Below are 144,179 nucleotides of genomic sequence, written 5' to 3' on the forward strand. Positions count from 1 at the left end.
TTTTCCACTGACTGCTAACTGTGATTGCGCTAGTAGCACCCAGCCAGCAAGCGCACACAGTAGCAAACATTTACGGGGTTTTAAAAAAAAAAAAGGTTTTAATTTAATTTTATAACATCTCTTCACTTTATACAGTGATGGTCTATCGGGGCATGTGTTGTGTAGTGTGTTTATTCACATTTCCATGGCCTCTCTCGTGGCTGTTTACTTTCAGCCATTCTAGTCTTCAGTGTGCGGCTTGCAGGGCTTAGCCTACAGACACACCCCCTACTCTCTTACATGGACCGTGTAAGAGTTACTAGTGTGATTCAGCATGCCTCATGCACCTCATGCATATGCATGACATGCTGACATCACACAGTTTCACTACAGCCTGCGTGAAAGAGTTATAACTCTTACGGAGGCTTCCTGAATCTGGCCCATAGACAAGATATTGCCATTAAATAATTATCCTTGATAGTTGCAGATCATTTGTACATTACAGATGTTCCAGCTTTCATTTTAAACTTGTGACCTAAAATGGTGTTTATACGCTATTATTAGTTTAAATCTTTTAGATAAAGATGGAACATTTTATCTGGGAATGTCTTCTACAGCTCAATGTATCCTGCAATTCACATTAGTTTTAGCAGCTAGCTGCGTTCTTTATCAAAGCACGAGCCGAGTGATCCACTGCTCAGAGTTGTACAGTACCTCTGAATGGTTTCATACCCTCTTGAACTCTCTCTTCAAAGTTCTTTTCAACTTTCACTTACGGTACTTGTCCACAATTGGTCTCGTGCCAGTGTTTAGCCTTAGATGGGTTTACCGCCAGCTTTGGGCTGCATTCACAAACAACCCGACTCTGGGAAGACTTGATCCCAACATGCGGGGAGTGCCACCAGCCTCACACTGTCTGCGGGCTCTTGGGACCCAGGGTGGCACCGGGGAGACAGACTTCTATATGCCACATTTCCTTGCACCCATTGCCTTGGGCGGGGATTCGGCACTGGGCTCTTCCCTCTTCACTCACTGGTACTGAGGGAATTCTTCTTTGAGGGTAATAGTAACTTTGGGGTATTCTGTGACTGCACCTAGTTTGCAATCATCTGCAAATAATCCTGTAGAATAAGTGGTTGGGTTACTGCAGAAGGAAGTTAAAGGCAGACAATTAGTTGAGAAATAGAGCATGAAAGCAGAAAAAGAGCAACAAGAACTCCATCATTCAGCAATGACATGGTAGAAGCAGTGGTGGTCTGGTGAGGGGGATGTGGCCACCCCCACCTGTGGCAACCTGTTGCCTGCGGATATCTGCAGCACGCTGGCGGACATTTCTTATCAAATCACTGCAGTGATGTCTCACCTGCTCATATGTCCTATCATGCATGCCAACATCATTTATCCTACTAACAAGGTTTTGCCACAGTGCAGACCTCTCCTGCTGATTCTGGGTGGTGCGTGAGAACAGGATGGCATAGTCACGCACCAGGCTCTGGTGGATCACGTCATCCTCTGCAGCAGAGTAGGCAGGATTCCTTTTGGTGCCATGTCTATCTGGAAAGGTACACAAACAGGTTATCAGCATGGTATCTCAACAATACATGGTACACATTCTATACAGGAGTGTTAACTTCTACTTATTACTGATTGGTTAAAACCTGATTACAGTGTAGCTATCATTCTATGTCATTTGTACTAAGTACTTGGCCTTCAGACCAGTTGTTTTACATTAGGGAGGTTGGTGGCAAGCACTGTGGTGGCAGGACACATATCTTTCATCCATTGAAGTTGGGAACTGCTGATTGTGGGCCCAGTGTACAAGTGTATTACTTCTGGTATGGGCAGTTGGCCTTCAGGCCAGTTATTTAACATTAACGAGGTTTGTGGTCTGCACTCATGTGTGACAATAGGCTGTACTCTGCCATTCATAGCTGGGGACATCTGGTTTCAGGTTTATAGTGCCTGCATATCTGAGCTGTATCTTACTGACATTGCTACACCTTGTTTGTTGTAGCAAACACTACATCCAGGCCTCCTGGATCTACCTTTGTTTATATGCTTGTTATCTGTTAGCTTGTTATTTCACTGGTATGCTACTTCCACATAGTACACATCTTCTCAACACATCTGTGACTCACTACTGTTATCTGCATTGCTTACTGTACGTACTTCCATGTTACACATGACAGCAAGTGACTGCTTGTCATTGTTGAATTTACTTCATTGTGATACATTGCACTTAGGTTACCTGGCATTTGCTCACTGACACTTTTATATCAGTCAGCAGTTGTAGGTAATGTCAGTACACCCTCACTCCCCACTGGACCTTGTTTTCAATCATTAGTGATTACAGAGTTCACAATAGTATTCTAGCATGTCCAGAGGTCAGTTGTCAGTTCCCTCCCAGTCCAGCTGGTGAGTGTGGTACTCAGAGACAATGTTAGAACAGATGCATGTACACAGACAACCCCTCCTCCTAACAACAAATTCAAACTCATGTGAGTGATGCAACCATATACCAGACTGGAGGCTAGGCTCTGTCTACTCAATACCGCCATAACCAGTCACGTGGCAAAGAGGATCACTCACTACACTTCCAGTCTCACGTAGACCTACCACAACAGCGGACCTAACACATGATCACACATGATCATACTTGTAGGCTCAGACCACAGCTCTGCCTATGCAGCAGAGACCTCCTAAGCAGACATCCAGGCAACCACTACCACATAAACGAACATGTGCAACACATATCACACAAAGCCAATGTGCTAAACACTCACAGCCATTAACAGTTAACAACACACCTCATACACCTGTACTAGGTGCCTCTATCATCAGGCACACTCACATCACGTTCACCAGGCTTAACGAGGTGAGGGTCACGGTGTGCAGCCTGTCAGGCACTATGACCTGCCACATAACACAAACACTCAGGTAACCCCAAGGCAGGTACAGGTATGACTCAGTCAATGTCCATGCTGCTGTGAATGGCCTGACACATTCCTCCCTGGACTACATGACACGAGACATTACAGAGCTCTCTGAGCACGTAGCCCGAGACAGTTTGACCCTGACCTTGAGTAGCATCCTACCCTCACCTAGAACGATGCCACAATATCAAGGCACGATGATCCCTTCCAACAATTGACTGACATACTGGTGTCATTCACAGGTGTGCCAATGCCTGCCATCTTGGGGTGGTATGCTTTGCTAGGGACAGCTTGTACCTGTCACCACAGTCCTATTGACATTTGGCGGAGCCTCCTGCTACACCCATAGTGCCTGTATTAGGCAAGGCTCATAAGGCAAACCCACATCCATTTGTATCACAAAGGATGAGGAAGTAAGAGTGATGCTACTCAACACTGGACGTCTAGACCCAAGGATGCACGCACCCAAAACCCTACCTAGCATTCTGGACATCGATATCTGTGCAGTAACATGAACCTGTTTCAGGTTTCACAGGAGCACACCAGTACTACCACGTTATAGCTGTTACCATTCTTGTCGGCCCCAACACCTGAACAAGGGAGGGGGAGTATCAGTATTCAATGCAGATTCCCATGCCTCCACATTGGTGGCACAGTACAACATAGGTGTTAGGCCATTGAGTACAGAAGACGTAGTTGGGGACCTGGGGAAGAAACATGGTAGCGGTCTCTCATTTGTCTACCACATGGCCAACGTGGATTGACAGACATGTTATATAGCCCAGCTAATCCACATGTATGGCAGGGGAGGTCATTGTGCCTCTGTACTCATCCATCATCAGGCCTATAATTGCGTACAATGCACCTTTGGGATGTACCTAACCAGACACCTACAGCAACTGGTACAGGACAACAGTACATCATCAAGGGGATGCAATGGCTCACACAGATGTCATATGCTGCCCAGGTAAAGTGAATCCAGCTGGACTCAGTGGCATACTGCCTGTTCAGAGGCAATCTGTGCGTGCCATATACAGCCATGTCCTACCTAGCAGTAATGAACGTGATGCACCTCAGGCAATCAGAGTCCCATACAGCCACATGCTCAGGAGAGCTGGACCTCAGCACTGACATACATGGACATGCTGGAGGGGCATATTCCTAACCGAGAGGCTCCCTTCACTCTGTAATGAGCTCACATTACTGGTTAGGCAGAGTCCCTCATTGACTCTCTTCCATAGGAATCTGGATGAGTGGATGGAGATCATAGTTGTACCCCAGGTATCACTTCTATGTCACTGTTAGACAGAGGCACAGTATACTAAAGGTGGACAAGGGCATAGCAGCATAACTTGTAATTGGGTGGCAAAAGACAAACACATTCTACTAGGCTTACCAATGCCCTAGGGCAAATAGCCTAGTATGAACCTATGAACTGTTCATTCTCAACTGTTCGAGCTCATTACAGAGTGAAGGGAGCCTCTCGGTTAGGAATTTGCCCCTCCAGCATGTCCATGTATGTTCTATTCAGTCGCACGCTTGCTCAGAGGTGACCTTTGCCTAACATACAAGGCCATGTCAAACCCAGATTTGATGAATATGCTTCACCTCAAAAAATCTAGATCCATCAGAGCCACAAGGGCGGGAGACTTAAACCTCGACACGGCTATTAATAGGACATGCTGGAGGGATAGATTCATCACCCAAAGACTCCCTATGCTGTGGAACAAAATCACGGTATATGTGAGGCAGAGCACCTCGCTGGCCCTGTTCAAGAGAAATCTTAACCAATGGATGGGAGATCGCAGATATATCCCAGGGATTACCTCAGTGTCACTGCTCGACAGAGGCACAGCAAAATAATGGGTATGGTTCCCCATACTAAAGGGGTGGTGTAAGCCACAAAACGATGGGCTAGGCTTGTAAATGCCCTCGGGCAGATAGCCTAGTATGAACCTATGAACATGTGTGTACTGCTATAGTACTTCTGCCATATGTTGCATGTGTGTGTGTTGTGGGGGATGCACAGGTAATGGCCAGATACGTCTGCACAGGTGACACGTCTGACACATTCTGGGTGTTCATCCATACATACTGGATGTGTGCTGCCATCCAACCCTGTGATGTGGACACACATTACTCAGCCTGGATATACATATCCGAACAACACCACAAGCACAGTACACTACCTTGCTATGTATGCATGTTATTACACAGTATTCAGTAGTTATGACAGTGATGCTATCCATGCAGCCCACTGGGCCAGTGGAAGCCACAACACACACCGCCAGCACCTTTGCATATGCTTACCACAGACATCCCACATACTGCATGTACTGTGCACACAGTTATCTAACCCAGAACAACTGCACACCACTTATTAATCCTGTCCAGTGGACTACAGATACAGGCATATTGTATAACAATAGTAGGAGGCTACTGCAGCACAGGGCAGATTCACATGACGGAAGGCATCTGTTGTCTGCAGTGTTAAGATGCTTCACATTCACCAAATGCACAGATATTGGCAACATTGTTGCAGACAGTTTAGGTGCAGGTACCCCCACATTGTCCTACACACGTGTTATTAGTTATCCCAGATGACTGTAACCTCCCTATCCTCTCACATGTCCAGGTGAGAGCCACCCTCATCATTGCAGAACACATATCATCACTGTTACGAAATGGTATCCCTGGATGTGTGCTACATTCACCCCTGGAGGACATAGCACCACATGACAGATTGATATTAATCCCTGGCCATACTACAGGATATGTACCTGAACAGTGCCATACATACACAGTGGTCCCACACCAATGAGGAGGAACCTCTACTGACCCTGGGAACTACTGCATCATATGCACAACTGGCCTTGTGTTCTAAGCTATGGAAGTGTTAGTTATGGCCCACATGTACAACAATATTACATATGTTTATATTTCATGACTATGTACACATAACCTATCTCATGGACATACCTATAGATAGTGAACTATGATACATTTGGAGGTGTCACAGTATACACAGGATTAACCTGCTACTTTGCATTACCTGTGTTTGTGGCAGCTGTTGCTGTGCCAGTGGTGCTGCTTGCTGCTTGCTCCTTGCTGCTTGCTGCTGATTTTGCTGCTGGCAGTCCTAATATTTGTTTGGTTGTTTGGTTGTTTGGTTGTTTTCTCTGTCTCTCTCTCTCTCTCTCTTTATCCGTAGTGTTTCTGCAATGAATGTATTGCGTGAGTGTAGTGTGGGAACTCAATGCTTTTGTAGGTATCTGCATAGGTCCATGTGATGGCCTCTGCACCAATTGTAAGGCAGCATTTGCTAATTGCATGCAGCTGGGTGTGTACTGATTGCATGTCTCACTGTGATTTCATGACACTGCTATAAAAGGGTATGTGAGATAGGCGTTGCCCTTTCAGATTGTAGGGCGTGGACCATGCTGGTATGCTGTTGACAGTGTTTTGTGAGTGTGAAGGTTAGTACATCTACCATGCTTCATGCTGTGTTGTAGATTCAGGTTGCTGCATTTATCTTGCCTGTTCCCTGTAGTGAGTGTGTATGCATACTGACACCTACAACTATATGTCATATGTATTGCTATATAAATATATATATATATCTGTGTACATATACATACTTTCATATATGTACATTAGCTGACATTATTGGGTACAAGCTAACAATTAGCAGGACTGTTTCTGTTAACACTACACTAGTATGGGAATCCAGTAATTGGGACTATAAAAGTCTGCATGACATGCTTTGGGTAGTAGACATACTATATTGCCTTTATCTTCATTCCTACTATTACATGTTCCACTTATTTAGCACTATATTCCTGTATGAGAGTCATGGCTTAGTGGTAGGTCATACAGACTAGTGTTACAATGGTCTTGTGGTAGGGCCTACTAGTATGCTCATATTCTGCTTTTGAGTTGAGTATAGGGCCTATCAATCAAAGTGCTGGAGGCACCTTTAAGCAGTTAAAGGGCTTAGTAGGTCTCATAGGAGCCAGGCTGTGTTGCAGATTCTGGTTGCTGCATATATCTTCACTGTTTCCTGTAGTGAGTGTGTATGGCTACTGAGACCTACAACTATATTTCATATGTATTAATATATATTTATATATATGTATGTGTAGATATACATACCTTCACATATGTACATTACCTTACGTTACTATGTACAAGCTAACAGGTAGCAGGGCTGTTTCTGTTCACACTGAACTAGTATGGGAATCCAGTAATTTGGCCATTAAAACTCTACCTGACATGCTTTGGATAGTACATCTCCTATATTGCCTTTATACTGATTCCTACTATTACATGTTATATTTATTTTAGCACTGTGTTCTTGTGAAGCAGGCATGGCTTAGTGGTAGGTCATACAGACTAATGTTACCAAGGTCCTGGGTTCGAGACTGACAGTGGGAATTTTTTTTACTTTGCAAACTTTCAAACTGAGTACAGGACCTGTCAATCAAAGTGCTGAGGCCATCTTTAAGCAGTTAGAAGGGTAAATAGGTCACACAGGGGTCAGGCTGTGTTGCAGATTCAGGTTGCTGCAATTATGTTCACTGTTTCCTGTAGTGAGTGTGTATGGCTACTGAGACCTACGACTATATTTCATATGTATTAATATATATTTATATATATGTATGTGTAGATATACATACCTTCACATATGTACATTACCTTACATTATTATGTACAAGCTAACAGGTAGCAGGGCTGTTTCTGTTCACACTGAACTAGTATGGGAATCCAGTAATTTGGCCATTAAAACTCTACCTGACATGCTTTGGATAGTACATCTCCTATATTGCCTTTATACTGATTCCTACTATTACATGTTATATTTATTTTAGCAGTGTGCTCTTGTAAAGCAGGCATGGCTTAGTGGTAGGTCATACAGACTAATGTTACCAAGGTCCTGGGTTCGAGACTGACAGTGGGAATTTATTTTTCTTAGCAAACTTTCAAACTGAGTACAGGACCTGTCAATCAAAGTGCCATAAAGGCACTTTTAAGCACTTTAAACCAGGTCTGCGCTGTTTGCTGAGCTCACGCTTGCTTACTGACGGTGAGCTCCGCTAACACAAGCACACCTGCGCTAATTTCTTTGAAAGAAAAGAAAAGGGGTGACAGGAAAGTGGTGAAAAGGGGTCACAAAGAGGGTAAGACAGTAGGGAAACAAGCGTGGGATTTGCAGGAGGGATATAGGTAAGGCCCATAGATGCCCATGTCTTTGGCAGCAACAGCTGTGCATTTCCATGTATTTTGGTGAGACATTGGAAACCTTTCACCCCTGAGAGAGGTGTCAGGACAACATTAATATTTGTTGTAGAGCCAATTGTAATTAACTGTTTCAATATCAAGCAGACATGTGTGCGACATGGACAGCTATGTATGGGGCGTAATTTTTGTGGGTACAGAGTGCCCTTTTTTTTTTCAGGTGAGAGTGGTATGTCAGGTGAAGGAAGTCGGTATAGCTGGGGAGGTAGGTTGGGTAGGTTAACAGACAAGACAGACAAGACGCATACAGGGGCGGTGTATGACACACGTGGGGGGTTACACAATTGACGGGGACGGAGGTTGGGATTTCCAAGATGCATGAGCCCACAGATGGCAACAGTGGAACTGATATCCCCACCCATAGGCAGTTGCCACTGTTCCTTCACAGCCCAGGACGGGGCTGTGCTGGGGGCTGTGTAGGCGGGGCAATGGCCGGGGCCGTTAGCTGTGCCACACGAGCCTCAAGCTGGCGTAGGGGCCCAAGTACAGTGTCTTGGATCTCCCTTCGCACCACAGACCGGACACCGCGGAGGGTGAGTGGACGAACCCCTCCGGCCACACTTGCAGAGGGGGGACCGGCCCCATCCCCTGCAGCGCTTCCACCCGAAGGTGGCACAGGGCCGCCGGAGGGGGGTCCGGCCTGGGCACTAGTGCCAGGTGCAGGCGCCAGCTGAGGTGGGAGAGGTGGGTCCGCTGGGACCCGCCTTCCCAAGCATTCTAGGTTTGTGAGTTGTTATGTTAGTTTGGGTTAGTGGCATTTTATTCCATTCAGATTAGTTGTAACAGCATGCATTGGTATTCCCATCAAACAAACACCCAGATATTAACACCATTGAACAAGGGGCATATCAATATCACATGCATTATTTGAACAGAAATACACAGTCAAACAACATGCAGGGTTGATTAATGGCAACAGGCCATCAGATTTGCAGGTATGAACAGGGCACATGCACGAACAGACATGCATATATTTTTGAAACGGACAAATGTCCATGATTAATGAAATGTTCACATACCATTATTTAGTGGGTGTTGTTATATGGAATTATAGGGTTGGGCGGAGATAGAAAGTGATGACACATTCATATGTTACACATTGATTTACATTCGTATAAGGTACACAATTAAGTTGAGGCTGATGTTTCAAAATAAATTTTATTTGACTGTCAAGCTACACCTGTTACAAATACATCACTATCCTACTTATTTTGAATTTGATCAGATACATCATCCTGCTACACTTTGATGACAGGACAGGGGACAACTATGGCTGTTTAGTCTGTCAGATAATCATTCATTCTATCTGCAAATTGTTTACTGTGATCACCATATACAGCATTTGGCCTAGACATTCCAGATTCTGACACACTGAAATCAGTTTGGGATATTAAGTTGTACTTCCCACATGCATTTAGTTCTGTAGAAACACACTGGGGCTACTATATTCAGGGGTTATTACTACTTTATTTATTCATACATGACCCTTTCTGTCACTCTCACACATCCTGCAACTTCACAGTTCAGGTTGGTACTTCTAGGCTTTGTTCACATGTTAGACTGGTGGTGATTCAAACACTTTCCAACAGCCTCACTTCTGTCATGATTCAGCATTTCAACAGGGGATATATCTCACATATGACTACCTCAGATTCTAAAGCTGTACTCTTGGGACTACTGCAGGTTACACTATATTTAATTCATGGTGGGACATCTGTATTACAGCACTGTTTAATTCTATCAATTATATTTACAGTTACACTTGCATACTGATGAACTTGTTGCAGCCATACCTGCAGACTTACAATTCCTGCTTGCACATTATATTACTTTTAATCAATACACTGCAGTGTTCTGATACATGCTACAGTACAATATTTATTTACAAGTAATGGGTGGGGTTACTAACCTGCATGGTGGCAGCCGCACCAGCCTACGGCCATACATCTCGCGATTCACAGAGCGGACACCTGCAGCTGTAATACGAAAGAAGTAATATTGGACTACACATCTCCATGGTATCGGCCAGTTGAAATCCTTACATACATAAGCAAAATGTAACTTACTCAGTAGTGGGGCGTTGGGCATATCCCGGGCCTCCTGGATCCATTCGGACAACTGGTCTTCCTTGCATCGCTTCAGGTCCGCATGGTGGTGACGGACTGCTCACCAGTGCGTGGAATGCCAGTAGCACTGGTCAGATCACGAGCCAACTGGTCCCATGCCTCTGCCCTATATGCTCCCCATGAGACCTGGCCCTGCATGAGTTGGGCCTCGTGATGATGGACAAGGAGCCAGACCATGTATCTGGACTCCTCAACGCCCCAACGCTGTGCTCGAAAGCAACGTCCCTCACCTACTCCACTCATTCTGACTGCACTTTGCCGCTTTTCCCACACATTTCTCTGATTGGCTGTTTTGGAATTTTATCTACTTCACTGAAAATGCTTTCTCATGCTCCAGTCTGGATTTTATCCCATATATATGCTATTTCTGCATTTCATGGTATTGCTGTCATGGCTTAGTGGTGAAGTACCTTGACTCTAGTGCATGGTATCCTGGGTTTGACTCTGGCAACTGACTTTTGATTTTCCTGACAGAAATGAGTTGAGGACCTGTCAATCAAACTTGCCAAAAGCACTTTTAAGCATTTAAAACCAGGTCTGCGCCGTTTGCGGAGGTAACGCATGCGCACTGGCAGTTAGCTTGTGGGAGCGTCGCGCAAATGGTGTGCGCTGGGATAAACCTTAATTGGCTAGTGACACACATGTTCAGCTAAGCACAGCTAGTTGCAAACGGTTTCAGCCTATTAAACCGGTGCTTAGCAACGAGCATACAGTTTGCAGCTTTTTAAACACTACTCAGCTACGGGCATTCCGTCACAGCAGCTTAGCTATCAGTACATTTCTGACTATTTTTATTATTGTGTTACTTCGGAATATATGCTCCATTTCATTCCATTTTACAAAAGGGAATACATTTATATTTGTACAATACTGTCAGGGGGCTTTTTTGTGCTTATTTACAAAAAAAAAAAAAAAGTTGTTGTGGGGGCTCGAACCCTGCCTGCTTACTCTTAGGCCAGCAACTCTACCACTAAGCTATTACTTCTTGGCTTACTTTGCATATTTAGTTCTTATATCCTTTTCCACTGACTGCTAACTGTGATTGCGCTAGTAGCACACCCGCGCACACGGGCGCACACAGTAGCAAACATTTACGGGGTTTAAAAAAAAAAAAAGGTTTTAATTTAATTTTATAACATCTCTTCACTTTATACAGTGATGGTCTATCGGGGCATGTGTTGTGTAGTGTGTTTATTCACATTTCCATGGCCTCTCTCGTGGCTGTTTACTTTCAGCCATTCTAGTCTTCCGGGGGCGTGTACGCTTGCAGGGCTAAGCCTACAGACACACCCCCTACTCTCTTACATGGACCGTGTAAGAGTTACTAGTGTGATTCAGCATGCCTCATGCACCTCATGCATATGCATGACATGCTGACATCACACAGTTTCACTGCAGCCTCCGTGTAAGAGTTATAACTCTTACACGGAGGCTTCCTGAATCTGGCCCATAGACAAGATATTGCCATTAAATAATTATCCTTGATAGTTGCAGATCATTTGTACATTACAGATGTTCCAGCTTTCATTTTTAAACTTGTGACCTAAAATGGTGTTTATACGCTATTATTAGTTTAAATCTTTTAGATAAAGATGGAACATTTTATCTGGGAATGTCTTCTACAGCTCAATGTATCCTGCAATTCACATTAGTTTTAGCAGCTAGCTGCGTTCTTTATCAAAGCACGAGCCGAGTGATCCACTGCTCAGAGTTGTACAGTACCTCTGAATGGTTTCATACCCTCTTGAACTCTCTCTTCAAAGTTCTTTTCAACTTTCACTTACAGTACTTGTCCACAATTGGTCTCGTGCCAGTGTTTAGCCTTAGATGGAGTTTACCGCCAGCTTTGGGCTGCATTCACAAACAACCCGACTCTGGGAAGACTTGATCCCAACATGCGGGGAGTGCCACCAGCCTCACACTGTCTGCGGGCTCTTGGGACCCAGGGTGGCACCGGGGAGACAGACTTCTATATGCCACATTTCCTTGCACCCATTGCCTTGGGCGGGGATTCGGCACTGGGCTCTTCCCTCTTCACTCACTGGTACTGAGGGAATTCTTCTTTGAGGGTAATAGTAACTTTGGGGTATTCTGTGACTGCACCTAGTTTGCAATCATCTGCAAATAATCCTGTAGAATAAGTGGTTGGGTTACTGCAGAAGGAAGTTAAAGGCAGATAATTAGTTGAGAAATAGAGCATGAAAGTAGAAAAAGAGCAACAAGAACTCCATCATTCAGCAATGACATGGTAGAAGCAGTGGTGGTCCTTTCACTATCCATAGAGGCCAGGTTTCACTTAAATTCTGCAGAGTTGTAATTTTATGTAAGATTAGTAACTGGTTAGCTAATAATGAATGAATGACCTCACTCATGTATAGAGGGGCCAAAATCTACTGCTAAGGAAAAATTAATAGGCTAGTTGCAAATAATCTGGTGTGTGGTAACCACTAACACTTTCATAGGTTCACAGGTTCATAGGTAGGTACTAGGCTATCTGCCTGAAGGCATTTATAAGTGTACCCAGAATGTGTTGGCTTTCACTGCCCCCTTAGATTAATTCCCTGTGCCTCTGTCCAGCAGAGCCACTGAAGTGATCCCTGGGGTAAACTTTCTGTTTCCCATCCACTCATCAAGGTTTCTCTCGAAGAGGGTTAGCGAACAGCTCTGCCTAATGTAGATTGGAATCTTGCTCCAGAGCATGGGAAGTCTCTGGGACAGGAATCTATCCCTCCAGCACGTCCTATTTATTGTTGTGGTGAGGTTTAGATCCCTGGAGCGTGTGGCTCGAGGGGATATGGTTTTCTTTAGGTGGAGCATGTCCATCAATTCTGGGTTGGACATGGCCTTGTATGTCAGGCAGAAATCACCTCTGAGTAGGTGGTATGCAACCGAGTACAGCTGGAGTTTCTTCAGTCGAGCTGCATAGGGCATCTGCTTGAGGCTAGTGATCCTCTTGGTGAGGAACTTCTGTGGTCTTTCCAGTTGTTGCAGGTATCTTATAAGGTACATCCCAAAAGGGACATTGTACTCTATGATGGGTCTGATGAGTGATGCATAGAGGGGCCCAATGACCTCTTTCGATCTGGATGCAAACCCTTTTGTGATTAGGTGGGCCACATAGATGGATTTTCTAACCACTTTGGCAATGTGATTATCAAAGGAGAGGTTACTATCTACTTGGGTCCTCAGATCCCTTATTACATCTTCCATATTTAGGGGGCTACCACCTATGTGGTAGTTTGTGGGTACTTTGTTTTTTCCAAAGGGGATGACTATGCACTTTTTGGCATTTAGCTTGAGACCATGGTTTTGACAACAGGTATCTGTCTCAGTGAGACCCTTTTGGAGGATGTCTGTGTCAGCCGGAAAGTCAATTATAGCCCCTAGTTTGCAGTCATCTGTAAACTTGGTCAGCCATAGTCCTCCTCTGCTAGCATGTACCTCTGAGAAGTATATGCCGAACAGGAGGGGTCCTAGGACTGAGACCTGGGGAACGACACTTGTAACTTTTTCGATTTAGAGTCAGACCTAGCTCCTGCAACTCTTACCATGTGGGTTCTGTCTGTGAGCCAGTTGGCAACCCATCTCATGATGTAGGGGTTTATGTTCAGGCTGGTGAGCTTGTCTATAATACCTAACTGGGGAATGGTGTTGAAGGCCTTTGCGAGGTCTAGGTAGGCTGTGTGGACCACCTTTCCCTCATCTATAGCCTTGGTAACTGTCTCAAAGAAGTCCACCAGGTTTAGGAGGCATGATCTGCCCTTAAAGCTGAACTGGGTAGGGTCCAGTATTTGGAGGTTTCCAATGTCTCTGTTAATGAGATCCATGATGATGTGCTCCATAGCTTTGCAGAGCAAGCTATTCAGGCTTATAGGGAGATAGTTCCCAGGGTCCGTTGTGGCTCCACCTTTGTGGAACGGAATAACCGTTGCTGTGCGCCACTCTGTGGGCACATAGCCTGTGGAGAGGCTGAGTTTAAACAGTGTGTTTAGGTGAGGGGTTAGTTCATCTTTGAGCTCATGTAGGACGCAGCCTGGGACACTGTCCAGTCCCATTGATGCTGTGTTTTTGGCTTTGGAGAGGGCTGTTTTAACCTGAGTGTCTGTGATTTCAGGGGCACTACATTCTTCTGGTATAGTATTGGGCCCTTTTGGGGGTGTGAGGGGGGGGTGAAGTTTGCACTGAACCTGTCTGCCAGGATGTTGGCTATATCGGTCGGTTCAGTGTATTTTGTGCCATTCTGCACTAACTCGGAGCAGATCTGAGAATTGACACTTAGATTCTTGACATAGCTAAAGAATGCCTTGTGGTTATCTTTGGAGTCCATGACGATTTTTCTTTCAAAGCTAGCCTTGGATGATTATATGAGGGAACGTAGTTTCTTGCTGATACTGATCAGGGATGTCTTCCCCTCTTGGGATTTTACTCTTTTTCTGTACTAGTTTCCTCCTTCTATTGTATAGCTTGTTTATGGCAGGGGTCCACCAGACTGGTTTCCTTTTCTTGGAGGAGTGAGTCTTGGTTTTGTTTGGGATAGCATGATCCATGTATTCTTGTAGGTGCCCATAGAGTGCATTAGTAAAGGATTTTGTAGCTTGGACAGCATTATCCTTTAGCATGGGGGCTTTGAAACTTCCCACCTCGGTCTTAAGTAATGTGAAGTTTGCTTTTGAAAAGTTTTTCATGGTGGTTTCTTTGACCGGGGGTGGTGGCGGAATGTGGATATCCAGAGTGATTAGTTTATGGTCAGATCTAACCAGCGAGGGGTTGTCCTCCGGTGTGGAACACCAGTCGCCCATGTTGGTGATGACCAGGTCCAATATGTTGTCACCTCTGGTGGGGGTGTTGACCAGTTGATCCAGGGTGTTTGAATTTATAAATTCTAGGAAATGCTGGGCAAGCGAGTTTGTACTTGAGTAGTTCTCCCAGTTAATGTTTGGGTAATTGAAATCACCAATATAAGGGTGTTTGGTAGGACCTTTATGTTTCCCAGTGTTTCCAGGAATGTGGAATGGGGGTCCTGGGACATGGTGGGTGATCTGTAGCAAGCTATAATTTGAGCAGTTTTGCCCATTGTTAGCTGCACGTGGATGATCTCTGAAGCATCGTGCTGTGCCACAAACCTGGAGGTGTGGGTATCCTTGATGAATATGGATACTCCCCCACCTTTTGTATTTTGGTCCGGGTTTTGTGGCCAAAATGTATGGTATGAGTTGTAGCCTGGTAGTGCTGGGGTGCTCTCTGGAGCCTTAAACCAGGTTTTTGTTACTGCACATATATTTATTTTCTCCATACTGAGGAGTGCCTCGAGTGTGTGCATTTTGAGGTTTAGACTTGTGCATTGAGCAGCATTACCCTCAGTTTTTTATTACTTGTGCTATTTACGGCGGTGGGTTTGTCTTTTGAGCCTTGCCTAAAAAGGCACTATGGGGGTGGCAAGAGCCTTGGCCAGTATTCGAAAGCCTAAGGGTGACAGGTACAAACCGTCTCTAGCAAAGCAGCATGGCTTGTCGAGCATGTCATCCCAAGCTGACAGACACTGGATCCCCTTTGAATGACACCAGAAGCTTAGCCAATTGTTGAAATTGATAATTTTTCTCTATACCGTGGTATCTTTCTTGGTGAGAGCAGGATGCTACTCAGGGTCAGGGTCATACCGGCCTGGGCTATGTGATCTGAGAGCTCCTCCATGTCTCTTTTCATGTAGTTCAGGGAGGTACGGCTCAGGTCATTCACACCAACATGGACAATGACAGAGTCATATTTGTACTTGTTCTGGAGTGACCTGAGTGCTTGTGTTATGTGGCGGATCCTGGCACCCAACCGGCAACTAACAGTAACCTTCTCCTTGTTCAGCCTAATGAGTGGGATGTCAGTGTGCCTGACTATAGAGTCAACTATTACTAGTGTGTTAGGTATGTTATTTTGCCTTAAGGGCTGTGATAATGTGGCACACTGGTTTTGTGAAGTATGTGTTTCATGGTTTGTGTTGGGGGGTGGAGGTTGCTTGGATGTCTGCTTTGGAGGTCTCTGTTGTTTTAGCAGATTTTTATTTAGAGCCTCCGAGTATGTTTTTGTATATTTATGTGTGTCTTTGGCCAGTGCTGGTTTCATAGGTCTATGTGAGACTGGTGGTGTGATGCAAGTAATTCCCTTCTTCTCTTGACTGCCTGGTCCAGTCTTGGGTTGAGAGAGCTTAGCCTCCAGTTTGGCTGTATAATTGCATCTGTCACATGTATTAGTGTTTGGTGGAAGGAGGAGAAGGTTGTCTGTGTACATGAGGCAATTGTAACATTGCCTCAAAATGTCCAGATTCACCAGTTGGACTGGAGAGTACACCTGAAACTGCCCTTTGGACATGCCTGGATAGGTACAGTGAACTGTTTGCTGATTGGCTGGTAAGGTCGAATAGAGAGCCTTGTCCTTCTCTACAATATGGGGGGGTGTCTAGTGCTAAGGTTTATAAGTGCTTGCTATGAGTTTTGGGCAAGTGCAGGATGAGAAGTGAATGATTTGAGTGCTTAAGTTGAAAGTTTGTCTAGCTCCAAGGGAAAATTTGAAGGGTAGACTTTGGAAAGCCGGGAATAATAATACCCTAGCTAACCGGTGCTGCCCGGCATGCAAAACCGTGCAAATGCGGGTTTTATAGCAGGGAAATGAAAGAGATAGAAATTAGTCCAAAATGGCCAATAAACTACTAATTTCTGGGCTGAAACCACTCCTTCAGGGACAGATAGGCTGCTCAAAGCTCCCTCTCTCACAGGAACAGAGAAACTTCCTTCTATCCAAGTAAGGTATGGGCAAAAACAGAAACTTATAACACAGCCCTGAATTCAGCACTAACCTGAAAACTGGACTAAACTAGCTTAGAAAGGTGGGAAAACAAGTTTTTTTTCAGAAAATAAAGCAGATACAATCAAAAAACACTTTAAATGCACTGAAATGGCTATCACACTTGAGTGTGTAGCCTACAACAGTTAAACAGTAATTTAAACACAAAAACAACTTTGTTAAAGTGCAGGCAGTAAAGTAAGTACATTATGTAGCTGAAACAAGTTTTTTAAATCATAGAAACTCTAGAAAATCAGTGTTTTCGGTGGAATTAGCTAAAGGCAGCAAGAAAATGCAGAAAAATGATACTTAATCACTCCAAAGTCTCTCTTTTGTCTCTCTGCTGCTGTAGAACTCTGCAGCGCACCAAGCAGGAGCTTGATGAGCTGTATACTAGCACAAAAACCTTGCAAATGCGGGTTTTATAGCAGGGAAATTAAAGAGATAGAAATTAGCCCAAAATGGTCAATAAACTACTAATTTCTGGGCTGAAACTGCTCCTCCAGGGACAGATAGGCTGCTCAAAGCTCCCGCTCTCACAGTGAATAGAGAAACTTCCTTCTATCCAAGTAAGGTATGGGCAAAGACAAAAACTTGTAACACAGCCCTGGATTCAGCAATAGCCTAAAAACTGGACTATACTAGCTTAGAAAGGTGGGAAAACAAGTATATTTGTTGGTTTCTGGTTTTTTTATTTTCAGAAAATAAAGCAGATACAATTAAAAAAACACTTTAAATGCACAGAAATGGCTATCACACCTGAGTGTGTAGCCTACAACAGTTAAACAGGTAATTTATGCACAAAAACAACTTTGTTAAAGTGCAGGCAGTAAAATAAGCACAATATGTAGCTGAAACAAGCTTTTTAAATCACAGAAACTCTAGAGAATAGGCGTTTTAGGTAGAATTAGTTAAAGGCAGCAAGAAAATGCAGAAAAATGATACTTAATCACTCCAAAGTCTCTCTTTTGTCTCTCTGCTGCTGTAGAACTCTGCAGGGCACCAGGCCGGAGCTTGCTGAGCTGTATACTAGCACAAAAACCTTGCAAATGTGGGTTTTATAGCAAGGAAATGAAAGAGATAGAAATTAGCCCAAAATGGCCAATAAACTACTAATTTCTGGGCTGAAACCACTCCTCCAGGGACAGATAGGCTGCTCAAAGCTCCCTCTCTCACAGTGAACAGAGAAACTTCCTTCTATCCAAGTAAGGTATGGGCAAACACAGAGACTTGCAACACAGCCCTAAATTTAGCACTAACCCAAAAACTGGACTAAACTAGCTTAGAAAGGCGGGAGAACAAGTATTTTTTATTGTTTTTTGGGTTTTTTTCAGAAAATAAAGCAGATACAATCAAAAAAACACTTTAAATGCACAGAAATGGCTATCACACTTGAGTGTGTAGCCTACAACAGTTAAACAGGTAATTTAAACACAAAAACGACTTTGTTAAAGTGCAGGCAGTAAAAATAAGTACAATATGTCACTGAAACAAGCTTTTTAAATCACAGAAACTCTAGAGAATCAGCGTTTTAGGTGGAATTAGCTACAGGCAGAAAGAAAATGCAGAAAAATGATACTTAATCACTCCAAAGTCTTTCTTTTGTCTCTCTGCTGCTGTAGAACTTTGCAGGGCACCAGGCAGGAGCTTGCTGAGCTGTATACTAGCACAAAAAACTTGCAAATGCGGGTTTTATAGCAGGGAAATGAAAGAGATAGAAATTAGCCCAAAATGGCCAATAAACTACTATTTCTGGGCTGAAACCACTCCTCCAGGGATAGATAGGCTGCTCAAAGCTCCCTCTCTCACAGTGAACAGAGAAACTTCCTTCTATCCAAGTAAGGTATGGGCAAACACAGAGACTTATAACACAGCCCTGAATTCAGCACTAGCCTGAAAACTGGACTAAAGTAGCTTAGAAAGGTGGGAAAACAAGTATATTTTTGTTTTTTTTTTTTTCAGAAAATAAAGCAGATACAATCAAAAAACACTTTTAATACACTGAAATGGCTATCACACTTGAGTGTGTAGCCTACAACAGTTAAACAGGTAATTTAAACACAAAAACGACTTTGTTAAAGTGCAGGCAGTAAAATAAGTACAATATGTAGCTGAAACAAGCTTTTTAAATCACAGAAACTCTAGAAAAATCAGCGTTTTAGGTGGAATTAGCTAAAGGCAGCAAGAAAATACAGAAAATGATACTTAATCACTATAAAGTCTCTCTTTTGTCTCTCTCATTATTTTACTTCCAGTGGGTCTGTTTGTAAAATAAATTAAATGCTTCACTAATTCAACTTTCCAAATGCCTTATACTAATGTTTGTATTCAGAGAAATATGTAATACAGACCTCTTCAGATGTAAAGACTTTTTTTTTCTGGTCAACCGATTTACAGGATTATTTATATGGATTAGATGCTTTTACCACTGAATGTGCAAATAATCTTTATTTGACATAGGATGATAAACATATGATAATGTTCCATTACAAAATGTTCTGGCTGTGCCAGTTTTCAACTTAGGAGAGATGGTGCAACTTGATTTATCCCACTGAAACTTTCTTGCAAATGCTATTTATTTTTCCTTGGCTCGTAGAGCTGGTATTGACCGATGTGTACATGAAGCAACAAGAAAACAATTTATCTCATTAATGTGTTGATGGCTAAAGGTTATAAGTGTTTTGATTTAATTTACTTTATATCCACCTCTTTTTTTTTACTTTAGCATTCAAGTGAGAAAAAAAATTGGCAGGTATAATTAAATAAAGAGGTCTTTAAAACATTAGGCAGATTGTGGAGTGCTACACCTGACTGCATACATTTCTGGTGTTTGAATTATATTACTGCAAGTGTCATTATATAATTAAATATTTGAAGAAGTTGGTAAAACTATGGATGATTTTGTCCAGCAGTGATAAAAACAAAGAAGGAAGCAAGATACCTTGTGTAATTTCAGTTTATCAAAGAACTTCTGTAGTAAGGTACTTTAGATTTCTGCATTTCTTGCATTTTAGATTTCTGTATTATATGCATCACCATATATAGATAAATAGATAGATAAATAGATACATAGATAGATAGACAGATAGATAGATATTTATTTGTGCACACATCCTCATAGTAAAAGTAAAGTCAATGATGGCAAAATGGCATTACTAGAGAACATTGGACATTGCATGTTGTTTTAAGTTGGAGACAGAATGCAATGGCAGTAGTGCTCTGAGAGTAGTGTTGGCTGCTAGGCAGCAATAAATGGACAGTTAACTTTAGATGATTGACAGTCACGGTATACAGTACAATCTAGATAGTATATATTTTTCCAGTATGGAGAGGAGTCACAGAAAATTATATGGAAAGAACAAGTTGTTTTAAATTTGATTTTGTCAGTTTTAATAGCACTGTCATGGGCTGGTGTTAGGAACAGATGAAGTATCATGTTATTATATCCCTATTGTCTTAAATGAACTTTCATGTTATAAAAAAAGAGTTAAGTAAATTCTAATTTCTCCAGCCTTGAATACACACAATAAAAAAGAAACAAGCTAAATCACTTTAAAATAATATGTACTTATAGTGCCAATCAACACTTCATGCTATCTAAAGGAGGTACTTGAGTCAGTCATAGTCCATACAAGTAGCCAGCCTAATTCTCAGTAACTGGCAAATTAATTGTTGCACCTGTCAAATGTAAGATACTCCTTACAGTAAAATGCATTTCACTAAGGAAAAAATTTTACCACAGAAAATATTCTACTTCATGTGACAACATTTCACTTCCAGAAGCCCTGGGTCTCCCCTGAAAACAAGACTATCATGGTAAGAAAACACACACACACACACACACACACACACACACATATATGTGTGTGTGTGTGTGTGTGTGTGTGTGCATATGCAAGGTATGTGTGTGTGTGTGTATATATATATATATATATATATATATATATATATATATATATACATATAAGGCAATGTTTCATTTGTAATAAAAACATGATTTTTACTACATTATGTAATAATTATACTAATATTCTTTTGAAATTTCTAAATTAACAGTTGTTTCACATTATTTTTATAATATAGCACTAAAAATAGGCCTTCCCAAACAACACTGAGCACTAGCAGCTCAAGTAACTATAGAAGGTGGAAAAACGTGTTCCTGAGCATCTCTCACACCAACATTTAATCCCTACTCCACTCTTACTTTTACCGGCTCCAATAATGACTCAAAAACCATAAACTACTTCTCATCCCCTCTAAGACTAAAACTATGCTTTTTGGAGCTCCACGGAAAATTCACCAAGTGCCTGACTCTTTAACTATCCTTGAATTACATAACCATTTCAAAGAAATAATCTCCAACTTCAAATACCTAAGATTATGGCTTAATCAATTTCTAAACTTCCATTTCCACATAGATAGATTGAGAACAAAAACAAACCCTCTCCTCTTCTGGAGCCAAAAGATATCCCCTTTAATATCCCAACTGCCAGAGCAGCCACTGGGAAATGGACTCCCCCTTTTTTGTTTCTAACTCCAAGAAAAACACTGCCACACCCAAGACAATCTCTAACAGCATCTGCCAGCTCATCATAAACTCACCATACTGTGAGAATTGCTGTGTACCCTAGACAACGCCAAATGACTACCCATAAAACAAAGATTTAACCTGTTGTTAGGATCCTAATGCTACAAACTACTCAAACTCCAAAAAGTTACTCGCCTTGCAACTAAATTTCATGAAAAAAAAACTCATCATACAACCTGACACTAATCACAAACCACACCAACTCTCTTTACTCCTAGAACCAAACTCCACAACATTGCACATGCATTCTAATCTTGGGCACCTAATCTTTGGCAAGCTGTCCCCATCAATCAAAAGGAAATCAATACTTACTCCAAATTCAGAATGTGACACACATGGAACTTCTTCATCCAACTCAAATGCTAGCATCAACTAGCACACTATCCATATGAGCACCTCCTTTCCATGTCTCTTCTCCTTTCTCAGAATTACTGAATGTTGACCTACTTATGAAACTAATGTACATATTTTACATTACACCCTGACTGTTTACTACCTGGTTTAAAGCAGCAGAAAGCACCCCTGCACTACTAGGCTATAACTCATTACACACCTTTCGGTCCTAGAACATGGACCAAAGCTCCAAAGGCTGTGATGTCTTCATCTTCATAAAGGATATACACACCTCCAAACTAGCAGCACAGCATAACGCATCTGAGATACTTCAGGTACAACTAACATTGGGTAAGACGGTGATTCAGGTTGTAGCCTGCTATAAGTCCCCAACCATGTCCCAAGACTCTCACTCCACATTCCTAAGCACTCTGGAAACTATTAGAGTCCAACTCAACACTCTCATGCTAGGTGACTTCAACTACCCCTCCATCAACTGGGAAAACTACTTATGCAACAATACACTGGCCCAACACCTCCTGGAATTCATCAATTCCAATGCCCTGGACCGGCTCATTCTTACCCCGACTAGAGGAAGCAACATCCTTGACCTGGTTATTACTAACATGGGCAACCATTACTCTACACCAATAGTCATATCTCCCCTGGTTAGACCCGACCACAAACTAATCACCATGGAAATCCACATCTCACCCACACCCCCCGCAAAGGTAACCACCAAGAAAAACTTCTCCAAAGCTGACTTTGGGCTTCCCATGTTAATGGAAAATAGATGCATGACTGCTGAATCATACACCAATGCACTGTACGAGCATGTACATAAATGCTTGGAACTAGCGATACAGCGATACCCAACAGAACCAAGACACTCTCCTCCAAAAAAGGAAGCCAGTCTGGTGGTCCCCTGCCATTAATAAACTCTACAACAGAAGGAAGGAACTGTTGCAGAAAAAGGTGAAGTCCCAAGACTGTAAAGACTCCCTTATTAGCCTCAACAAAAAGGTGAGATCCCTCATCAAAACCTCTAAAGCCAGCTATGAAGGCAGAATTGCAGCAGACCATACCACAAAGCCTTCTACAGTTATATCAAAAATCTCCATGGCAATATCCAGGTTTGCTCTGAGTTACTGCACAATGGTACATCCTATATTGAGACAGCAGATATTGCCAGCATACTGGCTGACAGATTCAGTGCCAACTTTACCCCCCCAAATGACCAATCACAATACCGGAGGAATGCCAGGCACCCAGCATTACTGCAGCACATGTTAAAGATGCATTGTCCAAAGCCAAGAATACAGCTTCCATGGGACCCGACAATATCCCTAGATGTGTTCTACATGAACTACAAAGTGAACTGGCACCACATCTTGTGCCCTGTTCAATCACAGCCTCACCTCAGGTTTTGCCCTACTGAATGTTGCCCTGCTACAGTCATCCCTCTCCATAATGGGGGAGCGACTACAGACCCTGGGAATTATCACCTCATTAGCCTGATGAGTCTGATATGTAAGGTTATGGAGTGCATCATCATGGAACTAATTAACAAGGATATAGGGATTCTCCAAACTCTAGTCCCATGCAATTTGGTTTTGTGAAAGGTAGATCATGCCTGCTCAATCTGGTTGACTTCTTTGAGTCAGTCACCAGAGCTATGGATGAGGGAAGGCAGTTTATACAACCTACCTTGATCTAGCCAAGGCCTTTGATACCATTCCCCACTCAGAAATTATTGATAAACTCACCAAACAAGGCATCAACACCTATATCACTAGGTGGGTTGCAAATTGGCTCACAGATAGAACCCACAGTCTGAAAGTAGTGGACTCCAAGTCAGACTGCTGACCAGTCATGAGTGGAGTCCCACAGGGATCAGTCCTGGGTCCTATCCTATTTGGCATCTACTTCTCAGAAGTCCAGGCCAACGCAGAGGGACTCTGTCTGACCAAGTTTGCATATGACTGCAAGCTTGGAGTCATTATTAACTCATAACAGGAAAAAAGCACAAAGGTTCCAAACCGGTAGTAGCACTCAACAGACTTTAATAAATACACGGTTTAAACCAACTGCAAATGAACACATGGTTGCAACTATTTTTCATGGGTATTGTATATAGAGAAGTTCCTTACAAGCCCCACCTTCTGCGAATATCTAGTAATAATTGCAAAACTGATTAATTGCTGACTGTATAAAGGTGGTGGCTTGGAGAGGAAATTTTATCTGAAGAAGTTGTGGGACGAAAACGTAAATTTGAGCTTGTCAGTGTTTATCTTGGATGTTTGTTCGTGTATTTATTAAAGTCTGTTGAGTGCTACTACCGGTTTGGAACCTTTGTGCTTTTTTCCTGTTATTGGTTTACTGCAAGCACTTTCTGCTTTTTGACTTTAGTCATTATTAACTCCCCAAGTGATGTAGACATCCTACAGAATGGGCTCACTGAGACCAATGACTGGTGTCGAAACCATGGCCTTAAGCTTAATGCCAAAAAATGCGTCATCATCCCCTTTGGGAAAAACTCAGTTCCCACTAATTACCACATTGATAGGAGCCCACTGAACACTGAAGGCATTATAAGAGGTCTGGGGACACAGGTTGGCAGCAACTTCTCCTTCGACCACTACATTGCCACTGTGGTCAGAAAGTCCTTCTATGTGGCACATCTCATTACCAAGGGTTTTGCATCCAGGAAGAAAGAGGTTATCATCTTTCTCTACTCTTCCCTCATTAGGCCAATCATCGAGTATAATACCCCATTTGGTATGTACCTCACTAGACACATGCAAAAACTGGAAAGGCCAAAAAAGTACTTCACAAAGCGGATCCTAGGCCTTAAACACATGTTGTACATGGACAGACTAAAAAAACTGCAACTATTCTCTGCCTCATATTGTCTACTAAGAGGCGATCTCTGCTTGACTTACAAAGCCATGTCTGACCTAGCTCTGTTGGAAATGCTATATCTAAAGAAATCCCAGTGCCTCCACACCACATGCTCCAGAGACCTCAACCTCATTACCACAATCAACAGAACATGCTGGAGGGACAGGTTCATAACCCAGAGACTGCCCATGCTCTGAAATAGACTTCCCATATATGTCAAGCAGAGCACCTCACTGGCCCTCTTCAAGAGAAATCTTGATGAGTGGATGGGAAATAGAAAGTTCACCCCAGGGATCACTCCAGTGGCTTTACTTGATAGAGGCACTGGGAACTAACGTTGGGTGGCACAATGCCAGGGCACTTCTATGGACTAGGCTTGTAAAGGCTCCAGGGCCATTAGCCTTGTACACACCTATGAACCTATGAACTAGAATGTCCGTATAATACTCACTGCTTGGTTACTAGAATGTACATATACAGTTTTTCTTTGTAACTAGTATGGACTACTCTGTTATTGCTTACATTTCTGCCTTTGTTTTTGCAATATTTTGCATTTCACCCGGGCTGTACCTGAAACTGGCCAACACTGATCAATGTACTACCCCAGTAAATAAATATAAATAAAATTAATAAAATAAACAGTAAGCACTGTCAGCTCACATAACTATGCTAAAAGAACACTTAACCTGTATTCTTAGGACATGCATAAGGCCCAATGTTCTCCATTAATGTTGGCAAAAATGTGTTTGTCTTGTCAAACAACCTTCAGCAGCCTTTTTTTCAAAGGGCCTCACTGAGACAGATGCCTGGTGTCAAAGCCATGGCCTCAAGCTCAATGCCAAAAAGTGCACTGTCATCCCCTTTGGTAAAAACTCTGTACCCATGAGCTACCACATAGGTGGTAGTCTACGTAACACCGAAAGTGAGATAAGAGACCTTGGGACACAGGTGGACAGTAGTCTCTCCTTTGATAATCACATTGCCACAATAGTCAGGAAATCCTTCCTACGTGGCACACCTCATCACAAAAGGTTTCTCATCCAGGAAAAAAGAGGTCATTGTTCCCCTCTACTCGTTACTCATTAAACCCATTATAGAGTACAACGCCCCTTTTGGTATGTACCTCACAAGACATCTACAACAACTGGAAAGGCCGCAGAAATTCCTCACAAAGAGGATTACTGGCCTCAAACAGATGCCCTATGCAGACCGTCTAAAAAAACTCCAGCTTTTCTCTGTCGCATATCGCCTACTCAGAGGCGATCTCTGCCTAACATACAAAGCTATGTCAAACCCAGAGCTGTTGGACATGCTCCACTTAAAGAAATCCCAATCCCTCTGAGATACACTTTCTAGGGACCTAAACCTAGTCACCACAATAAACAGAACATGCTGGAGAGATAGATTCTTGTCCCAGAGACATCCCACACTCTGGTACAAACTATCTATCTATATAGAACAAAACTCCTCATTAGCAGTTTTCAAGAAAAATCTTGATGATTGGATGGGAAATAGGAAATTCACCTCGGGGATCACCTCTGCAGCTCTGTTCGACAGGGGCACAGGAAAATCATTTTCTTGGTTGGCGAAAGCCAGGGTTCCTTTTTGGCCCTAGGCTTATATAGGCCCTAGGGCCAATAGCCTAGTACCTGCCTATGAACCTATGAACATACATTGATAATTTTAGTCAATTTAGCAGTTATTTACTTTTTAGTTCTTTGTTATGCCAACCCTTTGTGTGGCTTGGTGAATAAAATGGCATCTGTAAATGGTGTCTGAGAAATATATCTCACTAAGAAGTGCAAGAGCTGATAACACGAGTCCTTACACTACACATTAAACTGCAATTCAATTACAATAAAATCATAAGTAAAAAACTTGCTGTTATACTTTTTAAGCATTTTTGCAGTGGGGACAATATTCCTGGTAGATATGCATGCCAAGATCACAGTCAATAACTCAGAGTAGGGGGATTATTCCAAGATACAGCAACCTGAGAATTAGTATCGATTTCCACTATTTGTATAGTACTTAAGTTTGCTCTTCTAAGGACTTGAATTATGATGCCTGAACTTTCTAAAGGTACTCCTAAGGAAACAGGCTGCTGGTATTTACCAAAAAGACTAAGATCAGGATTAAGAAAAGATCCAGCCACAAGTGGTAAGGCTGTGTCAAAAAGGGTGTCTTAGAGAGTTCAGAGAAACCAATGATTCAAAGACATATTAGCTGCAATGAGGCTATACCTCATTATCAGCTAATCTGCATGTTTTTGGATTACTCTGTGATTATAGCAAGTATTAACAAAGCACCTTACTGTGGTAATCACAGCTTGCAACTCATGATCAAAATGGCACAGGCACCCTCATTCACCCCCCCATCCCCCCACACAGACACACTTATGGACGTACCACCATTCTTCTTACCTGTGACTATGATGTTGTTACCATCCCTCATAAGTCATGAATGATTACAGTCAGTCAGTAATGCCAGACATTAGAGCTTTTTTCCTTTTATTGTTCAGAAAATGTTTTAGAATGCAACACTTATTGCTCTATTAACTTTTTTTAAAGTGGATTAGAGGAATATTTAGAAATCAAGAGTTGTTGTTCTATTAACTATATATATTCTATTAACTATAGTTTATCCTGGTATTCAGCAAAAGCAGAGCTAGCTTTTGTCTAGGAAGTATTTCAGGATGGTTTTGAAAGATGGAGGGAGGGTACTGACCTGATGGAGAGACATAAGGAGTTACAGCCCTTAGCAACATGGTACGAGTACAGACAATGCCTAGTGGATTTGATAGTTTTGTGGAAGGCAGTCCTTTTTGGTAATTGGATTGTAATACCTGACTAGGAATATAGTTGTGCAGGATGTTATTTAATGCTGGACAAATAGATAGATTCTGGATAAGTTTCTAGCTATGTATATGTTATGGGGTAATTCTAACCAATTTAGGCTTTTTTGTGCTGTACAGTGGTGGGTCCTGAAAAGGGTATTTGCTGTTAATCTAGCAACTTTGTTATAGTATTGTTCAAGTTTGGATTTTTGTGATGTTTGAAGATTAGTAAGGATGAGAGCACCATAGAGAAATGTGGGGAGGAGATAAGTAATGGAAGTGTAGCTTTAGTTGCGTCGGTGAGAAAAAAAAAAATATATATATATATATATATATATATATATATATATATATATATATTTAACTTTAGGTACTTCTGTGGGCCTATATAAGTTTAATAAACTGGCATTTTTGTTTATTGTATGCTGAACAACTGTCCAATTACTTGTCTTTAATTTCTGATTACATGTTAATCAGCCCCTCCTTCTGATGATGCCATATAGGGGAGAAACAGTTTGTTTTGGGTTGGCATGATTTCTGTAGTCTGCCACAAATTTTATTACAAAGTAACCAGAAAGCAGCACAATCAGTTACTCAGTCAGACAATAAATCAATAAATAAACACAGCTATAGTCAAGTGACAAGTAAAAAAGTAAGCTGGAACATGATAAGATTCTTAGTAAGGTATAGCATTTGGCATACAGTGTAATAAAATAGATGTAAAACTAATAACTCGTCTACCACTGAACTGATTGAAAAATTTTAGGAAGAAAACTACTTGCCTCCACACTTCTCAACCCGTTAGAGCAAGGCATCTGAACAAAGCCAGAGTGGGAAAACGCCCCAAAATAGGGGCATTTTTTAAATATTGTTCTTACAAACTTAGAAGTAATAGAATAACTGGTTTTGCATTAGCATGGATTTTCTGAAGGGCATGAAGTCTGAAACTCAATTGTTTGTCATTATGTTCTAGCTTCAATATTTAATGATTTGCCAATATTTTGCCAGAAAACCACAATTTTATGAAAAGCAGACCAAAAATATGAGGCAAAAATCTGAACTTTCTGTGAAAATCTGTACAGTTGAGAGGTATGTGTGTCTCCCCTCCACTGCAGCATCAGACAGCGGGGCTGGGTGACATGGTATTAGCAAGTATTTGAAAAATAAAAAGAAGTACCATTTTATTAAACTTAAAAAATATAGGTTCACTAAGGTAACAAAGAAAAAACTTTAGAATAAGAAAGCCTACTTTACAAGATTATGGCATAATTATAACAAAAAGAAATGGTAAAAAAAAAACATTGCACTTGATCTTTAAGGACTTTCTTACTCTGAATCTACTGGGAAAGTTATTCCATAGTTTTGGAAGTTGCTGTGAATTACAGTTGTAACTGTTTTATATTACATTTTATATTCCTGATATTAATTTTTAGTATTAGGTTCCTTAATGTGGCATTAGATCTTCCAGTTGAATGTCAACTGTAGATTTTCAAATAGTACTGGATCATGCATTACATTATAGGCCAAGCACAGGTCACCTTTACCTTTAAATAACAAGCAAAAAATAAAATGCGTTTTTTGCAAACTTTCTGAATTGTTCAAATTTTACAATCCTGTGATTTTCTACGAATGAGTCATTGCTTTACAAGTTGTTTTCATTGACATATTTGAAGGCTGCAAAAAGCAGCATTGTACTAAATATCTAGCTGGATCAGTGAGGATACAATGGTACAACGTTCTCTCCAGAGTAACTAACCATACCTTTAGAATTAGGTGAATGTGCTTTTCTGATGTTGTCAGATGCTTAATAATCAAGGTTTTAAATGTCAACATCTGCAATTAGAGGGAACAAGCTGCTTCTAGTTTTTTTCTTCATGCCGGTAGCTTCTGTCTGAAGCACTCTTTCAATTTTCTTCCTTACAGTGAATATTTAAGAGCACAAGAGTTGAGTTCAAATGTCAATGAATTTTGAATTTTGACATGGAGATTCCCGAGAGAGAGAGAGAGAGAGAGAGAGAGAGAGAGAGAAACTCCCAATCAAAGATGATATTCTTTGCAATTACCTTATATATGTTTCCAAAAGATGGATTATTTGAACACAAGAGAAGATAGTCTCATGAGATGGCCGCATATTTCCCCTTTGCATACCACTGATATTTACATCGTTACTGGGTTTGCTCTTAAGGTATGGAATGTTGTTAAATCATTAAGAAATATTGGAATATACCATTGACAAATGATATTCTCAGAATTACCTTGGGACTGAAAGTTTGATGTAAGAATTCCCCCCAGCCTGTATCAAAGACTTGTCTAGACCATTTCTGCTTCCATAGATCTAGATTTACCAGTGGGTCCTAATGAACATCAGAGGGGCTTATCTGGATGTAATATCTGCATACAGGGAGCTAAAGTTATGTTAATGATTAACGGAGAAGATGTGCATAATGTGACACAGCACGCTTGTCGAACTTCTCAAGCTGTTTATTGTTTAAAATGCTCATGTCCCAGAATTATTTTAAAGAGACTTTATTCTATTTTATTTATTTTATTAGAATTATTTTGTAGACAATTATAGTACCTATCCTGGAAAAATTAAAGGGTATACTAAATAAGGCATATACTTCTCTATTGGTAATATATTTTAGTCTAGAGCAATGAGGACAGGATAAAAAAATTGATTTTCACTTGTTTGTAAGGAATGAAAGTGATTTAGGAGGATATGTCTCATAAATCTTCGTACAGAGAGAAGCAAGGTTTATTTTTAGACTGGGGCTCTCCAACACTGAATTATGAATTAAGAATACAGCATTTATTGAATTCATATGCCATTTGTTTACTTTCTTAAAGGTTCATTGGTTCTTCCTAAGCTTATGGCCAAAAGACACCATCAAGGAGTACAACCACATCACCCAGTAATGATGGGAAACAAGCTGTGCCTCCAGTTAGATAGACTTTCCCCACATATTCCTGGTGTGATCATTCATCCAGTCATCTTTTAATGCATGCTGGTGAAGTGTTCTACTTATAGGTAAGGGCAGCCTATTCCAGAAATGGGGTATACATTGGGTTAGGTATTTGTCATGCCATCTTTTCTTGATGTGATGGTGTTTGCTTTATTGCTAGTTCTGTTTAGGTGAATGAGTTCAAAATGGATCATTCATAATAAGGAAAGCTAAGCAGAGATCACCTCTCAAGAGTCTTAATGGCACTGAGATGATTTACAGAGCTTTTAGCGTATCATAGTAAATAAGGGTACTGCTCCTGAGATCTTTTTGGTGAAGAAATGTTTAGGTACTTGGACAGTTACAAGGCTGCGCTGTATTCAATGATGGACCTAATAAGGAATGAATAAAGTGAGACTATAATTTCTATGGACCCTGGAGAGATGTCACAAATGATAAGCTGTCTAAGGTAGAAGGATTTTCTAACCACCAGACTGACATGGTGGTCAAAACAAAGTCTGTTACTAACATATATACCTAAGTCCATGATTATTGCTTGAGATTTAAATGACATGTTATCTATATGGTAAGCAATAGTTAATTGAGATTTAACACAAATATCTATGCTGCATTTCCTGTTGTTAAGAGTAAGCTCATTATTAATACACCAAGCAGTTGCTTGTTACAGCCCTTCCTGGAGAGTTTGAGTATCAGAATGGGATTTGATAACTGTCCCCAGTATGCAATCATTGGCAAACTTAGTAAGCCATAGTTCATTGATATCAGCTGCTATGGCACAGAAATATATTCCAAACAGGAGGAGGACCAGAGCAGAGCTCTGTGGGGTACCACTAGCAAACACCCCCTACCTTAACAGTATGGGTTTTGCCAGATAGACAATAATCCAGCAAGCTATATGTAGGTTAATAATGAGTTGGGAAAGTCCGTCAATAATCTTATTATGGGGGATAATGTCAAAGGCCCTGACAAGATCTAGATAAGTAGTGTGGACTGTATGTCCCTTATATATGGTGTCAGTAACCCTTTCAAAGAACGCAACCAGGTTAAGGGGGCATAATCTGCATTTTACAAACCCAAACTGTCATTTATACATGGATATAAGGTCACCTATATCATTATTTATTTGTTCAGCTATAATACATTCCAAAACCTTGCAAATTATACTATGGAGACTAATAGGTCTTATGTCTTAAGTGACTGATTTATGTAAGCAAGTGTGTGTGTGATGTGTGCATGTGTATGTATGTGTGCGTGTGTGCATGTGTATGTATGTGTGCGTGTGTGTGTGCTTGTGTGTGTGTGTGTCAGTTGCTTGAGTTTTCAGAAACTCGAAATTCATATGGACAAGACCATATCATCAAGTTTGTGAAAACTCAAAGCTTTTTAATGGAGATCCCGGTACAGTGAGGATTGAAAAATTTACCCTTTTCCTGACTGTAGTGTGATCTCAGAGTTGGTATATATAATTTGGAGGGGGCGTGGGGGGCACAGACCCTCATATTGGGGGTGCATGGGGGCTTGCCCCCCTGCAAAAATTTTTTTTATGTCAAAGTTTTTGGAAACTTAATCATATGGTCATGACTATATGAATTTCGAGTTTCTGAAAACTCGATCATCTGACATAGACATATATATATATATATATATATATATATATATATATATATATCTATGGGTCCACTTTGTAAATTTGAAATACAGAAATCTTGAATTTCAGTATTTCGAACTTACAAAGCGGCATACTCACATTTCCGAAACCAGTAGAAGTGCGAAATTCAAAATCCCGAAGCACGGATATTTTGAATTTCTGCTTCCAGTGGTATGGTATGTGGATGTTTGAGTTTAATTTTGGTAAGTTTGTGTGTGTAGGTATGTTGGTTAGGGGTTTAGTGTCTGTGTAAGTGTGTGCTGTGACTGTTATGCGTGTGTTTCAGGGACTGTAAGATGTGTGTGTAAGTTTCGTTTGTGTTTCTGTTTGTGCGATCTCAGAGTTAAAATATATAAGTAGGGGATGGGGGGGCAGGGGGGGCTTGCCCCCTTGCTTATATGTAGTTTAGATTAATCTGTTTGATTGTGGGGGCGGTTTGTGTATGTTTATGTGTGTAGTGTATGTGTAGCATAATTACCGGATTTTGAATTTTGCGGTTGTGTGTTTTCAAATTTGTGACTTGTGGATGGGTTTTCGGCTTTGTGGTTTTGAAATACTGAAATTCAAGATTTCAGTATTTCGAAATTACAAAGTGGACCCATATATATATATATATATATATATATATATATATATATATATATATATATATATATATATCCTATTTATACATTTATACAACTCATGCATTAGTTAATGTATTTTCATTTAGATGCATATTTAGGTATTATTCTTGATTTGCACATATTTGTACTTTACTGCTGTACTTCTAGCAGTATATAGAACACATTTATTACTTTTTCTATACAAATTCGTTTGTGAATAGGCTTATATAAAGTCAAAGTTATTTTCTTCTTTTTTATATATTTTTTAACATAAAAAAAATCAAGTTTAAATTGTTGTCTACTACTGTCCCTAGTTTTAATAATGCTGCCACATCTTAGGGTTTGACCACTGAGTAATCGTAATGTATGTTATTTTGGCAGCCTTCATGATGCTACATTTATTGACAGTAAAGCTGAGGTTGTTACAACTCAGGTTTGCATTTCTATAGACCAGCTAGGAGAACATTGGCAGCATTTATTGAGGTAATCATTTTACTCAGTTTGCATTCATCAGCATACTTGTTATCCAAAGCCCATTTCCCGCTTTTACACCTAAGAAACATAGTCCAAAAATAAGAGGACCCAATACAGAGGTCTGCAAGACAACACATGAATCTTCCACTGGGATAGTCAGGTAACATGCTTGCCATATAATTACTGTTGTCTTATTTTATATTACTGCTTAACCAATATTTCTACCTGTTGAACTATGTGTAGATTGACATTTAATGTTGTTAATTTGACAGTTATTCACTTATGTGGAATAATCCTTCATCAAAGCCAAGAGAAGGTCTATGCAATGTCAGTCCTTCATCAACTACAGATATTATATCTTCAAAAGGATAAGACAAGACTCAAAAAATAATATCTCCACTTAACAAAGCCATGTTGCTCCACATTCAATAGAATTAGGCCATCTGCATCATTTTGAATAAACTGCATTATAAATTTTCATGATTTTATACTGGTAAAATTGACTTGACTAAAATTTTCTGAGTCTAATGTGTACCCCTCCACCTTTCTTGAACTGGTACTACTACAGCATGTCACATTCCTTTGTCCTTCTTTATTTCTTTCTCTCTCTTTCTTTCTTGCTTTCTTTCTTTTTGTTGATAGGGAAAATCTGACTGGGCAGTGGAGGACAGGAGAGAAAAGCTCTACAAAATTACATGAATACATAATTTTGTAATATCAAGGATGCATCTATATAACAACATTGTGTTTAACATGAATGTTAGGGTCTTTTTAAGTTTTCCACAGGAACCATTGGGAATGTTATCTAATCCAACAGAAATTAAGTCTTCAGATGAATCTTTTACAACAACTATATCAATATATAACAAATGATTCCTATTGTCATTATAGCACTTGTGACTTTGCTTGTCTTGAATTTTGCACAAAATTTATCTGGAAAGTACATCTGCCATCTCCAGTTTCTGGGTGATCATTTCTTTGCTTATTGTTAACAATACATTCATACTTTTTCCTTATGAAGTAAATAAATAATACCTTGTTGTTGCTTTCAACCTGAGATAAAATTCAGTATATAATTAGATATGGGATATTAAATAGGAAAACCAGTTTCCATACATTATTAAATCTAAATTTACTTTTATGATTCATGCAGATAACAATCATTGTCACTTTTAAAACAAAAAATCTAGTTTCTTTCACAACATACCTGGACCTCGCAAAAGCCTTCGATACAATACCCCACTCGGGCATTATAGATAAGCTCACCAGCTTAAATATAAACCCCTATGTCACTAGATGGGTTGCAAACTGGCTCAAGGACAGAACACACATGGTTAGAATTGCTGGAGCCATGTCAGACTCCAAACCAGTTACAAGTGGCGTCCCACAAGGCTCAGTCCTGGGACCTCTCTTGTTCGGTACAGGCCAACACGGAAGGACTGTGGCTGACCAAGTTCACAGATGACTGCAAACTGGGCGCCATAATCGACTCTCCAGCCGACACAAGCATCCTCCAAAAGGGCCTCATAGAAACAGACAACTGGTGCCAGAGCCATGGCCTCAAGCTAAACACCAAAAAGTGTATAGTCATCCCCTTTGGCAAAAACAAAGTGCCCACAAATTAACACATAGATGGTAATCCATTAAGTACAGAAGAAGTAATTAAGGACCTGGGGACCCAAGTTGATAGCAATCTCTCATTTGACAACCACGTGGCCAAAGTGGTTAGAAAAACATTTTATATAGCCCACCTAATCATGAAGGGATTCACATCTAGATCAGGGGAGGTCATTGTGCCTCTTTACTCATCCCTCATCAGGCCCATAATTGAGTACAATGCCCCTTTTGGGATGTACCTTACCAGACACCTGCAGCAACTGGAAAGACCCCAAAAGTACCTCACCAAGAGGATCAAAGGGCTCAAACAGATGCCATATGCTGCCCGGATAAAGAAACTCCAGCTCTACTCAGTGGCATACCGCCTGCTCAGAGGCGATCTGTGCCTGACGTATAAAGCCATGTCCAACCCGGAATTAATGGACATGCTGCACCTCAGAAAATCCAAATCCCACCGAGCTATGCGCTCGAGAGACTTGAACCTCAGCACTGAAATAAATAGGACATGCTGGAGGGACAGATTCATAACCCAGAGGCTCCCTTCACTCTGGAATAAAATCCCAGTCCAGGTTAGGCAGAGTCCCTCATTGACTCTCTTCAAGAGGAATCTTGATGAGTGGATGGGAGATCGCAGGTTTACCCCGGATATCACTTCTGTGTCACTGTTAGACAGAGGCACAGTATACTAACCTCGAAAAAGGGCATAGCAAAATTAATTTAAAATGGGTGGCGAAAGCCAAACACACTCTGGCTAGGCTTATAAATGCCCTAGGGCAGATAGCCTAGTATGAACCTATGAATCTATGAACATATTACACAATAATGTCATAATAATCTAAGAATATACTGCCAACTTGGGCTGTCCTACCCAATGACAACAAACTAATAAAGATAGCTGATGGTTCAAGATGTGTACTTTTTAGCAATTTGATTTAGAAGCTAATACTGAATAAGCATTTTACTATTGTGCCTTTTTATGAACAAGAAAATCAACATTTAAAAATAGAGGCCTAATCAAATTATATTCAAATAATAGGTTTCTTTCATTTTCTTGAAGCCTGCACATGTGCCTTATGTCCACATGAGTTTTTACTAGGTGCTCTGGTTTCCTTCCATATCCTAAAGACAGGTTACAGATGAACAGGTGATCATCAAGACTGCCAGTAGGAATATGTGCCATGTGTGAATGAGTGCACATGTGCATTCTATGATGAGCTGATGCCCTTTCTGGAATTAGATGTTATGAACCCAGAGAGTGCCACAATGGACTACAATTTCCTTGTGACCCTGAATTTGATTAAATAAGTAATCTGAGAATGAATGGATTGCTGTACATATGAATGTTTTATGCTTGTTTCTATAGTTTGATTTACAATTAAAATAAGCACTGGGTTTTCATGCCAGCAAGGTGTGTTTACATCTGGTCCATACCATTAGCCAGTATCTCAGATGTTACAAAACAGTGGTATTCTAGCCTGTGTATTAAGTTATTTATCTTTAAATGCCAGCAATAAAATTCATGTTTGATTATCTATAATTGAAAGTCTTGATCGGTATTTTGTCCTTGAAGCAAGATGGATTTTATCTGCAGAGTTTTAGTTCTCTCTTCATGAAAGTACATAATTTTGCTGAAACCTAAAGGTTCAACCCAAATTGAAAAGACATCTGAAGGCAGTTCGGTATCATATGACATATGCTAGAGCTACTCCTATCTATGATGTAACTACTGGACTGAGACATCTGAGGATCAGATGAGTGCAGGTGGGGCATCTGAGGGCAAACTCCTCTTCCTCAGGTAGAAAGTGTGGATTATGGCGCTGCAAGCAACCACTGGCAGATTAAATGCAATCTTGCTTAACCTTAACCTAGATACATGGACAGAAAATGTGAGCTATCATGCAAGATCTTCATTTTACCAGCTAGCTTGAGAGCAGATAACAATGACTCAGTTAGCCTCCCCCTATCTATCAGCAAAAAGTCACTGTAGGGATTTTATTACTGTGGAATGGAGATGGCACCTAATCTCCCAACAAACATGGCAACCAAACAGCATCAGTTTGAGATGCATGCTAGCTAACATCAAGCATATTTACATAGCAGACATAGTGCCTAGCCTTAGTCACTTAGTCACAGGTAAAGCATGCATGAGGCTTGTATTGCTGCTATTTGAAGGTCCTTATCATTGCCGCTGGGACTTCCTTTCTAGTAAATGAGATGAGGCGCAGCAGTCAGTTTAGTACTTTTAGTGTGAAAAGATCTATTTTGCTGACCACATTTTATTTAAGCCTGCTGTACTATGAGACTAACACCTGGGGATGATTTCTGCTAGGGATCACCCCCCCCACACCAAAATATCCGGGCTACTACACTATTCCTTGTTCTTGTCAGTGATGAGTCTTTTGAATTTCTTCCCTTCATAGTTTTTACCTTCAGCAAATTCATGATCAGCCAATGTATACTAGTGTTTTCCTGACTAATGGAGTACCTTTATTTTTCCCAGCATATGCCAAATTTATAGTACTGTAGCCTCGGGGATTCCCAGGTCACATAAATGATCCTTTCATGGTCCCAGAATAGTAGAAAATGGTATTTGGAGAGGGGCTTTTATTAGAGCCAGAGGGGTCAAGTTACTCTTTAATTAAGAGCTGGGATAGAGGGGTCTAGTTTCAGTATAGTGTAGGTAATACATCATGTTCTGCCCTTCACTGTCAGACACTCTAATTATATACAGTAAATGTTGTACCTTCAGCAGTTCTCTTGACTATCCAGTATAGACGACAACATTTGGTTAGGGCTAGTGATAAATTAATTTGGATTACAGATTTGTATGCCTGTTGTCACTGTCTCATAAAATGAAACAATATTTTTGTTGTTGTGGATGGTTCTTTGAAGCAGATAATCATGTTTGGGCATGAGGCTAAACTTGTGTTAAGTCTGTGGAGCTAGAATTTGTAGACACTGATCTCTGTGCCTCTTAATTTTCTTTAGTTTCTGTTGGCTTGTGATGGACAGTGCTCCTTCAGACTCATTCACAACATAGCGCCATTGCCATGAAGTTGGGAGTTGCCACAGCATTTGTCTTTGAGTGGTTAAATTTCTTTTCTCATTCTTCACGATAAAAGAAATGTGCACTCATTCATTTTTATTAAGTTTTGAACTAGTATTTCAACCTCTTTTAACAAAAATTGACTTGGGGATGTCAAAAGCACACTGCATTTTGCTATTGTGAAATTATCGTTTTAAAAAAAATTGCTCTGCTGATATGGTTTTATTTGCCAGTTTAATAGAAATCAGTAAATAAATGGCACATGGGAAGCACATATACTACAGCAGTCTCAGACATGTGTAAGGTTATTAACGTTGTTATTATGATGTCTTTAACGGACAAGGAATCCAATATTATTATAACTGGGCAATACTTTGTGCTTTGACACCCATACTGCAACAGTCTCTTACTTTTTTCATGTATTGAATAACCACAGATTAGACAAATTAGATGAAAAGTGTGTGCTTGAAATTGACTTTTTTAAACAATTTTTTAATAAGTGATAGATTCCAAAGGGTTCATTCCAAAAGAAGCAGTGCAAGAGCCTTCCAGTGAAGAAACATTTCCCAGCAACAAATTTTCTTCTTTCGACTTTTTCCCGGTTAGGGGTCACCACAGCGGATCACCTGTCCTCTCATGATTGGCAGTGGAATTTTATGGTGTTGAGTTTCCAGCCAGGTGCCCAACCTTCCGCAGAAGGCACACACACGCACGCACTCATGTCTAGGGCCAATTTATAGTGTCCAATCCACCTACAGCATGTCTTTGGGATATGGGAGGAAACCGGAGCACCCAGAGGAAACCTACGGGACCACAGGGAGGACATGTAGACTCCAATTCCCAGCAACAAATAAGTATAAATTTATAAAAACATCAGCAAGCCGTGAAGCTGGAAGTATACTGGGCTGACTAAAGTGGGTTTTATTATCAGCATATGCAATGTTTGAACTGGAAATCCTGACAGAAAAAGCAGCACTGTCAATATATCCCAAACAAATGAATAATACCTAGCTGAAAGGAAGGTATAAACCAAAATCCGCTGTACAGAAACATTTATTGAACACCATAAAAGCTCACAGAGATATGCAGCTATGCTGCAAATATTAAGATGGCTAAAAGACCAAGTGTAATGCATAGCCCACAGGAAACCACATAACAATACAGTACGTAGGCTGATATTTAAAAAAAGGTGCAGTGCATAGTCTATGCCAAAAAGGAGTGACAGCAAAAAGGAAAGCGTGAGTTGGAATTTCAAATGGTATGACAAAAGGCTTTTGGAACCATGAAATATGTAGTCCTATTAGACCTCTTGATTCTTTGCAAAACCCGTATTATACTGTATAATACAACAAAATACAAAATGCTTTAAACAGAGTGACTCAGTTTGAACTGATAGTAGCAGAAATTGTGTCCAAGAGTGAGAGAACATAGGAGGAAACACAAACTCAGAAAAAAGGAATGAATTATCAATATTTCATATCTTAACTTGGGAACCTGGTACTGTGAGGTTGCAGTTCAAACTGTTTATTTATTTATTTATTTATTTATGTTATTTATTTACAGAGACAGTTATTTACTTTCTTACTTATTTATAGTTTAAGCCTTGCAAATGTTTTTAGACTTGATCAATGACTTTAGTTTTATTAAAAGGTTTGTTCTGAGTCACTCACAGTGTACAGGTCACATCATAATCTCTATTACTTCTCATTAGCACACTCCATTTTGCTAGATGATGCTTACCTTACTAATCATGGCCCCCTATACAGTAGTTACACAACACAGTGCTTTATACACTGCTGGCAGGGCTTGGTATGTAATATCGTACTACTCAGATATACTACACATGCTGTAAACATGCAGTCTGGGTGAAAATTTGTAGTGGGATGATAACCTCAAAACCCCTGCAGTACTTTACAACAAAAGCAACCTAAAGAATAAGTACTTTCCAGCATTTATTCAGAGCACTGCAGTTACTTTCAGTGGAGTACTACATACAGTGTACCCCTACAGTTCTTATTAGTACAACCCAAATCTGTTAGCTGTTCTTCCTTATTGTGCAGTGTCTTGACACACCTAACTAAAGTATTCTATTGTGGTAATTACACTTTATGTGCTATTTCCAGCAGCTGCCAGGAATTATGAAATAAATACTGAAACATTTCCTGGAACACGATAGCATTTATAATCCATAAATGATGGATGGCTTTATTTTTATACCTAGCGTGCAACACAGTTAAATGCAGACGCCATGTCACACATAGCCTTTACTTATACCTTGCAGAAGATTTCATGTGTAATGAACAAGATATCATTACACGCTGCATGATATATTACTAATGGAACAGCATAGCTAGACATGGGCAGTTTGTGTTCAACAACTGCACAACAAATATCACATTATTTTGCAGTACTATAAGCACTACATAATCATTGCATAAATTTACTGTTGTTAGGGTATAGCATCTCAATATTCTATGAGAGAAAGACCTCCTCATTTAGTAGTGACTTTCTTAGCCCCTAAAATGTCAAGCAGCTTCCACTATGAGTGGGCTAAAGCAAATGCACCAAGGATGGTAATCCCTAAACTGTATTCATCAAAACCATCTTGCCAAAAAACACTTTTTAAAGTGTTTTTGAAAGGAGCAAGCCCCCCAACCTCCTGAACTTATACATACCAACTCCATGGTTGCACCAACTCGAAGGAGAAAGTTTTCCCCAAAAGGGAATCTCTTCTGGCATATCTCAGACAGTGATTTCCTTTGGCGGAACTCTGATCTTCAGCGAGTTGAAGTTTGGGCAGTCGAAGTTCAAGAGTTCAAACTTCATCCACCAGTAGGATAACACATCAAAAACTACAAAGAGGATGCTTGTGATAGCAGGATCAATATAAGTGATGACAACAGATGCTCTAAACAACCAAAATTAGAAGCTTTGCATCATGTCTATTTGTTTAATTCTGATTGTTACAGATAATTATTTTATTCTGTATTTCACAATAAAAAGTATCAGTGTTACTGTCTATGTGAAATGCTCAGTTACATTATCTTAGCACAGCATATATTATCATGAGCTACAGTTCATATTCACTTTACACACTCAGTATATGGATATACTGCTATGTGTATAGAAGGCATACTGAAAGAGCAAGTTATGTTGTATGGAGTTTCACTGGGATTTGCAGATGGCTGGCTATATTTTCCTGGTTTAGTAAGTTTGTTGACACTTTGCCAGAATGCTTTAGGGTATGCCTTTTGAAATTATTCCAATTTGTTAAAAAATATTTGTCTGTCTTTGTGAATTCCTGGTTTGGTTAGGTTATGGGCAGCATAGCAGTTATAATAGCTATATATGTTTATGTTGTTTTTCCATTCTTTCCATGTTTTATCTCTAAATTTCATTATGTGTTTTGTTTTAGTTGTTAGTCAAGGAGCAGGAGATGATTTGATTTTCTTCTTGCCTATCAGTGCTATGGAATTTAATAAGAAAAAAAGAAGGTTTGGTTCACAGGATCATAGGAAGTTACTACGCTATTGGCCTTAAGGCCCTTATAAGCCTAGCCAAGAGTTTAGCCCACGTTTAGACAAGTCAGCACCCAAAGCCCCTGTCCAGCAGGGACACAGATGGAATCCCAGGGTTGCATTTTCTGTTTCCCATACAGTTATCCAGGTTGCACTTAAAAAGGGATAATAAGGTACTCTGCTTGACGTGGAGCGGGAGTCTATTCCACAGACAGGGGAGTCTCTGGGACAAAAATCTGTCCTGCCAATAAGTCCTATTGATGTCATAGACCAGCTTGAGGTCACGTGTATGGCTTACTCGAGTGGAGCTTGACTTGAGGATATGCAGCAGTCCCATCAAGGTGGGGTCTGAGATTGCTTTGTATATCAGACAGATGTCACCTCTGAGAAGTCTGTATAAAACTGAGTAGAGGGATAGGGCTCTTAGCCTATCTGTGTAGGGAAGATGTTTCAGGCCCTGGATTCTCCTGATGAGGAATCTCTGTGGTCTCTCCAGCTGCTGCATGTGCTTTGTGAGGTACATGCCAAAGGGAGCATTGTACTAAATAATTGGCCTTATAAGGGAAGAATACAGGGATATTATGACCTCTTTATCCCTGGATGAGATACCCTTACTCATGAGGTGGGCTGCATATACAGCTTTCTGTACAATGGAAGCAACATAGTGGTCAAAAGTCAGGCTGCTATCAAACTGGGTGGCCAAATCCCTCATTACTGATTGCATGCTTAGGATGTTGTTATTAATGTGATAATATGTGGGAACATCACTCTCCCAAAAGGGGATGATGATGCATTTTTTTGGCATTCAGCTTGAGGCTATGTTTCTGGCACCAGTCATTTGTTTGGGTGAGACCCTCTTGGAGGACGTCCAAATCACTTGGGGAATTGATGATCGCACCCAGCTTGCAGTCATCTGCAAATTTGGTCAGCCATATCCTACTGGTTTTGGCCTGCACCTCAGAGAAGTATATCCCAAATAACAGAGGCCCCAAGACCGATCGTTATGGGTCTACTGCTTGAGATGACTTCACTAATTTTGATTAGGTGGGTTCTATCAGTGAGCCAGTTTGCTACCCATCTGGCAACATATGGATTGATGCCTAGTTGAGAGAGTTTATTTATTATGCCCAAGTGGAAATAGTGTCGAAGGCTTTGGCCAGATCAGGGTAGGCAGTGTGCACTGTCTTCCCCCTGTCCATGGCTTTGGTGACTGTGTCAAAGAAGTTGACCAGATTTACCAGACATGACCTCCCCATGACAAAGCCAAACTGTGTGGGGTTGAGTGTTTGGAGGTTGCCAATCTCCCTATTAATGAGGTCCATGATAATCCATTCCATGGCCTTGCAGATCAGGCTAGTTAGGCTGTCTATAATTTCCTGGATTGGTGGACACTCCACCTTTGTGTAAAGGGGATGACAGTGTCTGTCCTCTACTTGGCTGGGACAAAGCCAGTAATCAGGCTTTGGTTGAATAGGGCACCTAATGGTGTTGCAAGTTCATGCCTGAGTTCATGTAGGATGCAGCCTGGGATGTTATCGGGTCCCATGGAGGCTATATTTTTTGCCTTTGAGAGGGCAGTGATGACCTGTTCCCTAGAGATAAGGTGTGAGGGGCAGGTACTGGGGATGTCCTGATTTACTGATGGGTGGACAGAGGGGTGAAGTTTTTGCTGAATCTGTCAGTCAGTAGATTGGCTATATCTACAGCATTTGCACATGTTGTGTCCTTGATCACCAGTTCTGAACAGATCTGGGTGCTTCTTTAGTAGTTGTGGCCAATTTGGACTCAAAGTTGGTTTTAGAGGATTTCACTAGTGCTCTTATTTGCTTGTTCAGGCTAAGGAGAGATTGCTTCCAATTGGGCACCTGCTCCTTCTTGGTCTTGGACAGTAATTTTTTTCCTTTTGTTATATAGTCTATTTATTGCAGATGTTCACTGGGCAGGTTTACTCTTCCTTGTGGAGGATGATTTTGTCCTGTCAGGTATTCCTGATTCCATGCATCTATATAAATGCTCGTACATTATTTTGGTGTAAATTTGGGCATTGGTGCCAGTTCCTACAGAGGGGGAGGGGGCTGTGAAGCTGTTTATACCATCCCTCAAGAGGTTGTAATCAGCTTTGAAGAAGTTTTTTTTTTGCTTGACCCTAGCTAGATGGAAGTCAGGAGAGATGGTGACTTTGAAAGTGACCACTTTATGGCCGAATCTTACCAGGGAGGATGATACTGTAGGGGTGCTGCAGTGGTTACACATGTTGGTTAATACCAAGTCCAAGATATTATCACATCTTTTGGGGGTATCAATTAGCTGTTCTAAGGCATTTACATTGATAAAATTGAGGAATCTCTGGGCATTTGTGTTCTGGCATGAGTGTTTTTTCCATTCTATGGTTGGATAGTTAAAGTCACCCAGGATCATGGTAAAGGGTTGAATCTTGATAGATACGAAGAGGTCCAGATAGGTGGAGTGTGCATCTTGAGTCAAATTTTCAGGCCTGTAACTAGATATGATTTGAATGGGGGTCTTGCCGATGGTTAACTGCATCTGTAGTGTCTCCTGCTTGTCATACTGTTTGGCCAGCCTGAAGGTGTGGGTGTCTTTAATATATATATTGAAACTCCACCTCCTTTAGCTTTGTTGCCCAGAGTTTGGGGTCTCTATGTATGATAGGATAAGTAACCAGGTAAGGCTGGGGTATTCTCCAGAGCTTTGAACCAGGTTTTTGTGACTGCACAAATGTCAGCATCTTCCAGGGTTAAGAATGCTTGCAATGAGTGCAGTTTCATGTGTAGATTCCTAGCTGAAATATTGGTTTAATAGTTTAGGTTCATAGGTTTATACTAGGCTAATAACCATCAAGGTCTTTATAAGCCTAGCCATGTAAACCCATCCAGTTTTGTTCCCAAGTACCTTGGATGTCTATATGGTAGAATATGTTATTAAAGAGGTAGCTAAATGTTATGTGGGGTGGGTATAGTGTGCTTCCAATTCTCAAAGCTCTGCAGCTCTGAAGTACCCCTCCAGAGGCTTAACAATTGAAATTTCAAAGTGACATGATTCCTCCATATACAAAACCGGAGTCCTTGAACAACTAAGCTGCTATTCCAAATTTCCCAAGTTTTCTAGCTCTGTAGTACACCTCCAGAGGCTTTATCAACCAAATTCCAAAGTAACCTGGTTCCTCAATATGCACAACGGGAGACCTTGAATACTGAAGTGGCTATCCTAATGTATGTTTTAGTGTATCTGCTGAAATTTTGTGCACTCATTTAGATTCTAGGTGCACGCTACCAGGGATACTTGGTTAGCAATATCTTTCCATGTTGCTCTGCCCCTATTCCTTGTGTTTCTATTATTGTTTCCCTTAGACCATGATTCAGTAGTATAATGCATTAGCAGTTGGTCTTAACACTAAAAGACTAATCCTCCAGTACCAATTTACATAGTTGGGAATATTTATTTTTCTCTCTCCCACTTCTCTTTCTCAAAAGTTTCTACACCCTTATCAGACCTTCACTTCCTTTAATGTTTATGTATGTGCTTCTCTCAGTCCATCTGCCACTTTAGTTAATTCCTAAACCTTTTTTCTCCTACCTTGCAGTTCCAAAGTTGGTGATAGTTTTTTTTATTTGTCTTTTTACTTTGGCTTTTTTGTGTCTGGTTGAGGGTGGGCACAAACCACTCAGTTCACCCTCTACTTTGCTCAGGACTCACTCCGCTTCCCTACTCTACCCCATTCCTACCCACCCCCACTTTCCTCATATTTATACTTCTATAACCATGCCCTCTGCTTAATCAACTAATCATCCAAAACCAATTTTATCCCTCCCAGCTATCACCCAATTTCAGCCAACTCTCTCTGCATTGCTGTTCTAACCACTTTCTTCCTAAACCACTCCAACCCAACTCACACTTAAACTATCCCTAACTTCTTTGAATCAGTCTCCAGAGCCATGGACATGGGTAAGGTGGTCCACACAGCCTATCTAGACCTTGCCAAGACCTTTGACACCATCCCCCACTCTGGAATCATAGATAAACTTACTAAGCTGGGCATTAATCCCTACGTCACCCAATGGGTTGCTAACTGGCTTACTGATAGAACCCACACTGTAAAAGTAGCCGACTCCAAATCCAGCTCCAGACAAGTGACAAGTGGAGTACCTCAGGGTTTAGTCCTGGGACTGCTCTTGTTTGGCATCTACTTCTCTGAAGTACAGGCCAATACTAAGGGACTCTGGCTAACAAAGTTCGCAGATGACTGCAAACTGGGAGCCATTACTGAATCCCCAAATGATGTGGATACATTACAAAATGACCTTACAGAAACAGATGCTTGGTGCCAGAGCCATGGGCTCAAGCTCAATGCCATGAAATGTATAGTTATCCCCTTTGGGAAAAAACATGTACCCACGAATTACCATATAGGTGGCAGTACACTAAACACCGAAAGTGTGATAAGAGACTTAGGGACACAGGTGGACAATGGTCTCACCTTCAATAACCACATCGCCACAACAGCCAGGAAATCCTTCTATGTGGCACACCTCATCACTAAGGGCTTTTCATCCAGAAAAAAAGAGGTCATTGTCCCACTCTACTCATCCCTCATTTGACCCATTACAGAATACAACGCCCCATTAGATATGTACCTCTCAAGACATCTGCAACAACTGGAAAGGCCACAGATATACCTCACTAAAAGAATCACAGGCCTAAAGCAGATGCCCTACGCTGACTGCCTTAAAAAACTCCAGCTATACTCTGTCGCATATCGTCTACTCAGAGGCGATCTCTGCTTAACATACAAGGCCATGTCAAACCCAGAGCTGTTGGACATGCTACACTTAAAGAAATCCCAATCCCTCAGAGCCACATGCTCCAGGGATCTAAACCTTGTCATCACAATAAACAAAACATGCTGGAGGGATAGGTTCCTGACCCAGAGACTCCCCAGACTCTGGAATAGATTGCCCATACATGTCAAGCAGAGTGCCTCTTTGGCCCTCTTCAAAAGAAACCTTGACGACTGGATGGAAGAAAGGAAATTCACCCCAGGGATCACGTCAGTCGCCCTGCTAGACACGGATCCAGGGAAGTAAATAGTGTGGGAAGAAATAGCCAAGGAATTGTTATGGCTAGGCTTGTATAGGCCCCAGGGCTGATAGCTTAGTACCAACCTATGAACCTATGAACCTATGAACCCACTCTCTTCTATCCTTATTACCTCATAACTCACACTGATGCCTTAACATTCATCACTCATCACTCTTTTCTATTCTAACCCCTCCATTTTTAATATGCTACTATTCACTGTATTTCTCATCACATTACTCACAACATCTTATCATCTTTCCTTCTTCCACAATCTCCAAGTCCTACATACAATCACACCAACTACTCCTGTCTATCCTCCTACATCTTACTTGCTCATCTCCATCAGCATATCTCCACAACTGTTCTATAACACACCCATCCAACTTTTTACACTATAATACCCTTCGAATCAAATACCCCCACACATCCTGCACAAGTACTATAAATTTATCATCAATCTCTCACACAGCTACTTAATAAAGTCCTATCTACTTTATGTCAGAGGTGACAGTCATCCTAATTCAGGCCCTAACCCACACTTTCAGGCATCCATCCAGGGGCGGCTCATGCTATAGGACTGTGAGACTGCAGCCCTCCCACCTGTAAAATGGGTCCCCCACCTATAGAATGCATAAAATAAAGTCCCCAGTCCCCCCCACGGTAGAACATATAAAAATAAATAATATCTCAGACTCCGTACATGCATGCTTAGTTCCTGACTGCTGTGTTAGGCAGACCAGAACTCCAAGCACGCATAGGCATTCCTGAGCTCCAGACAGCTCAGTAGAGTGTGTGTGTGTGTGTGTGTGTGTGTGTGTGTGTGTGTGTGTGTGTGTGTGTGTGTGTGTGTGTGTGTGTGTGTGTGTGTGTGTGTGTGTGTGTGTGTGTGTGTGTGAAATGCCCCAGTTGCTTCATGGTGGTGGGTAGAGAATAAGGCTTGAACCCTGTGTCCAAGTGACAAGAGCCTGAATTCCCTACCCACCACCATTTCTAAAACATTTGCAGATTTTTACCTCATATTTGTTCTGTTCCTCATAAAATCTGTGGTTTCTGTATTTTTGCTACTTAACACAGACAGTAGTACAGTGCTGCCAGTGTTGCCTGACAGCTATGGGTTGTCTGGTTTGATTCTTGACTGGGGTGCCTTCTGTGTGGAGTTTGCATGTCCTCCCTGTGTTTGTGTGGGTTTGCTCTGGTGTCCTCAGTGGACATTTGTCCCTATTTTTTGGACTGTATTCCCCCATTATTGTCTTCATCCAGGTTTTTTGTGCCAAGGTTGACAGCTATGGTGAGAACTGAATTCACTAAATGGTAGCCATTTAAGTTTCAGTCTTCCTTTCTTTCATAAAAATAGATGATTTGGCATAGTGGTATATTGCTCTGGCTGTTTTGCACAGGCACCTGGGTTCAATACTTGGCAGTGAAATGTATAGTGGTAACACAGCATTTTATTCTAGCAACTTTCCAGCATTATACAAGCAATGTTTAAAATGTGTCCCTGTTTTTTGGGCTTTTGTCCCCTCCCCCCCAAATAAATTTTGGCTTTGTCCAGATTTCTTGTGCTGCAAAGTTCAGAGATACAGCTGAGTGTCGAGTAGATTTTACAAGGAGCTGAGAGCTGCAGGGGAACAAAAGTTTAGTGCTGCTTATGCCAAATCTGCTTACATTGTAAATAGCACAACAGGTAGTGTACTTGCTTTTGATGCAGAAGGCTGTGGGTTCTACTCCCACAGTAGGTAGATCTATTGCTGATACTGTACTCTGTTGTAAAGGGGATGGATGCTGCAGTCCTCTTTGGTGAAGATACCTAGTAACTATGAACCTGTTATCAGTTTGCCATCCATTCCCTATTGCGATATTACTAGCATTATAATGTTTTTAATGCAACATAAGCAATTTATTCCTCAAGGGCAACAGGCACTTTATTTGTAGATGAAACAATTACATATAAAGTTGTTTTCTAGCAGTAACCTCTTCATTAGTTAACAGATTTCTTTAATGTGGAATTATTTAGATGACTTTTACTTCTTCAGATATCGTGCATATTTACTGATACTGGTGGACTGTTGAAGTTTGAGTAGACTTTTATGATGGAAATGTTCTGAATTGGGCAGTTTTGTCATTACTGGTGCATGCATTTTGTTTCATTGTTTACTGGAAAAATGTTCAAAACAATAAATTTAAAATGCCCTCTAACAACTGTACTGTATTGTACAAGGAATATAATTTAATACAGTCAGGAAGGTGTATCAAAGAGCATGCGTATGTTTCGTGTTCAAGGGGCCTATGATTTGAAAACAGCCCAAAATTAATCTTTATCTGCCACTGGCAAAACGTATTTTCTTTGAATGTGGGTTTCAATGCTGTTTCAATGAATGTGAGTTTCAAGGGCAGAGAAGTTTTAATGCTAAGTCTATTTTCATTGTGAGACTGCAATGCTTTGTTTAGCAGATATCTATTAGGGTTTATGCTTTAAAATATAAAATACAACTTTCAAATGAAATCCATATCATCGCAGAAGTAAGGCAGTATGCACATTACAGTGTTTATGGCAAATGGGGTGAAATAACCAAGGAATGGGACATTGGAATGGCTGTGGGGGGGGGCACTCCATTCGACCATGATTTTGTGAGGGGGGGGCAGCAAACTCAGACAGCCCCGGCTGAACTATACCTCTCAACTGTCCAGACTTTTGCAGAATGAATAGATTTTTGCTTCTTATTTTTGGTTTGTTCCACATAAAATTTGTGGTTTTCTGCCAAATCATTTAGGAATGAAGTCACTAAATAATGACAGACATTGAGTTTCAGACGTCATAACCTTCAGAAAAATGCATGCTAAAGCAAGACCTGTTATTCTATCAACTGTCTTAAGTTTATACAAGAGCTATTTTTAGTACTGTTTGCATGTTCCTCCAATATATTTGGCCTTGTCCAGATTTCCTGCATTAAGAGGTTGAGAGGTATGTGCAAATAAATCGCTTTATAGAATTAGGAATATCCAAATCTCTCAACTTTCCCCAATTTTGGCTCAAAATGTTGCTCTCCCCCTAATAATCCCAATGCAAAATGGAAATTTTGGAAGAAAACGTGGAGGGTTTACAATTATAAATAACTGTAATGATCAGAGTTATAGATTACATTTATTTCAGAAATGCATGTAGATGATCTTATTTTGTCAGCTGCTCAAGTTAACAGTACTAATTTTAAAAAGGTGTCCCTTCTTTGACAGGTTCCCAGCTGTATTGTATGGCAATTTTATATTTTTGCATAACATTTTTGGTCTGTTTTTCATAAAATTGTGGTTTTCTGGCAAATTAGTAGCAAATCATTAAAGACTGAAGTTAGAAAATAATGGCAGACATTTGAGTTTCAGATTTCATACCTTCAAAAAGTCATACTAATGCAAGACCTACTACTATTCTATTATTTTTCTAAGCTTATAAGAGCAGTATTTAAACATCGCCTTTATTTTTGGGCCTGTGTCCCACTTCTGTGTATGGCTTTGTCCAGATTTCTTGCTCTGAGGTTGAGAGGTATGAGTGTCAGAGCCATCACCATCAAGCAGAGACATTTCAAACTGTGACCTACTTGTTGCACCCCACTCCCCATTGTAGTGGCTCTGGATGTGTCCAAGCAAGGCAAGGAGCAGTTATGCAGTGCAAGTTTGCAGAGTATTTCTCCATCCAAGGTAGACCACAAATATGACCATGGCTTTTCATCTGTCCTTGATTTTGCAGAATGTTCTGTTTTTCTGTCATATTTTTATACTGTTGATTTATGCTTCTTATTATTCAGAAAATGCATGCTGTTGCAGTGCCCTTTTGCTCTGTATTAAAGTAGCAATGCTTTTTTGACCATCAGGTAAGCTTGTCGGAGATTATAAGCTGCAAGTAAGCTTTAATAAGCATACTGTTAAAGAATTACCAACATTGAAAGCCTTTTCATTGTTGCCATGCAGAGAATATTTACATAACTAGATAACGTATAAGCCTTAGGTATTGAAATGCATATGACAGTATTTGAAATAAAGGACAGGATTACAGTATTTTCAGAAGCTCATTACATTTGTTGGAGACTTGCAGTTATCTTTGCAGGCTTTACCCATAAACTAAACAGATGCCAATCTATCATGTGTGGTCCATAACTTGTGCAGTAATCCTTTAAGCAATTTATCTTGAGCTTGTTTCTTGTTCGCTGTTCATTTTTTACTTTGATCATGTGTTTCCCATGAAATAAGTAGATAGTTGTTGTCAGGCAACAGGTCTTTTTCAGATAAGAAACATTTTTACAAGTTGGGGTATCACAGAGATTGCTACTTTCAGCATGTTACTTGGTAATTTTATAAAGCTGAATGTAAATTATAATTAGAACTGCAGTGCAAGGAGAAGTGGCTTGAGTTGAGTGCTGAGTGCTGCTTGTTTTATTTTATACTTGATTTTGACTTGCATTCCAGTAATGTATTTAAAAAGCAATTTATTTTTTCATGCCTCACAACCTTTGTGTTTCCATCTAGATATTAAGTAAGTTGTCATGTAGCCAATGCATTGAAATATTTTTTTCTTCTACACTTCATTTTGTCTTGAGTGGTCTCTCATAATGATAGTTTAGCACCCAGGGCAGCGTATTTAATTAAAGTTCCAGTTGTTGTGGTTTTGAGCATAGCTCCACCCCTTTCTAGTTGGTCACACCCCTTCTCATTGGCCCCACCCATTCAGCTGTCTCCTGCAGCCCCCTTTAATTTGAAGTCACCAGCCGCCACTGCACCCATTTTACAACAAAACTCTGCTCTGCTTAATTCATCATCTTTCACACATACTTCATTTAACCTACTAATCTTAAACATTAACCTCAGATGTATTCTAAACAAAATACTTAAATTCCAAGATAAAGAATTATTGGCCCAAGGTTATAATATCCTTAGATCTGACAGATTACAAAAACGGGGAGATGGTTTAGCAATCATATATAAGAGAAACCTCAACCTGCATCAACTATACTCTACCCCTCCCCTAGCTAATGACTCTGAAATCTTAATCTCATGCCTTCAACTCAACATAATAAGTCCATCATCTTCATAGCAGTATAACTCCCCACTGGAAACAGCAGTCTTATAATAGAAAACCTGCTTAACTGGGCTTCTACTACTTAACAATCAGGAAATAATAATCTTAGGTGACTTTAATTTTGACTGGACCACATGCACCTCCATAAATACAACAAATTATGTCAACCTCTTTGGTTTCTGCCAGCTCATCTCCACACCTACAGGGGCCGACAAACACATTAATAAACATTCCTTACTAGACAGGATTCTCTCCAATCACCCAAACATTTGTTCACAGTTTGGCCGCCTCCCAGACTCCCTTAGTGATTATTCCCCTACCTACCTAATTAGGCACAAAGCACACTCAACTAAAACCACCATCTGTAAGCATGCCCATACCAAAAAACACTTCTTCTTAGATACCTTTAATACCTGGATAAAACACCACAACTGGTCCCCCTTAAGACAACTTCCCCTTGATGAGGCTGTTGACTACTTCAACAACTCATTCTTAAGCATCCTTAACATGCTAGCTCCTATTAGAAAAATTCACTGCAAATCCACACCAACTCATTGGCTAACTAAAGACACCATAAACATAATGAAACAAAAAGACAGAGCATGGCTGAACTATCAGTCATTTAAAACCCAAGCTTCTCTTCACAACTTCTGCCAACTACGAAACTTAGCCAAAAAACATATTTAATCAGATGAGAAAATCCTTCTACACCCTAATCCAAAAAAACAAAATCAACCCTCAAAAATGTTGGCACTCTATTAAACAACTCTAAATCATGGAAAAACCACTTCCACCTCGCCTGCCATCCTTAATTCTAACATAAGCATAGCAGCCCAATTCAACTCACATTTTATAAACTCCATTCAGGCTTTAGTAAACAGTAATAACTATACCCCTCTAATCATCCTCACAACTCCTATCCATCAATCTGCTACCTTCTCATTTCGGCCCATTCAGTTGTATACATTAAAAACTCCTTCTTCAACTAAAACCTTCCAGACTTGCAGTAGATCAACTCCCAATCAAATTTCTTAACCTAGCAGCTGACTCTATCTCATACCCAATTTCCTTACTTATTAATCGCTCCATTACTGAACAATATGTACCAGTACTCTGGAAACTCTCCCATATCATTCCTCTGCATAAGGATGGTCCATCCACAGAATTTGCCAACTGCAGACCCATTGCCATACTTTCTCCCCTTAACAAAATTCTTGAAAAATGCATGCATTCTCAACTACTAGCCTATCTACTACAAAATAACCTTCTCTCCAAATCGCAACATGGTTTTAGACCAAGACATAATACCATAACAGCTCCATTACGTTTCACAGACACCATCAACCACCATACGATAACAACCTTGTCTCCACCATTTTCTATATCCCATCAAAAACTACTTCAAGAATTATCATCTGTCCAATCTATCCACCTTTCACTATCATCCTTCTCTGGGTTTCACAGCTATCCATCCAGCTGCAACCAAGCTGTTGTATGGAAAGATGAAATCTCTGCCCTTCTACCTGTTATCTTGGCCCTCTACTCTTTTCCATTTTTACAAACAATCTTAGTTCTGCATCCATACAAGCTACTATTATAAGGTATGCAGACAATTCCACTGTCATTTGCATTGCCCTTCCCTCCCCAAACTCCTGTCTAAAACCCAGAGTGCTTTCTCAGACACTGAGCATTTTCTTAAAGAAAGCCAACTCATTCTAAACCCTAACAAGACAAAGCTAATGATATTTTCCGATAATAAATTCACAGAACCCACTACCCTACTTCACATACTCTCCTTCAACAATACTATCATTGAACTGGTAGATAGCACTAAGTTGCTTGGTGTCACAATAGACTGCTCTCTAATATATGACAAGCACTTAGCCCTTACCATAAAAAAGGTTCATAATAAGCTAAGCTGCCTGTGTAGGTCAAGAACATTCCTCATCCCTTCTACAAGACAAGCCAAAGCCAGAACACACCTTATGCCCACTCTATTGTATGCCTCCCCCATTTTCACTAATTTTAGAAAATCTGAACTGTCCAAACTTGAGGTTTGCTATCATAAAATACCTCGTTTTGCTGCCAGCCTCCAAAATAGAACTCATCACTGTGTAGCCCTGAAATAGCTATACTGGCTTGAGCTACCTAACCTGCTATCAATTAACCAACTCACAATTGCTCATAACATCTTACATCAGCCTGAAGCCTGTCCAGCTCTAATTAACCTAATTCAACCTTATAAGACTGCCTGTACTCTCTGCTCATCCAATAAACTTCTACTAAAAGTTAAGAAATCCAGCAACTCTTTTGGAGACTCGTTATTCACCAAGAAAATCACAAAAATATGGAACTGTATTCCCCAACATATACTAATTACCCCTACTACCACCACATTCAAACTCCTTCTTAAAGAACATATAAAAAATAAATGGCTCTGTTCCTATATCACCCCTGGATAACTTTCTCTCCCATCATTCTTTGCATTTTTGTCCTTTTCTCAAATCTCCTACAAAATCTCCTCTTCCCCTCAAAACTTTGCATCTGACACTTTCTCTGCTGAAGGAGTGTAGCATTTTTCCCCCTAAAACTAGGAATTACTGTAAAATCTGTATACATTGTATCTGCATCAACTATATACCTATCTTACTTTAGTTTGTGTTTGCATTACATTAGCTGGCCTGTTATATGATTAATATTAGATGACTTGTTATACATTTCTACTGTCTGTTTGGTAACTACTGCGTATCTGTATATAGTAATACTGTGCACTATAATTACTGTTTGACGTCTTAAGTCTGTTTCTACAGTTTGTTTTTGGAGCTTTTCTCCCTGGGCCACTGCTGAAATGGGCCAATGGCCCAGTCAGACTATCCCGGTAAACAAATGTAAAATAAAAATAAAAAAATAAATAAATAAATTTACTTACTGTCAACCTCTGCCCATCAGAGACATAGGGACTAGACCAAGGGTGAATCTGCAATTTCCCTTCCAGTAATCAAGGTTTTGTTTATTACATAGTGTGGGGATCCTTTGAGATACATATCAGTCTCTCCAGCATGTTCTATTTATGTCGCAGGCAAAGTTCAGGTTCTCTGATCTAGTGTTTCTTGTGCTATTTGTGTTGTGGATGTGCAATAGATCCAAGAGTGCTGGATAAGAGGCTGCCTTATATGCCAGGCATAAACTGACTCTCAGTAACCTGGAGGAGACTGAGTACAGAGACAGTGCCTTAAGGCGATCTGTATAGGACAAATATTCATACCCTGGATTCACCTGGGCGAGGAACATTTTGGGGCACTGTGACTGCTGTAAGTGCCAGGTCAGGTCCATGCAAAGGGGGCACTGTACACCGTGATGGATCTTATAATGGCTATGTAGAGTGGTACTGTAACTTCCTTGAATATGGATGCCATACCTTTGCTTAGGATCTGGGCAACATCGAATGTTTTTTTTACTATCTTGGCTACGTGTTGGTTGAAGGACAGATTACTGTCTACATATATTCCCAGATCCCTAACTACCATGTCATCTCTTAAAGGTGTTTTATTGATGGAGTAATTAGTTCCCAGAGTGCACTATAATGTATTTCTTTGCACTGAGTTTTAATCTATGGCTTTAGCACCAGTCATTTGTTTGTGTTAGACCCTCTTGCAGGAAGCCATTGTCATGGGAGCAAACTATGGTAGCTCCCAATTTACAGTCATCTGTGAATTTGGTGAGCCAAAGGACTTTGACATTATCTTTGACTTCTGAGAACTATGAAATGCCAAATAGGACTGGGCCAACACAAAGCCCTGAGATACTCTACTGGGGACTGGTCTCCTGGTGGACCAGTCTTGATTTCTTAGGTCCTATATGTGAGCTAGCCAGCAATCCAGCTAGTTATGTAGAAATATATGCTTAGTTCTGAGAGTTTGTCAATTATACCTTAGTGGGGTATAACTGTCAGGTCATGGTAGGAGATATGTACTGTTTTCCCATCATCCATAGCCTTGGTGACCTTCTTGAAGAAGTCTACCAGGTTGAATAGGCAAGACTTTTACTAAACAAAGCCAAAATGGGATGGGTTGAGTGTTTCCAGGCTGCCATTGTCCTTGTTAATCATTTCCATTATAATTATTTTTGTCTTTACATAGTAGACTTGTCACACTGATGGGTCTGTATTTCCCAGGGTCAGTTAATGGTCCACCCTTTTTGAAGTGGGATGACTGTTCTGTCCCTCTATTCACCTGGTATGTAACATATATTGAGGCTGTAGTTGTACAGTGTCTCACGTGGTCTTGCTAGGTCATATTTTAAACTATTTAGGAGACAACCACTGATACTGTTGGGGACCATTGAAGCAGTGCTTTTGGCCTTAGTGACAGCCACTAGAACTTGCACCCTGTTGATAGTTGGGGATATATGCTAGAATTTACTTCAGAAGGCATAGTGAGGGAATATAAGAGGTGAACACAGAGCTAAATTTATCAGCCAGTAGATTCACTATGCCACCCTCCTCAGTGAAGGTTGTGCCATTTATGAACAGTTCTGCATACTGCTGAGTGTAACCTTCATTGTTCATGACATAGCTGAAGAAGACCTTGTGATTGTCCTTAGCCTGGGAGGCTATCCTGACCTCATAATTGGCCTTGCTGGACTTTATTAGACCTCTTAGTTTCTTGTTTAGTTGAATCAGAGAGTGGAGCTCTTGTCTCTATGAGAATTGCTCTTTCTGATTTTTGGCCATGACTTTTTTTCTTTTGTTATATACTCTGTTAATGAAAGGATTTCACCAGTGGAGTTTTATTTCCGGTGTTAGATTTGAGCTTATTTCTGGTAGGTATGGCAGGCTCAGTGCAGCCATTTACATGTTTGTACAGGGTTTGTTTTAATAATTCTGCAGACGTAGCTCTGTTCTCAGTTTTGGAGGAGCTATGGATTTTGAGAAATTGTCACTTAATAGAATGTAGTTTGCTTTAAGATAGTCCCTAACTGTTACAAATTTATTTGTTTTTTCCAAGTTAATTTTTGTTTCAAAGGAAGTAGCTTTCTGGACTGACCTCTCCAATGAGAGCTTGCAGGGTGTGTAGTTTTTGTTCAGGCTCCATAGCACTGAACAGTAACACCTTAAGGATGATTTAAGGGTTTCTTTTTTTTGCTATGTTGGCAGTTTTGTCATTTTGATATTGCCTAAAAAAGGCTCTAAGCGGTGGATAATGTTTTAGCCAATATCCAAAATCCCAGGGGGGACAGGTGCGGACCATCCTTAGTAAAGCAACATGGTCTATTAACTTTGTCCTCCCATGCTGAGAGATTGACAGCAGAAACTAAGCCAATTATTATAATCAATAATTTTCTGTTCATACTGTGGCATGATCCTTGATGAAGCTAGAGTGCTGCTCAATGCAAGACACATATCTGTCTGTGATTCTTTTCATATAGTCCAATGAGGTACATCTCATATCCTTTATACACGCATGGATTATGATAAGATCATATTGGTACCTGTGGTGCAGTGATTTGAGTGCATGTGTGATATTGTGGATCCTAGCTTCAGATAAGCAACTAATTGTTATCTTCTCCTTGTTCAGCCTGGTGAAAGGGGCATATGTGTGTCATACAGTAGAATCCACATATGACAAGAGCACTAGGTAAAGTGCTTGCTTGTCTTATGGGCTTTGTTCTTGGAGACCATTAGGTGTAGACTTGTGTCTGGTGCTACATTTTGCTTTTGGTGTGTGCTTTACTGATTGATGAGGATAGATGTTGACAATTGATGGTTTAGGAGGCTTTTGAGGTTTGGGAAGGTTTAGTTTAAGTGCCTCAGTGTAAGAAGGTATATGTATGTGTTGAGCAGTATGTGTGAAGTATATAGTGTGTGGGATCTTGACAAACTTGTTTATAAGAAATTTTTTGCCTCCAAGGAAATTATGCATGTACATATCTCATATACTGTGTTAGTTTCTTTAAGTATTAAAAGGTTGTCTGAGTACATGAGACAATTGCTAAATCATCTCAGGATGCCCATATCTCTCAAATTGCCACTGAGACATTGGGAAATTGCATATCCATGTTGTCAGGACCTCTATTAGGGTTGGGATTTTATGGTTTAGGGCTGTGATTTTACAGGGGTCACCTAAGTAGTGTCTAGGGTTAAGACTAGATATTAGATAGGTCTATGATCAGGTATTAGTCCTGTTCAGCATGTCAGCTAGATGGCCTAAGCTTAGCTTCATCCTAAGTCTTTCTGTGTTACAGGTTAAAATGTCAAATACTACTACTACTACTACTACTACAAAGTTAACTTAGCTAATCCTAATTCAACAATACTACTCAAATTTAAAATAAAAAAAGATAATATAAAAACCAGCTTGTGAACTACGGATACTGGATTACTTACCTCGTTTCATTGATTGTTTCTGACTGTCCACGAGGGAAACCACGAGTCTAGCTCAACCCACTCCATTTGCCCTCACTACACTTGGGTTCACTCTGCTACCCTACCCTACCCCCAATTCCCACACACCCACACCCACATACCCTACATTTATACCTTAACCAACCTGACTCCGCACACCCACAACACCTATCTTCCCACCTCAAATTCTCCAATCCACTCTGTCACCACCTACTAGCACTCACACATCCACTTAACCAGCTCCACTCTACCTTGACTATATTCCCATATTTATGCTCTCACCTTTACTAGTCACCACACCTTAAATACAATACGTATTCCTCTCTTTCACTAATCCTTTAAATACTATTCCATTCTCTTCTACCACACAAACCACCCACACAAATCTCCACCTTCTCCATTTATACTCACACTCTACCACTCATCACTAACCCCTCATCATGTTCCACCTTATCCTCTAACTCCTACTCCTCACTACATCTACCTGTTATCACAATTACCCCTGTAATATCAACCCTCTCCTACCCTCCCCACCTCCCAAAGACTCTTAAACTAACTCATAATTGCTCTGTTTCTCACTCACTTTTAAATCTCTATAACACTCTCCTTTACAAAATCAAAGTTCCACAACTCCCTTCACTTCCCTTCAAATTAAAACTCAAATGTCTACTCTACTACTACCACTCTAACACCTTCCCTCTAAATCTACTTACTTCAAATCTTCTACTCTTCTACTTCTCTCTGGAGACATTCATCCCAACCAGGACTCATGTCTACTTCATCTCCCCCCACCTACCCCTCTCCACTCTCACACACCCTCCACTCCCCCACATCATCCCATTTCACTTCAGTAACATCCACCAAAAATCTAATCATTGTATCCCTAAATATCCAAAGCATTACAAACAAACTCACTGAACTTCACTCTTGAATATCTCTTCACTCTCCTGACATACTTAATATCTCAGAAACCTGACTTAAACCACATAGCTCAGACCTGGAAATCCTACCCCCTGCTATAACATTTTATGCTTAGACAGAGCTTCAAGAAAAGGGGGAAGTGTAGCTATAATGTACTCTAACCAACTCTCTCTCACCTCTATCCATCTCACTTTCCAACTTCCATCCAGCTGAGGTCCTCATTGTAAACTGTAAAATTAACAACTACAAAAAGCTAACCATAGCATACACATACATCCCTCCAGGGAATAACATCCCTACCCTTGAACAATTTCCTGCCTGGATCTCACATGCCATTTTTTATTAAACTATAATAATAGACGACATAAACATAGACTGGAACACAACATCCTCTGATCCTCTCAACACCTGTTTAAATCTCTTCGGCTTCTCACAACTCATCAGTACCCCAACCTGTATGAAGAAACAAACCAACGCCAGCTCCATCTTAGACTGGATACATACATCCAACCCTAACCTTTACCACAACCCCAGCACACTACCTGGCACCTTAAGTGATAATCTTCCCACGTGTCCAGGGACACTCCCCCCAATCCACTAAATCCCATCACTACATTGAGTGTCACAAACTCTCAAGTTTTAATCCTGACTCCTTTAACCAAACTCTTTCCACTATTAACTGGTCCTTCCTTTATCACATGTCACTAGAATAAGCTACTCTAAAATTAAACATCATCTTCCTAAACACATTAAACTCACTTGCTTCCATCAGGAAAATAAGAATGAAATCCAACTATGCCCCAGGCTTACTCAGTCTACTCACACTCTCATGCACAACAGAGACAACGCATGGAAAAACTGGCTAAAAACCAAATCCTCCACTCACCTTCAACAATTCAAAGAACTCTGCAATTTAACTAAAAAACAAGTCAACTTCAACAAGAAAAACTTCTACCAAAGCCATTAACTAACTCTCACTCTAATCCAAAGAAATTCTGGAATTCTATCAATAAATTACTCCACAAGGCAACCCTTTTTCATCAAATCCTTGCCACAATACCTCTGACCTAGAAACTGCCACCTTCACCAATGCCTTCTTCATTAATACTATCAAAAACCTGTCTGTAAATGACAATACTCCCAAAAACACATTTCTCTCCTCATGCATCCACCCAAACCCCTTCACACTCAAAGCAATCCCCATAGCTTACATTAAATCACTACTCAGCAAACTCAAAATATGCTCCCCATCAGCAAACAACCTACCCCCATCTTGCTAAAATTAGTCACAAAGTCTATTGCCTACCCAATCTCCATACTTATAAATAGATTCATCCAAGAGTCTATAGTGTCTGACATCTGGAAAAAGTTTTACACCATACCCATACACAAAAGAGGTCACTCCACCAATCCCTCTAATTTCAGATCCATTGACATCCTATCTCCTCTACCAAAAATACTGGAGAAGTGTAAACACAAACAATTATTAGACCATCTACTCCAAAACAATCTATTTACACCCACACAACACTGCTTTCGCTCAAATCACAGCACTGCTACCACCCTACTATCTTTCACTCAGACCATTGCCAGTACCCTTGACAACAATAGACCTGCCTCTTGCCTATTCCTTGACCTCTCAAAAGCATTCAACACTATATCTCACAACAAACTAATAATAAACTCTCTGAATTCAACCTGTCCAACTCATCTATTTCTTAGTTCTTCAGTTACCTCATTAATCAACTTCAGTCAGTCAGATGTCACACTGCTATATCCCATTTTCTCCCAGTCCAAACTGGGGTGCCCCAAGGCCCCATACTTGGACACTTACTTTTCAACATCTTTACTAATAATCTATTCACATATGTTCCTCACTCTACACTGATAAAATATGCTGACAACTCTACCATGATTTTGTCCTCGGACAATCTCTTTCAGCTTCACATCCATACCCAGGGATCTCTACACTCTGTATAAAGATGGCTAACTAGCAGCCAACTACTTCTAAATCCACCCCCCCGCCAAAAAAAAAACACCTCCTATTCCTACCTAAATCTCTGTCTACTTCCAAAGCCTCCGTCACCATCCATTCCCTAAACAATACTATTATTAAAGCAGAACCTAATGCAAGACTATTAGGAGTTATAATACATAATCAACTGAAATTTGATGTTCACATACAACGTGCAATCAAAAAAAAAATACACCAAAAACTAGGGTTACTCTACAGGAACAAAAAAATTCCTCACTAATGAATCAAGAACAGTACTAGCACAAACCTACCTTCTACCTACCGTACTGTATGCCTCCCCTATCCTAACATCCAAACTAATCTTATTCAAACTTGAACTCACATACAACAAAATTGCTAGGTTCACAGCAAACCTATCCTATCGCTCACACATTTGCCTATCTGTATATACACTACAGTGGCTAGAATGCCAACAACAACTTCTCCTCCTTCAACTACACTTGGCTCATTCAATTCTCTACAAGTCAACTTACTGCTCTGTGCTCTCCTCTCTTATCATTCCTTATACTCCCAACTGCCCTCTTCGAAACTCAGATCAACAACTCCTGCAAACCTATAAACCCCAAAAAAGGCAAACTACTCTACAGCTACTCTGTTGCCAACTCCTGGAACAAACTGTCCTTCTCCCTTAGAATGCTACACAACTTATACTTGTTTAAAAATCCTTAAAACTATTCCTGGTTAATGAAAAAAATTGCACTTGCCATGACCCAATCTAAACCCCCTCCCCCGTGCAACCCCTGTAAACACAGCTTCTTCTAACTATTTTTTCCTCCTCCTCCCAGCTATAAATTATTTCACAACTAACTTATTGAATTATTCAACCTTGCATAACACTTTACTTTCACCTGGTCTGACCCCCTCCACTACTACAATTCTTTGACCCTCTAAAAAAAAAAATAAAATAAAATAAAAAGAGCATCATCGGTAGCAAATCACAACTGATACTGACTGAATTGTACCTCTTTTGCTACTTGGAAAGAATTATTCATAATCTACCAAATGTGATTAACTGCATTTTACTTCTGTATTGCCTGCGTCTCTCATTTGTGTGATTTTATAACATTACTGGAGCTTTTCTCCCCAGGTCTCTGCTGAAAAAGGGCTCCTGCCCAGTCAGACTAACCCAGTTAACAAATGTCAAAATATATAAATAAATAATACTATCTTTATAGGTAAATTTTACAAATTAAGTGTTTGCTACTATACAGGGCACTACTAATCACCACTGCACAGTGAGCAGTACTGCCCAAATAGGACTAATTTAAAGCAGACATAAAAAAGCTGAAAACTAACTCCAGTGCCCTCTGGCCAACAAACAACCACACTTTGAGCTCCATGAAGTGCTCCCCAACTCAGAGAGGTCAGGTAAACACCTTCTGCCACAAGATGGATGATCCTTAATGTAAAAGCACAGAAAAAGTATCTCTCAAGTGCAGATTAACACCAAACAATTAAGTCCCTAAAAAGCTCCCTGGCTAATGAGACAATCTCACTTTAAGCTTCACTGTGTGTTTCCCAACTTAGACAGGCCAGGCTACCTTTGTGCACCAACTAGAATTGCAGTCCCAGTCTTCTTAATGTGAAAACACACTCTAGTTAGCCAAAAGTGAATAGATACCAGAAACAAATCTAGCAACTAGCAACAAGTAATTACAAGGTGACTCAAAGGCAGACAAGCCAGCAGTACACACACACACACACACACACACACACACACACACACACACACGCACGCACACACACACACACACACACACACACACACACGCACACACACACACACACACACACACACACACACACACACACACACACACACACACACACACACACACACACACGTACGCACACTTTAAGGCAATTTAAAGTACACTGACAGTCTAAGTGGAGGGCCTTTCCAGGTTCTTCTGTCAGTAATCAGTAAGACAAGCGGAGGAAATAAGACTGGGAGGAGCTTCTAGGGCCAGGTATATATAAGATGGGATTGGGAGGAGATTCCAAGGCCAGATATACAGTAGGAGTAGGCAGCTCAAAAGCCTCCAAGTTTAAAAGTTCAGATGCAGAACAAACAGAACAGGAAACACACAAAACTGATTTAAATCTTAAGATACGTGCAGTATTTTAAATGTAGTTTAAAAGAAAGTTGAGTTGAAATTGAAATATTGAACTATGTTATCCAGATGGTTGTGTTTAAGTGAAAATTGATAATTGATAATCAATATTTAACACTTAGGCTAGATGATTATTTGCCAAATCTACTACAGATGTTCTTTCTTCAAAATCAGAATAATACAAGCTTGAGACATTGAAGACGTAAGAGTTTGTCCTTGAATGGTTAGACAATGTAGCATTTTCAAGAAAAGTATTGATATTTCATTAGTAAACATAAGAAAGAATTCAACCAATCCAGCAGCTTTACTTTTCTCCTGTGATACTACTACTTGCTAAATATCATATGCAGCAACAAGTGTATATTAATACCCCAAAACCCATTTGGTGTCATAGCTAACCACACTTGGAACATGATAACATCTGTCTCCCATTTTGAAGCCTATATCTCAGAAAAATATTAGTTATGAAGAAACCATTTATCTGAGTTTGGATTACATTGAATCACAGCCATTAAATACATCTGGAACACCTTCATACCTCTCAACATCTTAGCACAAAAAATCTGGATAAAGCCAAAAATAATAGAGGGACAAAGCCTCAAAAATACAGGCACATTTTAAAAATTGTTCTTATAAACTTAGAAACTTGCTAGAATAAAATGTTTTGTGTTACCAATCATTTTTCTGAAGGATATGAAGTCTGAAACTCAAATTCCTGTCATTATTTAGTGATTTCAGTCCTCACTGATGTTGTTGTTGTCTTTCGGCTTTTCCCGGTTAGGGTTTGCCACAGCGGAACTCCGGTCCGCTAATGATTGGCAGTAGATTTTCACGAATGCCGAGGTGCCAGCTCAACGTTCAACCTTCAACGAAGGCACGCCCATTTACACATGTCTTTCGAATGCCCACCCAACCGCAGGGAGGACATGCAGACTCCACACAGAAGGCACTCCCCGCACTCCAGCCGATATACCTCAAAAATCCAGAAAACCACACATTTTATAAGAAAAAGAGCAAAAGATGAGTTAAAAATCTAGACATTCTGAAACAAAATGGGCAATTGAGAGATATGAACACCTTGATTGTGTTGCTTAGCTACTTCTGTTAAAAGAATTAGCCCATTCAATCCTTAATATTTTTGTGACTGTATTTAAAGGTGGACCTTACTGCTGTATTCTGACATTGCAGGTATAATACAATTCCTTAATGTTATTTATGTTTCAAGCTTAAAATAATGGAAGAAAACTACTTTTGAATATAATTGTAGAATTGTGGCTTTGTACTAGCAAAAATAGAGTCCATTTATCAGAAATTTAAAATTGCACTAGTGGAATGTTGATTACAGTGTGACTGTGCTAATAAGAAATTGGGGTGGGGGGGCTTCAGCTCAGTAATTGGTTACCTCCTGTTTCCCAATGCTGAAGGAATGGAGATCCATGTAGTAAGACATTATTATTATTTTAATGCCTGAAATCTGATTGAAGAAGGTGAATGGAGCATGCTAGTATATAATGTAAACCACAGGCATGATAGTGTAGATTCCTTTCTTGCACTTGATAATTTCTAGCTCCTTTTTGCACTTAGCAGGCAGCATTAAGATTGGATCTAAGACTAGACGTCAAAACAAACTCCTTCCAAATGCACTGGATGAGTCAAACTCATCAACAAATGAACCCACCAAAATTGTGAGTAAAATCATGGGAAACATGCCACTACTTACCTCCTCTCCTCATTACTTTAAGGTGATCCCATCCTTACTAACCTCCAGGCAACACAAAAATCAGAATTTGAACAATGCTATAATAAAGTGGCTAAATTTGCAGCAAAAACCCCTTTTGAAGCCCACCACTGTATATCACTAAAAAGCCTAAATTGGTTAGAACTACCCTATCAACTAACAAATATGCAGCTTCTTAGCAACTATAAAATTATCCAGAATCCATCTGCTTGTCCAGCACTAAATAACATTATACACAACTATGTTCCTAGTCAGTCATTATGATCCAGTGACCAAAAACTCCTCTCTGCCAACAAATCTATCAAATCTGCTGGGCATTGTCTGTACTTGTACAATGTTGCTAAGGCCTGGAACTCCTTATCTCTATCCATCAAGTCAGTACCCTCCCTGCAGTCCTTTGAAATCATTCTGAAAGATTCCCAACCCCAAGATGAACTATATCCTTAAATACAAACTGAAAGTACTTCTGACATAGCAAATCAAAACCAAGAAAATCAAAAGTATTACTGCTCAATGCTAGGAGTCTAAAAAAACTCCACTTCCTAGAAGCTCTCTTTACCCTACAGAATCCTGACGTCTGTGCGGTCACTGAGGCATGGTTTAAAGCCGCAGCGAGCACACCAACAGTGCAAGGTTATAATGCCTTCCACACATTTAGACAAGTTACTACACAGACAGGGACTAAAGGTGGAGGTGTGTCTATTTACAACAAAAATCAATATACTTCAAGGTTGGTCAAACAGGACAATGCACTTGAACTGCTCCAAGTTAAATCGCCATAGGTAAAATCCAATACCACTTCCTTGCAAGCTATAGGTCCCCCTCTATGACCCAAGAAACCCATACCATGCATTTACATTTATTAGAAACAATAACCATCCAACCCAATGCCATATTCATGGGTGACATTAATTACCCCACTATTAACTGGGAATCCTATGTGACACCAATGTACATGCACAGAGATTCCTGGATTTTGTAAACACAAACTCCTTTGGACCAGATAGTCAATACACCAACCAGGGATGCAACCATACTGGATCTGGTCTTCACTAATATGGGAGACTGCTGCACACCCCCTACTGTAATGCCTCCCTGGTAAGGTTAGACCACAAAATGGTCTCCTTTGAAGTAAAAATAAAACCTGGAACCCAGCTAAACCAGGAGTATTCAGGAACTATTCTAAGGCTAACCTCCTGCTATTAAGTGAGAACCTGGCAAAATTTCAAACCCCCATAAACCCAGAGAACACTGCTGCCTATGCAGAACTGTTAACAGAAACCCTGTACATGCAAGTTAATAGCTGCATAGAGGCAGCTGTATCCACCAGCAAGAAGTACAGAACTAACTCAAAAATCAAGCCACCCTGTTGGAATCACAAAATCAATAGGCTGTATAACAGGAGGAAGAATATCGTGGCAGAAATTAGGAGATGCAGTACCCTGCAGGATGAAAGCACTCTCATCAAACTAAACAAACAAATCAGAGGACAAATAACTTTACCCTTTTCTCCTCCTCAACCCCCTCTCAGCAAATATCATCAGGGCATCTGGAATTACTATTTAACTGTAGCCTCTAAACAGGTCATTTGAAGTCCACTAGGTTGAGTAGGCATGACCTGCCCTTGACAAAACCAAAATGGGTTGGGTCCAGTGTCTGGAGGTTTACTGTATACTACTGATCACCTCCATGATAATTCTTTTCATGGCTTTATATATAAGACTAGTGAGACTTGTGGGTCTGTAGATGGCCCACCTTTGTGTAGAGGGATGACTGTTGCCTTTCTGCATTCATGAGGCTTGAAGCCTGTTTAGAGGCTACAGTTAAATAGTAATTCCAAATGCCCTGATAGGTCATGCCTACTCAACCTAGTGGACTTCTTTGAGAAAGTCGCCAAAGCAATAGATGAGGGCAAAATCATTCACACTGTCTACCTTGACCTGGCCAAGGCATTTGACACAATAACCCACTTGGGCATTGAAGAAAAACTCAAGAGGTTAGGTACAAACCCGTATGTCACTTAGTGGACAGCCAACTTGCTCACAGATAGGACCCAGGAAGTTAGACTTGGGGAGTCCACCTCTACAAAGAGGCCAGTCACAAGTGGAGTCCCTCAGGGATCAGTCTTTGTACCGCTCATTTTTGCTATTTACTTCTCAGAAGTCAAGGCCAATGTTAGTGGTCTCTGACTGACTACATTTGCAGATGATTGCAAATTAGGAGCTGTCATTGAATCTCACAATGACACAAATGTTCTCCAGGAGGGGCTGACACAGACAAACAACTGGTGTCAGAGTCATGGACTAAAACTAAATACCAAGAAATGCATAGTAGTATCCTTTGGGAAGTCATCCATCCCTGGTAAATATCATATTGACAACACATGCCTTAGAGTTGACCCAGTAGTCAGAAACTTGCGGACACATATAGATAATAATCTAGGCTTTGACCATCACATGCCTACAGTGCTGAGGAAATCATTCTATGTTGTGCAAGTTATAAACAAAGATATGGCATCTAAGTCCAAGGAAGTCATTGTTCCACTGTATTCGGCATTCGTCAGACCTGTCATTGAGTACAATGACCCCCTTTGGTATGTACCTAACCAGGCATATCCAACAATTGGAATGCCTACAGAGGTTCATCACTAAATGAATACAGGGCGTAAGTAAAATGTCCTATGCAGACTGCCTCAAGGCCCTATCCCTGTATTCTGTAATCTACAGAATTTTGAAGGGAGATGTATGCCTGGCATACAGGGCATTATCAGACCCCACTCTGATGGACCTCCTGCATATCCACAAAACAAACAGCACCAGAATTACCCATTCTAAAGACTTAAACCTTGCCTGTGATATAAATAGGACCTGCTGGAGAAATAAGCATGTATCCCAGAGACTATCCCATCTATGGAACAGGTTTCCCATCCATGTGAAGCAGAGTTCTTCCCTAACCCAATTCAAGTGCAACTTGGACAACTGGATGGGAAACCTGAAATTCATCCCTGGTTTGGCACCTATGTCTCTAATGGACACAGGTAACCTGTAAATGGTTAATCTCCTAGGCCCATGCTTACACTTATCAAGGGTACCAGAACTTGTCATAGATTTATAATGCATGGCTAGGCTTAAAAAGGTCTTTGTAGTCATTAGCCTAGTAAACATGTATGAACCTATGAACTAACAAATACCTACTCATACATTACACCTCCTTACTCTCCCTTCTTCTCTCACTTCCTTACTTCAACCAGTTTTTTCCCCCTGACTCTCTTTCTAAATATGTCATAACCCTGCTTTTTCTCTTACTTCATATTGCAACTCCTGCTTGTATTATATTAACTTACCTTTAATTTCTCTATAAACTGGCTAAAATTTCTCTAAATATTAAATCATTGTCATATAAACTGTATCTATTCTTAACCAATGTTTTCACATTGTTTAATTTGTTATAATTATTTAAACTGTAGATGTTTTGTATTATTTCTGAAGATTGTAAAACTATTGTTCCTAAAATGTTTTTGTAATACGTTGGAGCTTTTCTCCCCAGGCCTCCATGGATAATGGACACCTACCCACTTAGATTTTCCCAGTAATCAAATGTCAGTAAATAAATACAATAAATAAAACATGTTTACAGAGGCAAGACCCTCTTAACTCCCTGTGTGGGAGACTTCACTCCCCATTGCCATTATTTATATATAACAGAATAAAAGAGAAAAATAGAATGCATTATATATGAGAAAAGTACAACTCACATAACTACTACCGTGTAGGAGAATAAATAGAGTCAAGATGCATTAAAAATGGTCAAGGACATGAATCTTTGATAAGTTTGACCCCTCATTAAAAAATAAGCAGTGATGATTTTTTTTTTTTTGATGGGGGAGCATTCCTCATTTGTTAACATAATAGGAAGTAGCACTACTAACAGTCAAGAGGTGAGTGCAGGGGTTCTTCAGACACATCTGTAATATCTGTCATGCAACTGAAACAACCTGACATGTTTCATGCATTGCAGCAATATTGGCTGCACATTTCCTTTTTGGTACTACGTGTTCATGCCTGTATATGCAGCACTATGCCAGTTACATGCAAACAGCATGATCTGAAAGGCAGGCAGGCAACTGCATTTTTTGTATGCAAACCAATATTTCTGTAAAATTCTGAACTATCAGTCTGTACCAGCAGTCAGTATTTTTTTCTGCTTCTGTACCTTAGAAAATGAACAATTATACATATCTACAGTGCAGAATTTCAGTTATGCATTTCTAAAAATGTTTATATGCATCCTGGTTAGTTTCCAAGTATATTAGTTTGTGGTATACCATTTGCCTTATATGTTGTTCTGAAAATAAATAAATAAATAAATAAAGTGTTTGAATTCACTGGTGGACTGTAGCCACTTAAACCATTTTACATAAAGCCTGGCACAGCACTTTCTCTCTCTCTCTCTCTCTCTCTTACATTCATTCATTTTCTCTCTTGATCTCTCTCTGTCTGTAAGCATCTCACCAATCATAGCTGATTCCAAGAACAGTGGTTGTTTATTTGCATTACATATGCTACAACAGCATAATGTGGAAATTTGACATAAGTTCTAACTTTACTGAATGAGACATCATCTCAGCTACTCACTCATGGACGTGAGGTATGAGTGCAATGATGATCATTTGCAACTGGTGGCAAATCATCTAAATTTCATTAAGTGGGATTTAGAATTGTTATAATCTGATAAAGAATTGTATATCATTTGGTTTAACAGGTTTACTTAAAACAATGGTTTTATTCCAGTATTCTTCTATTGTATTTATTGGATCTGCACCATATTTTCTATTTTTTCTGTTCGACTCACTGAAAGTAAAGCAATGGCAACCAGAAACATATTTCATTCATAACTACCAAAATACACTTTAGTTTGATTAAATAAAGTGACTCCCTCCTCTTTTATTTTGTCTCTTTGGCTGTCATTGATTGATTGATTGATTGATTGATTGATTGATTGATTTATTGATTGATTGATTGGGTGATTGCAGTGTGATAAGTGGGATGATGGCCTGCTGCATTGACCCTTTTCAGCCATGACCCAAGCTCCAGTACAGCAGATAACAGGAATAACATTAATAAAGTAGTAACTAAAATATTACATCATATATAAAGTATTCAGTGTCAGCATACAATAACATATTATCAATAAGTACATACATTTCAGATTTCTTGCTATGTAGCAGAACTGGTCTACTGACCATTTTCAGCCATGACACTGGTTCAGGGGGTACACAGAAAACAGGACTCAGTATAAGATGATTACATACATAAGTAAATTTACAGAGAATGTAAACAGTTCTGTAGCAAAGTATAAAAGATTAATAAATTTGAGAGTATGGATATTAGGCATACATATATGCAAGAGAAATAAAATATGTGCAATTTGTACAAAATATAGCTGTCTTTCTATCCATATGAAAACCCACGGTACTAGAAGGTATTGAAACATAAATTATGTATGAAAGACTTGATTCTAGTAGAGAATGCCTTCTTTTCTAATATACCCTGTCTTAGTATCACAAAAGCATGAACATTTGCTTTTTCAAAATGGGTTTCTTTTAATTATTTTTTTGAAAGATTCTAAAGTAAAGTTCCTTTTTCTTCATTTGGTTGTTGGTTCCAGAGAATAAGCCCTGTTATAGAGAAGGCTGTTTTACCAATGGCTTGTTTGAATATGGCAAATGGAAAAATAGAAACTCACAAATACAGTTGTCCAGTGTACAAAGTGCTTGGAAATCAATAAAAAAAAACATAATCCAACACTAAAAAGAACACAATACAGCACAAAACTACAGTGCGATTGGTTTTATTTTTGGTCCACAGTCTCACAGATAAAACAATTTCAGCACAGAATGCACCTTCATCGGTACTTTTTGGCTAATATATATGTGAAGCAGAAGTTAGGAGATGGGATATCCTGTAACACAAGTTTAAGTGTGAAAGACCTTTGGCAGTGATTTTGCCTGTATGATTAGAAAAGTTAAGGAGGGGATACAGAGTTAGCCTTAAGCATTTTTGTTCTTTTACATTGGAAATAGTGCTGCTTTTAAAAATTTTTTAAGTTGCAACTCTGGTGTGTGTGTGTCTTTTGGCTTTTCCCGGTTAGGGGTCGCCACAGCGGAACTCCAGTCCGCTAATGATTGGCAGTAGAGTTTTACGTGCTGGCTTGCTGGGCCTAATGCACAACCTTCAACGAAGGAACGTCCATTCATGCATGTCATCACACAGTAGACGCTCTGAGAATTGAACGGGCAACGTCTAACTGTGAGGCGACAACGCTACCGCAGCACCACCACCGCAGTTAAGTTGCAACTCTGGTAGTAACTGAAATTTATTTACACCAGACAAAGTTAATTAGAGATCTGTTATCATGAAGCCATATACATAGGACTGAGTATTTTCTTTGTAGATTTATTTGGTGGGATTGATGTGTTTTGCTGGCATCAGTTAGCAGTATATCATCCATGCACAAAGTGATGTTTCACTGTGGTATGTTTATATAGCTAACATTAACAGAGAGTGAGAACAGAAGCAGGCCTAGTGTTTTGGGGAACACCAGTAATGATGATAGCAACATCTAAGAAGCTGTTCTTGGAGTAGGTATCATCTTCAGTGGAAGTAAAAATAGTCATAAACTTTTCTACATTGAAAAGGAAAGAGTGATGTCATTTATTATATTCCATCGTTTTCATGATATTTTGGAATGGCTCCAGTACAGAAAAGAATACATTTTTTAGTCTATTAATTTTGTGATTCAAGATTATATTATAGACTTTAACTTCAAGTCTAATGCTCATTGTCAATGTCAACCAGACATTCTGTTGTCATCAGATGACCACAAGGATTGCAGCAAACAGCCATTCCATTTCTGACCCAATGCTGTGTTACACATTGAGTTGCTCTACATCAAAGAAATGAAGCAGCACAAATATTAGTTTAAAGTTTATTCAGTTTGGGACAGCAAGTAAGCAACAGCACTATTCATTTTACAACCCTTTCAGTTTGGGACAGTTAACATTTTTCAGTTTCAGCATAGCATGGTAAATGTGTTAATACATATATTGATTTTTAAATGACCTTATAATTATTATTCATTGCTAAATAACCAGTGTTTGAGCAAAAAAGAACTTCTGAATGCTAATGACATAGTTTGCTAGTTTTCTTCTATATAAAGGCAAATTATTGATGTCTCTTCTGCCAACCTATTCCTGCCTACCTTTGTTAACCTGTTTTGAGTATTTGTCTTCAGGTGTGTCAACTATTGGATTGTTTTTATTTATGGTCTGACTCTAAATGTTTGCAATGAATACTCCCTGCTTTAAATCCATGATGCATCTTCTCTCTAAATAAGTAGTTAACAAAGATAATGCATTATTACCAATGTACTCTCTAATATTGCCCAAATTATATAATACCAGTTAGCCTACTCTGCACTGTTACTTAATACTGTTAGAATATTTAAAGTATTAAACGTAAAAGAGTAAGCATGATCCTACACAAAACATCACGAACCTCCCAACAAAACCCAGCAGAGATTCTATATTATTCCCATTCTACCTACTCTCTACCAGCTTTCAGACTCTACCACCACTAAATATCCTTCTACCCTGCAACTTCTTTTTTCCTTCTTGATCCCACCTTCCCCATTACCTGTCAAATGAAATATACAGATCTCTTTACTTAATCATGGTACTACTCAACGTATCCTCTATTCTTCTCCTGCTACTGGGCCATCTTTCATCCTATCATGACTTTATAATAGCTCCCAATATATCTCCAACTCTGTCCCAAGCACCTATTCGTACTTCCTCCCTACATTCCCCACACATTGCACCAAACCTATTTAATGATGCCCGTCACCTTTACTGTCATAAATTTTAGAAGCAAAAGTAATAAAATTGCTGAACTACATGCCTGGATTACCTAACATAAGCCCAATATTCTTGCTGTAACTGAAACTTGCTTAAACCCAGCATAAACAACTCCAAATTTATACCTCCCAGCTATAATGTCATCCAAAGTAACAGTATAAAGAGAAAAGGTTGTGGCATTTCTTTAATATTTCCCAACAACTACCACATTTCCCCTTACAACAAACCAATACCAAAAGTCAATTCAGCACAGCTTCTTACAACTTTCCTGATGTTAAATAATTATAAACAGATATGTATTACTGTTCTTTACATCCCTAGTTGTGACAATACAGTTATACTGGAAGATATCTTACAGCTGATATCCATAACAATTCCACAATAAATAATACTACTAGGTGATGTGAATGCCATTTGCTAGGACATAAACTCTAACCCCTACATCTAATGTGAACTTATTTGGTTCCACACAACTAATTAATAGCCCCACACATCATAGCAATATATCAAATTCCCTATTAGACAGGATCCTAGTATCGGACCCTAGCAAATATACTACCTCAGATATAATGTCTGACTGTCTCAGTGATCATCTCCCAATCTATACAACCAGACATCTCACACATTCACTTAAACAGTATATTTATAAAACAACACAGAACCTTTCCAAGTTTAACCCATCATTACTAGCCTATCATCTATTAACTTGAATTTCCTAAAACTCCTCCCCTTAGATGATGCTATAAATGAATTATTTGGGAATTGATGAAGGATCAACAGTAAGACATGAACAAATGCAAATAAAACTTAGTAAGGAATATTTTAGAGGACTAAAATTAATAATGAAAACAGCATTGACATCTAGGAACAAAGTCCAAGCTACAAATCAATTTGCTTTTCCTGTCCTAACTTACAGTTTTGGAGTGACTGATTGCCCCCAAAAGGTGTTGGATAGGTTGGACTGGAAAACAAGAAGGATGCTTTATGCTCTTCAAATGATTAATAAAAATCATTGTATGCCAAGACTATACATTCTCTGTTCTGAAGGAGGTATGGGCCTCCTTGAAATTGATTGCATGTATAGATCTGCAATCATAGGGTTGCATACACATCTGCTGACCTCACAAGACCCAAACATAGTGAAAGTTTTGAAACATGAGGAGAATAAGCCTAAGACAACTTCCCTGCTTAGTTTAGCAGACGCATATTGGTGTCAAGCTGGAATGAAAATTAAACCAGAAGTAGATAAAATCAGGCAGCAACTGAATGTGCCAAAAAACAAAAGAAAGACTATAAGGTGAAAAATCAGATGACAAGGTAAGAAATGTGGAAAAAGCATATAGTTGCAAGTATTGAAAACTCATGGAATAACCACATGTTGTTCAAGATCAAACGCAGGAATGGTTAAGGAGAGGTGAATTTAAACCAAAAGATGAAAGGCTAAAACTGGCGGCCCAAGATACTGGACTACGTACACTTTGGTTGACAAAGTCCATTGAAAATGTGGGAGAAACAGACAAATGTAGGCTTCGTAAAACAGAATTGGAAACAGTCACACATCTTGTTGCTGGTTGTGATATACTAATTGCAGAAGGATTGTATACTAAAAGCAAAATAATGTGGCAAGATTGTTGCATTGGGGTTGTGCAGACATTATAATATTGAAGTAGCTGAAAACATGAGCCACAAAGCATTATAGAAAATGATGAAGTTTATATCACCTGGGATTACCCATTATCAATAGTTCAAAAACAGATGTGAGAAAACCAGATATAGTAGTCCATGAAAAGAAGACAAAAGTAGTCTTGATCATTGATATTGCTACACCCACTGACTACAGTGTCTTACATACAGAGAGAGACACAAAGTCATAAAATACCAGGATCTGCAGGCAGAAATGAAGGCAATGTGGAAGAAGGATACCCAGACATTTCCAATAGTAGCAGGAGCAATGGGTCTTATAACAAATAATTTACAGTCGTACTTAGATATGTTGCAGATACATGTAACTCCGTATGAATTGCAGAAGGAGTCATTACTGGGCACATTGTGGGTGCTGCAAAGATCACTTCTGGCTAACATCAAAGATTGAAAGGATACTAATTTCATAAACTTTTATCATACTTTGACTTCAGAATGCAGTCCATTCCTGTCATGGTATTAGAAACCCAAAAGACTTGGAAAAATTAAACCAGACATCTCACACATCCACTTAAACAGCATGTTTATAAAACAACATGCAGCCTTTCCTAGTTTAACCCTTCATTACTAAAGTATCATCTATTAACTGGAACTTCCTAAAACTCCTCCCCTTAGAAGACACTATAAATTAATTTAATACAGGTTTCCTCAATATTCTAAATAGCCTTGCACCTCCTTGAAAGAAGATACTAAAAACAAATAATGCAATTTGGCTATCCAAAAAGAGAAGAATGTTTATGCAAAGCAGAGAAAATGCATGGAAAGAATGGCAAAAATATAAAACAACAATATCTTCAAAACTTCAGAATGCTTCACAATTGTATTAAAAAGCAAATTAATGAAGATAAAAAATATATATTATAATAACTTTCAGAATAATAGTAAACAACCCTAAACAATTCTGGCCAGCCATTAAAGAAAGCTTGCATCAGGCCATAAATTCAACCTTAACCCTTCTCCCAATAACTCATCACTTGAAACCACAATGCAATTCAACTCTTATTTCAAAGATAGTATAGCATCTCTACCAAGAATTCCTCAACATCTAATCCTAACCCTGCCCAGCAGCCATGTATCACCACATCCACTTTCACCTTCAAACCTGTGCCCACATCCTATACAAAACTACTCTGGAACAAACTCAAACCATACTCTACTTCAGCTGTTGATGTTCCAAGTGAATACCTTAAAATAGCTGCCGCTAGCACTGCCTACACTGTGTCAATCCTTATAAATAGATCAATCCAGGAATCCCACATTCCCTCTCTCTGGAAAACATCACATATTATCACTCGCACAAAGGAGGAAATTCAACAGACATTACTGACTTTAGACCTATAGCAATCTTATCTCCCCTCTCCAGAATACTTGAAAAATGCATTCAAAAACAATTGCTAAACTATCTCCTGCAGGAAGAACTCCTATCCTCTAACACATTGTGGCTTCTGTCTTTCCCACAGTACTAACACTGCACTTCTAACTGATATAGATACTGCCATAAAGCTAGAGATAATGCCAAACCAGTCTCCTCCTTATTTCTAGACCTGTCTAAAGCATTTGACACAGTTTGTCGCAGCTTGTCAGTTTGTCACAGCTTGTCACAGCAAACTTCTATTTCAAATGTCCTCATTAGGTCTTCCTAAGCCCATCCTTCTATGGTTCAAAAGCTACCTATCCAATATGTATCAGTCAGTAAAATGGCACTCCACCCTCTCTCCATACCTCCTAATCACCACCAGTGTACCACAATGTTCTATCCTTAGTCCCCACCTCTTTAACATTTTCATCAATACTCTCCACACATCCACACAACAGGCCTCCATATACAGTATGCAGATGATTCAACACTCATTTGCACATCTGACAGCATGGCATACCTCCAAAAAATTACCCAGAAAGCTTTAACAGCAACTGAAACATGGTTTTGTAACTCACAGCTCATACTCAACCCTAAAAAACAAACTAACTTTCCCCCAAATCCCTCTGCCATGAAACAACAAAAGTTAAAGTCCCCCGCCTCTTGGTAATATAACCTTTGGAGTCACTTCCCATAGCAAATGATTAAGGATGATAGTGGATGATAATCTTAAATTCAACATATGTATATGCTTAAATCTAGAGATATGTGCATTGGGAAAGCACAAAAATTACCATTTTGATATTAATGAAAATTTAAAAACATATTTCTGAACTGTTTAAAAACTGATTTCATATATGAGGAGTCTAAAGACTGAAATGAATTTCCGTCTACGGTAAATTTTATTAACCAGATGAAAGGATTATTACATATTTCTAATATATAAGCTTTAATAAACTTATAAGAATTTAGTATAATCTGCTCCTGAATGATTTTGCATTGACTAGTGTAAATTGAGTCTATCCATAGTATAACAGAGTTAAAACTTGTAGTAGTAGAATAAGATTCTATATTTGGGTAGCTAATACCACCATACTTCAATAGTTTTATATGATTTCTATTAGCAATTCTCAGATTTTTAGGATAATGTAAGAATGAAGTTAAAAATTTTTCAATTTTTTTTTTTACTTTTTTTGTCAGGTATTAAAGCTATTGAATGCAATATATATATATATACATATATATATATATATATATTACCCCCCAGGTAATATAATCATTTTGATAAACACTAACCTATCCTCAAAAGTAAAAAAAAGATTCATTCCATTTTTTAACAAGAAGTAACGTTTCTTTTTTCAAAATTATTATTAATAATCTTACTCACATCTTGATAGATTTTTATTCCTAAATATTTTAGTTCTTTTCCTTCTCAGTTATATTTATATTTATCTTTAAACTTACTGTCTAGTAATTGAGCTATCACTAAAGTTTTAGTTTTATTATTATTATTGTTACATTTCATCAGTGATACTATTTGAAGAATTTCAATTTCCTCCTCTATTTCTTTGATTGAATAATTTAAATTTCCTATAGTTAGTAAAATATCATCTGCAAAAGGCTGTAGTTTGGATTGATAATCTCTATTAAGTGAGAATCCATCAGTTTTTTTTCATTGCTTCTTATACTATTAGCTAAGGGTTCGATAAACAATGGAAATAGTAAAGTGGACAAGGGACACCCTTGTTTTGTGTCTTTGTTTAAAGTGAATCCTTGAAAAATTTAAGATCCAGTTTTAACATGTGCTTTGGAGTCTCTATACAGTTTCTTTAATATTCCAGTAAACTGTTCTGGAAATACAAATACTTCTAAAGTTTTAAACAAGTAGTTTCAATCTACAGAATGAAAAACTCTCTTGATGACAGTCTTTCGGCTTTTCCCGGTTAGGGGTCGCCACAGCAGAATGCCAGTTCGCTTATGATTGGCAGTAGAATTTTACGTTGCCGAGGTGCCAGCCCAATGCCCAACCTTCAAAGAAGGCACACCCATTCATGCACGCACCTACCTGCATGTCTTTAGATGTCACTAGACCACAGGGAGGACATGCAGACTCCACAGAGAAGGCGCTCCAGACGAGAATCGAATGGGAGAACCTCTTGCTGTGAGGCGACAACAGTAACCGCTGCGCTAATTAGGGCCAATTTCTTGTTCTTTCCTTTTGTTAAATCTACCTTTTTATATTATTGTACATTAATCCATTAACTATAAACACTGTTTGATCTTTATTAATTAATGCATCTACTATATCTCTTAATCCTGTGGTGAAAATGGAAGCAAATATTTTATAGTCTACATTTAATAATGAAATAGGTCTATATGAGAAGACTAACTTAATATCCTTTCCTTGTTTAAGTATAGATGAGATTACAGAAAATGTCCTTGAGGGAGAAATGATTTTGGCACTCTGAATTATCCTGAAAACTTCACTCAGTAATTCTAAAATATTTAACAGAAACAGACTATATAATTTCATACTTAAACCATTGAACTCTGAAGCTTTACTATTTTTGCCTTTTTTAAAGCTTCTGTAACTTCTGTCAAGGTAATAGGATTAGTCAACAGAGATACTTGTTGGTGATTAAGTTTATTAGTAACATTTTTATTTAAATAATTGTCTATTTTGTAATCATCGGGATTACTATTTTTATCTTTATTAAGAGGTGCCGGCCCAATGCCCAACCTTCAAAGAAGGCACACCCATTCATGCACGCACCTACTTGCATGTCTTTAGATGTCACTAGACCATGGAGAGGACATGCAGAGTCCACACAGAAGGCGCTCCAGCCGAAAATCGAATGGGAGAACCTCTTGCTGTGAGGCGACAACACTAACCGCTGTGCTAATTAGGGCCAATTTCTTGTTCTTTCCTTTTGCTAAATCTACCTTTTTATATTATTGTACACTAATCTATTAACTATAAACCCTGTTTGATCTTTGTTAATTAATACATCTACTATATCTCTTAATCCTGTGGTGAAAATGGAAACAAATATTTTATAGTCTACATTTAATTATGAAATAGGTCTATATGAGGAGACTAACTTAATATCCTTTCCTTGTTTAAGTATAGATGAGATTACAGAAAATGTCCTTGAGGGAGAAATGATTTTGGCACTCTGAAATATCCTGAAAACTTCACTCAGTAATTCTAAAATATTTAACAGAAAAAGACTATATAATTTCATACTTAAACCATTGAACTCTGAAGCTTTACTATTTTTGCCTTTTTTAAAGCTTCTGTAACTTCTGTCAGGGTAATAGGATTAGTCAACAGAGATATTTGTTGGTGATTAAGTTTATTAGTAACATTTTTATTTAAATAATTGCCTATTTTGTAATCATCAGGATTACTATTTTTATCTTTATTAAGATTCTTGTGGATTTTAATATTAAGCATTTCCTCAATATCAGAAGTAAGCTTAATAGTGTGGATTTGACATATTACTGATTTGTGCTTTTCTGCTTAACATCTTATGGCTATTTTTGAAGTCATCACATAACTGTGCAATTTTATTTTTTTTAAAGCTATCTCCACTTTATGCATTAAAATGTTTGATATTTTGTCATTAATTTTAATGACTTTAGTCTTATCTAATTTCTTTGTTGTTCAAACCTCATGTTGTGTATTTTATACAGTATTTCTGACAAATCTTTATCACACTCCTTCATTTTATTACTAGCCCATCTTCCCATTCTATCTTCAATATGCATTTTTAAGGAATCCCACAGTATGACTTTACTAACCTGACTATTATCATTCAAAGAAAACAAATTCTTGATTTGTACCTTAAGGTAACTCTTAAACACTTTTAATTTCATTATATATACTGGGATTCTGTAAATAATCTGAAATTTCCTTATGTCCATTACTATAGTAATACTTGATTAGATAAAGGACAAGGAATAGCTTTAAAATAATTCACTTTAGTAAGTAAATCTATAGAGGCATAAATCCTATAAATTTGAGTTTGCATCTCATGCGCATAAGAATAATGAGTGAAGAACAATAACTTATCTTCTGCTTTTTCTAGTAAATCAACTAAATTATTACTAATATATCTATTTAGTGTTAAAACTAATGCCAGTAATTTAGCTTTCTTCTCTTCACTTATATTTTCTGTAATACATATACAGTTAACGTCCCCTGTTAAAATTAAACTATCCTTCCACTGATTTTGTAATAAGTCAAAGTGGTCTTTAGCCACTCTTGCACCTATTCTAGGGATCCAGTAAAAATTAGCTAATGTATAGGGTTTGCCATTATATTTAATAATTACAAATGTATATACTCCTTTGGGATCATGACCTTAGGCAACATAGTGGATTTTCTCCAAAATATAGCAGTTCCTCTCCTCTTTTTGTTAAAAGAAGCAGATAGTAATATTTCACAGCCTAAGTTATTTAAGTATTGTATATCTCACCCTTTTTGATACAACTTCTAAAATATCTAGTATCCTCACATTAGATTAACTACTACATTGTCTACCCACAACTTTTACAATACTTGCAAACTATCACTAACAAAGCCATCCCAAAACGGGTCCACTTCTTAATTTAGAATCAGAATCTTATGACTCATAATATTGAACCCAAAATCTCGAGCTTCTGAAATCTGAAAATTAAGAAATAAAAGAAAATAAAAAAATGGCAACTGCTAAAACAATGTTATTTCAGGGGCAAACCCCCCTGCAACCCCCACTTGGGGGCTGCACCCACCACACCCCCTGCAACTTAAATATACTAACTCTGAGATTGCTCTACAGTGAAGAGAATGGTAATATTCCATCTCCGTACTGTATAGCACTGTACATTACCATTCTCTTCACTGTGCAGTGATCTTGGAGTTAGTATATTTAGGTCGCAAGGGGTGTAGTAGGTGCAGGGTGCTTGCCCCCCTGCAAAAACATAGTTTTAGCAGTTGTCATGTTTTTTTTTATTTCTTAATTTCAAGATTCCAAAACCTCGAGATTCTGGGTTCATTATTATGAATCTCGAGAGTCTGATGTTTTGAAATTAAGAAGTGGACCCCTCAAAACACGTCTCCACCTTATCCATTATGTGCTCCATTTTCTACTGTGCCTTCTTGCCCTTCTATTATGCCTCTTATCTCATCTAACAGCTTTACACACAGCCTGTACACCTCAAACAAGTACATCTACAACTCCCATACAGTTCTCATCTCCAGCTACTCAGACATATCCTCTAGCCTGTACTCACTCAACATACTTGTACACACCAAACTAAAACGTCTCCCCCCCCCACAAAAGCGGTCCCAATTATACAGCTATCCCCAGTGACTTAAAAATACAGCTCTCTCCTTTCACTTACCTGTACAAGCAAACTAATATATTCCTATGTGGAGATATCCACCCAATCCCAGCCACATCCCACTAAATGCCAACCTCCCTAGTTATCATAAATTACTACATTTCACAACAATCAATCTTTAAAGTATCAGAAACAAAATACCAGAATTCTATGCCTGGATATCCCTGAATAAACCAGACATTTTAGCTGTTACTGAAACTTGGCTGAAACCCTACACAAAGGATTCAGAATTCCTTCCCCCAGGGTATGCCTGCCTATGAGCAGACAGACCCCATAAAAAGGAGGAGGCATTGCTATACTCTTTCTTAACACCCTCACCATTGTCCCATATTCCAGTCCTATTCCCCAGTTCTCCACAGCTGAAATACGTATGTCACTCCTCAAACAGAACAATTCTAAGTATCCCTGCATCATAATCTTACACATCCCCCAAGGTAACAATATTCTCCTTCTAGAAGATATTCTCACCTGGATATCAAACAATATAAATAATGAAACAATTATCCTAGGTGATATAAACATAAACTAGAAAGATTTCTCATGCCAGTTTCCATCATCTAATAACAACCTCTTCAGTTTTACACAACTAATAACAGATACAACTAGACCCAACAGAAATAAAAAAAAATGGTTCAATTCTTGACTGGATGCTAGTCTCAGACCCAAACAAAATTTCAGCAGCAGGCACACTTCCTTGAAGTATTAGGGATCACCTACTTTGGAAAACCAACCTAATGCCTTTCCAACAACAATATAAACAAAGCAGAAACCTAAGCAATCCTATAACTCTTACTGAAATCCTGAGAAACATCAATTGAAATATATTAAATATCCTACCCCTTGATGAGGCTGTTGAATTCTTCAACTCCACATTCCTCAACATATTAAACAAACTAGGCCCTGTAAGACAAAAAAGAGTAAAAACTAAGCACACCATATGACTCTCTAAAGCTACCAAGCAAATCATGACTGCAAGGAACAAAATATGGAAAAAAAATGGCAAAAGTACAAGAATCCTACTGACCTCGTACAATTTAGACAATTCTGTAATCAAGCTAAGCGCCTAGTCATATTTGACAGAAAAGGATATTACTTAAGCCTCCAAAAATCACAAACAAAATACAAAGAAATTTTGGAACTCCATTTCATCTATAATCAACCCTCGTACCAAAAATAACCCTTACCCATTCCCTGAAAAAAAACTGCTAGTGAAATAACAACCTTCTTTAACTCACATTTTATCAATATTATAACTAAATTACCACTACCTTTCCCCAAACTAATTCTAACTTTCATCCACATACACCTTCTATTCAGGATACAACCACCCCCTCCCAACCCTCCTTCACGTTCTCCCCATACCCATTACCACTATAACTAAACTTTTCCTGAAACTGAAAGCTGTATCCATAGCCCCTTACAATATACCCCCAGAAAACCTCCAAATGTCATCTCCTATCCCATCAGTATCCTTCTCAGTAGATCCTTCCAAGAGTCCTATCTTCCTAGTATCTGGAAAAAAGCTTATGGTCTTCCCCTCCATAAAGGTAGTAATAATACCATTTCCAACTTCTGACCCATAGCTATACTCTCCCCTTCTCTCTAAAATCCTGGAAAAATGTATCCATTATCAACTTCTAAACTATCTACTATCAATCCAGCTTCTCTCCCCAAGTCAAAACGTGTTCAGGCCAGGTCACAACACTATTACCACTCTTCTTTCCTTTATGGACACAGTCAATCAAGCTGGACACATTGGCAAATTTGTATCCTCACTCTTTCTTGACCTCTCAAAGGCTTTTGATACAGACTCCCACCCACTGCTCCTCAATAAACTCTCCACCCTTGGTACCCCCCACTCTAAATGGGTTCACTATCTAAAAGGCAGGCAACAATCTACTAAATGGCTCAACTCTTTCTCTCCATTCTTTGAGTCTTTCACAGGTGTTCCCCAAGGCTCCATCTTAGGAGCCCTTCTTTTCAGTATCTTTATAAATTACTTCCATTCCATCCTTAACAATGGATCTATTGTACAATACACAGATGATTCAACCATTATTTGCACTTTTAAATCAACAACAGAACTTCTGCAAATAACTCTGAATGCCTTTACTGCCACTGAAATGTGGGTGGCCAATAATCACCTAGCCCTAAGCCCTAACAAAACCAAATTAGTAATATTTACTCCTAAGAAAAACCTCTCTGTTAGCAAGTCAGATTTCACCATTCATTCTCAAAATAACACCACCTTAGAGGTTGCCTCCCACACTAAATTACTAGGAGTTATTCTTGATGAAAACCTGGCAATCGACCTCCACATCCACAATAATATTAAAAAAAACAAACAAACCAAAAACTAGGCACCCTCTATAAACATAAATACTTTCTTAACTGCTCTACTAAGCAGTTAATCCTTAATTACAAATATTAAATAACCCAAAAAAATACTATATTATATACCTATTTATGTAACAGTAGCAGTATAAAATATCCATTAAATATTGCTAAATTATTCACTCATTCAACATTATTATAACAAGATCTCTAAATAAATAAGTATAACAGAGTGGAACCTGAAGAAATAAAGACATCTGTTACAGTTGACAGGCAATCTTATCATACTAAACTATACTACAAAAGAGAAATCAATGTACATACATATTTGCCATGTCAAAAAAACACATATATTTTATAGCTCTAATGAAAACCACTGAATTAGTTTTTAAAGTACGTGTTTATATCTCAAATTTCTGTAACACTCTTAACATTTCAAAATTGTTAAGCTTATTAAACTACTTCACAAAAATATGCACATTACTGAGGTTGAAGAGAATGCCTATGTAGGTAAAAAATGCAGTCTTTATTGTATTCAAATGTTACAAAGTGTTCAATACAAACCCCATCCTCCCTTCCCAGATTCAACATATTGAAAAATCTCCTTTACTTTCTATCAAAATGGATGTACTGATTCAGCCATAAAACACTCATGTTTCGTCTTTGACTTATGAAATGAGTTATTTCAGGTAGTCTTAGTGAATCTAATGACATACAACATGTAAAAAGCTTCAAAGTTCACACAACCAAGCTTCAAATGTTAGCTTTCAGATTATTTTCAAATAATGTATATGACTTTCTATGTAAATTATATGATATCTTGTACATTCACATTTCTATTATGCAGTTATATGTAATAGACATCTTTCTTAAAAGCAGTTTATTTAAATATATTTTTCTGTCTTATTTCCCTCTAGTATTCTAGCCTACTATACCCATATAAAATCTCCCATCAAAAAGCTATTTAATCATCAGTTCTCTATTAAATATTATAATATGTGTATGTATTTTTTAATTTACCAATACTGATCTTTTATTAATCTTACATGTGTATATGCATATCAGTCAAAAGATGTTTGCTCTTATTAATTTTAGTATTACATGAAATCATGATTATATATAAAATAATTACTGCTTATTTAATTTGAATGTGTGTTTTTAGCCATTGCAACCTGTTGCTCTGATGTAAGCTTTGCATGCTGACATCAAAATTTGACTACAGCATGTGAAAATGATAACTCACAGTACACAGCAGGTGGTAATTTCTTGTGTAAGTTTCTCATTCTTCTTTTTAGTTCTTTTAAGCTGTTCCAATCAGTAACAAACATTTAACTTTACTTCTTTCAATTAATATTTACAGTTAATACGTATAATTAAAGTTAATAACATTACATCATAAGTTATTAACATGTAAAATGTATATGTTACAACATCTCAGTATTAAACATTACTATAGCTTTTGTCTTACCAATTCTTCTAAGAAAAGAAAAGAGGTGTTATTTTAAGTAGATGTCTCACATATATACTTGAGGAAAACATAGACAGTCATTTTCTTCTTTCACAGACATCAGTGATGAACTTTGAACTAGATTTTCTTCAAGACAGCTCAAGGCAGGAAAAATCCAGCATTCTGACATAAATGGAACATTTTTTGTTCTCATGTTTTCTTTCTAAATGTTAGTTGTTTCATAAATTACCTCTGGAAGGAATCTGTTACACAGAAACAAAGAAAACAAAATAACCAGCACTTTTTTATTTATTTAACAATTGTTGACTGGGAAAGTTCAACTAGGACAGAGCCTATATTCAGCTGAGGCCCAGGGAGAAATGCTCCAGATGCATATCTTTAGAATGTGGAAGGAAACAGGAGTACCCAGAGGAAACCCGTGTGAATGCAAGGAGAACATGCAAATTCCATACAGAAGGCACCCCAGCTGAGAATCGAACTGGAGAACCTCTTGCTGTGAGGTGACAATATTAACCACTGCACCACTGCACTTTAACACTTCTAATTAGCACATTATTAAGAGCTGACATTCAGTTAACCCAGCAATGTACATTCTAAGCAAAGTTGAACAAATAAAATAGAATTATTAACTTATATAGCTTTAAGTTACCAATTATGTTGCTTATAATATAATGGCATTCTCTTATCGGAAGTATTTGCTTAACATTTAGAAACACAATTATAAATTTAAAGAAGTATTTGGTTACCATTTAGAAACACAATTATAAATTTAAGTGAAATATATTGTCTTTCACTATAAATACAGTAAAACAGTAAAACTAATCCTTTATATTCCTCATCATGAAAATGTTTTAGTTTACAATGTAAATACATACTTACATATGTTTTGAAGCTTAAAATCCAGTACAAACCTTTTCTTAAAAGGGCAAAGCTTTTGTTTCAGAAAATAATAGTCCTGCAATCAGAGAATAAGAGTCACTTGTTTTTAAGATTTTTAGTTTTAGAAGCAGTTTTCCAAGAATTCAGCTCACTCTGTCTTTTCAGGGATATACTGTTCTACTCCATTTCTTTAGTATTATTAAAATTTTATTGCTGTTAACAAAATTGGATGCCTCCTTCAGGATGTTAAATATTTTGTTTTCTTCAGAAAGTAATCATTTGATCTTTGCAGAAAACACCAAAGTGGCCTTAATATTATTTTTAAGTTCACTGATTGGTTGTAAACAGGATTTCTTTTACTCATTACTTTACTGGAATAATTATTGTCAAATCTGGCTATATGTTCACCTATTTTAAAAGGTGGGCTGGACCATGCTGCTTTTAATATTTGGTCTTTTTCTAAGCTAGACATAAACTTAACTATAACCAAGAGTGGTAGTGAGTTTTCCTTCTTAGAATGTGCTCTCAGTGATCTATGTGCTCTTTCAATTCCAAAAGATAAAGTTTCAGGTAGTTTAATCTTTAATGTAACCAGGTAATTAAGAAGTTTACTATATTTTCTCCCTCATACTTTTCAGGTGTACTGTGAATTCATTTCATCTCAGTCTATTTTCTAAATCATTGAATTTTTTCTATGAGCCACTTATTTTGTTTTATAAGAAATTCAGTCTGAGATTCACTTTCAATTATTCTTCCTTCATGATTGTTCAAAGTTTCTTCCATAGCGCTGTTTTGTGAACCTTGTGTTTCATGAGAATTTCAAAATGTTCCATCCTCTTTTTGGTCACTTCTTTGAAACTTTCAAGTTTGGTATCCAGTTTGTCTATTTTATTAATACAGTCTGCATACTAAATAGTATTGACTGGATGTCTTTTATAACACCATAATCCTGAGTACCACTTCTTGAGTGACTTATGCTGAAGTCTCTTCTCTCTTAACCAAGCAGTTTAAATTCTGACAGAAAAATTACTTTGAAGACCTTGAAACCATAAATCTTTTCTTTGACTTTTAATTAATACAATTAGCTAACAAGTATCTTTGAATTTTATTTTTGTTATTACATTTAATGTCAGACAAAAGTTTTCAGTCCAGTTTTTCAGTTGCTGCTCTCAGTTAACCATCTTGGCCATGCACTTGTATCTATTCTTAACCAATGTTTTCATATTATGTCTAATTTGGCATACTTATTTAAAGTGTATTCGTTTTTGTAATATTTTTAAAGACTGTAAAATTATTATTCTTAAAATGTTTTGCAATACTTTGGAGCTTTTCTCCCTAGGCCTCTTGTGAAAATGAGCTCCTACCCAGTCGGACTTTCCCGGTAATCAAATTTCAATAAATACATTATATATTTGTTGTGCTTCTTTTAAGGAACTAGAAACTATATCATAGAAGAATCATACAGTCTCATAAAGAGATCCTTTGACAGATACACTGCAATCATTGCATCCCTTTCTCTGAAGTGTAGCATACTCAGAGGTAACTATACTTAAGTAGTGAATGGTAAGAGGAGGTGCCCCCCCCCGACTGAAAAATGAAGTTTTTTTTGAGACAGTTCACCTCACAATATTCGCAAGCTTAAAGCTTGTCTTTTAAATACCAACCAACATATAACCCTTACTTTATGTCACAAGCTTTAAAGAACATTTGAGTCTTGCCATCATCTATATTTTGGACATCAAATGGCTGAAACACCAATTTGCTCAAAAAAAGTAATTATTTGTAGATAGATTCCATTTTAAATTCTCGCATTAAATATGCAAGATGAAAAAGATGGAAGAATGCAACCAAAAATCTGGATATAGTCGATGTACCTTACAGATATCACACATGTAGGAGAGTGGTGAGCATGTACATATAAGTTTGTTTGCTACAATTTCTGCATGGAAAAGATGTTTTTTTTCTGCAAGAGTTTAAATTCAAGAAGTTTGTATGCAGGGCCTAGGTTTAACAAAAATATCACTGTTATGATGAAATGCAAAAAAATGAAAACAAGGAGATCAGAAGGCATTTGTTAATATAATGTTTATTTCGGGCTAAAAAATGTTTCTGTTGTTCATGTTGACCTTGTTTGATCACTGTAAATGTTCTTCAGACTAGAACATATAGGAAAATCACACTGCATTTTAGTAATTTGGTGCCAACTAAGATTGTTTTGTAACACACACCACAGACAATAAGCATATTTTTTATGGATCTGCAGATCATTCAGCATATTACTTTGGTCCTGCTGGCTGATCTTAATCTCAAACCAAAAAAGAGGAAACAAAGACATCATATAACTTACACATGCACGGGATTATACTTGCACTCATTTTGCATCATTGAAACTTAAATAATTCTTTAGAAAATCACTGATAATAAATCATTTGCTTTTATTTATTTTATTTATTTATTTTATTTAAATTTGTTGACCGGGAGTGTCCGACTGGACGTAGGTCCATTTTCAGCGGAGGCCCAGGGAGAAAAGCTCCACAGTTAAAATAAACAGACAGTAGTTACATTGATGGCTATAATCTCTTACTACTGTATTTGACTGTCAATTAACTTCTAACTGGTCCTTTAGTTAGCAGCTGTTATAAAATTGAATTAAAACCTGGTTCTTACTCTAAGTGGATTTAAAATATTTGAATTATCAGCATAATCTCATTTATTAGTATTATCTCTTTGAAGCAAGACTTTATTGTAACTTAAGGATTTCTGTTCAAATTGATCCTTTTAAGTTCCTGGCAGCATCATTCTGAAATCCAAACTGGTCTAAAGGAAGGGTACACAAAGGAACAATTGACAAAATAGGACAGAACAAAGCTTGCTCAAACCTGGGTCATAGTTAGGGATTTATCCACAATGAAACAATTCTGAGGTTGAAGGCACTAGATATTATTGGGGTGTAATGAACTAGATGCCTTTTCAATGTTGCATGGAAGATGGGGACAGTACCTCTTCACTGGAAAGTTTAAGTGGTAATCTTCATTTTCAAATGGGGGCACAGATGGGTATATAACAGTTGGATCTACTTCAGAAGGTCAAAGATTTAAAACTTTGCACTTCGAATGGCCAAGACCATAACATCAAAGTTTTGAAACTTCAAAAACCTACTAAAAAAAATAAAAACAACTTTGTACGTTTTTGTGGGGGGGGAATCAAGCCCCCCTGTACCCCCTAGACTCCCTGCTAATTAAATATGCCAACTCCAAGATCACACTACAGTGTGGAAAACAGTAAGTATCCCATTCCATGCTGTACGGCGATCTCCATTCAAACGTTCAAAGTTTCAAAACTTCGATCTTATGGTCTCGGCCTTTTGAAGTTCAAAGTTTTGAAACTTCGATCTTCTGAAAGGGATGCTTGACAGTTATGATGAACATATTTCTAAACCACCCTGTGAAGGTCTACATCAGGGTGCTGCAAAGAAGACTGTATATGAAAACTGAAACTCTTATTTAGAAAGAGCACTATTGGATTCCATCCTCACTCTGAGACAGCTTTTGTTCTTGTATAGGTACTATAGTTACATAGGAGTTTGTTAAGATGATCTTCATATGTTTTGGAGACACTGAATACTTATTTGACTGTGTTCACTGTAATGCTTTGTGGGAAATGCTGATTGCCATTCAGTCCTAGTGTTTACAGTGCAAGAGCTGTGTCCACATTTAAAGTAGGTTTTTGACTCCATTCAGCATGACTTGTATCTCCTGTTGTTCATTACTTTCAATGATTGCATATTAAAGTACAGTCAAGGATAGAAAAAGGTGGAAGCTATATCTTTGTTATTTGTACATGTTGTTGTCCTCTTGACCCCAAATGAACTACTAAGTGTGTGATCCATGGAATAAAATTAGTACATCTAAATCAACAATCTTACCCTTTTCCCCAGTAAAGAATGAAGTGTAACCTGCAGGTAACAGTGGAGCAAAATGTTTAAATGCCTTGGGAATAGAACAGATCAGGAGAATGAGGACAGATACAGTGCTGGAAGTACTATAAGTGTTGCACTGGACAATGCTGGTGAGAAGTGAGTCATAAGATAAAGCTTTCCATTCATCATTCAGTCCATGCCCCCAACAATGGCCATAATCGCTAAGCAGTGATCAAAAGGATGAGATTATTCAAGCAGCAAAAATAAGAATGAGGTTCTTATACAGGATTGTTCAGCTCACTGTCTGCTATAAAGTGAAGAGTTTGGCTATCCAGAAAAGTCTCCAAATAAATTTGCTGCTCTTATGGGTCAAGATGAGTCAAAGGAAGAGTTTTGGTCACCTAATGAAGCTATCTCCTGTGTGCCTCCAATGTGAGATAATAGATATGACCCACTCTGAGGATGCCACTGGACAGACCCAGGGCATTCTGTACAGTTTAGTCCTAGCTTGCTGGAGAATATCCAGAAATCTCACTGAGGACCTAGGGATTGTTGATGGAGATAGGTAGGTCTGGTTTGCCCTGCTCAATTTACTACTACATAGTATAATAGATGCATGAAATGTACAAGGCAAATGGGTCATATGGCCATTTACATCTTGTTAGTACTCACCCTTAGACCTTACCGCTTTTTCAAGTATCAAGAGGTTATTTGTACTGGGGAGTGAACTTATGGTTACACATCCAATTGTCTAATTCTTTCTTAAAGGAAAATAATTTGTCACATTGCTTGATCTGGAGAGGAAGGTTGTTCCAGAGGAGTAGTCATTGTGTAACAAATCTGCCTGTCTGCCATGATTTGTTTCTTTCTGAAGTAGGTTCAGATCTCTGGATCTAGTGTTTGTTGGACTGTTTGATTCGTGGAGAAATGAGAGGTCTTGGACTGCTGAATTCTTAACAGCCTGGAGGCCAAGGTACAAAATGCCCCTAAAACATTTATAAGATACTGAACATTGGGAAAAGACTACCAGCCTATCTTGATAACTCAGGTACTTTATGTTCATACTCTTTTTTTTTTTTTTTTTTTTTGTCATGGGCCTTCAGGTGTCTCCAACTCTCTAATATGTTTAGTTAGGTATATCCCAAAGAAGACATTGTATTTGATGATGAGTGTAATTAGTGCAGAATATACAGAGGTAAGGACTTTTTTGCATCTAGAGGAAATATTATTTGTTCATAGGTTCATAGGTTCATGGTTCAGACTAGGCTATCTGCCCCAGGGCATTTATAAGCCTAGCCAGAGTGTGTTTGGCTTTCGCCACCCATTTTAAATGAATTTTGCTATGCTTTTTTTCGAGGTTAGTATACTGTGCCTCTGTCTAACAGTGACACAGAAGTGATACCCGGGGTAAACCTATGATCTCCCATCCACTCATCAAGATTCCTCTTGAAGAGAGTCAATGAGGGACTCTGCCTAACCTGGACTGGGATTTTATTCCAGAGTGAAGGGAGCCTCTGGGTTATAAATCTGTCCCTCCAGCATGTCCTATTTATTTCAGTGCTGAGGTTCAAGTCTCTTGAGCGCGTAGCTCGATGGGATTTGGATTTTCTGAGGTGCAGCATGTCCATTAATTCCGGGTTGGACATGGCTTTATACGTCAGGCACAGATCGCCACTGAGCAGGAGGTATGCCACTGAGTAGAGCTGGAGTTTCTTTAACCGGGCAGCATATGGCATCTGTTTGAGCCCTTTGATCCTCTTGGTGAGGTACTTTTGGGGTCTTTCCAGTTGCTGCAGGTGTCTGGTAAGGTACATCCCAAAAGGGGCATTGTACTCAATTATGGGCCTGATGAGGGATGAATAAAGAGGCACAATGACCTCCCCTGATCTAGATGTGAATCTCTTCATGATTAGGTGGGCTGTATAAAATGTTTTTCTACCCACTTTGGCCACGTGGTTTTCAAATGAGAGCTTGCTATCAACTTGGGTCCCCAGGTCCCTAATTACTTCTTCCGTACTTAATGGATTACCCCCTATGTGGCAATTTGTCAGCACTTTGTTTTTGCCAAAGGGGATGACTATACACTTTTTGGCGTTTAGCTTGAGGCCATGGCTCTGGCACCAGTTGTCTGTTTCTATGAGGCCCTTTTGTAGGATGCTTGTGTCGGCTGGAGAGTTGATTATGGCGCCTAGTTTGCAGTCATCTGCGAACTTGGTCAGCCACAGTCCTTCTGTGTTGGCCTGTACCTCCGAGAATAATATACCGAACAAGAGAGGTCCCAGGACTGAGCCTTGTGGGATGCCACTTGTAACTGGTTTGGAGTCTGACATGGCTCCAGCAATTCTAACCATGCGGGTACTGTCCTTGAGTCAGTTTGCAACCCATCTAGTGACATAAGGGTTTACATTTAAGCTGGTGAGCTTATCTATAATGCCTGAGTGAGATATTGTATCGAAGGCTTTTGCGAGGTCCAGGTAGGCTGTGTGAACCACCTTCCCCTCGTCAATGGCCTTGGTGACTGTTTCAAAGAAATTGTCCAGGTTAAAGAGGCAAGTTCTGCCCTTAACAAACCCGAACTGGGTAGGATCCAGTGTCTGTAGGTCCCCAATATCTTTATTTATGAGGTCCATGATGATCCTTTCCATAGCTTTGCAGACCAAGCTAGTCAGGCTTATGGGGCGATAGTTTCCAGGATCTGTTGAGGCACCACCTTTGTGGAGAGGGACCACTGTTGCTGTATGCCACTCTTTGGGTACATATCCTGTAGTAAGGCTGAGATTGAACAGTAGTTTTATGTTTGGGTTTAGCTCTTCTTGGAGTTCATGTAGGACGCAGCCCGGGTCACCGTCTGGTCCCATTGATGCTGTGTTTTTTGCTTTGGATAGGGCAGCTCTTACCTGAGCATCTGAGATGTCAGGGGGGCAGCACTCTGCTGGGATAGATATTTGCCCTTTTGGTGGGGGGGGAGAAAAGTTTGCACTGAACCTGTCAGCTAGGATGTTGGCAATGTCTGTGGGTTCGGTGTATTTTTTGTCATTTTGGACTAATTCTGAGCATATCTGAGAATTGCCACCCAGGTTAATAACATAACTAAAGAAAGCCTTGTGATTATCCTTAGTGTCCTGTGCAATTTTTCTCTCGAAGCTGGCCTTAGACGATTTTATGAGTGCCCGTAGTTTTTTGCAAATACTGATCAGAGATGCCTTCCCTTTTTGGGATTTTGCTCTATCATGTAGTAGCGTCCTCCTTCTATTGTATAGTTTGTTTATGGCTGGGGTCCACCAGACAGGACGCCTGCCTTTGGAGGATTGGGTCTTGGTTTTATTTGGGATTGCATGATCCATGCATTCCTGAAGGTGTTCATAGATTGCGTTTATAAAGGATTCTGCAGTCTGGGCCGTATTTTCCACAGACTCGGGGGCATTGAAGGATTCCACCTCAGTTTTGAGGAGTGTGAAATTTGCTTTAGAGAAGTTTTATTTCACTGTGGTTTTCTGGGCAGGGGGTGGGGTCGGGATGTGAATATCCAGTGAGATTAGTTTATGGTCTGATCTTACCAGTGAGGGATACACTTCTGGTCTGGAGCATAGAGCCCCCATGTTGGTGATGATCAGGTCCAGTATGTTTTCCCCTCTTATGGGAGTGGTAACAAGTTGTTCCATAGCATTTGAGTTTATAAATTCTAGGAGCCTTTGGGCTAGGGTGTTGGAGCTAGAGTAATGCTCCCAGTCTATGTTTGGGTAGTTGAAATCACCCAATATAATGGTGTTTGGAGAGACCTTCATATTTTCCAATGTTCTCAGGAAGGCTGAGTGGGGTTCCTGGGTTTGGGATGGTGGTCTGTAGCAGGCTATAAACTGGAAGGCAGTTTTACCCACTGTTAGTTGCACATGGATAGTCTCTGATGCTTTGTGCTGTGCCACCAACCTGGAGGTGTGGGTATCTTTGACAAATATTGATACTCCCCCTCCTTTTGTGGTTCGGTCCAAGTTTTGGGGCCGAAAAGCATGGTATAAGGTATAACCTGGTAGTGCTGTGTTGCTCTCGGGAGCCTTGAACCAGGTTTCTGTTACTGCACAGATATCAATGTTCTCCATGCTAAGGAGAGTTTCGAGTGCATGCATCTTGAGGTTTAGACTTCTGGCGTTGAGTAGCATTACTCTTAGTTTCTTATCCCTTGTGATACCTATGGAGGTGGGTTTGTCTTTTGAGCCTTGCCTAAAATAGGCACTATGGGTGTGGCAAGAGCCTTTGCCAATATCCGAAAGCCCAGGGGTGACAGGTGCAAGCCGTCCCTAGTGAAGCATCATGGCTTGTCGAGCATGTCATCCCAGGATGACAGGCATTGGATCCCCTTTGAATGACACCAGTACTTAAGCCAATTGTTGAAATTGATCATCTTGTCTTCATATTGTGGCATCATTCTTGGTGAAGGTAAGGTGCTACTCAAGGTCAGGGTCATACTGGCCTGGCCTACATGCTCAGAGAGCTCCTCTATGTCTCTTTTCATGTAGTCCAGGGAGGTACATCTCAGGTCATTCACACCAGCATGGACAATGACTGAGTCATATTTGTACTTGCCTTGGAGTGACCTGAGTGCTTGTGTTATGTGGTGGATCCTAGCACCCGACAGGCAGCTCACCGTGACCTTCTCCTTGTTCAGCCTGGTGAGCGGGATGTCAGTGTGCCTGACGATAGAGTCACCTATTACAAGTGTATCAGGTGTGTTGTTTAGCCTTAAGGGCTGTGACTGTTCGGCACACTGGCTTTGTGAGCTATGTGTTGCATGTGTTTTGTTTTGGGGTAGCGGTTGCTTGGGTGTCTGCTTTGGAGGTCTCTGCTGCTTAGGCAGATTTTTATTTAGAGCCTCCGAGTATGTTTTTGTGTGTTTATGTGTTTGGTTTGCTGTCGTGGTAGGTCTGTGTGAGACTGGAATTGTAGTGAGTGTGGTTTCCTTCTCCTCCTGACTGGTTACACCAGTACTGAGTTGAGAGAGCTTAGCCTCCAGTTTGGCTATATGGTTGCATCTCTCACATGTGTTGGAATTTGTTGGGAGGAGGAGAGGGTTGTCTGTGTACATGAGGCAGTTGTATGTGATCATCTATGCCAGATAGAAAGATTTCCTGACTACTGTTACAACAAGATAATCTAAGGAGAGGGAGTTATCTACTAATGTTTGAAAGTCACTTTCATGATGATCAACAGAAGGACAATTGGTTCAGAAAATGGATCGATGCATACATGCAACACTGGCATCCACTAAAGCACTAAAGTATATAGTAAGAATTATTGAAGCATCACCTAATTCCATCAGCCCTTGCATCTACTCTCAAAAGGAGATCCAACAACTTGAGCAATGAGTGCAGTTTATACAACCGAAGAATAATAGTCTACTTGTTATGATTAATTGAAACCTGATTATAATGTTTCATATTATGACTTCTTTAATAGCAGCAACATTTTCCTTTATCACCTAATTTGCAGTTGCAGAATCAATTAACACTTCTACTTTCTGAGTAGCAGGTCATGTATTTGTGTGCTCTAAGACTTAACCTCTGGCTGGCTGAAAGTTCAACCTTCTGGAATTTAACATTATAACATGGGTATACAAACAACCAAATGGGAAGCAGTAAAATTATTATCATCATTTACTGTTCTATGATTGGTGGACTGTATGCTAATGTTTTGTCTGGAGATAACAACTGGCTGAAATCTCAGCCAACCAGAGTTCTGAAGATAACATAATCATATTATTTACAAAGTAGAAATCAGTAATGCTTACTAAATAATGCTGTCCTTTAGTGGATAAGTATTTGTTTTATTTTAAAAAATGGTTAGTAGAATACATGGTGGAGTACACATCATTTTCTACCAATCATATTTTGCTGTAAACAAGCATCCAGGGGTGTAACCAGAATTTTATAACTGCACACCCAGTTCAAGAATGTAGCCCCTCAACAACAAATATAACCTCTCCAGTTCCCAAAACCACTTGCTTCTAGACCATATTCCTTTTCACTGCTTTAAAAAAATGTCTTTTTATTTTTATCTGTTTTTTTAACATTTATTTACCAGGAAAGTCCAACTTTGAACAAAGCCAATTTTCAGCAGAGGCCCAGGGAGAAACACTCCAGACTTCTTAAATGATATTGTTTTATAAAAAAACAAACAAATAATGTTTAGCAAACTACACATTCTGAAATGAACAAACAAAAACGCCATTTAACAGAAATATACAACTATAAAGTGTGATAAACTTCACAGTTTTGAAATAAGTTCAATTCCAGCATACCTCACTGAACAAAATATAAAAAATATTTTTAAAAGTGTATGCAGTGGCATGAATGGCAGACAAACCTAGCTATATCCATGCAGGCAAAGTATATTGATTGTTTTATGGTGTTTCTTGTTGGAGCCCACCTAATTATGTCCATAAGGCCTAACAACAGCAATACCCTTATACCCTTAGCTATGTTGTAACAAGAAATTATGTCACCAGTTTCCTCGTGTAAAGGGACTAAATATGTACAACAAAATTTTTGGCCATATAAATATTCAGGTGGTAATATATGGTCTTGTGTAGATTTACAGAATCTAGGAAGGCCATGATCAGTTGTGTGGAGAATTACATCACAGTTTGCTTATTTGCTGGCACCTGTGTTAGTCTGTTGTTGTTGGTTTTGTTGTTGTTTAGCTGTAAATCTTTTTTAAATGTAATGTTCATTCCTTTCAGAAGAAAATGGGAAGCAAGGCAAAGTGGTGAAAATAGAAGTAGAGAATAAAGAACCTGCAGTATAAATGAGAAGGGAGTGCAAGAAAGGACAAGGCTGTAATGTAGCTCATATGAGGAGGGGACCAATGTACACTGTCTTAACCAATGCTATGTAAATACACTTAAGGTGGATGTATTAACACAATAAACAATATGTCACATAATGTAATCAATTGCTTATTCATGTGTATTTCTAAAAGCACAAAATGCATCCCTGTGAGAAGAGCAATTATGTTTGTCTTTTTTGTTTTTACTTCTGAGAGATGCCCAAAGTCACAAGGACACCCAGCAGAGTATCTTGATAACTTCCAATACTTCTCTGGAACATCACGAAGAAAAAGCCCATAGGAAGAGACAGTGCAAAAGGAGGCACTTTGACTCTCCTCAAAAGTCTCTTACAAAGGATACTAATTTCAGTGAGGGGGAAGGGTCCCCAAGATCACCACCAGATGATGCCACCTTTGGGGACATACTAGAGATCTTCAAGCAAGGGATGGTTGGTCTACCGACAATCCTTCATAAGAGGAATCAGTATTCCCAGCAGCCTTTGGAGCTGGCCCATCTACCTCCTGGGTGACTCCAACCCCAACAAGCTCACTGATTGGATCTTTTGATGGGTGTGGAAGGAACCTGATTCGATTCAGCCGATCCCCAAAAGACCAGGCAGTATTTTCACACCACCCAAGGACAGGGAATTTTGGAGCAAGGGAGTAACAGTTGATGCCATGATCATAGTGGTGGCCACAAAAAGGAACTTGCAGAACAAAGTTTCTCTGTGTATCCCCCTAACAGGGAGTCTAGGGTGTTAGACAGATTCAAGAAGCGTGTATATGCTTCAGTGATTTTGCACTTTGGTCACTGAATTATTTGCCAAACTTCATTAGACTCCAGAGGGATTTGAATAAAGAACTTGCCAAAACCCTCTCTAGGACTGTTACTTCCAAGGCAGAGAGCTCAATTGCCTCACAGGTGGCTACCCTATTTCAAACTCGTGCAGCTGAAGGTACCTCAAGGTTGGCGGGTTCAGACATTTCCACTGGGAGGCATGCCTGGATGCACCTATGTGATTTCACAGAGCCCTTCAAGTTTTCCTTCATCAATGCTTCCTTTGATGGGAGTTCTTTATTTGGCCCCAATATTAAAGACACACTATCCAGGTGTGAGCAGGATGGTAAAACCCTGTCTGATGTGGACATATTTTTGACTCCTCAATTACCTTTTCCAGGAATCAATAAGGTGGTCAAAAATGTGGTTCAGAAAGTCCCAGGGTCCCTTCAAAGATCCACATGAAGATAGTTCCCACAGATTCAGAGGGGGAAGATGCTGCATATGTGGTAGAAGAGGTCTGCAAAACCAAATATATTCTGTCAGTTGGGCCAACCTTGCTGTGACCTGTTTGCATCTTCCCTCACAACAAGTGCAGCAGGTTCTTTGCCCTGATCCCCCCACCTGGGGAATCACTGAGAGACACTCTTCTCTACAAATGGCCCCCCAGTCTCCTCTATGCCTTTCCCCAGTACCTCTAATGCCTAAATTCCTTCAGAAAGCTTCTCAACTGAAGAGCACAGTCATCCTCATTGCCCCTTATTGGTCTCATCAGATTTGATTCCCCTTTCTTTGGCCTCATCTGCTTTACCTGCCATGGATTTTGGATCCAGTTCCAGACTTCCTGTCTCAACTAACAGATATGATACACCCGGACATTTTAGGCCTAAAGCTGACCACATGGTTTCTCCACTTCCATTGATTCCTAGGCAGCCTGGGCTCTCTTACCCTGTCTACCGCATCCTTTTATCCCCCCACAAAGCTTCCACAAGAAAAATTTACAGAAGTAAATCAAAAAGATTTGTTGTTTTTTGGGTACACCAAAATGACACTGATCCCTTTTCAATGCCAGTTCCTGACGTTCCTGAGTTTTTATCTATAATTTTTAATGAAGGTGCTAGTTCTTCAACTACTGAAGTACAACTATATGCAATTTCTAATTATCTCTGTGGAGTAAATAATTTATCTCTGGATTCTTACAGACTTTGAAAAGACTTTATAACAGGTACCTTTCTTCTTAGACTCCCTTTTAAAGATCCCACTACCCTGTGGGATTTGAATTTGGTTTTACAATCTTTGACTATCTCCATTTGAACCATCATCCAAGTGATCCAGAATCCAGATCCATCCAGAACTTCAAGCCCTATCTTCTAAGCCTCCTTATCTGATTTTTCATAAGAACAGGGTATCAGTAAGAAGCAACCAACAAATCCTTCCTTCCTTCCTATGGTGGTGTCAGAATCCAATATCAATTGAGCTATCAACCTTCCAGTTTTCTTTCCAAATTTCTAAAACAAAGGAGAGTTTATGTTGTACCTGTTGGATGTTTACAGACAGTTATGTTTTATCTGCATAGGACAACAATTTTCAGGAAATCAGATCAATCATTTTCGATTCAAAATTGAGTAAACCAGTTACTATAGTGACCTTAACCAAATGGTTAACTGACTGTATTTCCTTCATTTACAAAAATGTGTTTGTCTTTGCCAAAACCTAAAATCTAAAGGTTAATTCCACCAGGGTTATGGCAACTGCTTCAGTATTTTTATTCAAATCTTCCTTGGATGATATTTGTACAGCTGCAACTTGGGCTAATCCTCATACCTTTATTGCCAGCTACAAATTGGATCTGGTCTCTAGGAGAAAAGCGCCTTCAGTTCATCAGTGCTTAGGAATATCCTTCCTTAGAGCTCTCCCAGGATTTAGGTAGCTGGGATCATTGTCCCATTTGTTGAGTATTAAATGAAAATAACAACATCAAATAAAAAAAGTTATGTACTCACCATAACATTCCATCTGTGTTGTCCATTTTCATTCTTCCTCAACTCCTCTCTCTCCAATTCCCTACCAATTTGACTTCTGGAAGGATTAGAAGATGCTAAAGAATGAATGTTCTTTTACAGGAGCCTCAGATACAGTTACCTCATCTCTTTTTATTTGTTAAATATTATATTGGCTTAAAGGTCAACAAATAACTGCTCCATTACTCTACAGTAAAGTTTCATATCTATTTGGAACTTGTGTGCTAAAAATAAACTAATCATCAACACAAAAAAATCATCAGATGTGAAGTTGTCATTTTCATTCGTTCCTCAATAAATGAATTCTGATTCAACCCTCAGATTCAACCTTTACGCTTTTTCCAGCTCGTGAAACACTGAAATTCTCAAGCTCCTCCCTTACTCATAATGCACTAATCCTCCACCATACGTCAAATCACTTTTCACCTTCACATGGATGTGGTCACTGTAAGCTCTTCTGTAGCAGTAAGGTTTGTGAGTAAAAGTAGATTGTTTTTGCCTTATCTATTTACCTCTTCTTTAGAAAAATTTCTACATATTTTCCTTTGTTTTCTACACTATGTTAGCAATTCTATATTACCATAGTTGGCAATTTCTTTTTCTCTTTTCCACTTTTAAACCTTTTAGGTATATCCTTGTAATACCATCATTGGTAATACGTTTCCCTTTGTTCTTTCCTATCCATATTTTTCAAAAAAAAAAAATTTTTTCTTGTAGTTGAAATGTGGCTGAAAAAACTCCCATTTTAAAAAAATATACAGCTCGTGACCATAAAATTCCTCTCTGTGATGCACACACTATGTGTGTATATTGTTTAGACCCAGCATGCTTAGATTCTGCCTGTGACATATGCAAAGTTTTCAACCCTAGGGCTCTAACTGATAGAAAAACTAAGTTAATTTTGAGAGGGTTAATTCCATCAAAATTTTCGGATACAGTATTTGAGGCTCAACTCCCTTAAATACCTGACAAAAAAGAGGCTAACAAGCATTCCCAGGATCCTACAATTCCCTCGACTCCTGGAGTGGAAACGCCTCTTAAGATCTCAAAACCTTTGGATCTGACCTGTTTGGGTCCAAAGACAAAAACATCCAGTATGACCCCTTTGGATTCAAAGAAAAAAGCTTTGTTTCCAACCCCCTTGGATCTGAATATGCATATGAATTGGTCACTATGGATCAGATCTCCTCTATTCTTGAATCTAGTGTCTTCTCAGCTTCCATTTCCCTTTCTGGAAAGGTCTCCCAAGCATCATCATTCTAGGGCTTTATCAGCAGCATCTTCTTCTTGCTCCCCCAGAAATTTGACCAAAGCAGATGTGGACAGGATGATGAGGAAATTCCTTTCGACACAAATTCAAATGGGGGTTCTCCGGGCTAACCCCATTGGGTCCAGAGACCTTCATGAGTACTACCCCACATGTACCATCTCCTTGTCTGATACTACCTTTGGTTTCGGAGTAGTTGGAGCCAAGGATCCCAGATCTCTCTCTGTATCAGATTCAAAGATCATTGTATCTTCTACTCCAGTACCGTCTCTGAGTGGATTAGGTCTGAGCATGTCTGAGCCAGATGAATCTCAAAGCTATAGTGTTGGCACCAAATCCATGGTGTGGGAGTCAACTCCACGGTTGTTGGAGGCATCTCTGCCCCTCAGAGCCTTGACAGTGGACAGCTCAGCTCTGACCCATACCTTGAGTGGTTTGCCTTCTGACTGAAGGGAGCTGAGGGTCCAGAAGCATATCTTGTTGGAGCCATCAGTCTCTTTCTCCCTCTCTGAGGCATTCTGCTTTCAAGGTAGTGGAGTGAGTTTTCTCTGCTCCAAGAGAAAGGATTTATCCACCACCCTCAGCTCCTATATCCCATGCCCAGTTGTCTTTGCATCTTGAGCCACAACTTCCTGAAACACAGGGGCATTCAGCCCAAAGTCACCAGGATACCCAGCAGGGTGTATTGATATCTTCCGATACTTCTCTTGAACATCTTGCCGAAGAAGTCCCTAGGAAGAGAAAGTGCAAAAGGAGGCACTTAGACTCTCCTCAGGAGTCTGTCACAGAGGATTATGATTTCAATGAGGGGGAAGAGTTACCAAGATTACCATCTGATGACATCTTCTTTGGAGGCTTACTAGAGATCCTCAGTTAAAGGGGTGGCTGGTCTACAGACAACCCTTCCCAAAAGGAATCATTATTCCTGGAAGCCTTTAGAGTCTGCCCATCTAACTGCTGGGTGACTCCATCCCCCGATGAGCTCATTGATTTGATCTCTTGATGGGTGTGGAAGGAACCTGATTCCATTAAGCCAATCCCCAAGAGACCAGACAGGATCCTGACACCACCCAAAGACAGGGAATTTTGGAGCAAGGGAGTAACGGTTGATGCCATGGTCATAATAATGGCCACAAAAAAAAGGAACTTGCAGAACAAAGTTCCTCTGTTTGTCCCTCTAACAGGCAGACTAGGGCCTGGACAGATTTGGGAAGCATATATATGCTTCAGTGACTTTTGCACTTTGGTCGCTGAATTATTTGGCACACTTCACTAGACTCCAGAGAGATTTGATTAAAGAACTTATCAAATCCATCTCTAGGGCCATTACTAATGAGACAGAGAGCTCAAATGCCTCACAGTTGGCTGCCCTACAATCTATTTCAAGCTCATGCACGAGGCTCATCTTCCATGCATCTGAAGGTAACTCAAGGGTAGCGACTTCAGGCATTTCCATTAGGAGGCATGTCTGGATGAATCTGTGCAATTTTGCAGAGCCTTTCAAGTTTTTCTTCATCAATGCTCCTTTTCATGGAAGTTATGTATTTGGCCCCAAGGTTAAAGACACACTATCCAGGTGGGAGCAGGATGGTAAAACCCTGTCTGATTCAGGTGTATGTTTTTTGACCCCTCAAAGGACCTTTTATAGGAATGAATGAGGTGATCAAAAAATGTGGTTCAGAAAGTCCCAGGGTCCCTTCAAAGATCCATGTGGAGATAGTTTCCCAGAGTCAGAGGGGGAATATGCTGTCCACATGGCAGAGGAAGTCTGCAAAACCAAATATATTCCATTGATGGGGCCAACCTTGCTGCAACCTCTTTGTATCTCCCCTCAACAAGAAGTGCAGCAGGTTCTTTGCCCTGATCATCCCACGGGGGAATCACTGAGAGATGCTCTTCTCTATGATTGGTGCCCTGGTGTTTTTTATGCCTTTCACTTTGTACCTCTAATCCCCAAATTCCTTCAGAAAGTGTCTCAATTGAAGCCACATTCATCTTCATTACTCCTTATTGGTATCATCAGATTTGGTTCCCCTCTCTTTGGCCTCATCTGCTTTGTCCTCCATGGATTCCGGATCCAGTTCCAGACCTCCTGTCTCACCCGACAGATATGATACACCTGGACATTTTAGACCTAAAGGTGACCGCATGGTTTCTCCACTTCCATTGATTGCTAGACAGCCCAGGTTCTCTTCCCTGTCTGCCACATTGTTTTATCCTTCCCCAAAGCTTCCATAAGAAAAATTTACAGAAGTAAATGCAAAATGGCAATGATCCCTTTTCACTTAACAAAAGCATGAACCAGCATCTGAAATGACACTGCCTCATGGATAAAGATTAAAAGCATAACAACAATATTAGCATTTGATCTCAAGAATAATCATAGCACAAGTTCCTAATGATATATATATATTTTTTAAGGCTGAGTAAGATGCATTTCCATTCTTGTTAGCAGGTATGAGGATGTGTTTGAACAAGTGCAGAAACTGAACACACGTTGTAGCTTCTACCAGGTTAACATTTTGGCTAGTGCTAGTTGGCCAGGTACATGGGTAGTATATGGGGAAAATTGAAATGTGCAGAAAATAAGTTAATGTAAGCTGTATCAGTTCTTAACCAATATTTTCACTAATTTGTTCTAATTATTTAAATTTCAGATGTTTTTATTTTTTGAAGAACATAAAATTATTGTTTTTCAAATATTTTGCAATAATTTGGAGCTTTTCTCCCCTGGGCTCCATTGAAAATGGGCTTCTACCCAGTCAGACTTTCCTGGTAATCAAATGTCAATAAATAAATAATAAATAAATAAGTAATGCTCAAATTCAGTCTTGTTTAGGCACAGTAATGAAAAGCAATAGTTTATTTTTTCTGTAATAACTTACTACAACTCTAAAAATGTCAGTGTATCCTATTTTGGGCTTGTGGACTAAATGGCAACAGTAGCTTAGTTATTAGAATCAGGGGTATAACATTGATTGGTCTTGCCTTTTGAAGAAGAAACATATTTACCTATAAATTCTTCCTAGTTTCTGGTTTGTGCTGGACAGCACAGAATTTACACTCTTTAGCTAGTTGTCATCAATAACCCATAGCAAGTTGTTGCAGTCTACTTTCTGATTTATTAAACACTGAAAGATGAAATATTTGGTTTGCCAGTTGTAGAGGATTGGGTAATCTGTTATTAGCAGGATGACATTTAAAGGCTAAGTGCAAATCCTTTATCTTCCTCTCATTAAGATGTAGACCAACAAGCATGCAAAGAGATAAAGTTACATTGTAAATTAGTAATAATTAAAGACACAATAGCATTAACAAGGAGGATGGTTACATCACCTACATATTGCAACAGTTTGGCAACTTCTCAGTAACTTGTCACAGCATTTATAAAGGCTATGAATAGGAAAGGCCATAACACTGATCACTGAGGTACACTGCAAGCAGGGGTGAGACAGTAGTGTACTCCTTTACTGACTAATACTTAGTTTCTTTGTAACTAACTAACTTCTTGGGTAGCACTGTACCACAGGCCATAGCTGGCCCAGCTCCATGAAGAACTATTTCCTAATACTCAACAAGTGTTACTCATTTTGGCTCTATTTTATGCCCTCTGCAACCTCTGTTGTCCTTTAGTGCTAACTCTGTTCCTGCACATGTTCCACTTATGGTCTTCTGCACTTGTATTATATCCTATTTCTCCATCCTAACTAAGAGTGACTATAGCCTTATGCTGCGTTTGTTTGTCATTCCCTCAAGTTACAGACCATCTCCATCATGTTCTGCTGTACCTTTATTGTCAGTTGTATGTTTCTTACCCTGTATGGTCATCAGAGCTGAAAGCAGTACTCTAACTGTGGTCTATTCAGTGCAGAGGAAAGATGGCCACCTTGTCTCTGGAATGTAGCCTTATAGTTTCATAGTTTCATAGTTTGGTACTAGGCTATCTGCCCTGGGGGCATTTATAAGCCTAGCCATAGTGATGTGGCTTTCGTCACCCCATGTAATGGTACAAAAGTGTACAGTATAGATTTAGAATACTGTGTCTCTGTCTAGTAGTGACACAGTGAAGACCCCCTTACATAATACAATTAGTTTACTGTGCCTCTGTCTAGTAGTGACACAGAGATGACCCCTGGGGTAAACCTACGATCTCCCATCCACTCGTCAAGATTTCTCTTGAAGAGAGTCAGTGAGGGGCTCTGCCTAACATGAACCGGGATTCTGTTCCAGAGTATGGGAAGCCTCTGAGTTATGAATCTGTCCCTCCAGCATGTCCTACTCATATTTGTGCTGAGGTTTAAATCTTTAGCTCTCGTAGTTCTGATGGATTTGGATTTTTTGAGGTGGAGCATGTCCATCAATTCCTGATTGGACATGGCCTTGTACGTCAGGCACAGATCACCTCTGAGCAGGCGGTATGCTACTGAATAGAGCTGGAGTTTCTTTAGTCTGGCAGCATATGACATATGTTGGAGACCCTTGATCCTCTTGGTGAGGTACTTTTGGGGTCTCTCTAGCTGTTGCAAGTGCCGGGTGAGGTACATACCAAATGGGGCATTGTACTCAATCATGGGCCAGATAAGGGAGTATAGGGGTACAATGACCTCCTTTGATCTGGATGTGAATCCCTTCATGATAAGGTGGGCAAGGTAGAAAGTCTTTCTAACCACTTTGGCAACGTGGGTGTCAAATGAGAGGTCACTATCGACTTGGGTCCCCAGGTCTCTGATTACTTTTTCCGTACTCAGTGGGTTACTGTCTATGTGATAATTTGTGGGTACTTTGTTTTTCCCAAAGGGGATGACTATACATTTTTTGGCATTTAGTTTAAGGCCATGACTCCGACACCAGTTGTCCGTTTCAGTGAGGCCTTTCTGTAGGATGTATGTGTCAACTGGTGTATCGACTATGGCGCCTAGTTTGCAGTCATCTGCGGACTTTGTCAACCACAACCCTCCCATGTTTGCTTTCACATCTGAGAAATAAATGCCGAACAAGAGGGGTCCCAGGACAGAGCCCTGTGGGACACCACTTGTGACTGGCTTTGAGTCTGACATGGCTCCAGCAATTTTGACTTTATGGGTTCTATCCTTTAGCCAGTTTGCCACCCATCTTGTGACATATGGATTTACATTTAAGCTGTTGAGCTTGTCTATGATGCCAGAGTGGGGGATTGTGTCGAAAGCTTTAGCCAAGTCCAGGTTGGCTGTATGGACTGCTTTGCCCTCATCAATGGCTCTAGTGACTGTTTCGAAAAAGTCAACCAGGTTCAAAAGGCAGGATCTGCCCTTTACAAAGCCAAACTGGGTGGGATCAAGTGTCTGTAAGTCCCCAATGTCTCTGTTTATGAATTCCATAATGATTCTTTCCATAGCTTTGCAGACCAGGCTGGTTAAGCTTATGGGGCGGTAGTTACCAGAGTCTGTAGAGGTGCCTCCTTTGTGAAGTGGGACTACTGTTGCTGTACGCCAGTGTTCAGGTACATATCCTGTAGTAAGGCTAAGGTTAAATAGCATTTTTATGTGCGGGTTTAGCTCCTCTTGGAGTTCACGTAGCACGCAACCCGGGATACCGTCAGGTCCCATTGATGCTGTGTTTTTAGCTTTGCTGAGAGCAGTTCTCACCTGGACATCTGAGATGACAGGGAGGTTACATTCAGCTGGGATAAATATTTCTTCTTTTGGGGGTGAGGGAGGGGAGAAATTTGCACTGAACCTGTCTGCCAGAATGTTGGCAATATCTGTGGGTTCAGTGTATTTTTTGTCATTGTGAACTAACTCTGAACATATCTGAGGCTTTCCGACCAGGTTTCTAACATAGCTGAAGAAGGCCTTGTGGTTATCTTTAGTGTCCATAGCGATTTTTCTCTCAAAGTTGGCCTTGGATGTTTTTATGAGAGAACGTAGCTTTCTACTAGTGCTGATCAGAGATGCCTTCTCTTTATGGGATTTTGCTCTGTCGTGCAGTAGCTTCCTTCTTTTGTTATACAATTTGTTTATGGCTGGGGTCCACCAGACAGGACGCCTGCCCTTGGTGGAGAGGGTCTTGGTTTTATTTGGGATTGCATGATCCATGCATTCTTAGAGATGTCCGTAGAAAGGATTTGTGAAGGATTCTGCATTGTGGGATGTGGTTTCCACTGGCCCAGTGGGCTTAAAGGATACCATCTCAGTTTTAAGAAGTGTAAAGTCGGCTTTTGAGAAGTTTTTCACTGTAGTCTTTTGTGTTGGGGGTGGAGGTGGGATATGTATGTCCAGGGTGATTAGTTTGTGGTCAGATCTCACTAGTGAGGGGTATACTTCCAGTGTGGAGCACTTTGTCCCCATGTTTGTGATGATCAGGTCTAGTATATTATCTCCCCTTGTGAGGGAGGTGACTAGCTGTTCCACTGCATTTGAATTTATGAATTCCAGGAACCTTTGGGCTAGGTTGTTTGGGCTAGAATAATGCACCCAGTCTATGTTAGGGTAGTTGAAGTCTCCCAATATGATGGTGTTTGGTGAGACATTCATATCCTCTAATGTCTTCAGGAAGGCTGAGTGGGGTTCCTGAGATTGGGAGGGTCGTCTGTAACATACTACCAGTTGTATAGCAGTTTTGCCTATGGTTAGTTGCACCTGGATGGTCTCTGATGCTTCATGTGTTGCCACTAACCTGGAGGTGTGAGTGTCCTTGATGAATATGGACACTCCCCCTCCCTTTTTGGGTTGGCCTGAGTTTTGGGGCCGAAAAGCATGATACGAGGTATAGCCTGGTAGCACTGGGGTGCTCTCGGGAGCCTTGAACTAGGTTTCAGTTACTGCACAGACATCGATGTTCTCCATACTGAGGAGTGCTTCGAGAGCCTGCATCTTGAGATTTAGACTTCTGGCGTTGAGCAGCATTACCCTTAATTTTTTTCCATTTTTGTTTTCTAAGGAGGTGGGTTTGTCTTTTGAGCCTTGCCTAAAAAAGGCAGTATAGGGGAGGCAAGAGCCTTAGCCAATATCCGGAAGCCCAGTGGTGACAGATGCAAGCCGTCCCTTGCGAAGCAGCATGGCTTGTCCAGCATGTCATCCCAAGCAGACAGACATTGGATCCCCCTAGAATGACACCAGTATTTGAGCCAATTATTAAAGCTGATCATCTTGTCTTTGTATTGTGGCATCATTCTTGGTGAGGGCAAGATGTTGCTCAGGGTCAGGGTCATACCAGCCTGGGCTACATAATCAGAGAGCTCCTCTATGTCTCTTTTCATGTAGTCCAGGGAGGTACGTCTCAGGTCATTCACGCCGGCATGGACAATGACGGAGTCATATTTGTACTTGCTTTGGAGTGACCTGAGTGCGTGTGTTATGTGGCGGATCCTAGCTCCCGATAAGCAGCTCACCGTTACCCTCTCCTTGTTCAGCCTGGTAAGTGGAACGTCAGTGTGTCTGACTATAGAGTCACCTATTACTAGTGTATCAGGCATGGTGTTTGGCCTTAAGGGCTGTGATTGTTTGACACACTAATTTATTGAAGTATGTGTTGCATGTGTTGTGTTTTGAGGTGGTGGATTTTTGGGTGTCTGCTTTGGGAGCCTCTGTTGTTTTGGTAAGTTTTTTTGTTAGAGCCTCCGAGTATGTCTTTGTGTTATTATGTGTTTGGTTTGCAGTTGTGGTAGGTCTATGTGGGACTGGGTTTGGTGTGTGTGTGGTTACCTTCTCCTCCTGTCTGGTCTTGCCAGTCCTGAGTTGAGAGAGTTCAGCCTCCAGTTTGGCTATATAGTTGCATCTTTCACATGTATTTGTGTTTGTTGGGAGGAGGAGAGGGTTGTCTGTGTACATGAGACAATTGTAGCATTGTCTCAAGATTCCCAGATTAACCAGCTGAACCGGAGAGGATGCTAGTAATCTACCACTTGACATGCTAGAATATTATAAGGGAGTGCTGTGCCTTTAAGGGAAATGGGTACTCACAGGGAAGGTGGGTGGATGTAGTGCTTGCTTTAGTTAGCGAGTGTTTACTTAGAAGAGAGGTTTTGAGAACAAGTGCTAGGCTTATAATAAAGCAATTAGACTGATTATTATAACAGCAGAGCTTTCTTAAGGGAAAATTTGAAGCGCAGACTTGGCGGAGTCAGAAAAATTTTAACCTTGTTTAACCGGTGCTGCGCTATGACAACGCAAAGCCGCAAACACGGATTTTAAACAGGGAACTTCAAAAGAGCTAGAAATGGTCCAAAACAACCAATTACTACAAGCTCTTGTGCTGAGGTCACTCCTTCAGGGACAGATAGGCTGCTCAAGGCTCCCCACTCCCACTGGTGAGCAAAGAAACTTCCTTTTATCCAAGTAAGGCAATGGACAACACAGGAACTACACCACAGCCCAGAATACAGCAAAGTCTGTATACTGGTCTAAACTAGTGCGGTAGGTCAGTGCTTTTATGGTTTGACTACTACTCCCCTGTTCTGCTTTTAGTACTTCATTACCATAAGAAATATCCATCTGTTTTACTTGGTAAGTTTATTGTGTGACCTGGATTCATGCCATATAAATGAAAACCATTCTAATAAAATCAAAATTATATGATAAATGAAAATAAAAGCTGTTCTAGCTGGCGTCCACAGACTACAAAAACAAAATTTGTCAAAAAATGTTTATGTAAAAATGCAACATCACCCAAATAATACACAGACAAGGCTTCTAAAAAAAAAAAAAAAAAAAAACAACATAAAGGACATTTTTTACAGTAGGCAACATGCCCTCTGTATTCATCCTCACATCACCTTTTCTAACTCCATAGTCAAAAAACGTTTGGGAAGTCAGAAAATCCATAAACTATGCTATATTTGCAGTGGCATAATTCATTTTCAGCAATTAATTTTCAACAAAATAGCTGTTGCCATACTTTGGCGTAAAAGTGCTTTATTCTTTTTTTTCAAATCTTTGTTTTTATTTTTTGTTGTTACATTAAACAAATTGTAAAATACAATACACAGTAACAGATGATAATACATTGAAAGTAAACCATTTACAAAGTTAGATGAAGCAACTGTTCATTCTAGTAATAGACAAGTATCTTTAAAGTTCGTTTTCTCAATATGAAGACATAGCTGGACAGCACAGCGAGATGAACAGACATATGAGAAATATGAAATATTAACATTGCTAATGTACAATGTAGCTTTTTGCACATAGTCAGAATGTATTAGATAACCATACATCATTATAGAATACAGGAAAAACCAACAGAAAAAGAAAAAAAAAAGAAAAAACACACACAAAAAAAAACTTCTATATACAACTATTTACAAATAGTGCTACAATATAATGACAGGATTCTAATTACATTTAACAAGGTGTGATAGTTCTTATCTTTGTATACATCTTATGTACATATAACCATTAGAGAACACAGTGGAGTAAGACTTTGATGAGGAGGAGACTGGTGGCAATAGTTAAGGACAATGACTATAGAAAAACATTGTTTGCTATGTTAAGATGCAGTCAAGGGTAATACTCCAGAACCTGAGGTATTTCAGGCACTTATTCACATTGTTAGTGGTTAGTTTATGAGATAAGATATACTTAGATGCTATGTTCTTAAAGTTGCCCCAATCTAGTTTAGATCAATCTAACCAGTTCTGTGTAATATAGAGCTTGATTAACATGAAGAGAGCAATCTGTATCCTGAGATCAGTAGAGGTTATGTCCTCATGGCATATATGAAGTATATCAAATTCCCAGGAGAGAGTGGATTTGATATAGCCCATTTTTTAAGTTTGATCCTTAGGGAATTCCATAGATTCTGAGCATATTTACAGTACCATGGAATGTGTAGGAGGTCAGTTTTAGCTGTGGGGCAAAAAGGCAGAAGGGTGAAGTGTTAGGAAAGAAAGAGTTTACATGTTCTGGAGTATAGTAAGTATTATTATTAATCATTAACTGGCTATATAATAGTTTCTTAAAAGGGGCAAAAGTGTTTGTGTAATTAATTGCTTGGGAGATGAGTGTCTGTCAGGTCAGGGTTTTTGTCTCTCCAATATTGTGCAAATAAAATAGAGGAATGGTATCTAGCTGTAGAGACTAGTTTGTAAATGATTGAAAGCATCTTCTTTTTGATTTTTAGAAATCACAGGAATGAAGTGGCCAAGTTTATTTCTTGTTGTAACTTATTTTGGAAGCGTCCTAAGGTAGAAATTAATTCTTTGATTTGTCTCAAGATTATTGCGTATTTGCTATTTAAGTTAAGTTTTTAGCTAAAAGAAATCCCATACAGTTAAGGTTTTAATTTGAGGAAATTGATCTAGGTTTAGCATTTTGTTACCCAATTTTAGATTTGGGTTCAAGTGAATGGGCTGCAAGAGAATTAAAGCATTTGACAGACCTAATGAGGTGAAGAGTTTTTGAACTATATTAATCTTATATTTAATTAGGTTGTGTAATTTAATGCCTTTTAATAAAGATTTATTTATGAAGGGTAATGCTTTGGGGTTTATTTTACAACTTTTCACATAAGCCTACCAGAGACCAATCCATTGAGGAAAGTGATTTGTTTCGTTTGAATTATGGTCTGCAATTAGTATGATTCTACTGGCACAGATTATGTCGTAATACAATCTGAAGTCGGGTATCCCCAATCCTCCCTTGTTTTTTGGCAGCATTAATCTTGATAAGGAGATTCTAGGATTTTTAGGAAACCATATAAATTTAGTTAAGGTTCTGTTCTTTTTTTTTTTGAAAAAGTTTAGTGCGTTGATATTGTCTATTGAATTAAACTGGAACAGTATTCTGGGTAGAACATTCATTTTTAGTATTGCTATTTTCGACAAGAAGGGGAAATTCAAGTTTTTCCATCTGGTTAAATAATTTTCTATGGACGACCATATTCTAAGGAGGTTATTTTGTAGGGAGTTTTTATGATTATGGTCAAATACTATCCCTAGATATTTAAGAGTATAGTTCAGCTTTATTTGGGATATGGGAAACAAAGCTTCTTTATGACTATTCGGGTTAATTGGAAAAATAAGAGATTTTGAGGGGTTAATTTCATAGTTGGAAGATTTTGAGAAGATTTCAGTTGTAGTTTGGACTTTACTAAGATCAGTGCTGGGAATCTGGAAATATTTAATGAGGTCATCTGCAAATGCTGAAAAGGTGAGACTATTCCCCAGAATGTTGGGTATACGATGAAAGTTTTTTTGCGTTAAGTATAAGAATAGGGGTTCAATATATAGTAAAAGAGGTATGGTGAGAGGGGACAGCCCTGTCTAGTGACATTATTTAGTTTTATTTTTAATGAGTGTAGCTTATTGATTACTAGGGTAGTATATGAAGAGTTATATAAAATTTTAATTATATTTATGAAACTGTCTGGAAAGTTGAATTGTTGTAGAGTTAAGAATACAAATTCATGGTTTACGCTATCAAAAGCCTTTGTGGCATCTAATGCCATAAGGTATAGTGGAAGTTTGTGTTTTGGAGTGAATTGTATAGCTGCTTCTAGGGTAAGTGTATTGTTCCAAGGTTGTCTTCCCTTCATGAATCCTGATTGCTGTAGGGATATAATTTAATGGATGACTTGTTTAATTCTATTGGATAGAGTCATGTCCAGAATTTTGATATCTACATTAATAAGTGAAATAGGTCTGTAATTTGATGGATTAGATTTGTCAGTACTGTGTTTATGAATTAAGATGGTTTTGGAGTTGTTAAGATATAAATCAGCAAAACCATGTTTACAAATATTATTGAAAACTTTAAGAAGGATAGGGACAAGTTTCAAGGCAAACTTTTTATAAAAATTCGAAGTAAACCCGTCAGGACCTGGTGCTTTGTTACTTCTGAGACTTTTTAATGCTTCAGTAATTTTTTTCAGTTTTTAGATGGGATTCTAGATTTTCAAACTGTTGCTTTCCAATTTTTGGGAATGTAATAGCATTAAAGAAGGAGTTATGAGACTGTGGTTCTATTTTCTTCTGTGGTCCATATAGTCTATCATATATATTTTCAAAGATACATACTATATCTTGATTATTTATGATTATTTCATTATTATATTTAATTTGTGAAATCCTAGGTGGGTCTTGTTGAGCTTTTGTGAGTCTAGCTAATAACCCAGAGGGCTGTTGAGTCTCTTCGGAGTAGTTGGCTAGGAGTTTCATTTCTCTGAATGAGAGGTTTTGAGCATGCAAATGATATAAGTCTTTCTGTTGGTTGATGAGTTGGGCTTCAAGTTCAGGGCGGAAATTTTCTTGGAGCAATTTTTCAATTTCTTGGATTTTCTGCTTAATTTTGGTCTCTTTCTCTCTAGCAAGTTTTTTTAAATATAAGGCCTTTTGGATCATCAGCCCCCAGATTTAAATTTTGTGGCTGCCCACAGAATGTCCAGAGTGATGTCCGAGGTTAATAAGTCAGTATTAAGATCATCCAGTATAGTGTTGATTTCGTTAACTACTTCTTCCTTTTCAAGAAGATTTGGGTTTAGGGACCAGGAGTGGTAGGTGCTTTGTTTAGGAGTATTCTTTAAGAGGAAAAGCTTCAGAGTTATTTTGGAATGATTTGATAGAATTGGTTGTTTGAGAGAGCAGGGTCAACTAAGGTGAATTCTAGTGTTAATTCATCTAAGACAATTAAAGCTTGCTTATTTTGTTTGTTATTTTTGTTGGAGCTATCATTTACGGTGTCACTAACCATGTTCCAATCACCCCCTACTATATAATCAGGTCTATATTAGAACACCGAACATTCAAAATGTCAAGTGTTCTAATATCGAACCCTAGCAATTGAAGAAAAAAACATCAAACATTCGGAACAATGAATTTTTCCTAGGGAAAGAATTTGCTGTTCCAAAACACATACACACTACACAAGCACACCAAACAAACAGCAATCCACACACATGCACCTAAACTCGTACACCTAACCCTACACTAAACTATACATACACCAATAACTATCCACTTACCTTAACCTAAACCCTAACCCTAAGGTCCGTCACTATCGTACAATCACCTCACCCACACCCTAACCCTAACTCACCTAACCCGCCCTAACCCACATGTCCACACAATTGCACACTTAAATGACCCACGCCCTAACCCTAACTCACCTAACCCGCCCTAACCCACATGTCCACACAATCGCACACTTACCTGAACCCGACCCATAACTTTCCACCAGAGCACTGAACCTACCAAAGCAACAGAAACGGGCAACCAAATTCTTTCCCTTTTCACTGAAAACAGGTCTATATTAGAACACCCGACATTTCAAATGTTCGGTGCTCTAATATAGACCCTATATAATCATGGTCTGGGAATTTTGACAATGACTTGTAGATCTGAACAATAAAGTCTTGTTGGTTTATGCAGGCTCCCTAGAAAAAGTGTGGGTTTATGGGTTACGGGATTAATGCAGCTAAAATAACCCCATGTACCAATAGTATCAACACCATAGTCTACAACTCCCTCCTTAAATCATTTTTTTAATCAAAATAGCTACTCCCTTTGAGTTGGTTTTACTACCTGAGGCAATAACTTGGGTTAACCAGGGTTCCACCCTATCTTTGTTCCAATCATTATTTAACAGGTGTGTTTCTGGGAGAAATATAATGTTTGCCTGGGATTGGTACACTAAATGAAAGAGTAGTTTCTTTTTTTTAACATCTTGCAAGCCCTTCACATTTCATGAGTCTACTTCCCACAACATAAATACACACAACGGATGTAAAGTGTAATTAAATTTGGTCTTGCATTTGTTTTCCTCCTCTAGTATTCATAAGGCTTTGGGTAGAAATATTGTAATATTAGATGTTTTGTAGCACTAAAATCTCTTAGATCCCTAACTGTGTCTAACCACATTCCTACTATTTCTAAGAGAAGATTTAAGGTTAAATAATTAACAAGCTATTTCAATGTAAACAAGTCTAATAAAACTATATACACAATATATACAAACACACTTAGACACAAGATGTGCAACCTTAACCACCTCAAGTAGTCCCCCCTTAAATGCTCCTATATGTTTTAACCAAGATTAAGCCTTTCCAAACTATTGTTGCTATAGTTACATATTGCAAAGAAATTGGTATTTGGTATTAATCACATAGTCTATGTATCTTCAACTTTACATTACATTATAGTTTACAATGCTCAGACCATAGTGCTGTAAAGAACTTAGACTGGCTTATAAACAGTTAGCTTCAGTCAGATACACTCTCCTATCAAGACTTTTTACAAGAGACCATGTCACAGAACAGGACCACACATTAAAGCCTGAGTAAATACAACATTGCAGACCATTTTCTTGAATTCCATGGAGAGAGAAAAAAAAAGTTCTAACTATTAAATATTCATTAAAGTGTAGTTCAAACCATATTAGCTTTTCAATTAGATAGCATATTATTGAGCATATTATATACTGAAGAACATCTCCTGATAGTTAAAGAAGCTGATTGCTATAAATATTTGTTATCAGTTAGCTTTAGGTAAGTTAATGAGAAGTTATGTACCTACCATAACGTTCCATGTTAGTTGTCTTCTCTCGCCTTCTTTCTTGCTTGATGGGTTCGGAGCCGATCCTCGGCTCCGACTCGGCACTTGCTAAGCTCGAGAGTCACTTTTACCAGCTCGATGCAGCCCCATATCCCATGATGCAAGGCGGTAAGTACCCAGATCTTGTTTGTTGTCTATAGGCAATAACACCTAGCATAAAAAACTTCCCAAAAGGAAGAAAGAAGGCAGAGAAAAAGCCTGAAGGATGGGTTAGGAAGACCAGAACTGTATGGTCTTAAGAAGCATTCTTCCATGAAAGGAGAAAAAAGGTCTGTCCAGGCCAGGGGGAAGGAGGAAGGGTCGCAAGAAAGAAGGCGAGAGAAGACAACTAACATGGAACGTTATGGTAGGTACATAACTTCTCAATGTTAAGTTGTCAATCTCGCCTTCATTCTTGCTTGATGGGACCGCGTCCCTAGCACCTCTATCCTGGGTGGCTCAGTGGAACAGACTCTTGAGAACTGTAGAGCCAAAACTGGCTCTGTCCCTGGAGGCCAAATCCAATTTGTAATGAGAAACAAAGGTATGGGGAGTGGCCCAAGTGGCTGCTGCACAAATAGTGTCCAATGGAAGTCTAGCCTGAAAGGCTGTGGAAGTGGCTAAGCTTCTGGTTGAATGCGCTTTAGGTTTCGAGCACAGCTGTTTTCCCTGAGCTGATAGATTTCAGAGATGACAGAAGAAAGCCATCTAGATAAGGTCACTTTTGAGATGGGAAGGCCTTTTTTGTTATCAGCATAAGAAATAAAGAGCTGATCGGATTTCCTGAATTGTTTTGTTCTGTCCAAATAATATCTGAGTTGGCGGTGAACATCAAGATAATGTAATTTTTGTTCCGATCTGTTTGAGTAGTTTGGGAAAAATACAGGAAGGTCAATAGACTGATTCAAATTACTCTTTGAGGCGACCTTAGGCAAAAAGGTCGGATTAGTTCTCAAGGATACTCTGTCTTTGTGGAAGACCAAATAGGGGGGACGAACAGAGAGAGCATGAAGTTCAGATACTCTCCTAGCCAAAGTAATAGCAACCAGGAATAGAGTTTTCCATGAAAGAAATTTCAGGGAACATGAAACAGCTGGCTCGAAGGGAGGAAGAATCAAGGATGTCAGCACTAAATTTAGGTCCCATTGAGGAGGAGGACTCCTGACTGGAGGTTTCAGGAGAAAAATTCCTTTTAAGAAGGCTCTACAAAGCCTGTGGGACATAATGTTGTGATCTGCGAACCCGACATGAAAGTTCGAGATAGCAGCCAACTGAACTTTGACCGTGGAAGAAGAAGAGCCCGCGTGAAAGATTTCCGCTAAGAAATCCAAAACTGCTTGGACTGGAGCAGTAAAGGGATCAATATTTTTAGCTTTTGCCCAACAAGAAAAGCGTTTCCATTTGCTGGTATAAATCCTTCTAGTAGAGGATTTCAGGGAAGCTACTATGATGCCTCTAACAGGATTAGAGATCATAGGAAGCCTGGCTAAGGAAGGAAGTGGAGCAGCCATGCTGTGAGGTTGAGAGAGGGGATAGAACGGCGCAGCTGACCCGATTGGTGAATCAGAAGGTCTGGTACTGGGTCCAGATGCCACGGCTGCACCAAAAGGTGACGATGGAGGAACGGGAACCAAATTTGTCGAGGCCACTAGGGAGCAATGAGAATCATTTTGGCTCTCAAAATGGTGGCTTTCTGGAGTACTTGAGGAATCAGCGGAAAAGGAGGAAAGGCATAAAGAAGTCCCTGGGGCCAGTCCTGGGTTAGAGCATCTCTGGGGGGATGGCCTGGCAGTGGGAAGAGAGAAAAGTCTGGGCATTTGCTGTTTTGGGGAGTAGCAAAAAGATCGCAACATGGGCGGCTCCATTCTAGAAAAATCTCCTCCACTATAGATTGTTTGACAGACCACTTGTGAGGCATGAGAATAGCTCTGCTCAATCTGTCCACTAAAATGTTGGTTTTCCCAGGGATATGCATTGCTACCAGAAACCGATGAGAGGAGATCGCCCATTGCCAAAGTCTGAGAGCTTCTCGACACAAGGGGTAGGACTTGGTTCCGCCCTGTTTGTTGATATACCATACTACAGACATGTTGTCTGTGTGAACTGCAATTGTTCCCAAGGGAAGAAAGTCGTTGAGGGCTTGCAACGTTAAAAGCACTGCTCTCATCTCTAGGACATTTATGTGCAGGTGGTATTCGAACGGTTGCCACGTCCCATGAACCATCCTGCCCTGATAATGACCCCCCACCAGATCAGGGAGGCGTCCGTAGTGACAGTGGCTACCGGGGCCGGGGATACAAAGGGTCTGCCTTGGTGAATCTGGGGAGAAGTAATCCACCATGAAAGATGATTCCTGCAAATCTGTGTCACCAGTATTTGGTGATGCATTGGAAGTTGTTGGTAAGACCACTGAGTGAACAACATCCACTGAAGCAGGCATGTAGAAGCGGCCAGGAAGAAGGGTAATGGCCGCAGCCATGAGGCCCAACACCTTTAGAACCATTCTGGCTTGAACTTTTTTGCTGGCTAGGATGATCCTCACGTGACTTTGTATATCTGAGATTCTTTGGTCTGTGAGGGTTGCTGACATCCGAACAGTGTTTAAGTTTGCGCCTATGAAAGTAATAGACTGGCAGGGCAATAAGGAGGATTTTTCGTAGTTGATCGAAATTCCCAATTGAGTGCAAAGATTTATTGTGTAATCCCTGGCTTGAAGAAGTTGATGCCTGGTGGTGGCTGAAAGGAGCCAGTCGTCGAGATACGGAAACACCTGGAATCCTTGACATCTCAGGTGAGCCGTGACCACTGCTATACATTTGGTGAACACTCTGGGGGCTGTAGTGTGACCAAAGGGCAGGGCTCTGAATTGTAAATGACTGGACCCCAGCCGAAAGCGGAGAAATCTTCTGGAGCGTCTGTGAATTTTATGTGATAGTACGCGTCCTGAAGATCTATTGAGCACATCCAGTTGTCCTTCTCTAGGAAGGGCAAAATTGACTGAAGTGTGACCATTCGAAATCTTGTCTTTCTCACAGACTTGTTGAGTCTGCTGAGATCCAATATTGGTCTCCAGTCTCCGCCTTTTGGGGACCAAAAGAATCTTGAGTAGATTCCGGCTCTGAATGGTCTGCTGTAACTGGCTGAATGGCTCTTTTGTAGAAGTTTTAATACTTCTAACTCTGCAACTTCCCTTAGACCGGTGGTACATCTGGAAGGGAATTTGAGTGAGAAGGACTTTCCTCGAAAGGAATTTTGTAACCTCGGATATGATCGACTGTACCCATCTGTCTTGAGTGAGGGAACGCCAGGCTTCTGGGTACAGCGATAGTCTTCCCGACTGCCTCCAAGGATGGACAGTCGGGCAACATCTCAGGGATGCTGAAAGGGCTTGTCAGAGAGAGGCTCTCTGCTTCCCTGGTTCTGTGGACCCTCTGCCTCTAGAGCAGCATCTGTTATTATTACCTCTGCCTCTAGGGGTAAACTGACCAAGTGTATCCGCGTGACTCCTTGGGATTTTGGAACCACATCTTTCCACCCTTCTGTCCTTTAGGTAAGGTCTAGAAGGGGTGGAAAACGGACCCACGGCAGAAAGAGTCTTGCCGTCCTGTTCACACCTGGTCAATGTATCCTTCACTTGAGGGCCAAACAAAGCTGACCCATCAAAGGAGAATTTGTGAAGGACGCCTTAAAGGGAGCTGCTATATTATAGTGCCACATCCAGGCTTGGCGCCTAAGAGCCACCCCTGTACCTGGGCTCTACTCGCTCCATCTGCTGCATATGATATCAGTCGCATGGAGGAGTTAGCAATAGAATTAAGGATTCCTAGCTGCGAAGCAATTTTTTCTTGAGCTCCTGCAGCTGTGGGATCCTGTACTACTTCACCTAGTTCCTTAAGGATGTCCCTTTGGAGTCTGGTGAAGTGGCATAAGTAGTTCAGCGAACGCATAGCAAAGGTCGCTGAAGAGAACATCCGCTTACCATACCTATCCATGGTCCTAGACTCCTTATTAGGAGGATGGACAGGTATGGAAGGATCTGCAAGTTCCTTTTTAGTGGCAGCCGCCACCACCATGGCATCAGCAGGGACACCTTTTGTAAGGAATTGCTTATCCGAAGGGGCAGTAATAAATTTAGACGGCCTCCTAGGAACTGGCTCTACAGAGTCAGGAGCAGCCCAAGCCTTTCGAGCAATAACCTCCATAAGGGGGTCGAAAGGCGGAGACACCCAGGAGGTGGAGGGCCGAGATCCAAACGCCTCTAGGTATACCGACTCATCCTCAGAGGGATTTGTGGAGGGCCAGTTTCCCCTCTGTTTTAGGAGTTCTAGGATGTCTGAAAAGGAGACATCCTCAGAGGGGGATCTTGGGGATCCCTCCGACTCATCTAAGTCGGTATCTGAAGTGATAGACTCAGGGAAGTCTAGGTGTTTCCTCTTACAAATTCTCTTGCGCGGAGGATCTCCTGACTGATCAGGAGAATCCTCAGAAGAGGGGGTTATTCCCAGTGGGGAAACCTGAGGCGGAGGATCTCTGGGTCCGGGAGCAAGAGAGATGGCAGAGATATCGACAGGCACTGTAGAGGGAGGAGCTAAGGGAATAGACTGCTGGCTGAGCCCAGTGGCCAGCACACTCTTCATCACCTCGAAGGCCCCCCTACCAGGGAGGTCCGAGAGAACCCGTTCAAGAAACCGAACTCCAGGGCCCACCGAAAGGGAAGGCTCCGAGGCAGATGTCGGAGCCGAGCTCACCAAGGCCGAGGCTCCAAGGGGAAGAGTGGGGTCGGACAAGGGTCCGATGCCACTCACCCCCTCGGAGGAGACCAGGGAAGCCCGACCACCGAATCCCTCTAAGGAAGGTCTCAAAGAGGAGATAAGAGTAGATGCCGAGGGTGCAGAAGGGGGGGGGTATCCGCCCCTCAGCCATAGCAGAAACTATCCCCGAAGACTCCAGCTCCAAACTCTGAGAAAGAGTCGAAGGAGGAACTTCAAGAGGGTGTGGACTAATAGTCGTCTGTTGAGACGGACTATGCAACATCTGGGCCAGTGCCTGTGATTTCAATAATCTACTGACCACCCTCTCTAAATCATGGTCAGTAAGCCTGGATGACCTAGATGATCGGCTCCGATGGCTCCGTTCTGAGAGGAGAGGTGAGGCCGGAGCCGAGAGTATCGGTACCAAGGAAGGGGACCTGGACCTCTTCCTCGAAGGAACCATCGGAGCCGAAGAAACCATAGATGTAGTCGGAGCCGAGGACTTTTCAGCTCCGACAGAAAGTCTCGATGCATCAGCTCCAGCCGGAGCCGATACAGACATGACAGTAACGGTGTCGGAGCCGGTCGGCGCCGACACCGAAGCCTGAGCCACATGGTGGTCGGAGCCAGTCGGAGCCGACACCGATGTGACTGAAACAGTATTTGCAAACCAGGATCGGCTCCAGCCGGAGCCGATCTCGACTCCAAAGGAGTCGGAACCGAGGCCGCAGGCTTGGACACAGAAGCCTGGGCCTTGGAAGACTTTGAAGTCTTGCTCGGAGCCGATTTAGCCGGAGAGCCCTCCGGGTTAAGAAGACCCCTTAAAATCAATTTATTTCTCCTCTCCTGCAGGACTCTCTGGCTAAAGGAATGACAAATCGCACAGGAGTCCTGCAGGTGGAGAGGTCCCAGGCAATATAAACAAGAAGTGTGACCGTCTGTCAGAGACATCTTCTGACAGCACGAGTCACACTTCTTAAAGCCTGAGACCCTTTCTTTGGACATAGTTGTATCAACAATACACCACAACACAGTCCCAAAAAGATAACAAAGTTATCTAAAATATAGAGAAACTAACCTCTCACACACACACACACACACACACACACACCCTGACAGGGGGGGGGGGATGGGAGGGGAGAAGGCATGACTAAAAAAATTAAGGAGGAAGGTTAATTTTTGTCAAAAAAGGGCTTAATATAAACTAAAAATGTTAGATATTAAGTTTAAAAGTGAAAAGGGGCTAAAGACAGTTTAATATAAAACACTTACCAGGAGCTGGTAAAAGGAGGACCTCATCAGCGAAGCGGCAAACGAGATCTGGGTACTTACCGCCTTGCATCATGGGATATGGGGCTGCCTCGAGCTGGTAAAAGTGACTCTCGAGCTTAGCAAGTGCCGAGTCGGAGCCGAGGATCGGCTCCGAACCCATCAAGCAAGAATGAAGGTGAGATTGACAACTTAACATCTTAAAGTTATTGCATTTACCCTGTCATGATGAGCAGCTGCATGCAGCCTGTAGAAGATAGACATCTCCAAAGCTGTCAGAGAATGTGCTGCCTTGATTTCATCGCAGATTTGCCCTCTCATTTTTCTTCCTTCTTCCCCTTTTCCCCTTTTTTCTTTTTCTTTCTCCTTTTGAATCCTTGTAAAATGAGCTGCAATGACGATTGCAGACCTGGGACTCCATTACCCAAAGAATCCTTGGAGGAAGGAACAAAATAGTGCTGTGTCACATCCTAATGCATCCCTCTGTACACAGGAAGTTGAAAAATGGCCAGAAAAGATGCAGACGTGTTTCCCGGCATGACGGAGATAATTGTTACCTTCCTTAGTGTGGAAACTTTGCAACAGGAGCCTTGGCCTGCTAAATGGAGCTTGCACTGGCAACTTTTAACTGCAAATGGGGATTAAAACTATAAAGAAGGCCGTGAGGGTCACAGTGAGACATCCAGAGCTTTCCAGACCGCATTTTACAAGACAGGCCATTTAATGCAGCTTTTAGGTAACGCTTTTACTTACATTTGTCAGGTTATAAGAGGGGGAATATAGTTTAAAGTTTTTTTAAGGATTATTTAAAGCTTTGGAAGTTCTCCAAATGCCTTAATAAAGGCAGTTTTGGCTTCAGAATTATGTTTTGCTGAGTATTTTTGTTCATTACTTGTAAGAACAAGGATACTGGGGTATTTCATTTGAAATTTTATCTTTTTGTTGATAAGAAAAGCACAGTAGGGAGCCAGTTGTTGTGTTGCCTGCTTGATAGACATTGGTAAGTCCTGTGAAAAAGTTATTTTGTACACCTGCCACAATAAGGTACCCTTTTGTTTTGCTGCCTGGAGGATTTCATGTACATGTTGGTAGTTTAAGATTTTTGGATATATCTCATGTGGAGACTTAGGATCTTGAGACCTTCGGAGGGCTCTGTGGGATCTTTCTATAACAATGTCATTGGTGGTTGGATTTTTTTTCCAACAGTGTATTAATATATTTTTAAGGGTATCCTGAAGCTGTGACTGATCAACAGATTCTGGAATTCCACGTGTAAGAATATTATTCCTCCTGCTTCGAGCTTCAAGGTCTGTGATTTTTTTTGCAATTTCTCTAGCATAGATTCATTCTAACTGTTTTTGGAGTTCTTCTATTTTCATTTCATTTGCTGCCGACTTGGCTTCAGCATGGTCAAGGTGAGTTACAATTTGTTCCAAAGTAGATCCAAATTTACTCATTTGTTCAGAAAAGTTTTGGATAGCAGATTGTATAGGCATTAAGGCAGACTTTAGTTCATCCATAGAGTCAACCCCTTCAGGCTTATTTTTGGAAGTGGATTTTGTTGTTGCTTCTTGCTGTTTCTGAATTTGTTGTCTTTTAGTTAAAGTTTCCTTTTCAGAAAAAAAAAGTTGTGATCATTTGGTTTTGTTTGTTTGTGAGTCCATTTGGTCTTGTTCATTAGGCATCTTCAGGTAGTTCATTTGATTATTTAGTTCTTGATTACTGACTGTGCTATGCTGAGTTCAGTACAGGCCTCAGGCTGCCATGAGGTTTGCAGTGACAAAGTTCAGATTTAAAATATAAAGTTTGCACAGTGCCGAACAAAAAAATAATCCCAGATGCTTAGCCCTGATGATTAGTAGAGTATATTGCTGTCCACTCTGGGAGGGAAATGGAAATTAATAAGGTTTGCTTGCAAAGATTTAAATTGATATTTGAGGAGCTCTAGGGAATGAGTGTTCACAGGCTGGTGGCCATCTTGAGTCTCAAAATGCTTCATTCTTCAATATCAAGCAATGATATTAGGCATGGGGAGAATAATTTATACATTGTGACTTTTTGCTAAAACATTTGTAAGATATTACCTTCAGTGATAAACATATAGCACCCTCTTTCATGTAGCTATTGGATTTGTAAATAACTGACTCTAAATTCTCCAAATAACAGACTGCCACTTAAATGAAGGTAAGTAAATGCAAGATGCATGTATCATAAGCTTACATGCATTCCACCCTAAGAAGATATTTTTTCATCTGTTGCACTCAGAGTGTCAAAGTAGCTGTTGTCACCAGTGGTGTTATATCATTATGCACCAGGCAAATGCATGGAAGAGCTCAAAGTAACATGGTGATGAGACATTAATCTGTTAGATGAGACAAATTACTACTAGAACAATTTGTGGTACGAGTCAGGTTGGTTAGCATAAATTGCTGTACTACAGGAAATAAAACATTCTTTGTTTAATAACAAAAGGTCAAATGAAATAATCCCATGAGAATTAAAAACAATTAAAAACATGCAACAAGTAATATCCCTGAACAAGCTATTGCAACTAAACATAAATATTCAGGTACTGCACACCTCATCAGATTTAAAATGATTATCCAGATAACATAATGCATGGAAACACATTCCCAAAATCCCAATTAATAATTACATTTCTGTTTAAGCGGCCTAGTCTTTAGAAAAGATTTGAGACTGACTTATTTTAATCCATGTGCAACAATAAGATTTGACTCTGCCAGTAATATTCTTTCAGTTCAACTTTACTTACAACTATTCACCTCTAACAGCTATAAAAGCATGTTTTAATACCTGAAATTTAAAATACATATGCATTAACTTCATTGTGTGTATGTTTAGATAAGGCATCCCCAGTATAGTTCCTATAGTCTGCGGTTCAGTTTGCAAGTAATTTTGCTTCAGATAAAGCTGAACATATTACAAAAAGCAAAATTTTCAGAATTTATGGTTATTACTAGTTCATTAAATTCTACTAGGTATTGACAGATAATCTCTTTTATTAACTTACAATAAATATATAATGCATATTAATTACATAATTATTAACCATGGGATGGGTAACGCCAATGTCTAACAAAATGGGATAGGTTAATTTGAGCACAAATAGTGAAATTGGCTAGGGTTAAAATGGCCCACAAGGACAGCTAGCCTTGTACATACATATGAACCTATAAACCTATAATAAATTTACCCAAAGAACTGACACATGCTAACCACGTTCATAATAACCTTTTTAAGCTTTTTTTCCTTCTGGAACAAAATCAATGTGAATATCCAACAAAAGCTGATGCTTGTAGAATCCTGCAAATACATCAAGTGCTTCGTATAATAGTATTTAAATTGATTTCCTTTTATTATTGTGATAGTATTTTGCTGTACAGGCAGACTTTATTGTTTTTAGTTTTTGTAATTTAGTAGTTATTAGGTCTACCCATCCCATAAACTTACTTGCCAGTTAAGATTTCAATTGGACTTTAAGGGTGATATTCATAAAGCTCTCTGCTCACTTTGGCAACATTAAGCAGCTTTGCAAAAAATGTAATCCAGATCAGCTGAATCCCATTAAATGATCTGGCAGACTTCTGTGAATTGTTAGGCCTAGCACCTGAAATCAGAACTTTGGTGCTGTAAACCACTGAACAAGGCTGTAATAGCACAGCACTGATGCATGGACACAATCTGCTCTCTCGATACTAAACTGTAGATTGCCTACAGAACTCAGTGAGTACAATGTGGCCAGTAGATAAGTATGCTTTCATTGCTCTACTTAGAAGTTGTGTAGTAATGCCTATTACTATGCAACTTCCAAAACATACATGTCTTTTGTGATGCACAGTGCCTAATTTACATAGACCACACAAAGAGACTGCCACATTTTCATGCAGCTCATCCCTGAAATACTGAGCAGTCCCTATCATGATTAGTTCCAGATCAATGCAACAGACTTCTCTGAGTCAGTTTCTGCTTGCTTACTACATGAGGTTGTGCAAAGTGGCCTTGCATAATACAGAAACTTTTATTTGTGCTACCCTAAATGCTGTTATAAAAAACTGAAATACAAAATACTGGAATTAAGCAAGCAAGAAATCCCTGAAAGCAGAGCTGGATCATGGTCAAATGAGGTCCTAGGCAGGATAATATACCAACTCCCCCTCCCGGCCATCTCAACTTCCTAACCCGAAATCAGGAACATATCTTACATGTGTTTCTTTTATTCTTAGAAAGTTGCTAAATAAAAAGCTTTGCATGAAGGATACAGAGTTTGAAACTCATGGTCCTGTCATTATTAAATAACTGCAATCCACAACTAATTGCCAGAAAGCCATGCAATTTAAAAGGAATGGACAAGGATGGACAACAAGACCTCTTATCTTCTTTGTTCAGGAATTCTGAATAAAGCCAATTACAATGAGGGGAAAAGGCCCAAAAAAGGGACACAATCTGACTATTATTTTCTTTTGTATATTTCATAACCTGGTAAAATCTATACAAAGTGTCGCTTTTCAGAGGTGAACCAGGAGCACATGTGAGTGACTTGCTCAAAAACATACAGCGGGCCAATGGATACTGAAGGATTCAACCCCTGTACTTTGTTAACAGGTCAGAGCCTTATGTGCCAGTCAACTCTAAGCAATTTAAAATGCATTTTCTGAACAATAACTATGAAACTCTAAAGACTGACATTACCACTTGACTGTAATCCTCAGTGATTTATCAGAAGACAAAGAAGTTAACAAAGGTCTAGCAGTTAGTACAGTAGATTAAGATCAATAGATTAAGACTCTAAGCTCTTAATGAGCTACTTCCTGTAGTCAGGGGAACAAGGTTTGATTCTTTCTACCTTCATCTGCCTACTGTGTGACTCTGGGCAAGTCAATTAAAAACATAGTGTTCTGCTTCTTGGACTTGGTTAAAAATAGAAAAAAAAGGGCAGGGCATAAATATGAGGCAACAAATTTTGAATGGGGAAATGAAACTCTAATCACTGACGTTACTGACTATTTGTAATCCTTAATGGTTTACTTGAAAATTTTCCAAAGGTTGGTTTCATTCTAGCTCAGTTTGTTCAAGCTGAATCACCCTGGAGACTGTTTTCAGAGGTTCATTTAGGCAGAATAGATGGATCAGTCAAGGAGTGGAGTGGTGTAAATATGAGGAGGATTGCACATACGCTCGCACACACACACACACACACACACACACACACACACACTGTAAGTCTGGTAAATCAGAGCCACTAAAAATGTGGAAGATCTTCTCTGCTAGAAAAGACCATGTTACTTTCTCTCTCTCTCTCTCTCTCTCTCTCTCTCTCTCTCTCTCTCTATCTCCTCTCTCATCAGTGTTGGTACCTAAAGAAAACACCATGCTTTTCTGAGAAGCTGATTGGAGAGCCAGGAAAAAAAGAATGCATTAGTCCAGAAAGTCCTGTTCACGCTTATCTGATTGGAGCTCTAGGAATTCCTGCTCATTCACAAGACTGAAACTGAAGCACAGCCAAGCAGAGTAGGTAATTGTTAATTGTTTTCCAGGAGTTTTGTTTTTAAATGGCCAGGCTGGGCCCCCCAGCCAGCACTGGGCTCTTCTCTGAACAGTACGTTCTCTGTGCGTCACCACACAGTGTGTCGGTTTCAAGATTTGCTTGGCATTGTACCATAATAGAACTCCTGCTGCTACATAATAGATCAGTCTTAAGAACTGCTAAGGACTCTTTCATGATAGTACTGCTGATATTACAATATGTTTAAAGTAAGATACAATTGTTATGTAAGTCACTTCCCTTAACCTTGGATCTGTCAGGGGACACTCTGGCAGGCAGGACAGATACTTCCGTCTAGTCCCCAACTTTTATCAATTTTATTATTTCATCAGATTTTACATTCATGACTATATCTTGATAAAGATGTTATGCTTATTGTTGGCTTTTCTGATTTATTGATTGCTGTTCTTCTGGCAGTTTTGTGCCATACCAAGAAATGCAAACATCAGGGAAGACTGTCCAAATCAGCTACTGATGAAGCTATAGGAAGGATACTAGAATCCTGAGGGAAAAAAATTCAACTGGCATAACACATAGCATAGGAACAAGTCCTAAGAATGATGGAGGCCAGACTCTCATCTTTAATACCAAAGTTTATATGAAGTGCCTCACATGTGTGTCTTGTGCTAGCTAATTCTCATTGCACAAATGCAAAATAATTACTTCAAAAAAAGCATTCATAAAGGCTGGGATGTGTATAGGTAGTGTGCAATGCATTGCTTATTAGTAAGACACTGACATCATCTACACAGGAGAATAACAATTTTCCTTTTGTACAAGTCATAGAGGGTTAAATCCCTGTCTATGACCCAGATGACCTAAATTCGATTAGCATCTCTGCCAATCGGATGAAATGGGGATGGGCAGTTTATGACGACTTGCCATCTCAGAAGGAAGTGAGTTGGTTAGGTTATGTGAAAGCTACTGGGACTTGATGGAGGTCAACTCTCCAAAAAGGCCAAAAAAGGCAACAGTGGGTTGTCTTAGAAAATGTCATAGTATAAATGAATACATACTAGAGTGAATAAATACTATTTCTCAGTTAAAATGTTTATAAGCTATAATTAAGATGACATTTAGCACAGTGTTTCTAATAAGAAAGCCTACGAGCTGTTGTCACTCGTTTTGGGGAAACTTGAATGTCACTACTACTTCATGTTTCAAAAGTTAGTTTAGCAACACATGAATTATTGTCTGCAGCTGGAAACAGTATAAATTTGCAATGTTTTACATGTTGATATTGTTCATGAATGGTATGTATACAGGACTGAAGAAAGATGCTATTTTTTTAAATGTACTAATCTGACTTGAGCTGATCTGAGTACTGTCATTTTTAATATCAACAGTACATATGCACCTTTTTATTCATTTGTTAACTAGCAAGCACAAAGCTGTCTGGTTGCACAGAGTCCCACTGTAGGTCAATTGAAGTTGAATGAACCAATCCCAGGACTACAGGATGAAGTTTGTTAAAAGCTCATAGCCCTTGTTTTCATTAAACTGTAAGACTGGAATATTTTTTGCATGTTTATGTTTTAAGAATGATATTTTTACAAATGATCAACACTAGTTAGATGTTAGTAACTAGATGTCTGTAGGCTCACCATGTTACTGTTTCAATGTATTGAATAACGTGAAAAGAATATTTTCTAATATCTAAGGTAATACTGACACTGCTGGCAAATCAGTATAGTTTTGCAGTGCCATTTTATGAATGGATCAATTAGCAAATAAAATTAATATGCTTCATTATGTAAGCACATTCTAATACATCCGACTTTCTCTTTGAATGCATACTTGTTAGACCGGTGAACTGTTGTTAACAAAGTACCCCCTAGACTCAAAGTGACTATTTTCACATACATAGGTAGCTTCTAAGCATGCAGTTCATAACAGTGAGGAGACTGGCCTACATTCCTTACTGCCTCAGAACTCTGTCTGCTTAAGTGTCTTGCTCAGGTTTACATAAGAGGCAAATACAGGCTGAGGGAATTGAACCCTGGACTACAAGGGACCATCTTGTTAATTTATAACCTTAATCCTCTATGCTAACTGCTGCATATGAGCTTTTTCTGTTTAAGTGATTCTCCCCAAACCATAATACATGTAGTCAGGAGGCACATTATTAGCTGCTAGCCGTATGCATTACATTGCATAGATATACAAATTACATCCAAATTAAAAAGCATCTAATGTGCAACTATTATAGCTCCAAGTTTTGTCATCAAATCCTAGTAAGAGAAATAACTTTCCAGCTTTGAGATGGATTTTTATCATTCTTCTTTCACAGACTATAACAGTGTCTGTCTGATAAAACTTTTTTTTATTTCAGCCTATAAGTGAAAGGGAATGCTTGTCAAGCACATTGCTGGACTGCATATGAATGTAAATGGTCTGTGAAGGGTGTGAGTATTATGAAGTTCAGGAAATGTCTTTGAATATATGAAGTAATCAAAGGTAGAGTCTGCCAACATTCTGTGGCTCTCCTAGCTTATAATGAAGTCTGCACACAAAACAAATTTGTTTTGTACAGCAATTACATTGTGTATAGTCTTGAGGTTAAGTATCTGCATTAAAATGTTTCAGCAAGACATGCTAGGTACAGAATGGCTGGGTGCAGCATTCCAATGTTGCAGTTTAATAGGAGCAGCTGTCACAAAAATGCTACTTGCAAACAAGTGAATATGGCAAGGTTACAAACCACATTTGAAGTTCCAGTATCTGGATAACTCACAAAAAAGAGCTTTCTTCCAGTATCAGTGGAATAATATTGTTCACAGGGCTTTTGTAATAAAACCACATTGATGTGTTTACTTAAATAATTGATTATTTTTTTCTAAATCATTTGCTGTGTTGAGGGCTGCAATGATAGCAAGTTGAGCAGGCTAGTCCAAGCTTCTCTGTCCTAACCAACAATTTCCTACTCTTCCTGGGGGATTTCAGGGGTTCTTTGGCTAGCTGAAAGGTATCCCTCCAACCTAAATTAAGTCTGGATGGGGGAGGGGTCTTCAGTGGTCATGCCTGGTACATATCCTATGGGAGACACCAAGGGAACATCTTCACAAAGTGCCCAGATAATTTTGATGACTCTTCTCAATGTGGATGAGTAGTGGTTGTACTTTAATGGCTTCCTGAGTTACTGAGCTGCTCAATATGCTACACAAAGCAAGCTCATTTCTGCCACTTGATTCCACAATCTCATCTTCTCAATCATACCAAAACTTCATGACCTCAGCTGAGGATGGGATCATAGACTGACTGGTAAAATGAGAACTTCATTCTGCATCTCAGCTCTCACTTCATCAATGCAGTTTCCAGACTGCCACCTCTATACCCATCAACTGGTCAGTCTCCCAAATCCCCTATAACTTCACTCAGGTACAAGGCACCCATGTACTTCAACATTCCAACTGATGTAGCTGTCTATCCCGGGTCTATATCACAACGTTGAATGATAAAAAAAGCAAACACTCTTTTATTGAACACTAAAAAACCGAAAGTAGTAAATGTCGAACACATGGAACAGAGATTTTTTCCCAGGGAAAAAAAATCGCTGCTCCACTAAAAAAAATCCAAACACAAAATGAAGTGGGGGGCATTGCCCCCGCACCTCTCAATGTAAGGGGGCTCTGCCCCCACACCCACCATTCTTAAATATACCAACTCCGAGATTGCACCACAGTGGAGGAAATGGCAAAGTCCCGAAAACAACCCAGCGATTTTTTTCCCCCTGGGAAAAAAAAAATCGGTGTTCCGTGTGTTTGGCATTCAGTGCTTTCAACTTTTAGTGTTCGATAAATCAGCATTCGCTCTTTATATCATTCAACGTCATAATATAGATCCATCTATCCCTTCCTTACCTGCACATAGTAATCAGAGTTTTTCCTGGACAGCATCATTACATCTTGAAAGTTCTGATTTTTTTGCCAACTGTTTTGCAGTTAGCAGTGAACCACTCTGGTGGACACTAGAGATCACAGTCACATGAGGCTAAAAGGACAACTCTATCTGAAAGCAACAATGATGCCACTTTCTCATTCTCAGACACAATCGTTTTTAAAAAATGGATGATTTAATACTTCATGTAGAAAAGAAAGGCCGGGGAGATCACTTCATCATTGTGCTCCTTACCCTGCAGAATGCTATAAACTTATTCTACAGCCAGTGAGCAGAAAGAAAGGTATGAGGCTGGTTGAATAAATAACAGGAAGTTTTTTTTTTTTTCTAAGTAAATGTCTAATACTGGGAGGTCTGATAACAGCACTGACACCAGAGTAACAAGACAGCAGTTAAGGCAGGAGGAGCTTTAATGAATTCAGGGAGAGTGACATATGCATGCGTACATTTACTTGCACAACTGATATAACTATTATAGAAGCAGAATATGACGCTTATTTATTTATCTGGCTAACCAGGTGGTCATACTGACTTTGACAAAGGCATTCTTTTTTAGGAAGAGTCCCTGTTTGCAAGTTGATGAAGAAGAAGAAGAAGAATGTACAAATGACAAAATGAAATTGAACATAATTCAGGGTGTTATATCAGAATGACCATCAGAGGTGCATAACTCAAATTAGTTTGTTTTGCTGTGGTGCCGAGCTCTTGTCAGACTGTGGGTATTGACCTGACTTTGACTGAATAGTAGTTAGGTGCTTATTATTCATCTTTAGGTCCAGTCATGTGAAAAAAATATATATTGAAAGGGTAGAGCATGTAAATATGGACAGACTTCTAGTTAACTGTCAGCATGGTTTTAGGGATGGTCACAACACACGGATGTCTCTATTTATAGTTACTGCTAAAATATGTTTTAAATGGAGAAGGGGTATTTAACAGGCAGAGTTTTTCTTGATCTATAAAAGGGCATTTGATGGTATTAACCACAAAATCCTCCTGTTTAAACTCAAGTACAGTTTAAATATTAGCACAAAGGTACTAATCTGCCTGACCTCCAAAGTACGTAGTAAAACCACTCTCTCTGAAATAGACGCCTTCACAGTTGGCATTATGCAGAGCTTTATATTGAGACCCTTTGCTATTCTCTCTCTTTTTTTTAATGATATTTTTGTGGTTATTCCTTAGAATCAATAGCATTTTATGTTGATGATATTATTGCATATCGGCCAGGCCTCACTGCTAAACATGAAAAAACAACTGCAAGCTGACTTTAAGACTATCTGACAGAGGTTTACCATTAATGTACTAACAATGAATGTATTTAGGGCAGTATTCATAGTCATTAGCACAAATGTGTTAGGGGATTCAGGGGTGAGCACAGACCGTCGCAGATAAGCCACTATTCACAAAGGTCAGTTACGCCAATTCACAGTGTCCTCAAATGTAGGCATGCAAATGAGCAGATAATGAGATGGCAATAAGAAGTTACATAAATGTTCTTATGCTAATTAATCTGTTTTATGCCTAGTGCAATTCATAATTAGTTTTTCATGCTTTCCTGTGCTTGTCGCACATGCAGTATAAAAAGGGAAGACTCGCTAAAAGTATCCGAGTTGCAAATGGTGAAAATGGTATCTCTTGCGGCAAGCTTTGCTATTATGTTAGAGTTGCTTGTCTTGCTGGACCAAAATCATTTGTGCTCATTGGTGCTTGCCCACCAATAAGGCAGAAATATAGGCAAAGGATTACTGATTATAACTTTGATAATCAGGAAATGCTTGATAGGTTTAGAGTGGACAAAGACATTATAAGGGTCTTAGGGGCACTGGAGGAGTGCATTGATTTCTTATTCTTGTGGACACCAAAGTATGTATAACCCTCGCTATTCTTGCTATGGGGACCTTCCAGAGACAGTCTGGGGACACCTTGGGGATCTCACAGGCTTCTGCTTTGAGGATACTGAAGGAGTTTCTGGATGTACTCTTGGCACATGTAAATCAGTACATCTATTTCCCGATGTCAGTTCAGGATCAAGCTCAGACTGTGTGCGCTTATTATGGGATGGCATATTTCCCTGAGGTACTCAGTGCTACAGATTGCACCCATGTTGCAATTAGGGCCCCTCCTGGTATACAGGGTGAGTATTATCACAGTATGAAGGGCTTCCATTCCATCAATTGCTAGGTAGTGTGTGATGCATGGGGGTGCATCACCAGCTCTCTGCCCAGCATCCTGGCAGTGCACATGATTCCCATATCTGATATACTAGCTCACTTTACCACCTCTTCCTGCATGGTAGGATGCCAAGTGGTCATCTTGTTGGTAAGTGGAAATGTTTTTTTAAGTAAGTACTTATTAATGTTAAAGTTAATTGCTGTATATTAATCTGTATTTTCTTTTTGTCTTCTCTCCCTTTTCTCTTTTTTTTTTGTAAGAGGATGCTGGATGTCCACTGGAACCATAGCTCATGACTCTAGCGAGAAATTCATCTGAAGCTGAGGAGAAGAAATATAAGATATCCCTGTCCAAAACCCATATTGTGATGGAGGGAGTGTTTGGCCTTCTGAAGAGCTGTTTCAGGTACCTGGACAAGTGTTGGGGCGCCCTTCAGTATTACCCAGCTACTTTGTGTAGGATGTTCACTGTCTGTTGCATTCTGCATAATATGATTATGCACCGGTCTGGTGACAAAGTGACCAGTGCTGTCACTGTAGCTCTCAGTTCTAGTCCCAGTATGACGAATGATGACCAGGTGGCAGCAGTAGTAAGGGATCCCATGTGGCAGGCTCATGCATGGCATGTGGTTAAGAAGCAGTATCTAATCTAGAACTATGGACCACAACAGTCAAGTTATGTTTTTTTTTTTTTTAAATACGTAGAGTATAATTGATGCATAAAGTGATACCTGTAGGCTATGCTGTGTGGTGCATCTGCTATCACTGTTCATCTGACATTCTGTCTCATCTAAAATATTTTTTATTGCAAGCTATGCCTGACTGTTCAATGACTCCTGTGCTATGATGCTTAAAGGCAGCAAGTCAATAAATAAGTCCAAAGTTGCACGTGGTGTATTTAATAACTGTTTTTGATTTTTTTTTTTCAATTATTTAGTTAGTATTCAATACAAACAGGTACTGTCAGCAGTGAAAATTTTAACTTTCATTTTCACTTTATCTGTAAAGAATTATGTTGCACTGCACATCACGTCTTTCTTACTATCATGTAAAATATTAATGAGGTCAGAATCTTCATTTGAGCAGTGATGAAGTATCTATGTAATTAACAAATGTACACAGAGTTCCCTTCTCCCCACAACACAATTGCATTTAGTCATAAATGTACAAGATTGCAGCTTCACAATATGTTGAAAATAATAGCTGGAGAGGGAATAACTTTGCATATATATCCACCCTCCCCAGCAAATGATCCTTCATTTCATTACACAAGCATACGTATAAAGAAATGTTAAGTAACAGTAACTCCAGATCAATGGAGTCATACAAGTCTCTTCTTGATAATCCTGGTGATAGCGCAACAGATCTGTAGGATGGGGTACCATGAGAACTGTGAAGTGAGTTTGTACGATGGTGTGATCTACAGGAGGAAAGTGATCCTTCTGTCAGTAACTTGACAATGCTTCATGACCGTGACCTTGACCTGGAACACATGGGACTCCTAGGTGTTGAAAACCATTGACATGGTCTGTGAGAAATGTGTTGGGATTGCTCACTGTGAGTGCTGACATGACTGTCTTGAGAGCTAGTGTTACTATTATGTGATCTTTTCCCATGTATCTAGACTGTCCCCCATCCCCTTCCCCTGGTTAAATTGAGACTGGCTTGACTCTGGTATGTCCAAACCAGTCTATGAATGGAGGCTGCAACCAATGCCTGGTGTGCCATCATGGTACACATGAGTGATACCATGGCATTATCCCTTCTCTCTGCCAATTTAAAGTACTGTTTGAAATCTTTACACATATGCTGTAGGACTCTTAACAATTTCTAGATGACTCCCTATTGCACTAGTTTGAGCCCTAACTATGTCATGGCACATTTCCTGTTGCATTGCCAATGCTTTATGTGTTTCCTGAGTAGTTCAAAATCAATTCTGTATGCAGTAGCTCTTTGTAATGTTGTCACTGAGGGCAAAGTGGCATCAGTCTGCCTGCCTTCATCCTGTTCTTCTGCCTGTGGAAATACTAGTGTAGAAGTGAGTATTTGCTCCTGACGTACAAGTGTGAGCTGGAATATCAGCCTGTGTTTGACTTTTTGATGTAGCATCACTTTCTCTAGAGTAACTAACGTGTTGTGAGGTATGAGCGCCTATCATTACACTGGGAGAGTGCCTGTCACTTCCCTCAGGTTGCCTCGTAAATACAATTACATCATCATCACCATCATTATCATAAGCAACACCCATTCTACTGCTGACTTCATCCATATTTATTGGTACAGTTGAACTATTTGTTTTTGGTGCTGACTCTGTAAAATAATAATAATACTGCGACAGCATACAATATAGCATGCTTACATGGCCGGGGGGGGGGTGGGGGCACTTACCATGAAGTCTTCCTTCATTTTCAGTAGCTGCTATTGCACAAGGCTGACCTAATAATAATGAATTGTGATGTGTTTTATTGCTGCACTGTTTCTCACCATTCAACGTTAAACATTTAAAAGGTGTATACTTTAAACCAACCCTCAGGAACAGATGAATGCAAATGCTGCTGCAGACTGTGGTGTGATGGAACAGTGTCCATGCCACCTGTAATTATTCCTGTTGCACCATCTTCTGCATCATAGTCATCCCCACTGATGGACAGAAGGAATTCATCATCCGGTGTTAACTTAATAAGGTTCAAAGCCCCCCCTTGCCCTTTTCTTGCACTGTGCCAGTGGTCAGTTTCTGTCTTTCAACAACTACTTGGCTCCATGTTTTGCTCCTCTCAGCTTGCCAGGGCCCTCCTTTACCAAACAGCAGTTTGCCATATGTCGTAAGTGCTGCCACATGTACACAATTTTCTTCATAGCTAAAGTTGTCGTGTCTATGCCTGGACCCCTTATTCTCCATCTCTACTTGTACAGGAAAAAAATAATAAAAGGGCTACTGTCAGACACTTGCCACAGTACTGTCTGCATAGCATCAGTAGTTAAAGTGTAATCCATTAGCCTGCTATTCCTGAAACCAACAAAACTACAGAAACAATCTAACATAAGTGCGATTTCAAAGAGCACAACTTCTGATTATTCAGTACAAAAATGCAGTACTGTCTGTCCTTGACAGGTATTCTTCAATCACTGACGTTAGTAAAGCAGCACTTTCAATGCACATCTATACGTCTGTCTTATGCATGGTAAACACTGACAAGTTTAATAACAAAGTCTGAATTGTATGGAGAATAACAATGATGTTCAGTTACTCATTTTCAATGTGCAGAATCACGTCAAACAGCTTGCAAGCAATTCCCTATAAAATGTAAAAAAAAGCACAACAAATTTAAAATGCATTGTACTTTGAAACAGTATGACAGTAACTGATAATTGTCTTATTTAATGACTATTACTTATTTTATAAAGTTTTTCTTACTTTTGGATGTCTGAGATACCCTAAATAATTTGCAGCCCATTTTGGCTGTTTGCGAATCAATATAGTGCAGCTCCACTTTGCAGCATAAATTCAGGCCAATTTACATGTTTAGTCTGCAAATGATATGCCTGTATATCAAATATAGTATAACACAAACATGTTACGAAGCACATCAGTGTATTCTGGATTTTCGACGATTGTGAATGCACGTGACACGCTATTTAAATGAGTGTGAAAAAAGTGGATGTGCTGCGGATATTTATAAAATCCACAACAATGCTAAGCTGTTCACAGACCCGGGCTGCTTGGCCAAAGCTTCCTAATATAGAGCTATATTGGTTTGTCTTTTTGGCTTTTCCCGGTTAGGGGTTGCCACAGCGGAACTCCAGTCCGCTAATGATTGGCAGTAGATTTTTATGGTGCCGAGTTGCCAGCCCGACGCCCAACCTTCAACGAAGGCACGCCCATTCACACATGTCTTTCGAACGCCACTCGACCACAGGGAGGACATGCAGACTCCACACAGAAGGCACTCCAGCCGAGAATCGAACAGAAGAACCTCTTACTGTGAGGCAACAACGCTACCGCTGCACCATCGCGGCTTAATATAGAGCTATGCTGGTAAAATTCAAAATGGAGTCCTCTGAATGTCAGGTTGTAATGAGTGTGAATGTTAATTCCTAGCCATCCAGGTCTGCATGTCACATCCTAACAAGTAACACATACACAAAAGTCCTAGAAATACTTCCTCACATTAGTATTAACATTTCTTTCTCCACTACCTATTAATAAAAAAAAAGATTAAAAAAATGGTAAATCACACTTGAATGCATGAAATCAAATGCAGACCTAAGAAAATAATGTAAAAATGTTATGAAGAAATGTTACTAGCAACACCTAACAGATTTAGATAAACTTAGAAATAATCTATTAGTAATTGTATGCTCTAGTAAGTGTTTGCCTTTAAGAAAAATCAGGGTGTGACAAAGCATTTGTGGTTACACTAGACCTGTTAATTGCTATCAATACCTGGTCTACTGATCATGTTGGTAAAAAAAGGTTTGGTCAAGGTGATGTCACTCCCTACAGGAAATGATTCTAACCATAATTAATACAGCCCTCACCACACTTTTCTCATTCTGGCTCTGGCTCTTTGAATGACAGCAGCACCTGTAAAAGCATGAGGCCACATTCTCAGACGGTCTGAGAAAGAGATCTTAATCATGGTCTACCTTCTACATGATTCATACCTGGAGAAGCTCCAGGCATGCACATGTACCAGAACACAAAATCAATATCTGGCAGGAGTTGGGTGACCACCTGTCAACCCTAATAGGTATAACCTGCTCTGGTCAGCTGTCACAGATATGACAATTTGCAAAAGCATAGTGCTGACCAGATGGCCGACTGGATTGATCAGATTTGGTTGAGAAGGCCAGAGTACAATTTTTAATTCTGTAGCTGAAAGAATTTCCAAGGAAGACAGAAACAGTACAGAGAAAGGAAAATGTGCCATATTGTCATTTTTAAGCATGATTATCTGCAGTAGTTTGTGAATTCTTCCATGTTTGATGATTGTGCATCATAAAATCTGTTTGAAAAGTATAGCACTGAAACACAAAACCATTTCAGTTCATCAATAATATGCATAACCAATACCCTTATATATTGACCAGGTTACAAAAGCACTTCTCCAATCACTACTCAAGTCTACGCACAAGCACTTTCCATACACAACTGAACTTCAAAAAATATATTTTTCTGAATGCCTTACGAACTTGATACCTTGCATTGGGCTCTTTTTCTATTTTTTCCTCCCCCCGCCCCCTATTTTTTCGTCTTTTATTATTTGCTTATGCATTTCTTTTTACTTTGTTGTTTTGCTTCTCTCCCATTTCATTTTTCTTTTAGACAGGTTCAAATCCCACAGATACAGTCCAGGCACATACTTTCTAGGCTTGGGAAGGATCACCCTCTACCCATCCAGGGCTGCCTTTGTAGGGTCAGAGTGGAGGCACTGGTCCTGCAGGCACTCTGGTACATGGCAGCCTGGTAAGCCTCACTGAATGTGAGATTCAGAGTTTGATGGAGAAAGTACTAGAAAAGGTGGTGGACAGGAGAGTTGTGCCAGTCAAAACCTCTCTTCAACATGTAGAAGACACGCTCACTCAGTTGGTGCCATCCACCACACCAAAATAGGCCCTACCCTCCAACATTGGTGACCTCTACTGCAACAGCATCTAGCAGTGGACATGTTTGAGGCTCTGTGGACTAGGTACACAGCTGAGAGTTCCTCAGCCCTTCTTCCCTTACCATCTCTCCTACACTGTCTTCCCCATTTCATATCCATACTACCCTGTTACAAAAAAAGCTTCTGAGAAATAGGGGGGAGTCTATTCCCTGACAAAAACATATTGTCCATCCTCTCTCACCTCTTCCAACTGAAACCCTCTTGATGTTTTACTTGTGTATTCCCCTCTTTTGTCTGTCTACCATTTTTTAATCTTTATCACCCCCTTTCTATTCTTTAATTAAACCATCAGGATATTCACAAAAGGACACCCCTATATGTAGCTGATCTAATCTATTTAATTAAAAAAAATGTTTTAGCTGCTGCTACACAGTCCACAGCATTGCTATAATGCTTTAGGTGTGACTGCCTGCAGCCACACTTGCTTGCGATATGCCAAGGCACATGCAATTTACAATACTGCAAAACAGCTCACACATACAAAAAGATGACCCTTACACAATATACACTTTTAGAAAAATGTGTGATTATAGAATTTGTTTCATGTTTCTGTAGTCAATGCAACTATATTATGCTGACTTCATTTGCATATCTGCTTAGCGCCACTGTCCCCAGATGCATGGTACACTCTTGTGCAATCCCAGACTGTGAATACTGCCTTAGTTCATGTCAAAAGCATAGGAAAATAAGTCTATTTTTATTTATACACAAATCAATCAAAGCATGGCACAAGTTTAAATTTATAAGTACCAGCTGATTCTACTCAAGCCCAGTCTCTCATTTACCCCTCACAGTGAACTCATTTCAAAAAAATGTATCAATCATCTAACAGACTGCTGCTATATAAAGTATAATCATTCCTTGGGCATTACTGCACTTACTCCTTTTGTTAGTTATTTTCTCTCCTCATTTACCTTGCAATTCTCTATCAACACCTCTCCTGTTCAGATTGATCAACAAAAATGCATAGGTTATTAAGCTTGCTCCACTTATAAACACCACTGTGTCACACCTGATAGGGAGAGTGTCACCAGTTACTGCTGTAACCACCCTACTATTATAAATGATCATCTTCAAGTTTACATATAACCACTGCTGCAGTTCATTAGCAAATAAACTGCATTTCAAAATTTCCCCATATGATCTTAGCAACAGCACCTATACAGAAAATATTCCCCTGGGATCCCACCTGTGTCCCTGCTGGACAGGGAAAACAGGTGCTGACTTTGTGGGAACATGGGTGAAAATCTTGGCTAGGTCAATAGTCTAGTATCACCCTATGAACCTATGAACCTATGAACAACAATGATAAATCACTGATTCTGACACCTTCAACTTGGGTAAGCATAGAGGAAAATGTTTTTCAAAATAATATCTGCCTACCGACTGTAAACACTTACCCCAGGTCATTAGAGGACAGACAATTATTTGCTCTGAAAAAAGCTAATTTGCCATTTAAACTTTTAATCTAAATGCTGTTGTATCCACCGCAATGGCTGAGTCTACTGCTACCTGTATTATTTCTATGCATCTATATCATAACATATACAGCTTAAGTTGTCGAATCCTAAAACAGCGACACCTAAGCATTGAAATCTAACAATAGCGAACAGCCACATCATTGAATTCTTTCCTCAGAAAATAATTTGGGTGGCCATCCATAAACAAAGTAAACAAACACAGCCAAACATAGTGGGGGGGCTGTACTTCCCACCCCCCCTAACTTAATATACCAACTCCGAGATCGCTCTACATTGGAGAAAGGGCAAATCCCCGATAATGGCCATGTGAATTCTTTCCCGAGGAAAGAATTCGATGATGTGGCCATTCATTATTGTAAGCTTTCAATGCTTAGGTGTCGATGATTAAGCATTTGACAACCTAAGCTGTCGACAATTCAATAGGAACCCATTTCTACTTATATTAATTGTTCTAATTCTGTTGCACTATTTAGGACTTGATGTGTTCGTATATATTCAAATATGTTAATACTGATAAGCAAATGTGAATAAGGTTGGAGGTAACAGCAAATTCCCTTGACTTTTTACATGTGGTCTATAAAAACTTTTCTACTTTATGAAAAATAATTAGAAATCTTAGTGCAGTTGTACTCAGCCTAGTTTTATCTTAATGTAAAATTTGACATAGGTAATGTGTCCTTCAGATGAGGCATTAAACTGAGGTCCTCTCTGCATGAGTGATGGTAGTTCAGGTATACGTAAAAGATCCCATGTATTAATCAAATAACATATGGAAAGTTCCCTGATACTGTGGCCAAATTTCCCCAGTAGTATAAATACCACCTTACATCTCATCTGAAAATAAATAAATAAACAAAAAATAATAAAATTTTTCTAGATATGCTAACAGAGCTGTAACTAGGGTGACATGAAGGGTCAGCTGCCCTAGGAGCAAGTTATCATACTAGCACAAACAGTGGGTGCTGATGAGACAGAAGGGCAGTACTGGCATTCATTCATGAAGCCAAGAAGATATTGGGGTATTTGGATTGTGGTGAAGCTCATGGTATGCTAGGAATTGTAGCAAATTGCTTGATACGGTTGTAATCAACAACTTGAACAGTTATAGAAGTCCACAAGACTTTTTTTAGTCTTCAAGTCCTTAACTTTCAGAAGGCTTTTTTTATTTGGTCCTCAACTTTGATTTGAGTGGGTATCAATCTGGGAAACTGCCAGGGGTGCCAGATGATATAGCTGTGGTACTGTGTGTTGATGAGGTCAATTCTATGCTCTTTTCCTATTTATCATTTAGCCTTAGTACTGATTTTTGCTTTCTTTTGATGATTCATAATAAACTCCATCTCAACCAGTTCTCAATCCCGTCGAAGAAGCAGAAGTATTTTCATTACCAGAAGGCATGCCAAGGGTTTATCTAAAGACTGGCTGCTTAAAGATTTGGAATCTTCTTTGAGTAAGTATAAATGCTTACAGTGGGACATTGCTTACTTTAAATTTTGTTTAGAAGTACAGAGAGTGCCAAAGGGCTTAAAAGTTAATAATCAACCTAGTGGCATATTTGGTTTAGCATTTTTGAATAAATGGAACCAGGTATGCGAAGAGACCTGCTTAACATTAGTGAGGCTTCTTAAGGAACACCAGGAGGAAGAAGAAAAGAAACTGGGTAAGTGGAGTGATGGTTTACTTGACAAATTAACCCTGGCAGCCACAGTTTGAGAAATTCAGGATTTTATGAATAGAATGCAAGAGAAAGTTGAAAGTTTGAGTTCCTTTTTGAAACTCAAAAAAGTGAAGAAAATCAACAGAGATCATAGAGCGTACAATGATATAGGTGATAACACTACCTTAATGTCCAGACAGGAAGTGCGAGAGAGATTTAGGGGAAATACTTCAACACAAATAACCAGAGGACAGTCTGTGAGGCAAACATCGAGTGAGGGTGAATTGCAAGGTAATAATCAGCCACAGGAACAGGGAAATGATTGTTTTTTATCGCCTAGACTCTCCAAAATATTAGAAGAGAGGAGAGGCAGGCAGAATCGGCCACAGGGAGAAGTAAGCAGACAAACAAGACCCATACCAGAACGGAGAGACAGGAACAGTCCAGCAGGCAGAACTTGGTCAATGGTGGTAGAAACATCGAACCAGGCAGGAGTTTATCCACTTTTCCAGAGAGGGAACAACTGGCAGTTGAACAGGCAAGCCAGGTAATGCCTAAGACATTCAAAATATTTAATTTGTCGAATAGACAACTCACTATACATGAAGAAAAAGTTTTCAGTAATGGCTTTTCGCTTATCCCTTCTGGGAGATCAGATATAGTCAGAACAATTATAGACTTGAAAGATTTTACACACAAATTGAATTTAAAATTGTTATTTGGACAAGAACAACAACATGTTAAAAGTGACTTTAAGGTACCTAGTGTGTTTAATCCACCATTGCATGCCACTATAAAAGCCTTTGAAGACATTTGTGAAGTTGAAATTAGAAGTTTGTTAAAACAAAAAAGTAAAGTTAAATATAATTTAACCAAGATAGAAAGGGATAGTTTTGAAGCTTTAAAATGTGATTCTTCCATAAGAATTTGAGGGCAGACAAAGGGGGGGGGGTCTATGGTGGTAGTAAATACAGTTGATTATTTGAATGGTGTATATGAGCTGTTAAAAGATGTGCACTCATACAAAAAAGTTTTAAAATCAGAAATACACAAAGCATACAAATACATTGATGCCTGACTGATGGATAAACTAGATAAATGGGGTTATTTCTGAAATAATGTTTGAATTTTTAATGTGCACAAACCCAAGATTGGGTATTTCTTTGGAATACCCAAAGTGCATAAAGATGAGCAGAATCCGCCATATAGGCTCATAGTTGCAGCCAAGGCATCCAAGTTAGAACCCTTATCCAAATTTGTTGACAAGGCCCTGATAAGGTTAGTGCAAGAAACTCAGTCATTTATTAGAGATTCAAAGCATTTTCTGGATAAAATAAGAAGTTTTGAAATAGACAAAGAAGATGTATTAGTCACAATACATGTGCAATCCTTGTACACATGCATCCCTCATGAAAAAGGTTTGGAATGGGTGGGGTACATGTTGGTTGAAAGTCAGCAGTTTGAAGTGGGAGAAAGTAAATTTATTTTGGAAAGCATAGAACACATTTTGTCGTACAGCTTTATTACGTTTGAAAATGAATTCTTTTTATAGACAAGGGGGATTGCTGTGGGGGCAAGGATGGCTCCTAATTAGGCCAATTTAGTGATGGCATTTTGGGAAACCAATCTCTTGCCCCACATAGCAGGGTATAATAACCTTTTATGTTATTACAGATTTATTGATGATTTGTTTTTTGTGTGGAGGGGTTCAGGTTCATAGGTTCATAGGTAGGTATTAGGCTATCTGCCTGAAGGCATTTATAAGCCTAGCCAGAATGTGTTGGCTTTCGCCGCCCCCTAGATTAGTTCCCTGTGCCTCTGTCTAGCAGAGCCACTGAAGTGATCCCTGGGGTAAACTTTTCCATCCACTTGTCAAGGTTTCTCTTGAAGAGTGCAAGCAAGGAGCTCTGCCTAATGTAGATTGGAATCTTGTTCCAAAGAATGGGAAGTCTCTGGGACAGGAATCTATCCCTCCAGCACATCCTATTTATTGTTGTGGTGAGGTTTAGATCCCTAGAGCGTGTGGTTTGAGGGGATAAGGTTTTCTTTAGGTGGAGCATGTCCATCAATTCTGGGTTGGACATGACCTTATATGTCAGGCAGAGATCACCTCTGAGAAGGTGGTATGCAGCCAAGTACAGCTGGAGTTTCTTCAGTCTTGTTGCATAGGGCATATGTTTGAGGCCAGTGATCCTCTTGGTGAGGTACTTCTGTGGTCTTTCCAGCTGTTGCAGGTGTCGTGTAAGGTACATCCCAAATGGGGCATTATACTCTATGATGATTCTGATGAGTGATGAGTAGAGGGGCAC

This window comes from Protopterus annectens, chromosome 3.part0, assembly GCF_019279795.1.
Source record: "Protopterus annectens isolate FY-2018-M chromosome 3.part0, PAN1.0, whole genome shotgun sequence".
Lineage (NCBI taxonomy): Eukaryota > Metazoa > Chordata > Ceratodontiformes > Protopteridae > Protopterus > Protopterus annectens.